This window comes from Pelobates fuscus, chromosome 2, assembly GCF_036172605.1.
Source record: "Pelobates fuscus isolate aPelFus1 chromosome 2, aPelFus1.pri, whole genome shotgun sequence".
NCBI classification, from domain to species: Eukaryota; Metazoa; Chordata; class Amphibia; order Anura; family Pelobatidae; genus Pelobates; species Pelobates fuscus.
The window spans coordinates 342,095,656-342,219,059 of record NC_086318.1 but is presented as its reverse complement, the minus strand read 5'-3'; the positions used below and the strand labels follow the sequence as shown (position 1 = coordinate 342,219,059).

Below are 123,404 nucleotides of genomic sequence, written 5' to 3'. Positions count from 1 at the left end.
GGGGAATTTAGTTAGGGGTTAAAAAAAACAGTTTAGTTATTTAGTTAAAGTTTTCTTAGCTGTGTTAACTGTATTAACAATGTTGCGAAAGTATAGCGCAGAGGAGGCTTATGCCCTGTTAGCAGCCGACTCAGAGGCGACCGACACTGCCTCAGAGAGTGACGCAGGGAGTGACGCAGGGGACAGGGACTATTTGCCAGATACTGCAGGAACATCAGGGGAAATCACTAATTCCCCTAATGTTCAACATGGCGCAGATGACTGGGTACCCCCTAATCATTTTTCACCAGACATCCCAGTGTTCACTGCCAATCCTGGCATACAGGCTGACCTGTCTGGCTATAATGCGCTGGATTGTATGGAGCTGTTTTTGGGGGATGATTTTTTTGGGGAGGTAGTTACCCAGACGAATCTGTATGCGGAGCAATATCTTGCACGCAACCAAGACTCCCGAATCACCAGGACAGAGAGATGGTACCCAACCAGTGTGCCAGAAATTAAACAATTCTGGGCACTGACAATGTTAATGGGGATGGTTAAAAAGCCCACGATTAGAATGTATTGGACTAAAAATCCTATTTTTAATACCCCCATTTTTTCCCAGACAATGCATAGGGTGAGATATGAGGACATACTGCGTTTTATGCACTTTAATGACAATATGAAGTGCCCCCTAAAAGGTCATCCGCAGTATGACATTCTTTATCAAATACGCCCTCTAATTTCCCACTTAAATGAAAAATTTGCCACTGTTTACACCCCCAAAAAACAAATTTCAATTGATGAGTCCCTCATGAAATATAAGGGAAGACTGGGATTTAGACAATACATCCCATCCAAAAGATCCCGGTATGGGATCAAATTTTATAAATTATGTGAAAGTGGCAGTGGCTATGTATACACCTTCCGTGTATACGAAGGAAGGGATAGCCACCTTGATCCCCCAGGTTGCCCAGATATATTAGGGACAAGTGGGAAAATTGTCTGGGACTTAATAATGCCCTTACTTAACTATGGTTATCACTTATACATCGATAACTTTTATAACAGCATCCCACTCTTACAAATGCTGTACTGTTTTGAGACCGTGGCCTGTGGCACTATCAGGAAGAGTCGCACAGGTTTCCCAAAGGCTCTAGTGGAAAAAAAATTAAAAAAGGGGGAAACAGCAGCTCTCTGCCAGAATGAACTGCTGGCACTCAAGTACTGCGATAAAAAGGAGGTTTTCATCCTAACTACCATCCATGGAGAAAACACTCGCAGGGTCGCAGTTCGTGGCAGAGAGGAATATAAACGGGTGCCAGTCTGCATACAGCAATATAATCGTCATATGGGGGGAGTTGATCTGTCCGATCAACTAATGCAGCCATATCTAATCATGCGCAAAACCAGGGCATGGTATAAAAAAGTGGGCATATATTTAATGCAGACGGCAGTCCACAATGCCTTTATTATTTTTAAAAAGGCAAATGCTGAGCTGAAATGCACATTCCTTTCATTTCAATTTCAGCTCATTTCTGGGTTACTTGAGTGCCACAGAGGGGGACCATCAGTGGAGCCTAGCAGAAGAATGGAGGCAGGTCACTTCTGCTTTAAGATTCCACCAACCCCTAAAAAACAAAAACCCCAGAAAAGGTGCAGGGTGTGTTACAAGAGAGGCGTAAGAGTTGAGACAAGCTATTACTGCCCTGATTGCCCCTCTCAGCCCGGCCTATGCATTGGCCATTGTTTTAAAGTTTTCCACACCCAGGCCGAATAAGCAGACCCGTTTTGGGGTGGGATTTTAGTCAACTGTCTGGTTACCAAATTTTGGCTTTGTCTCCCGTTTATCCTGTCTTCTCTGATCCTTGACCTCGGCTTGTCCTATCGTTGTTCCGTTTCTCTTTACCCCTTTGACCTCGGCTTGTACCTTGACTATTCTCTGCTTGTATAGCCCGGCCATTCTAAGGACCGGTATTACAAGTGTCTCTCTCTGTGTTCTCTCTCTTTGTAGTCTGTCTGTGTTTTGGAATCCGTGACAGTGTTGCCCGTGACACAGATTACTGGGTACTACCCCCAGATAGGTTTAAGCCAACTATTCCCCCTTTTCACAGCAAATAGTATGCACTTGTTCATAATTTGAATTGATGACCTGCTTATACTTAAAAATATATGTGGTCTTTGAGAGGTAATTTGCAGTCCTAAGCTGCTAAAATAACACTTTGGCCCAGCATCCACTTTTGAAAAATATGAAAGTGGTGTGTCTCCAAGGTGCCCCTTCAACATCCACATAACCCTGAAAAAGGTAGACATGGGGGTATTGTTGCACTAAGAGGACATAGCTGAGCAACATATTAGGTGTTATACTGCCATAGCACACATAAAGATTCCCCGTGAGTACCGGTCTTTAGCGTGCTTTGCTGCGGGCTGGCCCTTCCACACCGCGGTCTTTTTTGAAGGCACCGACCGCGGTGTAACATATTTTATCCCATTCACGGGTAATTATTATATATAATTCTTCTGGGAGTAGGAGTGCTCTTCCACCATACCGCGGTCTTTTTAGAAGATACCGACCGCGGTATAGCACCATACCCCTCACGACGGAATCTCGTTTTGTTTCTAACATTACTCTTGCTTATACCTCGGTGAGTTTATTTACATATATGTGTTTTACTTTGCCACATTGTATGTTTTTTGTATATTTAGATACTTGTGTTTTATACATTGTACCTACAAGGTTTGCTGAATATTCACTTTGACATTCATTCCAATCAGGATGTATTCATTTTATTTACTTAATCCATTTCTTAATTAGTTAATATTGTTTAACAACAGATCTGTTTAGTCATGTTCTTTACCTATTAATTTACAGAAATGTTTTCTTAAGCTTTTTAGTAATAAATATATATATCTGTATAATTCTTGATATTATTTTAGTTTATTTAGGAGCGCACATAAATTTTATACTTTGAGCTTACACTCAGGCTAAGTCGCTTGTGTATGTATGCTGCTGCCCACTTAATTGTTTGATACTGATTACACTGTTTCCATTGGTTCGTTATACTGCCATAGCACACATAAGGATTGCAAAATATACAGTAACATCTCCAAGTGTGTGTCAAAAAGGCAGAAAAAATGCTAATTGTAACTAGACTTGGTACAAACTAACAAAAAAATGATCCAACGCTAAGGTTTAAAATATGCCTTTTGAAATGCCCTGGGGTGTCTACTTTAAGAAATGGTAGGCCTTTGTGGGGTAATTTGAACTTAAAACCTGCTAAGATGCTTGGAAATTGCACATGGGCCGAGCGTCAAAATTCAAAGTTCAGTAAAAAATGATATGGCTTGGTCTCCAATGTGCCCCTTCAACATCCACATATCCCTGAAAAGGGTACACATGGGGGTATTGCTGCACTAAGAGGACATAGCTGAGCAACATATTAGGTGTTTTACTGCCATAGCACACATAAAGATTACAAAATATACAGTAACATCTCCAGGGCCGGCCTTAGGCCTTTGGACGCCCAGTGCGAAAAATCTTCACAGCGCCCCCCCTTCCCGTCCCCCCCTCTCCTTCCCCCCCTCCATCCCCCTTCCCACACACCCTGTCACACACACACACAGGCAGACAGCCATACACACGCACACACACAAACACACACAGGCAGTCACACACAAACACACACACACAGACATAGAATGTGACGGCAGATAAGAACCATTAGGCCCATCTAGTCTGCCCAGTCAGTCACATATAGGCAGTCACACACACACACACACACAGGCAGACAGCCACACACACAGAGGCAGACAGACAGCCACACACAAACACACAGGCAGACAGCCAAACACATACAGGCAGACAGTCACACACACAGACAGTCACACACACACACACACACACACAGTCACAGTCACACACACACACACACACACAGGCAGACACACAGGCAGACACACAGGCAGACAGTCACACACCCACACACAGGCAGACAGTCACACACACAGGTAGACAGACACACACACAGGCAGACAGCCACACACACACCCAGACAGTCACACACACAGAGAGTCAAACACACAGTCACACACACACAGGCAAACAGCCACAAACACAGGCAGACAGTCACACACACACACAGTCACACACACAGACAGTCTCACACACACACATAGACAGTCACACAGACAGTCACACACACACACAGTCACACACACAGACAGTTACACACACAGACAGTCACACAAACACACACAGACAGTCACACACACACAGACAGTCACACACACAGGCAGACAGTCACACACACAGGCAGACAGTCACACACGCACACAGACAGTCACACACACAGACAGACAGTCACACACACACACAGTCACACACACAGACAGACAGACAGTCACACACACACACACAGGCAGACATTCAAACACACACACACACACACACACACACAAGCAGACAGTCACATAGTTACCTCTGTTAATTATGGATTCTGGTTGTTGGGGGAAGCAGGGACTCCTTCCTGCTTCCCCTGCATCAGTTTTCCGCTGCTTTTAGCTCCGCCCCCGCCGCACAGTAAGCTCCGCCCCCGCCGCACTTTTTTTTTTATTCCGCCCATGTGTGAGCTGTGTCGGCCGCAGGGCGCCCCCTGCTCCATGGCGCTCTGTGCGGCCGCACAGCTCGCACACCCCTAAGGCCGGCCCTGAACATCTCCAAGTGTGGGTCAAAAAGGCAGAAAAAAATGCTAATTGTAACTAGACTTGGTACAAACTAGCAAAAAAATTATCCTACGCTAAGGTTTAAAATATGCCTTTTGAAATACCCTGGGGTGTCTACTTTAGGAAATGGTAGGCCTTTGTGGGTTTTTTTAAACTTTCCAACTACAATAATGCCCCAAATGGAAGCATAGGCCAACTAAATCCATCTCTCAAAATTGTACTGTAAATACTGAAATGGATAGGTCTCCTATATGGCACTGTAGCTTCACGAAATAGTGCCAAAGACATACAATGGGGGTGTCATTTTACTCAGAAGACTTAGCTGAGCATAATTTGGGGGGTTTGAACTTAGTGGCACATGTGAAATATACAAAATGCCCAGCAAAAATGCAATCCATATGTAAAAAACGAACAAAATTATTTTTTACCACATAATTTGGCATATATTGGTGAAAAAATGGGGGCATGTTAAGGCACAATATGCACCTTATGAGATACACTGGAGTGTCTACTTTTACAAATGGAAGGCCTTTGTGGGTTTTTTTTTAACAGTCAAACTGCTATAATACCCCAAATGGACGCATAGGCTCATTAAATCCATCTCTCAAAATTCTACTGTGAATACTGAAAAGGACAGGTCTCCTATATGGCACTGTAACTTCACGAAATAGTGCCAAAGACATACAATGGGGGTGTCATTTTACTCAGAAGACTTAGCTTAGCATAATTTGGGGGGTTTGAACTTAGTGGCACATGTGAAATATACAAAATGCCCAGCAAAAATGCAATCCATATGTAAAAAACGAACAAAATTATTTTTTACCACATAATTTGGCATATATTGGTGAAAAAATGGGGGCATGTTAAGGCACAATATGCACCTTATGAGATACACTGGAGTGTCTACTTTTACAAATGGTAGGCCTTTGTGGTTTTTTTTTTAACAGTCAAACTGCTATAATACCCCAAATGGACGCATAGGCTCATTAAATCCATCTCTCAAAATTCTACTGTGAATACAGAAAAGGACAGGTCTCCTATATGGCACTGTAACTTCACGAACTAGTGCCAAAGACATACAATGGGGGTGTCATTTTACTCAGCAGATGTAACTGAACACAAAATAAAACTTTGTACAGGAATAGCACACACCAACTTTACAAAATAAACATGAGAATTTCTTTGTTATAAGTTTGTGTGCCAAAAAAAAAAAAAAAAACACTCCAATTTTACTCCAATATTTAGCAGAGGTTGGCGTTGAAATGACTACGTAGAAAGTGTCAAAACAACCTTAGGTAAATAGCCTGTGGTGTCTACTTTATATAAATATATACTTTTGTGTGGCAATTTTGTTTTCTTTTATGGCTATTAAGCTTACAAGACAAACATACCAAATTCTAAAATCGCTCCACATTAAAAGTTTATTTTACTCCTTGTGCTTTGTGACCTGTAACTACCAAAAAAAACTTTAAATCCCAGACACATTATATATTCTGTAAATCAGGACAACTAAATGAATTTATTTTTTAATTACTTTCTTTAACCTGCACTAATTATGCACACATTATGATTGCAAAAACTGTAAAAACAAAACAATATTTTTCATTTTTTTGCATTTTTCTGTATTTTTTTTATAATAAGTAAGTATATATATATATATATATATATATATATATATATATATATATATATTATATCAAATTAAAGCCCTTTCTGTCCTTTAAAAAACAGTATATAATATGTGTCGGTGCAATAAATGAGAGATTCAAATTGCAGTTGAACGCAAACAGCAAGAAAATGCAAAAATTGCTTGTGTCATTAAGCGTAAGTCAAGCTTCTGAAGCTGTGTCCTTAAGGGGTTAACTCCCATGCATGCAAGATAATGCTTTATTCAGTAAAAAAAAAAAAAGCAGGAATTCAGTAATGTCTCTTAACATCAATTAATAGTAAATCTGCATTTTTTTCCAAGTACATGTCATCAGTCTGCTCTTATTTGTTTGTTCTTTTATCACCACCAATAAATAAACCATCTCCCATACCCCTATATGCTTATAGTATGTATTCATGAACCTTTTCAGTTCCACAGAAATCTACAATTTTTTTAACATCTCCATGGGTCTGAAAGGGTTAACACATGGCAACTTTACATGACATCTCAGGAACTGAAACAGTTAAGACATATTTATGTGGCTATATAGTAGGATAAAAAGGTTTTATTGTCTGAAACTAATGCTATTAAAAGGGACTGATTCTATACGCTTTAAAAAATATTCATACTTGCTTTTTTTATTAATTGAAATGCACTTCAAAGAAACTACCTGTGTTTGTTTGTTTTTTTTTTATTTGAAAGGTTGAATGTTCTATGTTTCTAAACATTCTAGTTGCATGATTTATTGACCTTTCAGGACTTTCACCGCGCGCACTCAGCCTGCAGCCTATGTGCGTGCTCGCTCCCGAGAGACGTAGCTCTTTACAGAGAATCAACGTTACCACGACGCCGTAAAGCGAGGAAGGGAACTTGCTGCTGGTAGAAGAGAATCAGGTATCCTATTGTTGACATCTCAATTTCTTCCTGTGTTTTGTTTTAGTAGGAAGAATATTTAACATATATATATATATAGAAACATGTAGTTTATACATTGTCAGTTTTCGAAAATAACATTTTACTGATACCATGTTTTGTCTTGCATGTGTTTCTGTCTAATGTAACTCTTCGTTATCGAACTTTTATAAAAACAACCTGACAATATCATGTTGCAATTTAAATCACATACAAGGGTAACTAGGTGTATCCTCAGGGAACAACTGGCAAACAATAGTATACAGTATATGGCTTTAGATACAACTTCACACCAATAATATTATTTTCCTAATATAACATAGATCCTACAACAATCTTGTATTAATAGCAAATTGTGTTAGAATAATATCTCTGTATTATTTTATTGAATCATTGTTTGTTTACTCCAATTAATGTACCATAGTCCAACACCAGTGTTTTTGTTTTTTTTAATTTAATTTTTTTATATAAATTACACTTAAATACAGAATTATATAGACTGAGAGCCCCACATTTATGTTGGACATATGAATTGAGTTGACTTTCATAATCTGTGGAGGGAGGTATAGTGATTTTCAGTCATGTGCAGTGCTTGAATGCATGAATAATTTGTATTTCTTTCCCCTTCCAGAACAGATATTTGAAGATGAGTCGTAGAAAGAAGGCACCTCCAGTTAAGCTGGATGAAGAAGCAAAGAAACAACACTACTGGAACATGCATGAAGATAGGAGATATGAGGACTTCTCCTTGGTGGAAGATGTAGATGATCCTGGACCAAGTACCTCATTTTCTTTTCTTGAAGTTAAAAATGCACCAAGTGATGAAAATCAGTCATTGGATCCCAAACTTGATAAAATTCCAACAGAGGCAGATGAAGCTATATGTGCTTTGGATCCGCTGAAAGTTGAACTCAACCTGGTTGTTTCTCGTCTTCCAGTGGAAGAGTTTTGGAAGGCTTTGCTTGGTGTGTTCAATCTTCACTTTTCTCCTGGGCAGACTATAAATAAAGTTTATCAGGATGTCAGTTTTTCATTGACTAAAACTGACTCAAAGTCAGCTCATTTGCTTATGTGTATTCATGCAAGAGATGGGGAGCTAGATGAAGAAGGATCAAAAACGGGGTCCAGAAGCAACTATGATGAGACGTTGCATGTGGAAACAACGCTTAGTGATGATCTACTAGAAGACTTGAGATGGCTGCAAAAGAAAAAGCTTATAGCACTTTACCAAAGGCCTTCAGAAAATACAAGAATTGAGGTATTTTGACAGAATTGGGATTTGCAGGTTAAATATTAATTTGTAACAGATGTGGCTCTCAAGTGATTTGAATTGGTCATGGTTCCTGAAGTCTGTTTGTGCAGCGTTTTGCTACAAACGCAGCACATAGAGAGGTTAACACATTAGCTGCTGAAGGTCCCCACTCAGTCCACCTCCCAGCTTTCTTTACAATCTGGTGGGTGTGGTGGAAGTCCTCGGTCAAGATCAGACTGAGGGAGTACTTCGCCTTGGCACATGGAAAAAAGGTAAGTTTTAAGTTGTGTTGACCAGCACCGAGAAATACAACAGAGAGGGTTACTACAATCAAAACCAGTGTTTTAAGAAAGGAGGAATGGTTTTTGGTGGGAGCAACCCCTTCATATATATGTAGCGTGTTTAGTTTTACTTATTATGGAGTTGAGATGTTTTTCCTGATGCTGAACCGGTCATCAAAAAATAAAAAAAGCAATGTATTCTGTCATGTCTCTGTCCATGGTACTAGGTAAATAATCATACAGTCAGATAACAATGGTTCCATAATTTATTCATCAGTATGTAACAGCACAATTTTCATTATTCCTTTTGTGAACTACATTTTTTGGGGGAGAGTCTTATTTGTTATAAACATCTAATTTACTCTTTTACTAATGATCATTTTCCAAAACCTAGAACCCGGGTTCATGGAGTCATGGAAGCAATACCTAAAAATTAGCCTTAAAGACACAATACTTTTATTTAAAAATTTACAAATATGGTACATTTTCAGAAAAATAACATTGTTGATTTTGTTTGTAAATAATTCTTCAAAATACTTCAGGTGTGCATTGTTCGTTTTCATCCTTCACTCTACTTCGGATAGGTTCTCCTTAGTTGTGCCAGCTGGGCCATTGCCCATTTTAGGTCCATTATGTGTGAAAAAAATTAAAACAATAATAATGTAATACCGTGAGGCATTACATGTATTCTAACTTCCTGCTTAGAGGGAGCATACCCAGAAAGAGAAACCAAGTGGAAGCATCTTTAAATTTTTCTATTTTTTTTAAACAGTGGAGGCAAACCATATGTATTCACGTGAATTGGAGCAGGTATCTTTATTATTTATGCAATATGTACACCATGCAAGGACTGCAAGGTTTAGTATCAATAGAACAAATGTGTCCTGTTACATAACATTAACCTTCTTGGTAAATTAGCCAATTGATGTTCTCAGTGGCTGCACAGTCAATGTACCAAAAGGTGCATCATGTACCTGGCCGTAATGTCCATCTGACCCGGCAGAACCTCATCCAAATAGTTTCAGCCCACGGGTGTCTGACCGCTTCAGTGGCATAATTGTTTATGTTAGAATATTCAGGGCATGCACACTGAAAAAGTGATAGATGGGGTGACACTCTCAGCCTATCACTGGCCAGTGATTGGAAGGGCACCACGGGAGCCCTCCAATATTGTCAGGGTTGTTCATTCTAAATGTTTTTTTTTTATTATTAAACTAAGAAAGCTTTATTTTTTTAACGACAAAAATACAATTCTTAAAGGAACACTATAGTCACCAGAATGAGTACAGCTTACTGTAGTGGATTTGGTGCTTATAGCCTATCCCTGCAGGCTTCTCAATGTAAACGCTGTCTTTTCAGAGAGAAGACCGTGTTTACATTCGTGCCTGGTAACACCACTAGTGGTAGCATCTCCACGCTCTGCATGGAGGTGCTAAACATTCCCCATAGAGATGCATTGATTCAATGAGAAGATGCTGATTGGCGCAGCATTTTTCCGCACCTGTGCAATAGCCTTCCAATGCTTTATTTAAAAAAAAAAAAAAAATTATGGAAAATCATTGAATTGGCTGAGATCATCAAGATTGATAATATTGCGATGCGATACCGGCAAGTTGTGGGAATAAAGATGAGTAAAAACACTTTTTTATTTCCCATGCGATCGGAGGGGCTGGTCACCTACTATGTATGTGGCATGCGTATTGCGTCCCCTCCTTCAGCTGATTTTGGGGTAACCCGACAGCCTGACTCAGCGCTGGGGTGAGTAAGTGAGTGAAAGATTGTTATTTATTTTTAACCCTTTTGTGATTTGGGGGGGAGGGGAGGGTAACGACAACAAGGCAGAGGCAGAAGGATACTTTAGTGTTTATAATACATCTTTGTCTTCTTTGAGACAAATTAAATTAAATAGTCCATGTGTGGCTATTTGTATTCTTTATATTTGTTCATAATAGTGTGTGCAAGCTTCTATATATTTTTTTTTGGATTATATACTGATTTGGAGTTTCTTGTAGTACCCTCTAGGAACCTTTTGCACCTCAATATGGCAGAGTTTTAAGAAAACAAAGTTGCTTCTAACTCCACACAGCCCTGGTTTATAACTATGCAATAAATGTTAATCTAGCTGTTGTGTTCCGGGTTTTTTTTTTGTTTGTTTGTTTTGTTGAGCCTCAGTTAATTGTTTTATCTTCATTTTTAATTTTTATTTTTTATGGAGCTCTTTATTCTTTGTCTTTATTTCAGGTTGGGGTTTACTTATTGGAAGCATGCTTGTCCAAACCAGACTTTATTAGTGAAGGCAGTGGAAGAATGAAAAAGGCTTGCATCCTTATTCAGAGACTGATGGAGAAGTTTTATGATTTTATAATCCCAGGTAAAAAAAAAAAAAAAAAAAATTGTCCTAATTTTAGGAATTCTGTGGAAACAAGTTATTATTAACGCTGCTTGTAGATTTTTTTTTTCCATTTGTAGTCCAGTTTATAAACAAAATCACAACAGCTAATCACATATAGAGTTACTATTTAAACCTCATTATTTCTCATTATAGCTGGTAGTGACAAAGTAACCACCAGTGTTAATGAGATTATTTAATTTCTTGCTTTTTGTCTTGATTACTGCCCACTACTTGAGTAAACAGTCTTATTTAACTTATTAATAAATGTTACTACGCTAAGCTAAATTTAGATTTGACTTATACATATGAAAACCATATAAGGTTTTCAAACTTGACTTAATCCTGCGCCAGGCAAAGCTCCTGGCGCTGATCTTCTGTGCCCCGTCCAGACGTCACCCAGCTCTCTCATGGTCCAATCATAGGCTTCGCATTCAGAAGCCTGTGATTGGATTTGTTAGGCCAGCTCAGAGAACATACGCACTATCTAAGCCGGAGGGTGAAAGGGATATTTTAGTTTAAAAAAACACACAAAAAAAACTCCTACAAGTTACAGAGGGAAATGTTAGGGAATGAACAGTGAGAGAGGTAAACAATCTTCCACTAGCAGATGCTCTGCCTGCACAGGGGAAGATTTTTACATCTGTCAGCAGTATGCCCTGACGACAGACCTAAATTATGCACAGAATTGACTTTAGGCAGCCGGAATAGAGTTCTGGGCTGCCTAAATCACATTTGCTGGGGATGCAACTAAAAGTAAAAAAAAACTCTGGATGTACAATGTTTCAAACAGAAACACTGCACATCCAGACTCCTACCACCATGAACAGTTCAATTTACTGCAGTTGTCATTGTGGTTGGAGTATTAACCCATTAGGGTGGAGGGCTGTTATAAATATAGGCTGGGAATAGAAGAGGTTCGTCAGTAAGTGTGAATAATGTGTGACTGTTTACCCTGTGCAAACATTCTAAATGCTTTTTAAGTAAAAACACAAAACAAAAATAAAGAAGAGTAGTCCCCAAATAATAGAACACTCAATGCTGGTATAGGTGCTATAAAACACACAAATTATTTACACCTTAGTATACCTTAATCAACTTTCTTAGAGAAAGTTGGTGTGAATCAGGGGGAAGCACTCAAATCCTAAGTGATGATGCTACCTTGTGTATCCATATGCAAATGCCTCAGCTACAATAAATGTCTCTTGGTTTGTAATAATATATAGACAAGAGTTCTGTTGAATCATTGGATTCTATTTTCTCCCTAAGGAATGGTGCACCTAGGAGAGTATGTGCGGCATTCAGTCATAAGGTCTAAATACGAAGACCGCTATTGCTAGTGCCCTAGGTCTCCTGATAATACCTTCGTGGGTGTTCTATACTGCAGCTATCACTAAAGTTAGCGTACTGTCATTCATGCATTCAATCACACCAGACCATTGATCTTCAAGTTAAAGACGACATGTCAAACTAGTGAAGCAAAACAAAATGGTACCACCATCCTGACCACATTTTCTCAGGTTCTGATCCATTTAATTCTGGACAAAACAAGGGAAATTATTTGCTGCTCCATTTCTGGTTTATTAGTAAGCCTGTTCTAATGTTATAAATATTAACACCTCCCAAATCTCATCCTTTTGATGAGTCAGACCATCATTGCGACCATTTCACCAATCCCTGTTGCCTATCATGATGACCCTCTTTCTAGGAACTCTTTTTAAATATTTGGTATGCGTGATATGTCAATTGTATACCAGTAAAGTGTAATTTTGCAATGTTAGGCAAAAAGATTGCAGATAATCTCCAAACCCCCCTGATAACACATTAGTTCAATAAAAGAATAATGTAGTCAGGAAAAAAAAGACAGAATTAGACAAATAAGCAGAACTTCAGTACAAACAGAATGCAAAAACTACCAAGTTCAGGTTAACGGGTATCACGCAGTCGGATAAACTGCTAAATCACAACAGTAATATTAAACCAGAATAGGTCTGTTCAACAGATAGCGGAAATTGTCAGAAGCATCAGACAGTGGATTCACATAGTGTATATAAGACAACTGTGGCTATGTACCATCACTAATTGGGGGGAGCATAAAATCAAAACAAACATGTACTTTTATACATTCACGCATTTACCTACTAAGACAAACAAAGTTTAAAACTGCACGTGCTTCAGTCTCATGATCGGAATTCAAAGTGACAATTTTTCTTTTTGTCCATAAGTTCAAAACCATAAATTTGGAATTACCTTGAATTCTCACTTTAGTGAATGACTCTGTGTGAATGCAAATATACCATTGTATGATTTATTAGTTTGTATCGTTTTTCCACTGTATCTCTACTTATGAAGAAACTTTGTTCCATTCAATATTAATATGAAATGTGTTTGCATATAGTTGACCAGTCTAGATTGGTAGATTTCGAGTTGTGTTCTATTGTTTTCTAAGCTGTATAGAGGATATGTATTTTTGAGAATGTTCCACAAAAACCTATTTGAGGTGAATTTATTAAGATTGAAGAATTTTTGTAAGCAAAGTTTCATTTGAAATTTGAGGTTTTCTAATTTGTTACAGTTCCACCAAATATGTGGCAAGCTTCCTTTTTCTAGATGGCATCTCCAAAATAAATCTGAGTTATTCTTTGAAATGTTATTGTCATACCACCTATATATGTTTATAGTGCAGTTCTAACATAGATATACAGTGGATATTCTGTGACACACGTTGAATGGCCTTTAACCAATCCTCCATTGGAAATTCAATGTGCATTTACATATTGGGAAAAATGTAACCACTTTATAATTTATAATCTGAAGTCCTTCAAGATTTTGAACAGGAAGCATAGCTGACTTGGAGATTTTTTTCAGTTCTGCTATTTTACCCTTAAATTCGAAGTTCACTTTCAATTGTACAGCGCTATGGAATTTTGCTGGTGCTATATAAATAATAATTCCTGACAATTCTCATTTTAGTAAGTAACCCTGATAATGATGTCTGATTATCCATAATATTCTGTCCCTTCGCCACAACCAAGACGCTATGCTTGAAAGGAAAATTACCTTATTTTATTATTTGAAACGCTGGGAGAAATCTGCAGTTATTGTGAATGCCACACAATGTAATTTGTCCTTGTTCTGCTTGTCTTTCCTTTCTGTCATGGCATAGTTTGCTTTCCCAATTTCAGAAAATCTGTCTTGGAAAATGTATGATTTTTTTTTTTTTTTACATCTGCAGATACCGAGGAGAATGAAATGGAATCAGATCAGGAGTTAGAGAGGCAAAACATTGAAGAATTGTATGACTACGTAAGGCAAACCCACCAAACAGAAGACAAGGTTTTAAAGGAAGATGTGCAGCATCCTGCTTTGATTCCTGTGCTGCGACCTTACCAAAATGAGGCTGTGAACTGGATGCTGTTGAGGGAAAACTTCAAAAATTTGCGTTCTAATAGTAGGTATATTTTGCAATATTGCTCAAGTATTAATTTTTTTTCATGTGAAACTCTTCTTCTCAAAAAATACACTTGAACATATTCACAGCCTGATATGTGCAGCTAAATTGCTCTCTGTGTCAAGGATTTAAATCTTGCATGTCTACGCACTACTGATTTCTACTGAAAAACAATATCTTACTTTATTTCTGTGCAAGATCTTATACTAAATCTACCTTTCCAAGAGATTTGGAACTAAAAAGTATATGGGCCTGCCCCATAAATTTAAAAAAATCCATTATTTATTTTTAATTTCTTTTTTTACTTTTAATTTACAAAAAAAAAAAAACATGTTTTCTTTTAGAGTTAGTATTAACTAATTTAGATTATAATTATCTGTGCCATTTCTATTTAGGAAGCATGGTTTGAATTAAAGGATCAGTCTACATTATTAATGTAAATTTTGTAAAATTAGAATTTCTCTCCTAGCTAGTCAGTGTTGTTCAGATTGACATTGATTACGCTGAAGTTTTAATGCCACTTAATTAACCCCTTAAGGACCAAACTTCTGGAATAAAAGGGAATCATGACATGTCACACATGTCATGTGTCCTTAAGGGGTTAAAGAGGCCAATATGGGGACTATTCCTCCGCACCGGAAAGATCCTTGGTTTACCACAAATCATTCCTAAAGAGTCTTAAACCAAGCAACAGTGTTAAGGGACTCAATCAAATAATGAGCCTTTATTGTGGATATCTTCTTTTTTTTTTAAATATAGTAATCTGCTAACCAATGATATCTTTATAAACATGCAATAGTATCAGTATGAGCTACATGATTGGATAATGGAAAATATATTACCAGTTGCTAAATGTCTGCCTATTTTTGTGATTCATATAAATTCAGGTAAATGCAACATTAAATTAAATGGTTTTTAAAGTTTTTATTTTTGGTTTTCCATTTTTACTCTAATAGAAAGCACTTTGCATGTATTATGGCGGGAAGTCACAACATTAGATGGAGTAAAAATCTACTTTAATCCTTTCACTGGATGGTAAGGCTTAAGACATTTCATTCATTTTCTTGACTTTTATTTTACGTAAATAAAATAACCTCTCAGTTTGTATTAAATACAATATAAGACTTTTTAACGTGACTATACTCCCAAGCAACAATTCTGTTAAACCTATGCTACTGGTGGCTACTTTCTGTTAACACTAACCATTTCTAGTCAATATATCAACCCTGATGCAAATAATGAATTGAGGTGCACATTTTCAGTAGTCTAAGAATGGTAATTTTGTATTTTTTATATTGCTTTCTCTTTGCCATGACTTCTATTTGTAGTATTATCAGAGATTGTCCACATGCTGGTCAAGAGTGGCCAGGGGGAATCCTAGCTGATGAGATGGGTCTTGGAAAGACAGTGGAAGTTCTGAGTCTGATCCTTTGCCATCCACGGAAAGATGTCAAAAATGATGTACTGACACTACCTGAGGTAATACAGCTCAAATATAAGGCTTCACATACAAAATAAATGTAGCGTTTTTGCCACTTACTGTCCCCAAAATACATGTATTAAGGATTCTCACTGCACTTGAATCACTTTGCAACTTATTACTATGAAGGTTACATAGCGCCTCTAATAGGCCTGGCAATCAAGCATACGACAAATGCATTTCAAATAATGTGATGGTAGCCTAACTATTCAACTGGTACGTGCTAAAATAGTCTGTGAGTACTTCTTACTATTAGCATCAATAAAAGGTAAATGTTCCTGCCCTGTTCTGTAACGTAATCGAATCCAGGAAGAATTAATGTAGCCATTCTTGTCTAGAAGCTGCAATCATAGAATCTCCCCTTACTAATATTCGTACTGTTTTTAAAGAAAAACGTATTGTTTCAAGGGGAGCACCCCTACCCTGCCAGTTTATATACACACCAGATTTTTAACTAGTCCCTTCCATAATCTCTGCTAAGTAAAAGAGCGCGGAAAAATGTGGAAATAAAATGTGTATTCTCTGATACTCACCCTTTCACACAATCATTTGCATTCATTTTATAAGTGGAGGCATTTACTTTACCTGGCTAGCATAATGCGGTGTAGTTAGGTCTTGTGGAAACCAGTCAGTAGTCAAAATAAATAATACTCCCATGCTACCTTTTTAAGAGTTAAAAAAGAAACGTTTCTGAAATACGTTTATAATATATCCTTTTCCTATGTAATTGCAATTCATAAAAATAATCACTAGAGTCCAACCTATTGTTATTACAAGGAGAATTAATGAGCATATGTATTTTCGAGTAATGCATAAATACATCTGTATAGGTCTGTTTCTATCCTAAATACTATTTTGTTTTTGTTTGTTTTTTCAGGGTAAACTAGTGAACTTCTTCATTCCACCCCCTCCAGCAGATAAAAAGAAGAGAAAAAAAGAAAAAGAGAGAGACTACAGAATCAGAAAAGAAAAAGTACAATACCCGAGTAAGTATTACAGATTATTTATTATTTCAGATCATATGCAGCATTTATTAATCTCTCTAACATTGTGGTGTGTTTTATTTTTTTATTTTTTTTAAGAATATATTAACAGTGCCTTTGTCATATAAATGAGTGTGTTTTTGTAGCTAGCTATACATTTGAAGATACAATGGGGAATTATATTACTAATAGTTGTATCTCAGCACATCCACTCTACTACCTTTTAGCAGCTCCCATGAATTGTGACTCGGCCAGTGTCTGTCATTTAACCCCTTAAGGACCAAACTTCTGGAATAAAAGGGAATTATGACGTGTCACACACGTCATGTGTCCTTAAGGGGTTAAGGCTAGTGACCATGTTTTAACAGTTCTTCTAACAAACGTAAAATACAAATTTATGAGGCCATTAATTTTATTGACCGCATATAACTACATACCAACTGCCAAATATGTACTTCTAATAAACAATAAAGAAATCTTCCAGCACCCCCTTTTCAGCACAGCGTTCTTTTATTAAGTCTCTTTTGTGTAAAAAAAAACAGCAGTTTCAACCACAACTGTGGTCTTTATCGAGCTCTATCAGCTGTGGTCAAAATGTCGCTGTTTCTTTACACTGAAGACTCTTTAATAAAAGGACATTTCATCCTTGTTTGTATGTAGATCGGCTGGAGGCGAAACCAGGTTCCTGTGGATAGGTGCTGTTTCCCCTGGTGCTTCTGTCCTTTTTTTTTTTTTTTTTTTTTTTTTATATATATATATATTTTTTTTTTTTTTTTTGTATAGAGTGATGGATCAAAAAAGATATACCGTATATACTCGAGTATAAGCCGAGTTTTTCAGCCCATTTTTTGGGCTGAAAAACCACAACTCGGCTTATACTCGAGTCAGAGTCTGTATTATGGCAATTTGCATTGCCATAATACAGACTGGGGGAGAGGGGGGCTGGCAGAGCTGTAACTTACCTTTCCTGCAGCTCCTGTCAGCTCTCTCCTCCTCCGCGCCGTCCGTTCAGCACCTCGGTCAGCTCCCAGTGTAAATCTCGCGAGAGCCGCGGCTCTCGCGAGACTTACAGTGTGAGCTGATAGAAGGAGCTGCACGGACGGCGCAGAGGAGGAGAGAGCTGACAGGAGCTGCAGAACAGGTAAGTTACAGCTCTGCCAGCCCCCCTCTCCCCCCCACTGAACTGCCACTGGACCACCAGGGAAGGAGAGCCCCCCTCCCTGCCATATATCAAGCAGGGAGGGGGGACGAAAAATAAATAAAAATATAAATAAAATAAGAAATAATAATAAAAAATAATAATAATAAATAAAAGGGGGTATAAGGACCACTGTGGGAGGGGGGGGGGGTATAAGGACCACTATGGGAGGGAGGGGGTGGGACAAGGACCACTATGGGAGGGAGGGGGGGGGATAAGGACTAACTATGGGAGGGAGGGGGGGGATAAGGACCACTATGGGATCGAGGGGGGGGATAAGGACCACTATGGAAGGGAGGGGGGGATAAGGACCACTATCGGAGGGAGGGGGTGGGATAAGGACCACTATGGGAGGGAGGGGGGGATAAGGACCACTATGGGAGGGAGGGAGGGAGGGGGGGATAAGGACCACTATGGGAGGGAGGGGGATAAGGACCACTATGGGAGGGAGGGAGGGGGGGATAAGGACCACTATGGGAGGGAGGGGGATAAGGACCACTATAGGAGGGAGGGGGGGATAAGGACCACTATGGGAGGGAGGGAGGGATAAGGACCACTAGGGGAGGGGAGGGGGAAGTAAGGACCACTAGGGGAGGGGAGGGGGAAGTAAGGACCACTAGGGGAGCAGAGGGTAAGGACCACTAGGGGAGGGGTGAGTCAGGACCACTGGGGGAGGGGGGTGAAGGAACACGGGGGTGGGGAGGTAAGGACCACTGAGGGAGGAGGAGGGGAGGTCAGGACATATGGGGGGGGGGGGGCAAATATCCTTGCACCGGCCCTGCACACACTGCATTCATACACTGCATTCATACACTGCATTCATACACTGCATTCATACACTGCATTCATACACACACTGCACTCATACACACACACACTGCACTCATACACACACACACACTGCACTCATACACACACACACACTGCACTCATACACACACACACTGCACTCATACACACACACACACTGCACTCACACACACTGCACTCATACACACACGCTGCACTCATACACACACACGCTGCACTCATACACACACACGCTGCACTCATACGCACACACTGCATTCATTATACACACACTGTAAATAAATATTCAATTAATATATATTTTTTAGGATCTAATTTTATTTAGAAATTTACCAGTAGCTGCTGCATTTCCCACCCTAGTCTTATACTCGAGTCAATAAGTTTTCCCAGTTTTTTGGGGAAAAATTAGGGGCCTCGGCTTATATTCGGGTCGGCTTATACTCGAGTATATACGGTAGATTCTTTTTGAGGGGGAGGTGTTTGTTTGGGACATGGACCACCGAGCAAGTCCTTTCCACAGTGCTCAGTTTTGTTTAATTCTTGAATATTTAAATAATTTTGAAATAAGCTTGGGCTTTTTATTTAATTTTTTTTTATAACATTTTTATGTAAAAGGACACTCCCACCCTTATAGCAAGGTAAACTCATTCAAGTTGCTATGGTGGCAGGAGTGTCCAGGTGTTGTCTTATTGTCCTGGGTTAAAATGATTTTGCAACTGTTTAACTCATACATACTGTTCCTTCCAACGGCCAGCTTGTAATAGCATCACCTTGCTAAACCTTCATCCAGTGATGGCAGCGTGGAACGACACCGGTGGGAAATGGTCTTTGTCTTCAGAGACCCAATTGTGCGATTAAACTTTTGCAAAACGTTTTAAGCCCTGAAGATCAGAATACTCCTGCCCACATAAATACTTAAATGAATTTGTTGTTATGGGATAGAGTGTTCCGTTAAGAATAGAATGGATGAATGACAGTATGCATATGTATACATTGTGAAAAAGAATCATTAGATAAAGTAGAAGTACTACCAAATTAAGTGGTACAGTATATGAGTAGTTTATGAGCAATTAAAACCATATTTTATGCAGGTATCACGAGATCTGGTTATCAAACTTCAAGGTGTTTTCAGTTCAAAACCAAATTTTTAAATTCTAGCTAATATAGCCAATCCCTGACTGTAACTAAGTTTGGGCTGTTTTCTCGTTAATTTTGCTTTGCAGGTATGCGAGTCATGATACTGGCAGCAGTAAAAGAAATGAGTTCGAAAAAAGGTGTTTCCTTAATTGCCATCTTTAAGTATATAACTTCCATATACAATTATGATGTCAAGAAAAACAGACGACTTCTTAAAAAGACTTTGGAAAAACTAATCACTGAAAAAATAGTGGAACAAATTAAAGGTCACGGCCTAACAGGCTCTTTCAAACTTGGGAATAACTACAAGGGACAGATCCAAGATAAAACACAAAAACTGGTAAGGCCAATTAAATATGTATCAAACTCCAATGTGTTCTCATCTCTGGACTTTTTTGAACAGATTTCTGTTGAAGGTGGACCTGTCTTTCTTGATAAATACCAATCTTCTAAGACAAAAGAAACACAAACAAATGTCTGTTGAAAATGAGTCATCTAGCAATCTTTTTTTTCATTCATTTAATGTTAGATTTGCACCTAAATTGTCACAAAATTCTAAAATTACCTGTTACCTCATGTTAGCCTGATTTTGTGCAGATACTCCATTTTCTTTTAAATTTAGATTAAAGATTTAGTAAATAACATCATAATCAATTTGAGAAAAGGTGAAGTTAGGCAAGTGTTGCTAGTATGTATTCCTTACAAAAAGATCCAGCAATACATGGTTTATCAGTCATTTTCTATGTTGACTGTACAGAGATTATCACAAGGACTGACAGGAATCTAACATGGAGATACACAGTTACAGGATAAGTAAGTTTGTAATTCAAAACTGAATTCAATTTTACACCGAACATCCATCTTCATTACATATCATGGATAAGTGTAAAATGTAATATTAATAATCTTGGGAATAATCTTTAAATTATCTTTATTTTGCTCCTTATACATTATTAACCAGTATGCACCTGCTTTTTTTTTCTTTCTTTTTGAATAACGGTGCATTTTATAACTTTCATAAATATTTGTTACATGTTTAATGACTGAATCGGCCTTTAAGAGAAGGGTTACTTCTTCCTAGTTTTATGATAGGTAGGGGAAAAGCTGTTGGTGAATAACTTCATACATGCTGTCTGTCAATGAACCAACCTTTATTCTCTGCGAATATCACCCAGTGTTTGACTGTTGTGGTTCTTGGACCCCTATTCTGATCTGTGTTCTTTTAGATACCCACTACACATTTTTGAATTGTTTGTTTCGTGTGAAGTTAAAATGTTATGCAGGATGCCCTTTCACTGCTGCCCTCTGGAATCCGTAACAATGGAATCTGCAATAAGCAAACCCTGATTTCCAAACTATCAAGCCCCAATAGTGCTGTAAGAAAGTCAGTGCTCCATCAGCTGATCGTCTGCAATAAGCAAAGGTAGCCTTCTGAAAGACCACACGAAGACTCTATCCTGCACAGCATCATTTATATTTAATTTAACCACCCTGTACATTTATTTTATATATCCTGTGTGCATTGTATATTGTCTTGCTTTTATATCTTGTCTGTCATGCTAAAGTGTAGTTTTGCTAGCCCTGTATGTAATTGTTTTATTCACCTATATGCATTACTCTATTTCCCCTCTTATTTTTGATTGACCTCTGACCCCTTACCTTCTTTTATTGATATGTTTGTTTTTATTTGAATAACCATCCCTTCAGCTCTGTGCCTAGATACATATCCCCCTCCCTCAGCTTTTTTGCAATCCTATCTGATCCTCACATATCTTTATTCAACAGCCTGATTTCCAAACTATCAAGCCCCAATACTGCTGTAAGAAAGTCCGATACCCGCCCTCCCCTCACCACCCCATGCTCATTATTACATTTATAGATTGTCTGTCACACCCAAATTTTAGATAAGTAAAAATAACAGGTGTTCACACTGCCTCTTATTAGTACATTCCTGCACTTTCTTAACCCATAAAATATAATATTTACCCTACTTTCACCTGCTTTTGATATTCCAATTATTTCTAATTTACTTTTTCCCCGTTTAGCAATGATCTGTCTTTTCCTCCTTCTCCCTCAGTATAAATATCTCTCCTTACACCCACTTCACTCATCCCCCATCCACATTGACATATGCCTCTCTCTCTGTTACACTCCCCCTTTCTCTCATCTCATGATTTGCACTAATTTTTCTACTTTCTCACAATACTCCTACCCACAATAGATCTCATCCTAGACCCCATGCATACAAAACCCGTTCACACCTCCTGTCACTTTCGATACACAACTTTTTCATCTCAAACTCACTCCCACTACTTAGAGACCTGGCTGTCCCCCTCTGATAGCGCTACTCCTGCCTCTTTATGTTTTGGTGGGCTACAATTCTCTCACACTCCCAGACTCAACTGTAAAGGAGGTAGTGTAGGCATCCTTCTCTCCCCTCAATCAACCAATCATAACTCCACCTGCCCTATCCTTTTCTTCTTTTGAAGTTCACACTTTCTACCTATTTAAACTCACTCCTTGCTATTATCTAACCTCCCCCCCGGTCATCCTAGGCTATTCAGTCCTTGGTCACCTACTGTTCTCCATCTATACTGCCTCCCTTGGTAAACTCATTAGCTCCTTTTGGCTTCCAATATAATTTCTATGCGGATGACACGCAAATCTATCTCTCCTCTCCTGATCTCTCCCCTTCCCTCTTGACTAGTGTCTCTGACTGCCTCTCTGCTATTTCTAACTGGATGGTGCCCACTTCTTTAAACTCAACTTGACCAAAACTGAAATTCAGTTTTTTCCTCCCTCAAGTGTTGCTACTCCTGTGTCTATCTCCCTCCAAGTCAACGGTGCTACCATCAGCTCCACCACGCAGGTCCGCTGCCTAGGTTTTCTCTTTGACTCCGACCTCTTCTTCATACCTCATGTTCAGTCTATTGCCAAATCCTGCTGCTTCCATCTCAAAAACATTGTGCGCATCCGACCCTACTTAACGCCAGATGCGACTAAGGTGCTGATCCGTTCCACTGTCCTCCCTAATACACAAATGTGTCCCGTCTAGGCCCTTACGCTCTGCTGAAGACTTACGTCTGTCTTCTCTCCGTACTCCCACGACTGATTCCTCTCTTGCAACTGCCATCAGTCTAATACTATCCTTTAAAAAGAAACAAAGATATAATTCCTGGTAAACCAGGAAAAATAAATGGGTGGATTGGCGCTGATCAAAGAAGATGCAGCTACTCCCAAGTGCTACAGAATCACCAAAAAAGCACAATAGACATACATAGAAAATAGCAAATTGGATTTTGGGAGGTGCAACAGAAAATAGATAATAAACAGATTATACTTATATTCAGTGAATCCTGATTTGAACCTAGAATTCAAGAAAAAAGCATAGTATAATACTGTTACACTTAATAAGCAGAGTGAAAACAAAGGTAATGGGTCACTCACGATCTGCAGAGCCTTAGGAAGCAGGCTCTGGCTGTAAAGGCATGTGAATAATAAGCTTATTCAAGCTATCTCCACTGGTTCTTGGTGATAAGGCACTTTCTCTCCCCCACAAAGGACAACAGCAGAATAAAGTAAAGTAAAAAAGGTTTTACTGGTTTAAAAATTAATAAGAACAAAGGCACAACGCGTTTCGACCGTGACAGGTCTTCCTCAGGTGCATAATCCATAAGTTACATTTCATTCTGTTTTATACACATAAATTAATTAAACAATCCTAAACACATGATTGGTTGGAGGACCATATATGGTCTTTCCGACTTGCCTCCGCCATATTGGGAAGGTCAAATTAATACAAATTCATACAATCTACTAAAAACATTATTATCCAACATTATAACCCTAACTGGGCATCATAAACTATATAAACATTTACATTAATAGTATAAAAATACTTTGAGAACCCCCAGTTCTCTTCGAATTTTTCGAATTTTTCGGCACTTTTTTCCTCATCCGGGATTCCAAGATGGCGATCGGGTGTCTTCCGGTTTTCCTGACGTCATAGCGTCAACGTGGGGCTCTCAAAGTATTTTTATACTATTAATGTAAATGTTTATATAGTTTATGATGCCCAGTTAGGGTTATAATGTTGGATAATAATGTTTTTAGTAGATTGTATGAATTTGTATTAATTTGACCTTCCCAATATGGCGGAGGCAAGTCGGAAAGACCATATATGGTCCTCCAACCAATCATGTGTTTAGGATTGTTTAATTAATTTATGTGTATAAAACAGAATGAAATGTAACTTATGGATTATGCACCTGAGGAAGACCTGTCACGGTCGAAACGCGTTGTGCCTTTGTTCTTATTAATTTTTAAACCAGTAAAACCTTTTTTACTTTACTTTATTCTGCTGTTGTCCTTTGTGGGGGAGAGAAAGTGCCTTATCACCAAGAACCAGTGGAGATAGCTTGAATAAGCTTATTATTCACATGCCTTTACAGCCAGAGCCTGCTTCCTAAGGCTCTGCAGATCGTGAGTGACCCATTACCTTTGTTTTCACTCTGCTTATTAAGTGTAACAGTATTATACTATGCTTTTTTCTTGAATTCTAGGTTCAAATCAGGATTCACTGAATATAAGTATAATCTGTTTATTATCTATTTTCTGTTGCACCTCCCAAAATCCAATTTGCTATTTTCTAATACTATCCTTACCTTTTGAGTCACTTTACCCCACTCCCTATAGCATGTAAGCTCATTGAGCAGGGCCCTCAACCCCTCTGTTCCTGTGTGTCCAACTTGTCAGGTTACAACTACATGTTTGTTCGTCCACCCACTGTAAAGCGCTTCGGAATTTGTTGGCGCTATTTAAATAATATAATAATGGAATCCTGCAATAGCAGGGTCAGAATATCTCATCTGACTGTCTTTTCACCAGCAGTCGCTATTGATTTGCTGCTGATATGTTGTGTGTTGGTACTGTCAGCATCTGTAGCCTATCAAAATCCGTCTGCGTGTGTGTGTGTGTGTGTGTGTATATGTATGTATGTATGTGTGTATGTGTATATATATATATATATATATATATATATATACATACAAACCAGTGCACTCGCTTATTAACTAAACAGAGATTTTAAATCCTAAATAGTACTATTTAAACACCTCACCTGAAAAATAATGGGAGGATGGTTACATTACATGATCACACATGGCATAAGCCTGTCAACTGCATCAACTAAACAGTGATTTCACATTCTAAATAGTACTACTTAAAAACACCTCACCTAGATAAAAAATAATGGGGGTTTGGTTACATTATATGATCATACGTTGCATAAGCCTGCCAACTGCATCAAAGTACCCCATTCTTGGCAGGTCCTACACTACCACCTAATGCTTGCCCTTATGAGATTAATCCATTTACTTGGGAAATACTTCCTTCCTGGGACTCTCTGCAAGTCAAGGTTAAATAGGATCCTGGAACGAGACACCTGTGACAGGGAAGGGTGCAAGTATTTCCCAAGTAAGTGGATTAATCTCATAAGGGCTGAAACAGCGAGCTAATATAATGTGCCGGTCACACGCTGAAACAGCGATATGCCTGTAAGTTCAGACAATAATATGTAGTGTACAGCGCTACAGAATCTGATGGTGCTAAATAAATAATAAAATAATAATAATAGTGGCTGCAATGTGGTGTTAACCACTTCCCTTGTGGTCAAAGCAAAGTACAACCATAAATCAAAATACCCATACTGTTTGTACATGCATTGATATGAATGTATTTTCTGTGTAACATGTTGAATTCTATATATATATATATATATATATATATATATATTTATATATAGTATTAATTGTTATTTTTGCTGTTTGGTGTGCAGTGGGTACTTTGATTTATGGTAGCACCGGTTGCGTAGCCTGATCAGTTGTCAGACAATCGTAATTTGTAAAGCTCTAAACTGGTGTTACAACTTCAAGGCAGCAACAGGATTTGATATCTTCTCGTTTCCTTCAAATAATGACTGCATGTCTTTTAGCAACAATAACTTATTTAATGTTTTTCAAGAAATGTGGCAGGGTTTTCTGCAGTAGAAAGCTGACCTGATACACCGTAGGGCCTGGCATACGGTACTTGTACTGTTGAACCAGAACCCTATTGCAGTGCCCAGCAAGGACATCTTTGCAAAGTTCCTAAGGAGGCCTGAAAATGGGAAGTCTCCCAGGCAAATTATGTTAGCCCAGAGTCTAACTTAAAACAGAATAGCAACTGGGAATACTGCAGCCATGGAAAATATGCTGCACTGTCCAATGCATCAAAACCAAACTCCAAGCTAAATCTGTAGGATCGGGCCGATTGTATAGTATTTAATCTAGGAAGAACAAAGAGGAGCCAGAAAACTGTTACAGGCACAGCACAGGAAAGAGAAGGGATCCAAAGAAGGCTGGAGAGGAAGAACACTGGAAATATTCACAGGAACTGATTTCTGGTCTGGGGTTACGAAGACAGCTATCCCCTTATTGCATAACAACAAACCTGTTTCACTTAAGTACAGAATGATGTCAGGATGTTGCGACAAAAATGGCAATCCTTGCGGCATGATGTGTAAATATAGCAGTGTGAAAGGGGATTACATCCACAGCTGATATAAATATTCTGGATGATCGAGAAGATAGGGAAACTTCCCCAAGTTTTGAGATAATAGTAATTCTAATGGATACAAAGAGATATCTTGTGTATCTATAGTTGAGTTGACTACACTGTCTGCACAGTTGTGTTCTTTGTGTTAAGCTGAAAAACAACAACACAGAAATAATGAACACACTTAAAAAAAGCCTCTAAATGAAATAATATACATTTTGTACCATGAGATAGGACTGTTTACTTTTTTGCTGATTTTTGTTAATTAGAATTGATCATTGACCAATGCTTCTTTTACCTGTATATGTGTCCTTTATAACATTGTAACTCCAGCTTGCCAAACTATTGAGATTTTCACAAAGGCAGAATTTTTATTAAAAAAAGTTTTATTATTCCAATACAATCAAAAGGAATTATAAGATAAAGGTCTCAATTTAATATTTTTGGATGAGCTTTTTTTTTTTTAAATGATTAAATATTTAGATTATCTTTTTTTTCTTTCCAAAAATGTTAAATCTCCTGTCGTTTCGCATATGCTCAATGCAGGTGGCACCCATGCAGAATCTACAATAATCCCTTAAAGGGGAGTGCCAAATATATACAAGACAATATAGCAAAATATTTAATACATTTAAAAGTGTATTAAATAAATTTTAAAAATGTGTTTGCTTAATGGAATTGTCATATTACTATAACAAGCTCATACGGATACGGTGGATTCAATCTCATCAAATGCCTTGATATGTAAATCAGGTAAACCTTGGATCTTGTTCAGTTTTGTGCCCATTCCTTTCTTCATTTGTTTACTACAGGGAAATCATATCTAATATCTGCAAAAATCTTTTCACTGCCTTAACTGAAACTTTATTTATTTTTTTTCTATAGAAAACAAAAACTACAAAACCACTGCAACCCTGTCTACCTGAGCTCTGTGAGCATACGCAGGGAAATTCTGTTGTGGGCCACGATATGCACATTACTGTAAAAGACCATAACTATTGTACACACATTGTGAATGGATTAGCAAAAAATGGGCAACAAAACACTCGCAAAAGTGAAAGAAATCACAAGATTATAGACTATAGTTCAAATTCACCACCTAATGTATCTTCAAACGATGACCGCATCATAGATAATTTTGATGGTTCTGCTACTTTTGAAGCCAAGCAGGAAGATGTACAGGTGGAACTTCACTCTCAGGAAATATTTAATCAATTTCCTTCTGTCTCCCCATTCAATACCTCTGATTACCGATTCGAATGCATATGTGGTGAGTTGGGGATTCTTGATTACAAGGCCCGGGTTCAGTGCCTGCAGTGCCATCTGTGGCAACACGCTGAGTGTGTAAATTATAAAGAAGAAAACCTGGGTGTCTCGCCGTTCTACTGCCCTCATTGCCTTGTGGCCATGAAGCCTGTCTCTACTGGAGCCACCCTCATCATTTCTCCTAGCTCCATCTGTCACCAGTGGGTAGATGAAATCAACAGACATGTGCAATCATCGTCACTTCGTGTTATGGTGAGGACATCTTTAGACTGGCAGACGTGTTGCATGTCCGAACGATTTACCTTTTTAAATTGAGTACACATATAATTATTTAAAAAGACACTAACTTAAAAATGTGTGTCTCTTGCAGCACAGCAAGTACAATTTCTCCGTGGACATAGAATTCAACCAGCCGATCCCTGGTTTCCCTTTAATGTCGGTGGAAACTATATTGGGTATGAGCACACAGCTCCCAATAATTTCACTGGGTAAATGCCCAAAACACTCAGTACTGCACATATCTGGCACATACCCATCAATGTAAGCTGCTCTTACAGCTACAATATCTGTAACTAAAGTTGAAGGAACACTATGAGGTCATAAATACAAACATTAAAAACACTATTAAGTTGTCCACACCCCCCTTGTACCTCTAAAAATAGGATAACTTATCTATATTCCAGCCTCGCAGGTGTTCCGACGCTGGCCCTGCCTTGCCTCCTGTAGCATTGTATTTGCTGACCTCGTCAATTCTGAGACTGGATGGGGGCGGTACTAAATGCCGCTCTTGGCAATCCGCATTGAGTCATTGAATCTATATGGAGAAAGCTCAGTGTCTCTATGCTGTGCGTGGATACACTGAAGTCTGTTCTGCAAGTTCACTGACCAGGAAGCACCCCTAGTGGCTGTCTGAGTGACTAACTATACTTATCAGACTGCTGAATGTGTAAATTATACAATGACTGACTTCACTCATCAGAACAACCATTTAACAAAAGTCAGTCCCTACTGTACTAAATATACATTAGTCTCTCACTGGTATGGTGCAAGACATGTGCAGTAGTTTGTGTGCTGCTGCCTCCCTGACAAAAATAAAACTAAAGTAATGTCAGAGGGGCAGGTGGAGTATTAAAGGTAGGTGAGAAAAAACATTTGATAATCTGTGCTATGATCCCGGAAGTGCCCTCTAGTGGCTGTCTAGTAGACAGCCACTAGGGGAGGGCTTAACCCTGCAATGTAATTATTGCAGTTTATGAAAACTGCAATAATTACAGTTGCAGGGTTAAGGGTAGTGGGAGTTGGCACCCAGACCACTCCAATGGGAAAAAGTGGTCTTGGTGCCTGGAGTGTCCCTTTAAGCATATTTTGCAAGTTTTTACACCTGTAGCAGAATGTAAAGAGGTGAATAGGTGATCCGCGCACCACAACCTGTATAAGAATCATAGGTGCTTACGGACGCCGGAGCTTTTCTTTTTCTCGTATAATCTGAGATAAGATATGTGAAGCAAAGATATATCAACCTTCAAATCATAATAGGTTTATTTCCCCCCTCTCCATCCAATATTAATTAAAGCTGGGCTGTCTGTTTTTATGTATTATTTTGTAATTTTATGCTGACTGTCATAACTTTTAGTAAACTGATCAGTGTTGTTTTGTTCTTTCCTTTTTTGTATTTTCCCTGTAGGTTTATCAAGGTGTTAAAAAGCACGGATTCCTGCAACCCCAGATGTTAGCAGAGCATGATGTAGTAATTACCACGTATGATGTTTTACGTACTGAGCTAAATTATGTAGATATTCCTCACAGTAACAGCGAGGATGGAAGGAGGTTTAGGAACCAAAAACGTTATATGGCCGTACCTAGTCCATTGGTTGCAGTTGAATGGTGGAGGATTTGTTTAGATGAAGCACAAATGGTTGAGTGCACAACAGCTAAGGTTTGTGATTATTCTTGTCTTCTAGTTTCAGCATTTGTATTTTCTTTACATTAATCCTAATTGCTATACACTATATAATTGCAAGCATTGAAAATGAAATAAAATTAAAATAAAAAACAATGTGATAGAAATACAAAAATAAACTTAAATAATGCCTCCACTGGTTCAGTTTTTCCATTAGGCTATACTCACCAAAACAACTTTAGCTTATTGAAGCAGTTTTGGTGTATAGATAATTTCCCTGCAGTGTCACTGTTCAATTCTCTGCCATTTAGGAGTTGAATCCCTTTGTTTATGCACCCTAGTCACACCTCTCTGCATGTGACTTGCACAGCCTTCCTAAATACTTCCTTCTTTTCAAATTCTATTTAATTTAAAATGTTTTATCCCCTGCGCTGTTGATAGCTTGCTAGACCCCACAGAAGCCTCCTGTGTATCGGTAAAGTTTATTTTAGAGAGCAGGCAATAAGAACTTTTAAAGTAAGTTACATCAAATTGAAAGTGAAACCATTTTTTTTTTTCATGCATGGTGTGTTTCACAGCCAGGGGAGATGTGGCTAAGGCTGCATGGACAAACAAAAAGGCTTTAACTCCTACATTGCAGAGAATTGAGCAGTGAGACTGCTTGATCATGGTCTATACACTAAAACTGCTTTATTAAGCTAAAGTTGTTTTGGTGATTATAGTGTCCCTTTTAACTGCAGCTTTCTGCTCATGACATAGCTGGACTGGAGGAGGGGCATGATATTGAAATACATTGTGTTGTTTTTTGGATGTGGGACCTATATGCGCTAGACAAGTGGTTCCCAAACTTTTTAGGTTCAAGGCGCACTAACTATTTCAATATTTTTCCAAAGTGCCTCAAGTCAAAACAAATTTCTAGGTTGTATATATGTACAGTGCAGTGGTATATACTGTGCCCCCCTGTTCAGCAGAAATATTTCCGGGCCCAGAACCTAATCTCGGGAGGGGCACTGGTAGATTATTTAAAGAAACAATCCAGACACAATAACCACTACAGCACTCTGTAGTGGTTAGGGTACCTCGAGTGTCATCTTGCACCCCCAGGGTAAGTAGTCAAACTGTTTAAGAACAGTTTGACAACTTACCTGGGATCTGCCGGAATAAGGGCTGTAGTGTGTGTGTGGGGGGGGATGAGGGGGGGAGTGGAGTGTGTGCGCGCGCGCAGAGTTGTGCATCTGGGCGTAGGAAAGCAGATTAATATACTTTTTTTTTTTTATTATTATTATTATTATAATAAAATAATTTTCATATACCTTTGCCTGGGAGGGGGGGCAGTACTAAACCCTGGTGGTCCAAGTGGTGAGAGTGAATTCGAACAGCTCCTGAGGCTAGAGTTCACTCTTGCGAGATTCGGAGAATTGCAACGGTAACTGCAGCAATGCTCCGATCTCGCAAGAAGAGATCCCAGTGGAGCAGCAGGTTAGAGCTCCCCCGGGTCCTCTCTCCCTTCCCTGTTGGCAGCAGCATTTCAGTGCTAGCGGGCCGGTGAGGGAGAACTCTGATCTCCCCTCCGGTCCTGCAGGACTGGCAGGGAAGAGCAAGCCACGGTTATTTTCTCGGGAAGAGGGAGATCCACCACTGTGTGCCCATCCTGGGGTGCCGCGGCACACAGTTTGGGAACCGCTGTGGTAGACGATACAATTCAGCTTGTTGAATCCTTAGATTTGTAACTCATATTCTTGTTCATATATTCTTAATGTTTAAAAAAGGAAAATTGTATACGGGTTCTAATTACAAATATTAGCAAAATACCAGAACGGCAATCTACAATACAGTAATAGAGAAAGACATTGGGCAATATTGTTTGCAAGAAATATGGGTTCAGAAATAAAAATGTGGATTGCACTCACAAACCCAATTTGATTGTAGGCATATCATGAAAATTAATGCGACAGCTTCAGGACTTTGGGACATCAATGGCATGCATAAGGAAAAGAAAAAGAATAATAGTGCAGAGTATCTCAATAAAAAATGGGTTCTAATTACAGTATACAAAATACAATGCAAGTGATTTGTTCAAGTATATAAAATACAATGCAAAAATATAATATATCTGCTAAAACACCAAGTGTAATCTCTCCAAATACACACAACAAATATACAAATAGCCAATATGGTGTTGCGCTTTACATGAACACAAGTGGAGGTTAAAGGGACACTCAAGGCACCCAGACCACTTCTGCCCATTGCAGTGGTCTGGGTGCCAACTCCCACTACTCCTAACCCTGCAACTGTAATTATTGCAGTTTTTTTATAAACTGCAATAATTACATTGCAGGGTTAACTCCACCTCTAGTGGCTGTCTACTAGACAGCCACTAGAGGTCACTTCCTGATTTCTAGCAAGGATTTTCCTTTCTAGAGCGTCGCTGGACGTCCTCACGCTGTGTGAGGACCTCCAGCGTCGCTCATTTCCCCATAGGAAAGCATTGAAATTTGTTTTCAATGCTTTCCTATGGGGAGACCTATTGCGCATGCCGGCAGTGCCGCGCATGCGCATTAGGTCTCCTCGGCCGGTGGGCGGGATCAGTCTTGCCCACCGGCCGACGGAATCAGAAGGAGAAGCGGCGCGGAGGAGGAGACAGCGATGAGGGACATCGTCGCTGCCTCAGGTAAGTGACTGAAGGGGTTTTCACCCCTTCAGTAACCGGGGATTGGGGGGTGGGAGGGAGAGGGTACCTCCAGTGCCAGGAAAACAGATTGTTTTCCTGGCACTGGAGTTTCCCTTTAAGTACCTTAAAACAGTATAGTACAGTGGTAGTGGTATCTGTGATGAAATGGCTAAAAAGATGAAAAAGTCCAATAGTGCAAAACTAGTATGTAGTACAAAGTGTATATGGAACCACTCACATTCTTTTGAGCTAAAAACCTAGCTCATGGACAACTAGTCAATAGGTCCGTTTAGGCGACCTTCCCCTTCTTTATGTGTGATCCTTTCTTTTATCCTATATATAGGTTCAAACAAAAAACGTATATAGTGCAATATCGTATATCCAATGTAAGAAAGAGAGTGATCAGGTAGAATACTACTCACAAAGATGGAGCCGTCACAATAGGCTCAATAACATCACAATGTGAAGTTGAGGACTACACTCCTATATAAGCAGGAACCAAATGCCAGAAGTGTGTATAAAAGCACTATTTATTAAAGGGTCTTTCCCAACATAGAATAAAAACAAAAAAATAAAACTTTCTAGCTATACATAAACACACTATAATGGCATAGTCCACAAGTCTAATCTGTCTAATCAGTTTTAATCTGTCCCCAAGATGCATTTTGCCAAATTCTCCTGGGCTTCATGAGCTGGGCAGTCGGTCCATGTATAAGCCTATGTGGAGTGTGAAGTCTTTGCTTATATATCATCATCTAAGAGGGATAATGATGTGCCGGTAAGTAAATGCGCTTCCATGTGTGACGTCTACTTCCGGTTCTTGTGTTCCAAGCTTCATTTTCATTTGCAATTCGCTGATTCTATCATTTCTCTCCATTATAGGGTAGAAAAGTCCACAGTTCATATTAATTCTCACAATATGGGGAAAAAGAATAAGAGCGAAAGAAAGGAAATCTATATATATATATATATAACCTTATTGTAAATAACCACGTTAATAAACAATCTATACAGTAATAAAAAGGTGGGTAAGTAAGATAAGGACTGGGAGGAAAGGTCCAATTATGATCTTATCAAGTTATAAAAAAATGTATACATATTAAAATAGACATATTCTTAAAAATCTAAGATATAGGAGCGAGCTGTGAAGTATATATACCAGTTGTGCAAACAGAATAAACTGTTGCCCTTCCAAACTTTAAGTAACATGAATTTAGTTCCACAAACCGCTCAATTTTCTTATATCCAACTTCAGAGTTGTTTATCGAAACTTGACCTAAAGGGCTGCCCAGAAGGAAATCTGCATGCCCAGTCACTTTCAGGTTTTGAACTGCCTTGTTGTAGCGCAGTTACGCCCAAAAAATTTATTTCTATCATTTATAAGCTCCTACACAATCCACTTACACCATCCCATTTCCCGTGCCCTAGAGCCTGGGAGCCTGAGATAGGTCACCGGATAACAGAAGACCAATGGTCTAAAGCGTTCACAATATCCAAAGGTAACACCTTGAATGCCACCCATGGTGAAACCTTGAGGGAGGTTCTGTACAGATGGTACATGGTGCTTGCGACACTGGCAAAAATATCATCCACACACTCAGATAAATGTTGGAGATGCGGGTCCCCCCGTGGCACCATGCACCATATCTGGTGGCCGTGTCAAACCCTTACCTCTTTTTGGGAAATTACACTCTTACTAATCAACAGTTGTACAGTATATGGTTAACAAACTCACCGGCATGCTGCCTTTTGTTAATACTCCCAGCCGTGGCGAATCGCCCCGTTAGATATCTAACATTTTATATTTTAGTGGCTGCACTCTCACTACTTGCACGTAAATGGTTATCTACCATTGTCCCGTCACAAGACGAGTTAATCGCCTACATTACACAAACGGTAAACTGGAAAAAATAGCTAGAAAAGCCCCAATCTTCAACCTCTTTTGGCAGATAGCCTGGGATATGTGAGATTTATGTACTTGTGTACCCCCTTGATCAAGATACATCCTAAGTTTTTGAAATCTAGGCCTTTATATTGAGCTTGATATTTCTCTTATGAGCAAAATAGTAGTAACTGATGGTTATCGGATAATCATCACCTTCTTTGGTCGTAAAAACTAATAATTCTTCTTTTCCTATTACCCATTCTCTTGCAGGCCAGACACTGACCGCAACCAAAAAAATTATTTTTCTCTATTCAGAAAGGTTTTAGATAATGTATTTTCTTTAATAATACTTGTGGTTAAAATACTGCGTAAATTATTAACCCTCTGTGTATAAAAACTGGTTGTTCAGGTAGAGCTTTTTAAAATAGGATCTTGCTGCAAATTGGGCCAAAACTGTTTAATAATTCCTCAAATTTTATAATTCTCTATGCTATAATTACAAAGATCTTTTCGATTCACTTTCCTCACCATATATACTCGAGTATAAGCCGAGTTTTTCAGCACATTTTTTGTGCTGAAAAACCCCAACTCGGCTTATACTCGAGTCAATAGTCTGTATTATGGCAATTTGCATTGCCATAATACAGACAGGGGCTGTGGGGGCTGTCAGAGAGTTTACTTACCTCTCCTGCAGCTCCTGTCAGGTTCCTTCTCCTCCGCGCCGGTCCGTTCAGCACCTCTGTCAGCTCCCAGTGTAAATCACGCGAGAGCCGCGGGGTCATAGTGCGGCTCTCGCGAGACTTACAGTGTGAGCTGACAGAGGTGCTGAACGGACCGGCACGGAGGAGAAGGGAGCTGACAGGAGCTGCAGGAGAGGTAAGTGCTCTCTGACAGCCCCCCTTCCCCCCACTGAACTGCCAATGCCACTGGACCACCAGGGAGTGAGCGCCCCCTCCCTGCCATGTATCAAGCAGGGAGGGGGGACGAAAAAAATAATAATAATAATAAAATAAAATATTAAAAATAATATTAAAACAAAATGTAAAAAAATTAATATAACAAAAAGAAATTACAATTATTCTAATTAAAAAATAATAATAAAAATGCCCACCCCCCACCAAGGCTCTGCATCACACTCTGCATCACACACACACTGCACTCATACACACACACTGCATTCACACACACACACACACACTGAACTCATATAAACACTGCACTCATACACACACACACTGAATTCATACACACACTGCATTCATTCACACACACTGCACTCATATACACACTGCATTCATACACACACAATGCATTCATACACACACACACTGAACTCACACACACACACTGTATACACACACACTGCACTCATACACACACACTGCATTCATTATATACACACACTGTAAATAAAAATTCAATTAATATAATTTTTTTAGGATCTAATTTTATTTAGAAATTTACCAGTAGCTGCTGCATTACCCACCCTAGTCTTATACTCGAGTCAATAAGTTTTCCCAGTTTTTGGGGGTAAAATTAGGGGCCTCTGCTTATATTCGGGTCGGCTTATACTCGAGTATATACGGTACTTCCGTTCTTGATTTATTGCTTCATACCCTTTATCTAAAAAATCCTGTTTTATTCTAGTAGATTTATATTTGATAATTTATTCTATTTTTAGTTTTAGACTTTTATTTCTGATTTCTCCCATTTTAGAATATATTTGAGATTTTTTTTTTTCAGTATATTAAAGATTTTTAAGACTGTCTATTTTAATATGTATACATTTTTTTACAACTTGATAAGATCATAATTGGACCTTCCCTCCCAGTCCTTATCTTACTTACCCACCTTTTTATTATTATATAGATTGTTTGTTTATTAACGTGGTTATTTGCTATAAGGTTATACGTAGAACTGATTATGCACCTTTTTCCTTTCTTTCGCTCTTATTCTTTTCCCCCATATTGTGAAAAGTGATATGAACTTGTGGACTTTTCTACCCTATAATGGAGAGACTCCAAATAAGAATTTGCCATATAGCATACTGGAGCCGAAAATTATAGAATTAGCGAATTGCTAATTAAAATGAGGCTTGGAACACAAGAACCGAAAGTAGACGTTACACGCGGAAGTAAATACAGCACTTTTAGAAGGAGGTTTGGAACACATGTGCCACCCCCGGAAACATATGAGGGTTGGCGCGGGTTTACGAACCGGCACATCATTATCCATTTTAGAAGAGGATATATAAGCAGGACTTCATATTCACATAGGATTATACACGGACTGACTGCCCAGCTCAGGAAGCCGAGGAGAATTTGGCGAAATGCATCTTGGGGACAGATAAGACTTGTGGACTATGCCATTATAGTGTGTTTATTTTATGTATAGCTAGAAAGTTTTAATTTTTTATTCTATGTTGGGAAAGACCCTTTAATAAATAGTGTTTTTATATACACTTCTGGCATCTGGTTCCTTCTTATATAGGAGTGTAGTCCTCAACTACACATTGTGATGTTATTGAGCCTATTGTGACGACTCCGTCTTTGTGCGTATTATTCTACTTGATCACTCTCTTTCTTACATTGGATGTACAATATTGCACTATATACTTTCTTTGTTTCAGCCTATATGTAGGACAAAAGAAAGGGTCACACATAAAGAAGGTGAAGGTCACCTAAACGGACCTACTGACTATTCGTCCTTGAGCTAGGTTATTAGCTCAAAAGAATGTGAGTGGTTCCATATAGACTTTATACTTCATACTGGTTTCTTAGTTTTACACTGTTGGACTTTCATCTTTTTAGGCATTTCATCACAGAAACCACTACCACTGTACTGTACTGTTTTACGGTACTTAACCTCCATTTGTGTTCATATAAAGCACTACACCATATTGGCAATTTGGATTCTCAATGTTTGCCTATATCATTCTGGTTTTGATATGTGCTTTCACATTTTTTTAGAACTTTGTTTTATTTTATTTTTACATTCACAATATAAAATATTTTTTATTCTTCTTAACAGGCAGCAGAAATGGCCCTGCGACTCACTGGCGTCAACAGATGGTGTGTGAGTGGAACTCCTGTGCAAAGGGGACTAGAAGGTAAAACCATTTTAAGGCGATATATACTTCTAAATATTTAGAAATTAATGTGAATATTTGTTTTCTACGTCATGATGCATTGATACTGGCATTTGCATATTTGTGCTTGTGAGATTAACTCCGTATACTAAACATGTTATGGTTGTAGTGTGTTTTGTTATTAAGATCTTATTTCGTTTTTATTCAACATGGCTGAATAATATTTTATTCAACATACATTTTTAGCAGGACTGTAGTTGTTGGGATGTACAAAGGCATTTTAGCTGTTCTTAGTTATTTACGACTGCAAGATGCTTAATGCATTCATAGTTTTAAAACATTTAGAGCAAAACCTTTGTAGTAAACCTGAGGAATTCATGTTGAAAATGTTGTATGACGAATTTGAAAGCAATTATTTTTCTTTTTTTTTTTTTTTTTTTTGCCATTAAATCTAAATGCTATTTTAGTTAAATTATAGATGTTTATGCCACATTAAAACCTAAGGTGTGTTTTATTGGTAGCATTAGGTATTTCTAAAGCCTTTTGTCGGGAGACAAACAAATAGAAGAAAGGAAGAAGGTGCCATTATATGTTAGTCCTATTTTGGTGACCGTTATGTCATGCTGGAGAGTTTTCTTCATCTTATATGAAACCTGTTTATCATGGTTCTCAGCAGTATTTGATAACACAATTCGGATATTTTTAGGTGTTTTATTTACAAATATGGAATATATATTTTGTTTTGGGGATTTGGTTTAATATGTTCTGTATTAGTGCATTAAACCAGGGAGCTATCTCATTTCGGCCATGCAATCTATTCTTGTCTGCAGATTTATTTGGATTAGTGTTATTCCTTGGAGTTGACCCATACTGGGTCAAACACTGGTGGGACCAACTTCTTTATAGACCGTATTGTAGGAAGGACCCATTGCCTCTATATCACCTAATAGCAAAAATAATGTGGAGATCTGCAAAAAAGGATGTTCTTGACCAGGTATGTACATATTACTAGAAATGTACGTGGTTTTATGTGCAGAGCATGATGATTCTTAAAAATACTTTTAATGTTTCTAATAGAGAACCATTGGGACCAGTGCTTCTCCATTGGAAGAATTTGATTGGTGGAGAGTGGCAATTCTCACTGATACACTCTGTATTCCCTAAATCAGGGGTAGGCAACCTTTGGCACACCAGATGTTGTGGACTACATACCCAATAACGCTATTACACCTATAATGCTGTCAAAGCATCATAGAAGGTGTAGTCCAAAACATCTGGAGTGCCGAAGGTTGCTTATGCCTGTCCTAAATGCTTCTCTATGAAAAGTGTTTAAACCATGTCTTAACTGTAGTAAGCAGCTCCACCAAGGAGATATTTAATGGTGATTGATTTGTTTTACTTATTCACGTATATTTAATGTTAAAAAGTTCATTTAATCCTTATTCCTTGCTGTATTTCTTTTAAACCTATTCAAAATTTCAAATTAAAACACATTAATAGAGCTCCAAAGCTGTGTGTTTCATTAGCATTTTTTAAACTACTCAGCTGTTTTGAAATGGCCTTCTTAACACATATTCTACTTCTGGGTCCATCTGTAAACTAGGCTAATTAATCCTACTCTTCTATCAAGACCTTACATTTGCTGAATATTGGTCCTTTAACCCCTTAAGGACCAAACTTCTGGAATAAAAGGGAATCATGACATGTCACATGTCATGTGTCCTTAAGGGGTTAAACGTTACAAAAAGTTACACCTTCTTTCATTTTCAAATGGTATAAGTGTAAACGTTTTTTTTTTTCCTTTTTCCATTTTTCGTTTGTTCCCCATACTGGTGCTCTCTAAAAGAGTTAAAGGGTCACTCCTTAACACTGACACGACACAACACAAGTGCATTTATTAGGCTAGGTTAGGTTTGTATTCTTGCTGTATTTTTCTCCTTGTTCAAAATTCTCAAGTTTTGCCTTAAAACAAACATTTTATAGGTTTCTGCCAAACAACTCTGCCAGCTTAGTCATGCCTCCTCTTTTTATATAGTGTTTCCTGCTTGGAAGTACGCAGGTTGCGTACTTGGCTTAATGTAATTAAATGAATTCCATAATTCCAGATTCAGATCCCACCACAAACAGAAGAAGTTCACTGGCTCCACTTTTCTCCAGTTGAGAGGCATTTCTATCACAGGCAACATGAGGTCTGTTGTCAGGATGCCCTGGTCAAACTCCGAAAGATCTCAGATTGGTCTCTCAAACTAAGTAGCTTGGATAGGCGAACAGTGTCTTCCATTTTGTATCCACTGTTGAGGCTGAGGCAGGCTTGTTGTCATCCTCAAGCTGTTCGTGGGGAATTTCTTCCACTACAGAAAAGGTAAGCCAACATGTAGTGTTCTATGGAAATAGTTTTTTTTTACTTTTATTGACGTCACATAATAATCTTCTGGAATGGAACATAAGGGTGCAAATACAAAAAAACATACAAGAACATTTGTTCTGCCATGGTAAACCTTATGGTAAACCTTTAAACCATTAGTATCAACAGTTCTATATGTTTGAGTTGTGGTTTTTTTTTTCTTTTTCATTAAAAATGCAGAAAACTTATTTTAGTAGTGTAGTAGTGTTTAGTAGTGTATAGCATCTCTTTACCTTTTCAGTACATTTTTGTGATGCCAATGTACAAATGAGATGACCAATAGAACAAACACCATAATCTATTAGTAGTGTTCAGCTGTTTTTTGTTTTTGTTTTTTTCTTCAATTATTGTTTTGCTGCATTCATGCTGGTTTTATTTTCTTTAAAGTACAATGACAATGGAAGAACTTCTGACATCACTACAGAAGAAATGCCGGACCGAATGTGAAGAGGCGCATCGGCAACTTGTTTGTGCTTTTAATGGGCTAGCTGGAATCCACATCATAAAAGGTGAGATACAAAATTAGGGATGTTTCTTATGGGGGAGCCCTTTTTTGTCGTACTATGGCTCCATGATCGCAACAATAACCTGAATATTAACAGAAAGCTGTCTATTCAACATTTGATGCCAGTTACTGCCATTTCATTCACAGTTACATTGTCTGATGAGCTTTCATGCAGTTGATCTCTCATGAGTGCTCAAAGTCTGCGTATGTATAGTTCAAGACTACAGGGGATTTTTGGAGCAATTGCACGAATCTTTATAGAAGAAGATTATAATTGACGGAAATGGATTATCCTTGCGCAGCGACTGAGTGTTCTTGTCATTGCAGGTGAATATCCAGAGGCTGTAGAATTATATAGGGATGTGTTGAGATCGTCAGAAGAGCACAAAGATAAACTGAAAACAGACTCCCTACAAGTAAGTATTATACAAAGCTAAACTCTTAAAGGGAAAGCTTGTGGTAAAAAATTGCCCCCTATTTTAATGCATTAAATATACAAATCGATCATATAGACAATGTATTTATTTAAAATGATGCAAAGAAATATAAAAAGAATATAAATTTAAAGTATCCCTTAGAAACCTTTTAGTGGGTCTGCTTGCTGCTACAGACCCCTTCCCAAGTACCAAGAGACTGTTATCCATCAAACCTGTGTTTAGCAAGATAAGTTGTAAGATAAGTAATTTCTCCCATAGGATGAGACAAATCCAAGTTGTGCATTGTGTGAACTCTGGATACATAACTAGGCACATAATTGATGTTAGGCATCCAGGACTTCAATCAGAGCTAGATGTCAGGCAGCCGGACGTTGTTGTCTTTTGAGCTACAGGTATTTTTACAAACCGCTGCAGTTTTAAGGCACTTTCAGAACTGCAAGGCTCAGGCTGCTCTATAAACCATCACTGTGACAGTAGTCACCATTACTGGGAGCATAAGTTGGACACTTCAAGTAGGCCCCTAGATGAATCCTATGTATGTCACCTTGCCCATCATAGGTGCAGGGTGTGTACAATGTATTTGTTTGTTGTTAAATGTTTTGTGTGCTCTTCTGTTCTGCTGATGCTCTCAACCAATTAGATGGATTTGGCTGTGGAGCCTGTACAGCACCATCGGTTGTGAGGATTTTGTAACGACTATATGCGCTACCTGACTAGAAAGGCTCATTAATTTGCATATTCAGGTCGATTTGCATATTATGACTTTTGCAGACAGGGGAGATATTTTCTGTTGGTTATAGTCTTCCCCACTCCTTTATGAAAATGTTAATGTGTTATTATGAGTTCCTGTATGTTTCCCCATATGATTTTGTTATTTGTATTAGATTGCTTTTGTCACAGTAAGTTTAATGCAATGCGCATATGGGCTAGTCCTGAGTAAAAATAAGTGTGTTAATTCCATTGGGAACTGTGTGTCCTGGTTAGTTTATTTGGGGATCTCAGTAAGAGAGTCTTCGGACCTGTTGACTGACTGCTTTGGTTCCTGAATCGTGGAACAAGTTAAAAAGAGTTAGGTCTGGGAGCCACAAATGCTTTTGTAAAGATCCCTGAAGGGATTAAAATGTATCTGTATCTGTCCTGTTTTTCCAATAAATCTGCTGTTACTATTTGTAAAGGCAGAGGCATGGATAGCTGTCTGGCTGAGGAGTTGCAAAAGCAGAGGGGACGATACCTGTAGTTAGCAAGCTGACTTGATGGAGGGATTCGGTCGGCGTATAGGAGCTCCATCACAAACACTTTTGACAATGATGGTTAGAGTGATTAGTACTTAGTGATCAATTAATCTCGCGGGGTGCTAGATATTAATGTGGAAAAGAAAGCAGAGCTGCCAGTGTTGGACATAAAAGTATACTTCTAATCTATCATTTTAAATTTTCGACATGGCTGCCAATGAGTCATTAAAGGTACACCATAGCATTAGGAATACAAACCTGTATTCCTAACACTATAGTATTCTCCTCTGCCTAGATGGTTATTGGCTATAACTCATTGACCAGGCCTAATAAGACCGAAATGATTGTGTGGCAGTGCTGTATCTCTCGTGCAGAGAAAGCTGGCCTGGAGCGCACTTATTGGTCAGTCTGTTGTGCAAATGACCTATGTTCTCTTTGTAATGGCACAAGATGAGTTAAAATTTTGACCCACTAAAGGGCAAACTAATTGAGTTGTTGTCCTTTTCTCAGTATTCTCTTGCACCCTGTTTTTTGCTCTCTTCTGCATTTAGTTTCAGGCACTCCCCGAAATTCTAACTTAAACAACATGAAACAAAGGGTATTACATTTTTTTCCCCTGCTCCCAGGTCCAGTACTTGTAGCCACTCACAAACTTGCATTGCATGGTTAAGACTAAAAAAACACTCCACTCAGACCACTTCATTGAGATAAAGTTACCTGGTTGCCATTAGTAATTCTTTAATGATGTTGACACAATACCCCAGTACCAATACTTTTTTACCATTATCAGAAAAATGGCCCAATACTTTATATTCACATTCAATCTTAAACAGCCACTCTCCTTCCATAAAGTTATCAACATATTATTAGTACCACCAAATGCTTAGCAAATGCAACACCATGAAGCAAAGAGGGCTTATTTTAGGAATGCTTAGAAACCTCCTGATCCACACTTTCTCAGAGTATTTACATCACAATGGTATATGTATTTAACTATTTAGGGGTGGCCCAAGTTGCAGAAATACCAAACTTAATGTACATTTCATTTACATTACACTTAATGTACATTTACATTGAAACATCTGCAGGAACAGGCTATAGACATCAGAACCACTACATTAAACTGTAGTGGTTTTGGTGATATATTGTCTCATTAATCATGGTGTTCTAATGTTTTATTTTAGAGACTGCATTCCACACACAACCTCATGGAACTCCTGTCTGCAAAGCATCCTGGAATCCCACCAACGTTACGTGATGAGAAACTCGCAGATGAAGTTAGTATATATGCTTACTATTTCTTTAGAGTATCAATTTTGCAAACGGTATTTGGCATTTGCTGCCCATGCAAAAACACAATCTTTGTTAGAGAATTTTTTGATATTGGTTTCTGTAGATGATCGTTCTAGTTTTGCTCTATTGAAGTTTTAATTCCTCATTATCATTCCAAATTTGGATACCCACGATTGGCTGTTTGTGTCTTAGCCCACTGCTTGCAGACTTACTGATGCCCAAAAGTTGGGCTTCAGAGGGATCTGACATTGGTGACCAGGGCAGACACATTTTTGGTTGTTGTGTTATTTCGGTGCAGAAACATAACCTAACTACTGCACTGCATCCAAAGGCTCCTTGCACCATTACCAGTACAATTAGTTGAATATTTATGGTGCTCAAATGTTTAGGTATTTCTTTTGTGAATATCTGCATTACATAGGGGTTGCATATGTGTCACAAACATATGATAAAAACAAATATCTACATGCATTTGGATCGATGATCAGCTACTGCTTTTTTTTTTTTCTTCTATGAAGCTTAATTTGCACTAGTATGTGTGTAAAAATGACAATTTAAGTCTTTAATTTCTAGTGTGAGAGCATTATTATTATAAGTTAAAATACCAAATATTGTGCAGTATGAATATTCAAAACTACCTTTTTTTTTCCTATTTCTAGGCAAAACAACTCCAACAACACTACATGAGCAAGTCAAATGCAGAAGTTTTTGAAGCTCAGCAGGCTTTGCAACCATTATTGCAGAATATTCGTGAGCTGCAGAGTAAGGTATACTGTTGTAAAATGTATATTTCAATGGACGGATATAACTCCCCTTTTTTGCTTTACATGCTGTGCATACTAACAGAGTTCATGTGCTGTGACTATGGAACTAAAGACCTATCCAATAAGAAAATATAATCGAGCACTCCAGTGGTAATGCAAACATAGATTCTTTACTTCTTGTGAAAGCTTGATAAATACAAAAGCACAGTTTTCTTGTGTTCCCTCCTTCTTTAACCCCTTAACGCCGTTACGGCATTCTATGCCGTCCCGCATTAAATGGGCTTTAAAGCCGTTGCGGCTTTGAGCCCTGGAGCTGCTGAAATACTTACCTTCCCGGCGCTCCACTTCGGGAGGACTGCCTGACAGCCCAGGCAGCCCTCCCATGCCAAATCAGGCCCCGTGGGCCACGTGATCGCTCTCAAAGAGTGATCACATGGCCCCCTATAGCTGGCTGTGGATCTGCCTGAAGTGTCAGACAGCCCCCCTGCTGGTGGGAAGAATAATAAAAAAATATCAAACATGTTTTAAAATAAAATGTATTTATATAAATATTATATATATGTAATATATATATACATCTTATATATATGTAACGTGATACGTAATGTATTTTAATGTTAATATAAACCCATATTAATCTTGAAATACACTTAGAATGACGCTACATATATAAGATATAATATATATATATATATATATATATTGTATATATAATACATATATATATTTTATGTTTATATATATATATATATTGTCAGTATGATTTAGTAAATTGTTTTTAAAAATATTGTATTTATTTACTATTGTACTTATACGTGTATATATATATATATATATATATATATATATATATGTATAAGTACAATAGTAAATAAAAAAAATATTTTTAATTTTTTTTTTACTAAATCATATGCATCTGTAATCTCATTCTAACTGTATTTTGTTATTAATACATATATATTGGTAACAAAATACACTTAGAATGACATTCTATATCTATCTATATATAAAATGCAAATATAGATAAATATATATAATTACATAAATAACTACATAAGTATACATGTAGAATTTAAATACATATATATATGTGTGTGTGTGTGTGTGTATGTGTATGTATGTGTGTGTGTATATATATATATATATATAATATATATATATATAAAAAAAATTCTACATGTATGCTTTAGTAATATTTTAACATAATTATGTGATTTAATTATTTAAAATTTGATTGACGTGCCTGACAACCCAGGCAGCAAGTGCAGAGAATTAAATTCGCAAGCGCTATATTTAACCCTGTAACTTTCCAAGACACCATAAAACCTGTACATGGGGGGGTTACTGTTTTACTCTGGAGACTTCGCTGAACACAAATATTAGTGTTTCAAAATGATGTATTACAACAATGATATATTTAGTAAAAGTGAAGTTTTTTGCATTTTTCACACACGAACGGCACTTTTACTGACGAAATTATTGTTGTAATATGTTTTACTGTTTTGAAACACTTATGTTTGTGTTCAGTGAAGTCTCCCAAGTATAGCAGTACCCCCTATGTACAGGTTTTATGGTGTTTTGGAAAGTTAGAGAGTCAAATATAAGGCTTCCTTTTTTATTTTTTTTCACATTGAAATTTGCCAGATTGGTTACGTTGCATTTGAGACCGTATGGTAGCCCAGGAATAAGAATTACCCCCATGATGGCATACAATTTGAAAAAGTAGACAACCCAAGTTATTGCAAATGGGGTATGTCCAGTCAGGGGTCCTAATTCGCCATGGGGAGACTGTCTGGGCTGCAGGCAGTCTCCCCACAACGGGAGCACCGCCGATCGCCGCCGGGGGAACGACGGCGATCGGGTAAGTACATCTTAAAGTTAGGACGGTTCAGGACCGTCATCGGTCGGCAACGCAAAAATGCCGATGACGGTCCTGAACCGTCCTAAGTCCTTAAGGGGTTAAGGACACACAAACCAGTAAAAATGGCAAAACAAGATTCTGGAAATGGTTTGCTGGGACATATGATGTAAAGTAATTATGCTTAAAGGCACACTGTGTTGCATTAAAATAAGAACCATATGTTCAATTTATTTATAAAATATTTTACCAGGAAGGTTACATTGAGATTTCTCTCATTTTCAAGTATGTCCTGGCCGATATTTCAACCCCCGAGTTGCCTAAAATGTATTTCTTTTGTACACAGATTCATTTTCCAGCACCCTGGTGGCTTGATGTGATTCAGCATGCAATCCAGTATACGATTGACGAGGAGCTTGTACAGCGTGTGCAAAATGAAATTACCAGCAACTACAAGCAGCAAACAAACAAACTGTCTATGGCAGACAAGTAAGGGATCAGACCAGGAATACAAAGCTGTATTCTATACTGCATATTTATATATTGCATGATGTCCCATTACTAGCAGAGATTATGGTTTTCTTATAGCCTTTTAGCATTTCCATATACATTCATCTAAACTTGACACCTATGTCAATAGAACCATAGTTTAAATAGCTTTAGGTTATTCAATTAATTGGCTAACCTAACAACTCAGTTTTAGTAACAACTTCTTTGATATTTGATTCAATAGCCACGATGAGCTAAAATGATATATCTAGGAGGAATTGTTACTTTGCATCGAATATTGTTTCCATTAATATAAAATATGGCAAGCAAAGGTGAACACACAAACACAATGGTTATAGCTACCAAAATACAAAGGACAAAAACCCCTACAATTTATCCTTCACACCTTCTATGGCATAGGTGGTTAGGATTGTAACGGACAGTTGTTTGGAGACCACCAGGGAGAAGTACTGTGTATCTTTGCAGAGGGGCTGATCTTTTTGGCTGATGAGTATGCTGGCAAAACCTTTCTATTGTGCTGTTGTAGATTAGAGACCTTTCATGTAGGCTCTAGAAGATGTGATGTGAGGAATCCAAATTGGAAACTCTGTATTGCATGTTTTTGTTTTTGTTTTTTCGTATTAACTCAGAGGGACCTGGTCACCCACACTCTTTCGAATAACAGGGCTACACTAATTGGCCCACCTATAGATAGAGCTAGACAAAAAAACTGACCATTAACAGAAACAACATTCAAAGAAACAATTCCAACAAACTGTTGTTAAGCCTAATTCCTAGACACCTTGTAATTTATATATTTTTAAAAATGGGTACTGTGTTTTTGAAGAATTCGGCATATTTTAGCACCATAGTTGCCTGCAATGTGTTCCTGACAATGCCTTATTTGAAAGTGTCTTTTCGGCATTCATTTAAAACCTCTTCCATAGGTTTAGAGATTGCAGAGGACTTCAGTATGTACTTACCACTCAGATGGAAGAGCTGAAAAAATGCCAAAAACTTGTCAGAGGAGGGGTGAAGAATCTAGAAGGACCACCATCCCAAGAAGTGATTCAAGCTGCAACAATTTGTCACCTTCGACCAGCCCGGCTTCCTCTTAATAAGTATGTTTATTGTCATACTGTCTGTGAAACTCCAAAGCAATTGGCCATTGGTAAGTCCAAGCACAAAGACCACTTCTGTGTTTTAGTGGTCGTGGTGCAAGGACACGGTACGTGCAGTTCAGTACAGCAGCATAGAATGAGGTTTGGCACCCAGCGGGACCCAGATTTCCTTACTGGGAAATGGCAGTGGGGTACTTATGTACTCTTAAAATCATTGATAACCACTACTGCAAGCTGAAAATGACTTTGTTTTAGTTTTTTTACACAACATGCAATGTCTACAATTAAACAATGGTGGTATCTGAGTGCTGTTCTTTTTTTAATGTTTGTACCTTTTTAATGCTAGTCTTTTTGAATACTATATGTGTTTTTCCCCAGAGAATAGCTGTTATTGCAGCATAGCATGTCAGGACAGCTTTCAGAGAACTACAACTTCTAATTTGAAAATCTTAGTGGTTTATTTGCAAAATGATGAATTGAAAAACAAACGAAATTATTTTCAAAACTGCTGCTAAAGCAGCAGAGGTTACTTTGCTATGTTTGTAATTTTGCATGACTAAATCCTTTAAGATGATTGTGTTGATGCGCTCCATGTTCGCATTCTACTCTTTAAATAAGGAACAAGAAAATTGCTTGTCATGTTGTCTAGCAAGTCAAAAGTTCACCTTTCGTAGATGCAGTCTAGAAGTGGTTTTAACAGCAGGCCTTTCTGTTCTCTCCCTGCACAGCTGCGTCTTCTGTAAAGTTGATGAATTATTCACTGATTATGAGTCAAAGCTGTTCTCGCACACGTAAGTAACATACTTCATAAAGAAGGAATGTTCTTTTGAACAAATACAGGAACTTGTTTTCATTCTTAGGAGGGTAGATACAATAATTCCTTTTTGTTTGTCCATAGCCTCCGGTTATAGTTTTAACCAGAAGTTCTAAGCATTAAAATGTTTCCTAACAACAAATCAAGAATGTAGCGCTTATATAACGAAAAGTTATTCACCTTTTGGGGGTTTTTTTGGAGCAACAATTCACTATCAAATCAACAGTTCATGACCTGAGAAAAATAATCATACATAGTGTAAAATTGTATAGCATATTATAATTTATATTTGTGTAATTAGCGCACTCACAAACAAAGAGCTATGAACCCAGCTCTGGTGTGGATAGCTTCTGGGTCCGTACAGGCGACCCACCCCTATTTTTGATGTAAAACTGGAGGTCTGAAAAATAGTAAAAGAACAATATATACTATATTGTATTATTAAATCGATTTTGTTTTTACGGATCCTGGTTCCCAGCATCGTTATATTCATCAGGGCGTGCAGTCCCTAATCTGCTCAACGCTGCTAAAGTGAGTCAGTATATCCTGACTCCTGACTTGGGAGTATTCACTTGGGACAAGTGTATTATATGTTCCGAAATATTTCAAGCAATACTGCGCAATTGGGTGTACTTTTACTATTTTTCAGACCTCCAGTTTTACATCAAAAATAGGGGTGGGTCGCCTGTACGGACCCAGAAGCTATCCACACCAGAGCTGGGTTCATAGCTCTTTGTTTGTGAGTGCGCTAATTACACAAATATAAATTATAATATGCTATACAATTTTACACTATGTATGATTATTTTTCTCAGGTCATGAACTGTTGATTTGATAGTGAATTGTTGCTCCAAAAAAAACCCAAAAGGTGAATAACTTTTCGTTATATAAGCGCTACATTCTTGATTTGTTATTACTTTACATGTGGATTGAGAGGAATTATTCGAATGTTTAGCAGCTGAAAAAATTGATAAATCAGATATTGCCTTTTAACAACCTTATAAAAAGCGCTGGTTCCATTATATCTCATATTAAAATGTTTCCAACACAACCTATTCAGTCACAATAATAGTGACTAGATCTTGTTTTTTTGTTTTGTTTTTTCTTTCATTTCCTTCCATCCATCGTACATGAGAATGTGTATATGTGTATGAATATATATTAAAAAAAAATAAATAATTATTTCAGGATGGCATATAGGAAGAGAAACAGGAAACAAAATATAGTGTAAATCCGTATTTATAAACCAAATCAAAAATTAATTGCACAACTTTGAATTCAACACTAGATGGTAAGATTTTTATAACAAAATCAAGTAAAACAGATGTGTGTGGTATTATCCCTACTAAAAATTAATCGCCATTCAGTTTGCCAGGTACATATAAGGAAAGAGCTTCCAATAGTGTTAGGCTGAATTTTCAATAAAGGAACTAAAACATGTTATTTACTAGACTAAGCAAGTCACTCTGCCCATATTTAGCAAGCCTATGGTGGTGCTATCCTTGCCTGAAAGTCAGGTACAGGCAAATTATATCCAGAAGCAATAAAATGGAACTCATTTTGAAAGATGATTACCCCTGAATGTTGGGTCAAGGTAACATCCCCAGGACGTACTTGAAAACCAGAGTAATCTGAATGTACCTTTCCTGGTTAAATACTTCTGTTGTTGTTGTTATTATTAGTTTTATAGTTATGGAGGTTTGCAGTATAAACACTCTGTTCCTTTGCGCCCACCTCCCCTTGTTACAAATACTTGTCTGTTAGTGCACACATTGTACAGCACTGCGGACATTTTTGGTGCTTTTTAAAGAATAGTAATATACCTAGCAGCCTTTACTTCTATAGAGCTTGGTTTCATTAACATCCATTGAAATCTTTGATTTTCTAAAAGAGGGACATTACAGTAATTAAAGGCCACAGGAATTTGGTTCTTTCTAGTAAAATAACAGCTTCTGGCTTGATACCTCTTTGGGCTACATCTCCTCAGGATTTAAAATGAGCATTAAAGGCCATAGGGATTTACCTTCATTTAAATGCTCTGGTTAATAGCAAGTGAAATGTGTAATAGATTAAATATGTCTGTATACTCTTAATAAAGTAAAATTGGTCTAACCTGGTAAATATTTTAGGGTTAAAGGCCAAACTGCTATCTTTGAAGAAATGATAGAGGAGGAAGATGGCCTTGTGGATGACCGTTTGCCAACAACTAGTCGAGGGCTTTGGGCAACCAGCGAGATGGAACGTTCCTTGAAGGCTATATTGTCCTTTGCTAGAACACACCGTATGAATGCAAGGTTGATTGATGAAGGAGCCTGCTTCTTGGAGCTATTTGAAGCTTGGAAAAAAGAATATAAGGTGAATCTATGCGTTCTATAATTGTTTAAAGCATTTTCTTTCCCTTTTTTTTTTGCAGGCTTCAATAAGATATCTTGCTGAATTTCTATGTTAAAATTAATCCTATTTATCTTTATTGCTGGAAGCCAACAATGTTAATAATATTCTGCTAAATGTTTAAGAAATTGCACTGAAATGTCTACTAACCTTTTTTAAGACTGCTTCTTGTGCTGGTATTAACTATAAAGGGATCTATCATGTGAGAAAATCCCTCAATATGTCTACCAGTAAGAATTTACTGAGATTTCATAGTACTTCCTGGAGTACATGTACTGAATCCGACTTTATTATGTGTTTATTATATGTTTACTATGAGTTGGATATAGATAACAATAATTGAGGCTGATTTATCTGAGATTTCCTACTGGTAGTGGATTTGTTATTTTCTGAAAGGCTTTCTCATGTTACTGGAGCTCTTGAGGGCTACTCAACCTATATTCTTCCTGTAGTGAGAAATCTAAAGTAAAGAGCTTGTAGCTGAACTCTATAAAACTGAGTGCGAAGTAATAAAAAAAAAAAGGATCACTGTTGGAAAGGTTAATAGCACTCTCAACAAGGCGTTCACTGAGAACACATTGGTAGGGTTAAGTAAGGGTTAATCTTTTTATGACTTGTGTTATTGTTACAGAGAGCTTCTAGTGTTTGGCTAAATTAAAGGGACAGTATAGTCACCAGAGCAACTACAGGTTATTGTATTTGTTCTGGTGAGTATAATTCCCTTCAGGCTTTTTGCAGTAAACACTGTCTTTTCAGAGAAAGTACAGTGTTTACATTACAGCCTAGGGATACCTCCACTGGCCACTCCTCTTGGCTACTAGAGGTGCTTCCTGGGGCAGTGCTGCACACTTCAGTAGTGCCATTCAGTGTTTCCACCATCTGCATGGAGACACTGAACTTTCCCCATAGAGATGTGTTGGTTCAATGCATCTCTGAGCAAATATGCTGATTGGCCAGGACTGTGTTTGGCTTCTGCTGGCTCTGCCCCTGAGCTGCCTCCTTGACAGTCTCCGCTATTTCAATGCTTTCCTACTGTGATTGACTCTGATCAACAATTCTGATGATGTCAGCCAAGGAGGCAGATCAGAGGCAGAGCCAGTAGCAGCAGACTGGACTAAAGGTAGGATTTTACCATAATTAGGGAGACAAGGGGGGAGCAGGTTGGCTAGATGGTGTTTTTAACACTATAAGGTGAGGAATACATGTTTGTGTTCCTGACCCTATTGTGTTCCTGACCCTATTGTGTTCCTGACCCTATTGTGTTCCTGACCCTATTGTGTTCCTGACCCTATTGTGTTCCTGACCCTATTGTGTTCCTTTAATTTTTAAATTCAGCTGACTCAAATCAGCTTTGTCCAGAAATTAATTTGTGATTCTGTGTAGGATTTTGCCACGTTAATACACATGTGTGAAAAAGTTTGAATCAGATTCCACACTTCATTTGTCTTTACATCTTTCCCTGGTTATAGGTATTGACCAATGTAAAGTAACTAATGTTAATTACTAGGTCCTCGGAGATATAGAATAATCATTTATTATCTGTTTCCACTAGTTGCTTCATGAGTATTGGATGGTTTTGAGAGATCATGTTTCTGCCATTGATGAACTTGCAATGGCAACCGAACGTCTCAGAGTTAGATTACCTGACGAACCAAAACCCAACCCACCTGTTCTTCATATCATCGAGCCACACGAGGTAAGAAAATGTATCTATATAGCGTTAATCTAGAAGCTTTACCTGCATAAGCAGGGCTCAATGCATAAAATGTAATCTTTCTAGGTTACTTAAAATCATTTTGTTCAAGAAATCTCTAGGGACATAGTCACATTACATGGTTATTAAACATTTTTAAAGATACAAACAATATGCAAGTGCCACATTAAATCTCATTTTACTATGTGGATTACCTACTGCTTTAACTGTTTTGTTGAGCACCTTTACACTCAGCACACAGGTGCTCCATAAAAGGTGGCCTGTGCAGCATATAGATGGTAAAAACCTTTTGTAGCAGATTAACCTATACATATTACAACTGGTAAATTTATTTCCCATGTTAAAATTATTTCATGACCCACCTGTATTGGAATAATTTGGCATTGTGAGATTAACACATGCCTTTATTTTCGAATTAAAAGATTTGCAGCAGTTTAGTTTATCCATATCCACTTTTTGCATTTTGTATAATTATAGGTCATTCATGAGCACTATCCTTAACAAATGCATGTTCTGAGTTTGATTTCCAAATTCCTATATTTATTTGTAACTGTAAATATTTTGTGTAAAGAGATGTGACTGCTTTTCTTATCTATTTGATATCCCTATAGGTAGAACAGAACAGAGTGAAGCTCCTAAATGACAAAGCCATGGCAAAGTCACAGTTACAGAAGAAGCTGGGACAGCTGTTATATCTAACAAACTTAGAGAAGGTATTAATCAGCTTTTTTTTTTTTCCTCAGTCTCATTCCTCGTTTTTGGAAAACAAAAACACCATCACTCAGAGACTGAATGACTAAGGTCAAAGAAATAACGACAGATTGAGGGTATTAATCCTGAATGGTTCTACTGGCTGAGGTGGCTTTTTAGGGACCGACCGAGCAGACCAAGCGGGGTGTGGCGGGGCTGGAAGGCGACAGGGCAGATGGTGATTAGATCAGTTCTACCGTATATTCTAAATTTTCCATGGTGACCTGGACCCATCTGACAGGCTTGGCAGTAGGGAGGGAGGGGTGAGACAGGATGATATATTCTGCGCCCAACGGCTGTCACATGAGACCTGAGTATCGTCCCTATTAGGGTTTTCCCTCGCCTTTCCCTTCTCCACCTCAACCCCCCACCCCTTCATTTTATATATATATATATATATATTTATTTTTTTTCTCCCTTTTTCTCTCCTGCTTCTGCTTATCCCCCACCCCCCCATCTAGATGTTGTCCAATATCTTTCCCTCCTCTCTCTAATGCTACTTCTATTCTTGCTTATATTCACCTCACTTCATTGAGTATATGGGACACCCCCACACTCCTATAGGCACTTACTGCTTGTGAGCAAACAATATCACTCATTAGTGCACCCTGAACACGTAGCTATGATTTTTAAATAGCCCAAACAGGCAATTCTGTCCTTTCTTGAGGTGTGCCATGTTTGCATTGCAATAGCACACAGTCTCGAAGATTACAATAGAGTTTACTATCACAGAATCATTACTTCCTATTTCTCTATACCAGAGGAGTACTTTGCTCTATGGTTACTGTGTTATACTCTCATTCAACTGATTACAGATTGTTAACTGAATGTGTTGCACTTTTGTATGAAGCAGCTTCGATACACTGCTTATTACTGTAATGTCTCTCTGTCGTAACAATAAAACCTGGAAAAAAAAATATGAAAGTGGATTGCCAAAAATATAATAAGCCATATATAGACACGTACTATAAGCATGTAACTTGCTCAAAATATTAACTAAAGTTCAAATGTCTTGGTATATGTTAAGTCATAATGCCGTTGGGACATATTGATATGTCCTAAATTTTAAGGATTAAATCATTGCTCACACCATGAACTCAGGTACAAGTAGATACCCGGAGCTCTCCTCTGTCAGCTGGGGCATTTTTTTTGTGTCCACAGACTGACAGTTGCTCTGTATGCAGTGCTGAAAGTAAATTCTTCTAAAACACCAGTAGATGGCGACAACACACTGTTCTCTACCGTTTTAACTTGGATGCTGATATTAGCAGAAGGTTCATGTAAGGTTAGATTAAGGTTAATGCTGGATTGGGGTTGTGCTGTTTTATGGTTAGGGATAGTTTAGGGTTAGAGGAACACCGCAGGCACTATGACGACTTAATCTTATTGAAGTTGTTCTAGTCCTCTCAATCCAACTCCCTGTGTCCTACCCCCCAAAACCCTTTATTTTAATAGTTAGAAGGCTTGGAAATGCAGATTCAAAGCATGGCTCCAAGCTCTCTGGATAGGAGAGCCGGAAATGTTAGTTCCCAGGCTCTCATACCTAAGCATTCTGTGACATCATGCGTGCATTCGTTCCGTCACAGAGAATCATAGCATTTAGTGTTTGTCTGTGACAGAATCAATAGTGGATCTCGGCGAATGCAGCGCATGCACTGTTCCTAATGCTCCTCTACAATTACATCATGCAAGGAGGAGCCTGTGGCAGTGCAGAGGAAATTCAGTAAAGGGAGTAAAATCTTAGTGTAAGCAATAGGGTTTGGGTAGGTTTTGTGTATAGCTTTGGGTTGGGGGGTATAGGGTTAGCATTAACTACCATTAATTAATTTAGATCCTAGACATATGACACATTTAACACTCATGACTGATACGTGAATCTATTTTGAGCTCTTTTTATTTAGTTACACTGGATGTGTAAAAATAATGATAAGGAAAAATGTGCATTATGATAAGGGTTTTTATTTCCTATTTTTAGCATTTTAGAAACCCACTTATAAGGGCACTAAAGTCACCAAAAGAACTTTAGCTTAATGAAGCAGTTTTGGTGTATGATCATGCTCCTGCTCAATTTTCTGCCTTTCAGGAATTAATTCAATTTTGTTTCTGTCCATGCAGCCCTAGCCATACCTCCCTGGGTGTAACTGACACATCCTGCATGACAAATATGGTTTCATTTTCAATCAGATGTTAACTTGCTTAAGACGTGTTTATCTCTTGCTCTGTAAATTGAGCTTTAACCACACACAGGAGGCTCCTGCAAGGTCTAGCAGGCTATTAATAGTGCAGGAAATAGGAAATTCTAAATGAAACAGACTGTACAATAAAGGAAGTTTAAACATTAAATGTCACTTTACATGAAGTGTTTAGAAAGGCTACACAAGTCACATGTAGGAAGGTATGACTAGGGCGGTATAAACAAAGTGATTTATCTCCTAAATCGCAGAGAATTGAGCATTGAGACTGCAGGGACATGATCTATACACCAAAAAACTTAAGCTAACGTTTTTTTTTTGTTGTTTGTTTTTTGTTTGTTTTTTTATATGACTACAGTCAGGGCCGGCCTTAGGCATTTAGACGCCCTGTGCGAAAAATCTTCACAGCGCCCCCCCCCCCGTCATCCATGTATGCTGTAATGTTTGTGTTGTCTGTGTATGTGATAGTAGGTGTGATGACGGTGTGTGATATGTATGCTATGTGTGATATTTGTAATGGGTGTATTAACAGTGTGTGATATGCGTGTATTGGTTGTATGTGACACACACACACACACACAGAGTCAGACGGCCATACACACACACAGGAAGACAGTCCTACACACACACACAGACACACAAAGGCAGACAGACAGTCTCACACACACACACACAGGCAGACAGTCAGTCATACACACAGACACAGACAGTAATACACACACAGAGGCAGACAGTCATACACACACACACACACACGCAGACAGTCATACACACAGACAAACACGCAGACAGTCATACACACAGACACACACAGGCAGACAGCCATACACACATAGGCAGACAGCCATACACACAGAGGCAGTCATACACACAGAAGCAGTCATACACACAGAAGCAGTCATACACACAATCACACACACAGAGGCAGACAGTAATACACACAGACACACACACAGAGGCAAACAGTAATACACATAGACACACAGTGGCAGTCATACACACACACAGACACACACAGGCAGACAGTCAGTCATACACACAGACACAGACAGTAATACACACAGACACACACAGAGGCAGACAGTAATACACACAGACACACACAGTCATACACACAGACACACAGAGGCAGTAATACACACAGGCAGACAGTCATACACACACACACAGAGGCAGACAGTCATACACACACACACACACACACACACACAGAGGCAGACAGTCATACACACAGACACACAGAGGCAGACAGTCATACACACAGACAGTAATACACACACACAGAGGCAGACAGTCATACACACACACAGACAGTAATACACACAGGCAGAGAGTCACACTCACATGACAAGCACACAGTTACCTGTGGAGTTCATTGTGGAGGCAGTGCCTGGTGACTGTTTGGTGGGTGACTGCCTGGTGACTGTTTGGTGGGGAAGCAGGGACTCCTTCCTGCTTCCCCTGCAGCAGTTTCCCGGCGCTTTTAGCTCCGCCCCCGCCGCACGGTAAGCTCCGCCCCCGCTGCAAATTTTAAAAAAAAAAAAAAAAAAAAAAATTTTTTTTTTTTTTTTTTTTTTTTAAATCCACGGCGCCCCCTGCTCCATGGCGCCCTGTGCGGCCGCACAGCTCGCACACCCCTAAGGCCGGCCCTGACTACAGTGGCCCTTAAATGTTGTGTTGAGTATACACACATGGGAAAAGAGAAGCCATGTGTGAAAAACAAAGTACACCCTTAATGCTTCAATAGGAATTAAGAGGCTAAGGAGCAGACAGGTGCTGCTTATCACAGCAGCCGATGATAAACCGAATGTTGGCAAATAATTTTTATTCATTTGCTTTTTGCTTGCTAAAAGTGTAACGGCTAAAAGAGGAAATTTGAAGATTTGCTTATCAGCAGGCATTGAATTAAGCTTTTGTTGCACAATTGCTTTTTTGATGCAAAAGTATTGAATCACAGGATTCAATTGGGGGGCTTTGATAAGTCCCACGTGCTAGGAGTTGGGTTTTTATATGATTTGCCATTTCTATTCCCAAGCCCCAAATTATTATCAAGAATATATTTATGTTAATGAACATTAAAAAAGTTGAAATTAAATCAATACTTCACCTTGTCTTCATGCAGTCCCAAGATAAAACAACAGATGGAGTGAACCCGGAACCATGTCCAATCTGTGCAAGGGATCTGGGGAAACAGGTAATTTTCACGGAATATCTCTGTTATTCTCTCCTTACTGAAATTAGTCCTATGAGATACACTGGTAAATCTCTTTTTTGTATCCAGTAATGCGTGTATGTATGCAAATGTGTGAACATGCGTGTAAACAGAGTACCTTTCAAAAGTACTTGGACTTCTTAGTGTTGTTACTACATTCTATGCCATCCGCATTTAATGGGCTTTAACCCCTTAAGGACCAAACGTCTGGAATAAAAGGGTATCATGACATGTCACACATGTCATGTGTCCTTAAGGGGTTAAAGCTGTTGGATTTCGGCCCAGGTGTTCAATTGAATCAATGTATCTCTATGAGATGTTGATTGGTGCACTCTGTTTTGGCAGAGCCAGGCAGGAAAAAAGGGTGAGTTAAAACACCTTTCTACCATACGGGGTGGGGGTTGGTGGGGAGAGTGGGGGAGGGAGGAGACCCCTAAATACTTTATCACTATTTAGACACTATAGTGTCAGGAATACATGTTTGTGTTCCTGACACTACAGTGTTCCTTTAACCCCTTAAGGACCAAACTTCTGGAATAAAAGGGAATCATGACATGTCATGTGTCCTTAAGGGTTTAAAAACAAAACAAAAAAAACCTGTAATGCACACTACAATGCAGTGTATTGTTGATTAAAGTACATTTTTTACTTATGGTTTGGTTTGGTATTTAACAACACAAGTTTCACTTGTACAGATATATTTTCATAATCTGACAGAGGAAAGAAAAAAAATCCACAGTGAAGTCCCTAGAGACACGGAGAATATAGCATGATTTTATGGGAGAATATAGCACCATTTCAGCCCACAACGGTGCTTTTATAATATGTAGGTTTGGTAAACAGCTGCTTATGGGCTAAAACTTTGCTATATTTTCCATTAAACATGTGTCTAGAGATTTCATATATGCTAGATCTTTTATTTCCTGTTTATGTATTTGAGCTTTGCCTCTCCCTGTGGTGAGTGCCATATCTCTTGACTTTTGACATTTGACATTTTCACATTTCATATACCATTTCTGTTTCTCAGTAGCATGGTATCAGCAGGGTGCAATAAGAAGTGAACTGCAATGAATGCATGCTTTCTGCATGCAGATGGAAAGCAGTATGCGGACACGGAGTTACAGAAACTCAATTAGGCATACAAATGGCCCTGGTATCTTCCTCTGGGTTAGAAGGAGGTGGTGTTGGACAAGAGTTATTCCAACTTGACCAAACGCCCTACAGTCGTAGTGTGAGGATATTTATGGAGTGATAAATATTAAAATAATATTTTCATAACCTTTATTACAATTTTATTTCATTATTTTTATTATATCAAAAATTTATATCTTGGCACTGTTTTCCCGATTATATTAATTTAAAGCTGAGAATTACCCACTATTTTAATTCTCATAGATCCTGGAGTAAGTTTCATTCGAGGATTTTTATTTCACACATTAATCACAAATTAATTATAAAAATATTTATTGTGACAATAATTGTAATAATAATAAAATGTAACATGCGTGACAATAATCAGTGAATATTTAGGTATAACATAAGTATACAATATGGCAGTGGTTTACACAAGTTATAGACCGCTAAATAGCAACAGTTATATCGACATGTATGCCGTTTTCAACAAGATTTACGACAGGGCACTTCACTTTGAAATACACTTAAAGGACCACTCTAGTGCCAGGAAAACATACTCGTTTTCCTGGCACTAGAGTGCCCTGAGGGTGCCCCCACCCTCAGGGACCCCCTCCCGCCCGGCTCTGGAAAGGGGAAAGTGTTTAAAACTTACCTTTTTCCAGCGGTGGGCGGAGAGCTCTCCTCCTCCGATCCTCCTCTTCTCCTCCCCGTCGGCTGAATGCGCACGCGCAGCAAGAGCTGCGCGCGCATTCAGCCGGTCACATAGGAAAGCATTCATAATGCTTTCCTATGGACGCTTGTGTGCTCTCACTGTGAAAATCACAGTGAGAATCACACAAGCGCCTCTAGCGGCTGTCAATGAGACAGCCACTAGAGGAAATAGGGGAAGGCTTAACCCATTCACAAACATAGCAGTTTCTCTGAAACTGCTATGTTTATGAAAAAATGGGTTAACCCTAGAAGGACCTGGCACCCAGACCACTTCATTAAGCTGAAGTGGTCTGGGTGCCTAGAGTGGTCCTTTAACACAGCAGCACAGCACAAAGCAATAAAAACTTGGCTGACAGTCAAATCACACTGAATTAACTCTTTCACTGCTGGCTGCAATTCTCATAGGCAAGATCCTTTTATATTGCAATTCTACAAATACAATATTTCTCATACTAGATCATTGACCATTCCTATGTCCATCCAATAAGTATAATTCTAACCAGATTTTACGTTTGCAGAATTTTAACTTTTCTAATTAAAATTTACTATTTCTAAATTACATAAGCTAATATATCTGGATAATTGCCTGGTATTCTATTGTTAAAGTTAAAAGTAATATAGAGTTCATTGGTCCACCTGCAGGAATGGAATTATTAACGAATCATGACTCCTAAATGTTGGAATCACCAGCTTTTATCCAAGTATATTCTACCTTTTTAGTAAAATCAATTAATTTAAATTAATTAAATAAAACCAGTATAATTACCAGCTCGTTATAAATTCTTATCAGATTTGAAGATACGTCCCATGAACTTTGAATGCAAGTATGATGAGAATTGGGGGAAATATAGAAAAGTTTTCAGAGTTCTGAATTTCAAAGCTGTGTTAGTTGGTAAAGATACAAAGAATTAGGTGTGTCCAGCTTTGGCTCCAGATGTCAGATCTTAGGTGTGAGTCCATCCTCAGAGTGAGAGTGTGTCTGAGTCTGAGTGTCTTGAGTGTCCTCTGTCCTTAATTTTTAAAGGAGAAGTTCTCTTTACGTCACTAGTTGATAGTGACCAATAGAGAAACGTGGGCGTGTCTTCCCTACAGACTATCATTTAGATTTTGGTCAGTAGATGGTGCAATTACATCACAGAAAATTCTTGTCATGGGGTCCATTTACCTTTTTGTATAATGGGTTCACTGAATTTTGTGATGCGTTTGACGTCATCTTGGTTATCTTTATGGTTACCTATTCGTCACAGACATGTCACTTTTCAAAGGTTTTGGTTCATTTTTACCCAGATATGTGTCTGCATTTTTGCCATTAAATTAGATTCCTGACACGTCCTAAACTCTTCTTCTCCTCTCTAGACAATGGAACTTTGTGAGATTCCGTTCGTTTTTTTTTTTTTTTTTTTTAAAGTAAAATTAATTACTTGGTGTTATCTGTCATTCTGTGTCTGGTTTTCTTGTGTGAAGCTACATAGTTAGTATTACACATATTCCATTAACGTTGGTAAATATGACATTTCTTCATTGAGATTCTATCCATGAATCTTCTATATCATTAACTTAGTACTATTTATACATGATTAATATAATATAGTTAGTTATATGTGGATAGTGTGTGTGTGTGTATATATATATATATATATATATATATATATATTTATTTGTCTCTGGGTTGCTGCAGGCATCATGCCTTATCTCTGCCAATGTTTACATTAGTTACTTCCCTTAACTCAGGCTTGATTGAATAGTTACAGAGAAGTAAAAATGTGTCTGTCTTTGCATTGTAATACAAAATGGAGTCACCTCTGTTCTGATGGTGACTTACAGTATACATTTTTAATTTCTGTCTTAACACAAAATGTCTGCCAGTATAAATATACTGACAGTAGTGATAGCAGTAAGGAACGTAGATTTAAAATGCAGAGATAATATTATACCCACTTGCCCCAACAAGTGATTCATTTATTACCTATGATTAAAAGGAATACTCCGAGCACCATAACAATATATCCGTATTTTGAAATTTCTCTTAGTTTGTTTGATCATTTAAAGTGTGCTATATTAAATAATTGTTCCTTTTTTTCTCTAGTGGGCGGTGTTGACCTGTGGCCATTGCTTCTGTAACGAATGCATTGCTATCATCATTGATCAGTACAGTGTGGGCACTCGTAGGAGTGCTATTAAATGTGCCATCTGCAGGCAGACCACATCACACAAAGAGATCTCGTATGTGTTTACTAGTGAGACAGCAAATGAAGAAAAAGACATTCCTGTAAAAGTAAGTAGCATACACTGCTTTTATGTAAATAATGTATTAAGTAAATATATTGTCAATAAACTGTCTCTCGCTCCTTTATCTCATAGCCAGACTGTGGCATAGGTTTGTAAAAATCTTTTTTCAAAAACTGTTTAAGAAATGTACAATTGAATTTCATGTCCCAAGATTTTGTTTTTGTTTTTTATTTAAAGGGTAACACTATGTACAAATAACTACCATGGTTATTCATTAAAGGGAAACTCCAGTGCCAGGAAAACGATCCCACCCACTAATCCCCAGTTACTGAAGGGGTGAAAACCCCTTCAGTCACTTACCTGAGGCAGCGGCGATGTCCCTCGCCGCTGTCTCCTCCTCTGCGCCGCTCCTCCTACTGGCTCCGTCGGCCGGCGGGCGAGACTGATCCCACCCACCGGCCGAGGAGACCTAATGCGCATGCGCGGCAATTCCGCGCATGCGCATTAGGTCTCCCCATAGGAAAGCATTGAAAACTATTTTCAATGCTTTCCTATGGGGATTTGAGCGACGCTGGAGGTCCTCACACAGCGTGAGGACGTCCAGCGACGCTCTAGCACAGGTTTCCTGTGCTATGGACCAGGAAGAGACCTCTAGTGGCTGTCTAGTAGACAGCCACTAGAGGTGGAGTTAACCCTGTAAGCTAATTATTGCAGTTTTTAAAAAACTGCAATAATTACACTTGCAGGGTTAGGAGTAGTGGGAGTTGGCACCCAGACCACTCCAATGAGCAGAAGTGGTCTGGGTGCCTGGAGTGTCCCTTTAACCCCTTAAGGACCAAACTTCTGGAATAAAAGGGAATCATGACATGTCACACACGTCATGTGTCCTTAACCCCTTAAGGACACATGACATGTGTGACACGTCATGATTCCCTTTTATTCCAGAAGTTTGGTCCTTAAGGGGTTAAGGGGTTAAACTGTGTGTAAATGAATAGTTTTTACAGATTTTACAGAGACAATTTTTTTTTTATGTATTTAACCCTCAGCATTCATCCGAATCCTGCAAATTAAATTTTTTTATTTTTTGTCAATCACTTTTTTATTTATATATCAGATCAGTATTACATTTAGGTACATAAAGATGTTACAGTATAGAAGGTGGAACATATTATTATATGCAAACCAAAGATGAAAACACATTCAGCCATGTATTGCAAAACAAAAAGAAAAAACGGTTTGCTGAGATTGTGCTTAGTTTTACATCAGGGGTGACAGTGTGGCTCCCAATCACCCCTAAGGCATCTCCAATATCGACTGCTCTCTGTGACACCGAGTATACGCTCAAAATGATATCAAGATGCGCTAAGCAGTATACCGAGACCAACGGGCTGGTCTGATCATGCATATTACCAGATAACTGATAACTGGCCCAATGATGCTGGCATTGGAGCTATCAGATGCCTGTCCAACTAGTAGTAGGTATGTGAAACTCCATTCTTAAGTTGCATGAATAACCTGCCCTATACGCTTGATGGAGGAACCAGCTGTCTCCAATCCCTGTGTCAAAATATTTCAAAACAATAGACGAGCCATTTCGTTTTTCATAGTTGTGTTAAAATCTCAACTATTTACCATTTGGCAGCACTAGAAAAATAAAACCCTCTCAGCTGTGTAAGAGTTAATGGGTGAAAAATGACCACCATATTCGTATAAGGGACTTATAATACCTCCTTTATACAATGCTTAGAAAGTCCTCATCCATTGTGGATTGGACCTGTAAAATACTTTGGTGGGACCTGCCACAATTTCCCACCTGTGGGCATCAGATGAGGGCTTAAAATTAAAAAAAATATATGGATGCCCACTCAATTGGCAAGATTTATTTAAAAAATAAATAAAAAAAAAAAGAGCGAGAAACACTGATGGACATATCAAATTCTGCCACTCATGAACATGGGCCTTTGTCCACCATATTAGTGGGCTTTGGGGTGACATATCAGTTTCCACCTTCACCAAAAGGATAGGGCAACTTTCTTCCTACCTCAGATTGATGGGGGTCTCTATTCTGAGAGATGTGACTTGCCTGTCCGAGCGCTCTGATTGGTTGGCTTTTTAAAGGCTTTTCCTGCTAATTCTCCACAGGGCCCCTCAAAGAGCTCACTTGGATTATTTGGAGGGGGGGGGGGGGGTTCCAGTCTGGTTCTTTTTTTATTTTTAATAAAAGTGGTGCTATGGCATTATATTTGGCGTTTTGTGGGCCTGAAGGAAAGATTTAAGAAGACATCTGAAGGCCAGTATGATTATTTTCTTTTATTTATTTTAATGTAGGTTTTCAGTTAATGGACCCCCTTACAATTATTGGGTTGGGGGTAGACATTTTATATGGAAGAGGGAGTCTAGGTGCTTGGGGACTTAACTTTTTGTGGGTGGGGTATGTCCACCTCCCTCTTGTCATTAATGACAACCTGGAGATCGTGGGAACCAAAATGTTTATCCCTACACAAGTCTGATATTTAGCAAATCTTTCGTAAGTAAGTTATATGCCAATAACAAGCAGTGTTTAAACCGTCAGAAAGGCCTGTTTTTATGATATTTTTAGTAATCATTTTTTATCCTATTGTGAAAATTATGCATACGATTCAGCATATAATGTGCCGTCTTTCATATAAAGCTTTGAACATTTATATGTTTTCATATTTTATTGCCTTTAACTTACTATTCGTTATAATGAACAGCATTTACTTCCAGTTTTATACAAATAGCCAATTATAAGTTCTACATTCTAAAACTAGTCAGAATTTTCTTAGTAGTAATGAATAATATAGCACTACTGAATTTTTTTTTTATTTTTTTTTTTACCGATTTGAATTATAATAATAATTGCTTAAATACAAATAATTTAGCAGTTTAATAAAAATTAGTTTTCAGTTCAATTTCATGCCGCGGTAGTTTTTCTCCCTGGTGCACAAGCAAAAAGCATCTTCACATCCGATTTTGCTTCTTTTCTGTGATTTGAAATACAATTTCTTTTTTTTATAGATGACAAGATGCTTTATTAAAAACCTTCCCATAGTCTGCAAAGTTTAATTACATTTACTTACAAAATTAGTTGTACAGTAATTGTTTGTGGTGCTCACTTGGTTTCATGTGTGCTTTTTTTTTTTCCAGAACTTTTAAAGGTATAATGGATTTTTCCAGTTTAATCCTTTGTTTATTTTTTATTTTTTGTCAACAAATCATGACTCTTTTGTAGAGATATATATATATTTTGTACAGATGGTACAGGAGGTGTGTGACTAATGATGTCCTAAATCCAATAACGCTATAATTGACCATATACTACAGTATATAGGGTGAATTAAGAAAACTATTGCTTATCATCTTTAATGTTCTTTGTCTAAAAGGGAAGCCATTCTACCAAAGTTGAAGCTGTGGTTAGAACCTTGATGAAAATTCATCACCGTGATCCTGGAGCTAAAGCATTGGTTTTCTCAACAGTAAGGTCATTTCTGTGTGTTTGTGTCTAACGAGAAACATGAAAGGCGCATAATTAATGTTGGCATTTTCTGTCTAGGAATATAACTAAATCACAGATCAAGGCAAATATGCAACAATGTGTACTGAGATGTTAGTTTTTTACATCAGTCACACCGTACAATGATATGCACATACTTTTTTACCTATCCCATTTCAAAAGGGAATGATCGGGTCTCTTTACAGCATTGAATAAAACATTAAAAATAAACCATAAACTTGTGTTATGGAGTTTTTTTTGTTAGTTAATTTTTTTCAATTAGATGCACCTTTTTTATTTAAATTTGTACTAAAGGTTTCATTATCTAGTTAAAACAAGGCAACACCAATGCAAATATTGCAAAGTTTGCTTTTTCTATGCCTATTGCCAGGTGCCAAAAAAGGGCTTGTGATAATGATTGACAGAGAGGAGGAGATGGAGGCGCCCTGTTGCAGGGCAAAGAGATGTGGACGTCTACATTGGATTTTATTTTTCACACCTCAGAAATACACATTTGTTAAATAGGTGAAAGTAAACAGAAAATTAAGTCCTGGGGATAGTTCCTTTTAATCACTTCCCGACCTTGGACATACAAGGTACGTCTGACAAAAACGGTCCTTAAGGAACTCGGACGTACCTAGTGCATCCACAGTATTTTAGTACTTACCCGGCGGGGGAACTGCGGCGATCAGTGTTCCTCTGTCTGGGGTGGAATGTCTGACAGTCCAGACAACCCCCGCTCGGAAAATTAGGAACCGTGCGGGCCATGTGATCACTCTGTAAGAGCGGTCACATGGCCGCAATAGGCGTTCATAGTGCTGCCTGCAGGGGGACTGCCTGAATTGACAGGCAGCCCCCCTGCTGGTGAAAAAAAATGATAAAAAAGTTATAAAAAAACTTTGGAGGTGATGGCTGAAAGAGTTAACAGAGAAGCAGCTATTGGTAAAATACGAAGGGAAGGTAGAGGTAATTGAGTGCGAATCTCAAACAGCTGGAGGAGCATGCTATATATTTAGGGGGAGCCTTGGTGGGAAGTGGGGAGAAAAAATGCAGTTCTTCACTGAGTTTGAGTGTGAAGTGAGGCCTGAAGAACAGAGAATGAGATTGAACAGTTATATGAAGGTATTTACAACTGGGAGGAGATAGGGAAAGAGAGAGGGGGGGGGGGGGAGGAGGTTAAAGTAGCCAGGGCCGCCATCAGGGGGTGACAACCATAACGGTTGTCACGGGCCCGGCGGCCCTGGGGGGCCCGGGCCCCACGTGTAGCGCATGCTGATGGGGCCCATCGGGTGGCCCACTCACTTAGGGCCACCCCATGGGCCCTGTATCTTCAGGGGCCCGGTCAGCGCTGCGGCCGTGCAATAGCGCGACCGGGCCCCTTAAAAAAAAATCCCAACCGCAAAGTACTGCTGGGAGGAAGTGGCCGTCACTTCCTCCCAGCTCCCTCCCCTCCCCTCAGCACCGCGCGGGAGGCAAGAAGGACAGCCCGCAGGAGCCACGCCGACTCCCATCAGCCACAGCCTTCCACCTGCAAAAAAAGGTAAGAAAAATTAGCTGTATTTGTGTATGTATGTCTGTGTGTATATCAGAATGTATGTATGTATGTTAGAATGTCTGTGTGTATGTCAGAATGTCTGTATGTATGTTAGAATGTCTGTATGTATGTTAGAATGTCTGTATGTATGTTAGAATGTCTGTGTGTATGTTAGAATGTCTGTGTGTATGTTAGAATGGCTGTGTGTATGTCAGAATGTCTGTATGTATGTTAGAATGTCTGTACGTATGTCAGTATGTCTGTGTGTATGTTAGTATGTCTGTGTGTATGTTAGAATGTCTGTATGTATGTTAGAATGTCTGTGTGTATGTTAGAATGTCTGTATGTATGTTAGAATGTCTGTATGTATGTTAGAATGTCTGTACGTATGTCAGAATGTCTGTGTGTATGCCAGAATGTCTGTATGTATGTCAGTAAGTCTGTGTGTATGTCAGAATGTCTGTACGTATGTCAGTATGTCTGTACGTATGTCAGTATGTCTGTACGTATGTCAGTATGTCTGTACGTATGTCAGTATGTCTGTACGTATGTCAGTATGTCTGTACGTATGTCAGTATGTCTGTACGTATGTCAGTATGTCTGTACGTATGTCAGTATGTCTGTGTGTATGTCAGAATGTCTGTACGTATGTCTGTGTGTATGTTAGTATGTCTGTATGTATGTCAGAATGTCTGTGTGTATGTCAGAATGTCTGTGTGTATGTCAGAATGTCTGTGACTGTCTGTGTGTGTATGTCAGTATGTCAGTATGTCTATATGTATGTATGCCAGTATGAATTAATGTATGTCTGTGTGTATGTATGTGATGTCGGTGTATGTGTGTGTAAGTCCTCATGCATGTGTGTATGTATGTATGTTAGTATGTGTCTATCTGTCACTATGTATGCCTGTGTGTCTGTATATGTGTGTATGTCTCAGTATGTGTGTGTCAGTACGTATGCCTATATGCGTGTATTTCTGTTTCAGTATGTGTGTCTGTTAGTATGTATTTTTGTGTGTGTGTGTGTGTCTGTGTCCTTTTGTATCAGTGTGTGTTTTTGTGTCTGTGTGTATTCCTGTGGGCGGGATTTGGAGGCGTACCCTGTGGGCGGGATTGGAGGCGGGCCCCAGGGGGCCCAGACCCTGAGCTGAGTTAGGGGCCCCAAAATTTCTGGTGGTGGCCCTGAAAGTAGCCATGTGTTTTCATATACATAATTACATAAATAATTTCATAAATATACACATAGATTTCAAATATATAAATATGTATATATATATTTAAGTTCTCCCTTTTTTTTTTTTTTTTATATTTTTACACAAGTAATTTTATTGATTGCAATTTGATGGACCTGCCTGACAACCCAGGCCAAAAGTCCAGAGAATTTAATTTGCTAGCACTGTATTTAACCCTGTAACTTTCTATGACACCCTACAATCTGTACATGGGGGGGGTACTGTTTTACTCTGGAGACTTCGCTGAAGACATATATTGGTGTTTCAAAACAGTAAAACATATCACAGCGATAATATTGTCAGTGAAAGTGACGTTTCTTGCATTGTTCACACACAAACAGCACTTTCACTGATGATATCATTGTTGTGATACCTTTTACTGTTTAAAACACTAATATTTGTGTTCACAAAGTCTCCCGAGTATAACAGTAACCCCCCCCCCCCCCCCATGCACAGGTTTTATAGTGGTTTTGTAAGTTACAGGGTCAAATATAAGGCTTAATTTTCATTTTTTTCACATTGAAATTTACCAGATTGGTTATGTTGCCTTTCAGAGCATATGGTAGCCCAGGAATGAGAATTACCACCATGATGGCATACTAGTTGCAAAGAAGACAACCCAAGGTATTGCAAATGGGGTAGGGTCCAGTCTTTTTTAGTAGTCACAAACACTGGCCAAAGTTAGCGTTCAGAATTGTTGTGGGGTTTTTTTGTGTTTTTTTTTTTTTTTAATATTTGTATTGAAACATTGCAAGTTGTACAATATTGGTTTGAATCACTACGCATATAAACCAATATTATACAACTTGCAATGTTTCATAATAGTTTTTTGCATTTTTAACACCCAAACAAATATAAAAGCTAACTTTGGCCAGTGTTTGTGACTAAGTGGCTACTAAAAAAGACTTGACATACCCTGGGTTGTCTACTTTAAAAAAAGATCTATATGTGAGGTGTGATTCAGAGATTTATGACAGATAACAGTGTTACAATGTCACTATTGATAAATTTTTAAAATATATATTTTGAAATATAGCAATGTCTTACTTGTACTTATAGCCCTATAACTTGCAAAAAAAAAAAAAGCTAAGAACGTCTTAACATTGGGTATTTCTAAACTCGGGACAAAATTTAGAAACTATTTAGCACTGGTGTTTTTTGGGGGTCAAAGTTAGAAAAGTTGTGTTTTTTTTTTAAAATGTTCATCATATTTTATCTTTTTTTCTATATAAAAATATATGACAGGGGTAGGCAACCTACGGCACTAGTGCCGTGCACGGCACTCGAGGTGTCTTTGCACGGCACTCAAGGCTGCTAGAGCCAAACGCACTCTGGCCTATCAGGAGTCCCAGTAAAACTTCAGATATCTGCTAATACGAAAAGGTGGTGAAGGACAATCCTCAATTTATGCATTGCAGCACATCTGAGATCACTTCCTCCCAGCACTTGTGAATGGGAATCCACACTGTAGTAGAGCAGCCCTCGACAGCTATAGCAGCTCCTGTCCTTGACCTGTACCTGGCCAGCCTGGTCCCCACTGGAACCCAGGGAACCCACCCACACTGCTAGATATACACGGAGCTGCAGAATAGCCCTCCCCTCATACAAATAATATGAACAGCCCACACACACACACACAACACACAATCCCCACAAACACAACAACACTAACAATCCACATACATGCACACAACCCCACATGCAGCCTCTCCCATGCAATACCCCAAACAGCCCCACACATGCACACACTACCAAATACACAATGTGACAAATCCATCCACACACAAGTCCACAAGCAGCCCTCATACACAGCCCACATTCATATGTATCATACACGATGCCATAAACTACTAATGAACATATACAATATAATAGCTCATATACACACAAATACAACGATACAAAGCAATTACAGTAAAAATAACACAAGCAGAATACGGCAGCATACACACCTCAATTTTAAAAAATAGGACCGGCACGCTACGGGACATCACAATCCTATATCGGCACAGTGCTGCTAAAAGGTTGCCTACCCCTGATATATGATATGATGAAAATAATGGAATCTTTAGAAAGACCATTTAATTTGCGAGAAAAACTGTATATAATATGTGTGGGTACAGTAAATGAGTAAGAGTAAAATTACAGCTAAACAGAAACACAGCTGGAATTTAAAAACAGCCCTGGTCCTTAACGGTATGAAAATTGAAAACCGGTCTTGTCACTAAGGGGTTAATCAATATGCTGTGAAAGTTAATGATTATGTGTTAAAATGTGAATGTTGTTTCCCATCCCTTAATACTTCTGTAGAGTATTGTATTTGTAGGCATTATTTAAAGTTATACTCTAAGCACCAAAACAACTTTAGCATAAATAAGCTGTTTTAGTGTGTATATTATGCACCTATAGTCTCGCTGCTCAATTCTCTGTCAGTATAATCCAGTTTGTTCCTGTTTATGAAGCTCTAGCCACACCTCCCCTCACGGTGACTCATGCAGCTTGCATAATAGAATGGTTAAATTTTCAATCTGTACAGAGTGTTCACTTTAGAAGTTTTTTTTTTGGGGGGGGGGGGGTTTATCTTCTGCTCTGTTAATTGAATTTTAATCATATACAGGAGGCTCCTGCAGGCTCTAGTAGGACTTAAACAGCGCAGGAGATAAGAAATTCTAAATAAAACTGACTGTGCAGTAGATGAATTTCAAACATGAATTTCTTTCCTTACAGGAGATGTGTAGGGAGACTGTGTAGGTAACATGCAGAGAATTGTGATGTTAAACTGCAGGGGTGCTTAGTGTGTCCCTTTAACAATTTAATGCAAACTGTATTTTATTTTATTTTTCAGTTAAAGTGTAAAAATTCTTTGCATATGATTTATAACTAGAATTAATAACTACATTTTGTATGCATAAATTATATTCTATTCCTGTTCCAGTGGCAAGATGTGCTAGATATCATTGCAAAAGCTCTTCAAGACAACAGTTTGGTATTTTCACAGATCAATGGGATCCAGAAGTTTCAGGTAGAAGATAAATTTGGTTATGCACTTTTTTTCATACTAAATTCAGTATCTTTCCTTAATATTTATTATACTATATATATATGGATTAGGTTGAATGTATGGCCTTTGGAATACGCTATACACTGCGGTGTGATGGTCAACCATATGCATCAGATGATAAGTTAACAAATGTTTGCCAGAAGCCTTGTTTTGTAAAGGCCCAGTGGTCACTACAAATCAATATGTTCATGTTTAGCTGTCCTCCCTATCTCCATTTATGAGTAGCAGACAAAGTGATATATAATACATGTGGGTCATTTTGAGCCCCTGTAAACCAGATAGAAGCATAAGTGACTTAAGGTGTAGGTTATGGTATTAGTGGAGCAGTATGGACTTACCTGTACCACCTGCTTCTTAACCTAATATATGTGACCTATCTCCAACTCACCCCATAGTGTTCCCTTTGATTCTAATGGAGCAACTTTTTCCATTATAGAGAGGCAGAGGAGGCTTAGTACTCTTGGCATAAATTGTTAATAAGTGAGCTTGCACTTTAATAGCATCTGCAGTGGTTCTAAAACCCTCTGTTGTTTTGATATGCATAAGTATTCAGGATTGGGTGCAAGTAACTTGAGACGTGACATAAGGGTTTAAATCCCTCTCATTATAGCAAATTGGAATGAACAGACTCAGTGGAGGAACTCATGTATAAAAGGGCAACGTACAAAAAATAAAAGTTGTAGGGGTGGCCAAAAGGTAAATCCACAATAGCTGTACAACTCCCACAATACTCTAAAAGCTGTGGAACTACCGTTTGCAGGATAATATTTGTGAGCAGTGCCTGTGTGTCAATATAAGTGTGGCTTTCTATTTTGTGTGGGTGAACACGTATGTATATTACTGATGTTTGCAGGGGTGTATTTGTCTGTAGTATTTGTGTTTGAATGCAGGTGTAGTATTTTTTTAACTGAATTTTGTGTAATCATGGAGTTTGAATGCAGTGGTGTATTTAGTATTATTGGTGTGTGAATACAGGTGTGTGTTTGTGTGTAATGTTGGAGTTTGCATGCAGGAGATAATCACGAATAGACATACATTGTCACACACGCACATACAGATTGCCACACAAAGAAATATACAAACACTGCTACACACAGAGAGAGGGGCACACAGACACATCCATTGCTGGTGGGGCTAGCAAGGGCATGAAGGGCTCTGTATTGTCAGTGAGCCCATTGGAGCCATTGTGCAGTTACATTATATACAGTATTTCCACGCAGGACCTGGCTAAAATGCTGTAGCTAACATTTATTAGTTTCACTATATCTGTTGAATTTGAGGATTAAGTTTGTACATTTAATTATAATTTTGGTAATTTTGTTGTTTCCAAACATTTGTATAGACCCTTGTGTAGTCTTTTATATATTAGCATGCATTTTTTTGTGTCAGCGGTTCCCAAACTGTGTGCTGGGGTGCTGCGACATGCACACAGGGGTGCTGCGGAATGTTTCCCCCGGTGCTATGATTATAGCGCTGGGGAAACATTACTGCTCAACAGGGACCCGGTCGAATGCCGCGGTCTTTTAAGACCGTGACCGGGCTCCTGTAATGTCGGCCGGCTGGGAGGAAGCAACATCCTGTCACTTCCTCCCAGCATCCTGCAGGGAGACCGCGCGGGAGGAGGCATCCCCAGCGTGAGGGGAGCATGAAGAGCTCCAGACCCCTCACTCCCACAGCAGCAGGGCTCCAAGCCACCCTCCTGGCACAGGTAAGCTAACAGGAGGGTGGCTGGAGATATGAAAAAAATTGTGTGTGAGTGTGTGTGTCTCAGGGTGTGCATCTGTGTGTGTATATATACATGTCGTGCTTCTGTGACTGTGTGCGCGCACGCACTTGTGCGTCAGTGTGTGTGTTTTTATGTCAGTGTGTGTATCTGTGTCATGGTGTGGGCATGTACCAATGTTTGTGTGTGTCAGGGTGCATGTGTGTATATTTCAGTGTGTATCTAAATGTGTCTGTGTCTAAATGATTTGAATGTATGTATGTGTCGGTGTATTTATATGCATCTGTGTGTTAATGTGCATGAATATCTGTGTAAGTATGTATGTATGTGGTAGTGTATGTGCATACATCTAAGCAGTCAAACACCTGCACAACATACATGCATACTTCTGCAATCTAACACAAATATTACATGCAAACACACCCCTGCATTCAAACTCAAAAAAGAAAAATATAGAAACACACCCCTTCACTTAAACACAAATACTTCAAACAAATGTACATCCAGGAGCAATTGAATGTATCTCAAAAGAGTTTATATGACTGTCAAGGTCTATGGGTCGATTTACCCAGCGATACACTTCAGCATATGTTACACCGGATGATCGACTTTACTCTAATTTCTAGCAGCTTTTTAATGCATGAGGTAAATTGCTGTTGTGTGAAGCTGAAATAATATGGATGGTATATTATACAAGTAAATAATTTCATTTGTAAAGCTAATCTCGTATATGTTTCAGGAGAACATGTCGGCATTTAAATATGATCCCAATATCAACATTTTACTCCTTCCTCTGCACACGGGTTCAAATGGACTCAACATAATAGAAGCTACTCACGTACTGCTAGTAGAGCCCATTTTGAACCCAGCACACGAGCTTCAGGCTATTGGTCGAGTACACCGAATTGGCCAGACTAAGTGAGTTTCAGGTGATACATTTGTATTTATTTCCCATGTTACCCAAGTGTAAAAATGTTAAAATAATATATCAATGAACAATATGTATGTAGTAATCTTCATTGTGTATGTGGTAACTTGTAGTTTATTATTTCATTTAATCTTCTGATGCTAAAAAGTACTTTGCCACCGACGTTCCAGATCCGAAACGGGACGAGGCAGGGGTGCCCACTCTCCCCCCTCCTGTTTGCCCTCTCCCTGGAACCATTCCTGGGGGCGGTCAGACGGAATGGGGGCATCTCTGGGTTCACCCTGAAAGGCACCACACACAAGATAGCGGCATATGCCGACGACTTATTATTCTTCATCAGCAACCCCCTGTCACTACCGAACATCTTAAAAGCATTTCAGGAATACGGACCGATATCGAACTAAAACTTAACACCGAAAAATCAGAAGCCATGCTCATTGCGACCGACCCGGGGGAGGCCACCCATCTACACACGCAATACGTCTTCACGTGGTGCACCTCCAAACTGAAGTATCTCGGCATCTGGCTCCCGACAGACCTCAAGTACCTATACACCCATAATTTCGCCCCGCTCACCCGACAACTTAAGACAGACTTGGTACGCTGGGCGAGCCTGTGCGTCTCCTGGTTCGGCAGAATGAACGCCGTCAAAATGAATCTCCTCCCCCGCCTACTGTATCTATTTCAAACGGTCCCAATCAGCTTACCCGTAACGTTCCTGTGTTCGATGTGGCAGCCTTTGGCGGAGTAGGCCGAACCCACATACACCAATGGTGCAACATGGTTACGCTCAAACAACTACCCGACTTACTGGAGACCGAAACCCCAACAGGGCTAGAGAGATTTCGGTACATCCAAATCAAGACCTACTATAATGCCCAACAAGGGAAACATCTCTTTCACAGACCCCATACGGAGTTCGAGAAATATTGCGATAGCGGGACGCACATCCCCCGGGGGATCTCAGTCCTTTACTCTGTGCTCCGATCGAAGGTCCCACTCGAACCAGCGAAACACACAGCAAGGTGGGAGAGAGAGACGGGAATAGAGCTCTCCGATGCCCAGTGGACCAAAATATATATTCTCACGCACCAGAGCTCCATGTGCTCCAAGCTACAAGAACTAAACTACAAATTGCTCATCGGCTGGTACTGAACCCCGGAAAGGCTCCCGAAGTCCCAGACACATGCTGGAGATGTGGGGAGAGACCAGGAACAGACCTCCACATATGGTGGTCGTGCGAAAGGATAGCCCTCTACTGGCGGAAGATCCACGGAGCTATCCGTGAGATACAGGGCACGGAGCCCCCATTTAAGCCTCTCCAGATGCTGCTCCACCACACTCAGACGCCTCTCTCGCAATATAAAAAATCCTTGACAAAACACCGCGGCAAAGGCTCTGATCCCGAACAGATGGAAATCAGAACAGACACCCACACTCCAGCAGTGGATGACTAAAGTCGAAGAGATACACGAGATGGAAAGGCTCACAGCATCATAAGGAACAACATGGAAAAATATCAACAGTGCTGGACCCCCTGGATCCTCTATCTGGCCGGAAGGCGACCGGAGAGAATAAAACACAAAGTGGGCGGCGGTGGCGCGTCTGACCTTGGCCGCTCGGGGCCTGCAGGTGGGGATGGGGACCACCAGCCCTCCCCTCAACCCCCCCACCCCCCACCGCTACACCCACCCGTGACCCTCCCCTGCCCCCCCATCCACACAAGAGGCGAGCCGGGCAGAGGCGACCGGAGGCGAGGCGCCAGATGGACACCTAGCTTAGGCCCGCAGGGAGGTTCATAGATAGGCATAATGACAGTACCATTTTGCACAGCCCACGGCATGTATGCGACCAAGAATATGTCTAGGCAATCCCGGCATAAGATGTGTCACTAGGTTTTAACTCTGCATTATCTCTGAGATAACTACTGTCGACCTATATAGGAAACAAATGTAAACTGATTGATACGTTGACAAAAACACACAATAAATACACAATAATATGATAGTAAAAAGCAACCAAGCTAGCGCAGCCAACCACGGTTACATAACACAAACTTAACACTACCCTGATAACACAAATGCTTAGACAAGCTTGTCACTTCTATATAACAATGTGCGCATTACTATGCCACAGCGTCCTACTGGGAACTCACGTAACACACTTTTATAGCAGTGATTGAGAAGCCTGTAACACCTTACTTAACAAATAAAGAATCCACAAGTTCACAGATCAACATAAGACCTAGATACCTAAATGCTCTTAATGACGGATATGTCGAAAGGTACACTGCTCAATGTTTATTCGCATGATTCATTTTATAACAAAAACGTGAGTTTAATTACGCCACTAAACTGTTTTTATATGTTACATGTGATCGCGTCTGTTATAGCTATGTGGCTACACAGACACTGTTGTTAATTCTTGCACGACAAAAATAAAGAATATATTAAAAAAAAAAAAAAAAAAGTACTTTGCAAGTTTAGGACACATGAGAAACACTACAGCAGTGTCCCAAGTAATTGGACTGCCACTTGAAATTCTTTAAGAGTTTATTTTCTTATTTTTTCTGGAAATATAATTAGTGCCAAAACTAGTTTCTACTTACGAAAAATATAGTTAATATAAATAAATATATTTAGCTAATCGTTGCTGTACTTTGACCTGTAATTTTGCATAACAAATGGCATTTACTCCATGAATGTAGGTTGTTACCATAAACCGTATAGCAGCAGTGCTTGTTTTTTTTTTTTTTCCTTTAGTCTTACAGTGATCTGAGTGTCATAATTATTTTTTATTTTTTTTTATTTCAAGAGCTACGATTGTTCATCGCTTCTTTATAAAAGCAACCATTGAGGAAAGGATGCATGGAATGTTAAAAACTGCTGATAGAAGGTATCCATATTATTTTGACTGAGATTTTATAGTAATTTTGTTCATGCTTTTAATTATCATTATCTATTGATATTTAAAATCATAATGTATGTATTAGAAAAATTGCATTTCTGGTCACTAGGTAGCAGCATACATTCCATTTATACCTTGCTGTTTTGTTTGAACTTTAAAAATATCTAATATATAATAGAGACAAAGAAGCTTTTAGACACACATCTTAACAAAGGTTAAAAAAAACACCCCTTCAAATGTGTCAGAGTTTATCAGACTAAAATGTACATGCTATTGCTATTATACTATCTAGAAAGAACACCCACCATGTGAACAAAACAATGCCATTAAATATCAACACTCTATATTCAATTGGCCCCTGATCTAAGATGCCTGAACGGGGGTGGACTAGTGTTATAGTGGTGTCAGGGTACCCGAAAGTGTGTTGTATAGATAACCGTTGTTCGTGAATTGAGTTGCACTTTCCATGGATAATTAAAGGTCAAAGTTTTATAAGGCATGGAAATGTAGGCAGACATGCTTTTTCCTAATTTTTAGCAAGCACAGTCCTACCAGTGAGCTCAATATAGGCAGGGCCGGATTAACATAGGGGCTGATGGAGCTGCAGCTCCAGGCCCAGGCCCATGGAAAAGGCCCATTTAAAAAAAAATATATATTTTTTTTTTTACACACTACTCTTAGGTTTGCCACCTGACTGGTATTTTACTGGCACAGCCGGTATTTGAGGCTGCCTGGCCGTGCCGGTATTGCAGTAATACCAGCAATACAAATGCAATACCAGCACCGGCCAGTAGGGGTCACTGTGTGTGGAGAGAGGCAGGTATAGGAAGTTACAGCATATCCCTGCCTCTCTCTCCTACTCACTGATCCATGAGGGAGCAGCAACACAGCACAGAGTCCAGACAACAGCTCTACAGTAAGTGAGGGATGGGGGAAAGATAGTAGGGACACATGGGGACACTGAGACACTAGGGGACACATGGGGACACTGAGACACTAGGGGACACATGGGGACACTGAGACACTAGGGGACACTAAGGGACATATGGGGACACTCAGACACTAGGGGACACTGAAACACTAGGACATATGGGGACACAGACACTGGGAGACCTGGGAACACAGACACTTGGGGACACTGGAAAACACGGGGACACTGGAAAACATGGGGACACTGAGACACTAGGGGACACTGGGACACATGGGGATGCTGAGACACATGGGGACGCTGTGAGACATAGGGAGACACTGAGACATTGGGACACGGAGACACTATGTCCCCATTTCTCCCAATGTCCCCATGTCCCCCAGCCAGTGTCCCTAGTGTCTCAGTTTCCCCAAGTCTCCCAGTGTCTGTGTCCAATGTCTCTCAGTGTGCCTAGTGTCCCCATGTGTTCCTATATGTCCCAGTGTCCCCATGACTATGTCCACAACTGTCCCCATGTCTCCCAGTGTCCCCAAGTGTCTGTCTCCCAGCCAGTGTCCCCTAGTCTCCCAGTGTCCCCTAGTCTCCCAGTGTCTGTGTTCCCATGTCTCTGTGTCCCTAATGTCTTAGTTTCTCAAATGTTTCAGTGTCCCCGTGTCTCTCAGTGTCCCCAGGTGTCTGTCTTCCAGCCAGTGTCCCCTAGTCTCCTAGTGTCTGTGTTCACATGTCTCTGTGTCCCTAGTGTCTTAGTGTCCCCAAATGTTGCAGTGTCCCCATGTCTCCCAGTGTCTGTGTTCCTAGTGTCTCAGTATGTCTAGTGTCCCAATGTCTCCCAGTGTCCCTATATGTCCCAGTGTCCCCATGTCTATGTCCACAACTGTCCCCATGTCTCCCAGTGTCCCCAAGTGTCTGTCTCCCAGCCAGTGTCCCCTAGTCTCCCAGTGTCTGTGTTCCCATGTCTCTGTGTCCCTAGTGTCTTAGTGTCCCCAAATGTTTCAGTGTCCCCATGTCTCAGTGTCTGTAGTGTCTCAGTGTCCCCATTTCTCCCAGTTTCCCTAAATGTCTCAGTGTCCCAATGTCTCCCAGTGTCCCCATGTCTGTGTGTTCCTGGGTCTCTCAGTGTCCCCATGTCTCTGTGTCCCCGGGTCTCACTGTGTCCCCAGTATCCTAGTGACATGGGGACACACTGAAACATTGGGGCACTGGGAGAAATGGGGACACTGAGACACTGGGAGACTAGGGACTGAGCGACATGGGGACACTGACACTGTGATACATAGGGACACTGAGACACTGGGTGACTTGCGAGACTGAGACACTGGGAGACATTGGGAGCAATCCATCTATACAGCAGAATCAAACTGTGAGTAGTTTGTTGGTGATTTTACAGAATTTTCTCTGATGTCACTCCTTGTGAGTATACAAATGATTAAGGCTGGTATTTTTTCCCAAGAAAGGTGGCAACCCTAACTACTCTTCACATACTATTGCTTAAAGGAGCACTGCAGGGTCAGGAACACAATCATGTATTTCTGACCCTATTATGTTAAAACCACCACCCTGGCCCCTTCTTGCCTCCCTACGTATAGTAAAATATAACTTGTATTCAAGTCTGCAGCTGCTGGCTCTGCCTCTGAACTGACTGTCTGCTGACATCATCAGAAGTGGTGGTCTGAGCAAATTACAATACTTGCCCATAGGATTGGCTGAGACTGTTAACTAGGCAGATCAGGGGCAGAGCCAGCAGAAGTCCAACATAGCCCTGGCCAATCAGCATCTCCTCATAAAGATAAATTGAATCAATGCATCTCTATGAGGAAAGTTCAGTGTCTGCATGCAGAGGGTGGAAACACTGAATGGCAGTGCTGCACACTAGGCAGTACTGCCCCAGGAAGCACCTCTAGCAGCCATCTAAGGAGTGGCCAGTGGAGTTATTTTCTCTGAAAAGACAGTGTTTACTGCAAAAGGCTTAAATGGAATGATTCTACTTACCAGAACAAATACAATAAGCTGTAGTTGTTCTGGTGACTATAGTGTCCCTTTAAGTTTGGAAGCTTAAGAGGGATGTATGGGAACAAAACCTGTGTGGACTGGCTGACAATAAAATTAGTTTAGGTAATGCTGTTGGTCTCTCTAACACTGTGGTATGTCTCCTTTCTTCTACACTCTACACTTCTACACTCACTACATACACCTTTTCTCTGTCTCAGACTGTATACCAGGAACTTCTGCCTGCTAGTTAGAAGATAAGGAGACAAGTGGACCAGCGAGTGCTAGGGGACAGTCCTTAGAAAGCATGGAGTGAGCGCATCATTAGACGCATTTATGTCAAGCTCAGAATGCTGCCTGCATAGTATGCCCTTAGTTGGCCAGCCTGCAGGATTGGCGGGCAGCCTGACATGCATTCATGCCAGGCTGTCCTTCAAATTCTTTGGACAGACATGCCCCCTTTTTGGGCATGTTCTCCCCTTTTGGCAGGTCTGGTGACGTGATTCGCACCAGTGGCCCACCCTTTTACCCCGCCCATTGACTTCCTGCTTCACTGGACACTGCTGTTAGGGGGTATGGATTTACTTGAAAGATGAAAGCATAAATTAGAGAGAGATTAGCATAGAGTATGTGTTTTCTTATAGCTGCATCCTATGAGTTTCCCTCCAACACCATCTCCATCAGATACATGACGCTTGGGAGGTATGACCGTTTTAGTGTTTTTGGTCGATAAGATTCTGTAAATAGGCCCATCATAATTGTCAGCACCAGGCCCACTGGGCTCTTAATCCGGCCCTGAATATAGGTAGGTAACTGCTTGATCTGATAGTGGATCCAAGACGTATAACGTCTATGAAGGGCTAATTCTCAGAAGTTAAAGGAACACTATAGTCACCTAAATTACTTTAGCTAAATAAAGCAGTTTTAGTGTATAGATCATTCCCCTGCAATTTCACTGCTCAATTCACTGTCATTTAGGAGTTAAATCACTTTGTTTCTGTTTATGCAGCCCTAGCCACACCTCCCCTTGCTATGATTGACAGAGCCTGCATGAAAAAAAAAACTGGTTTCACTTTCAAACAGATGTAATTTACCTTAAATAATTGTATCTCAATCTCTAAATTGAACTTTAATCACATACAGGAGGCTCTTGCAGGGTCTAGCAAGCTATTAACATAGCAGGGGATAATAAAATCTTAATTAAACAGAACTTGCAATAAAGAAAGCATAAATAGGGCTCTCTTTACAGGAAGTGTTTATGGAAGGCTGTGCAAGTCACATGCAGGGAAGTGTGACTAGGGTTCATAAACAAAGGGATTTAACTCCTAAATGGCAGAGGATTGAGCAATGAGGCTGCAGGGGCATGTTCTATACACCATTAAGCTAAAGTTGGTCAGGTGACTATAGTGTCCCTTTAAAGTCTCTGCGCAGCCATTGTGATTATCTGAGTAAAATACCTTTTATTTCAGAATTGTAGCATGCGCGTTTGCAACACATTTGGGTTCGCTTTGTTGTTTAAGTGTTTCAGTCTTTGCAGAAAGGAGTACAATTTTTTAAAATTCTTAATACTAATCATACTTTTTTTTAGTCACACAAGCACATCAATGAAGCAGTCTGAAGCATCTGTGTTGACCGTAGCAGATCTGGCCGACTTGTTCACAGAAGAGAGAGAATCCCTGGAATGAATGCCAGGGATGGCCAGTCAATGGATGGCCAGTCAACAAGCATAAACTTCAAGATGCATGGACTTTTTTAATTCTTTTAAAACTTGTATAAGAATTTACAAGATTTTACTTGACTAGTCGTATATTTTATACAGCTTTCATTCCTTTTAACAGAAAGTTCTGTCTGTTTCTAGAATAAATACTTGCAACTTGGTAAAACAGTGTAAACACAATTTTGTGTGGATTATATTGCCTCTCTCCACAATATCCCCAGTATCTCCACGTTTTCTATTTCTATAAGCTGAAAGGGTCATTTACCATCTGATATCTGAATTCTTGCTATCGCAAAAGGGCTCTATTCTTTGACAAGCAAATATCCATCTAATCACCATTACATGCCAAATGTGCATTATGAGTCTTGACTGGTTCAATTTAGCCAATTAGAAAAAGGGGCTCTCCAAGCTATATTTGACTCCCATTTTATGTAAAATGTATGTAACTATAAAAATATAAAAAGAATGTAAAAAAAAAAAGTGTATGTAGACAGGAATACATAAACAAATAAACAAAGTAATTTATTTTTACCTAATCTTTAATATCCAGTGGCACACGTGCTTGCTTTGGCTTCAGTGCACATGCTGATGTTATTTTCCATGGTAACATCTGGGATTTTTTAGCTGTGTCGACTAGCTTATTTCCTACATTGAGCTAAACCTTTAAAGGTTTACGTGCAGAAGTGTTGTTTGTTTTGTTTTGTTTTTTTTTTCATTTGTTTTTTAAATGTATTAATTTAATGAAAGTTGTCTGGATGCTTGGAGTGTCCGTTTAATCAAGAGAATTGTATGAAACATAATTTTTCTTGATCTCGGGGGACATAGCAATTCATGCAATGATTTGTTCTTGGTAGCAATTGAAAGAGTCTGTTTGAATATTTTTAAACATCTGTTCTCATTAACTTAGTGCCAAGTAAATTACAGTGTTCCTTCAACCCCCAGGTATATTCTCACCTATAGGAAACATAAAGATTTCCTATAATCGTTGTCAAGTTAATTTAATAAAGTTTCATTGGTTTAGTAATGTTACCAATACCTTGAGAAATGTAACTTGGTATAACAAATATATTCTCAAAAATACAATAATTAAAGGGACACTATAGTCACCTGAACAACTTTAGCTTAAGGAAGCAGTTTTGGTGTATATAACATGCCCCTGCAGCCTCACTGCTCAATCCTCTGCCATTTAGGAGTTAAATCCCTTTGTTTATGAACCCTAGTCACACCTCCCTGCATGTGACTTGCACAGCCTTCCATAAACACTTCCTGTAAAGAGAGCCCTATTTAGGCTTTCTTTATTGCAAGTTCTGTTTAATTAAGATTTTATTATCCCCTGCTATGTTAATAGCTTGCTAGACCCTGCAAGAACGTCCTGTATGTGATTAAAGTTCAATTTAGAGATTGAGATACAATTATTTAACCACTTAAGGACCAAACTTCTGGAATAAAAGGGAATCATGACATGTCGCACATGTCATGTGTCCTTAAGGGGTTAAGGTAAATAACATCTGTTTGAAAGTGAAACAAGTTTTTTTTTTTTTTTCATGCAGGCTCTGTCAATCACAGTCAGGGGAGGTGTGGCTAGGGCTGCATAAACAGAAACAAAGTGATTTAACTCCTAAATTAAAGTGAATTGAGCAGTGAAATTGCAGGGGAATGATCTATGCACTAAAACTGCTTTATTTAGCTAAAGTAATTTAGGTGATTATAGTGTTCCTTTAAGCACTACAAAAAAAAATCTGATTCAACTTGTTTATAAATGCTGACCTGGAAGCCACCAAAGATATCAAAGTGTATGAAAGTAATAGGCATGTTTATAAAACTCTAAATTAATTGTTTATAATATTGTGGAAATATCAGTGCTTTATTCATTAAACTTAAATTTGAAGAATTTCATATTTCAGCCCAAAATAGTTGATGTAGAAAACAAGTGGAGTATGAGATTTTTTTCCAGTTGCAGCATTGTTTTTTTTTTCTTATGTGAAGACCAAAAAATTTGTATTTTACAGTTGTCCTATTGCATTATTAATTTTGTATATCTGAGGTTTTTTTTTGTGGTAAGCATTGTACAGCCCTGTGGAATTTGTTGATGCTTTATAAATATTAATAAAAATAAGCATGACTTGCAAGATATTAGTAGCCTGTGTGAGTTGGAAATATAAATAGGTCAATGTTCCCCAATAGGTTTTCTCTCTGCTTAATGTTGCAGTTTTGCTTAGAACGTTGTTTTATAGGGAAAAAAAAATATTTAAGTGCATCAATATTATATTGTTCTAAAATGTTGGGATTTAAAACATGCACATTCTCATATTCCATAGAATATCTTGTAGTGTGCTAATCATGGATTAATTGTATGGGGGAAAAAACTCTTGCACACACAATTTTTGTTGTTGTTGACTTTGCTATGTCATTATTAATTTCATTGGACATTCCTTTATACAATGTTTAAATAGAAATCTGTGCACTTTTATTTATTTTTTATTTTTCATTTTTTTAACTTGGCTGTAATAATTTTTAATGAGCTCAATGCAGCACACACGCTTTAAAGGGACACTAGTCACCAGAACAACTACAGCTTAATGTACTTGTTCTGGTGAGTATACTCATTGCCTTCAGGCATTTTAATGTAAACACTGCCTTTTCAGAGAAAAGGCAGTGTTTACATTGCCCCTAGGGACACCTCCAAGTGGCGGCCACTCAGATGGCTACTGGAGGTGCTTCCTGGCTGAGTGCTGCACAGTAGGCAGCTATGCCATTCAGCTGGGAACACTGAATTTTCCTCATAGAGATGCATTGATTCATGAGGAGGTGCTGATTGGCCAAAGCGGTGTTTGGGCCCTGCCCCCTTGCTGATTTTAGCCAATGGGAAAGCATTGGATTGGCTAAAAATCTGCAATTCTGATGATGTCTGGCAGACCTGCCTGGCGCTGGAAATAAGGTGAGTTTTAATTGCTTTTAAGGGGGGCAAGCCACCTAAATGGTGGGTTTAACACTATACGGTCAGGAACACATTTGTGTTCCTTACCCTATAGTGTTCCTTTAAGATATTGCCATTTTACCTGTATTGTTTGATAATAAAACCTTTTTATAAAATGGACTGTAATTTGACCCTTTTTTGACTCAACGTTATTTTTCAGTTTGATGGCAAGTTAGAATGAACCCTTAAATAGTAAATGCTGTCATTAAAAGCAAACTTAAATTAACACTATTAATGTTTATATATGTACAGTGAACGACACCTAGTCGTCTAACCGCTCACTATTTTGTTACTACATTGATATTGGTTTAAATGGGCATTATAGTCACTATAAACACTACAGCCTGTTGTGCTGGTTAGAGTCAATGTGCCTCTGACACCTTATCCAGGTTTTGAGTCAATTCAGTTTTCAAGTGGATTGACAGAAGCCAGGGATCCCTCAGTTCTTCCGCATTGCCCCTTAGTATATTGCTAAATAAAAAGTAGCATGGGTGCTGAGGCCAATGACTCGTAATACTTTGTTAGGTAGAGACTTCTGCATTTTGTTCTCACTCTTTAGAACCAGGTTTTGCCAATATCTCCATTTGAACTAAAAAGTGAAATGCATAAATCTTGGACTGTTGCTGGGCAATGAGGACTGGGTTGGGGATTACTGTTCTATAGGCAAGATCTCATTTAAGTCTAAATTACGTTCTATCATGTTTCTAAAGTACCATGAACGAACAAGTTAACAAATTTCTAAAGTAAATAAATTAAAGGTTTGTTTTTTGCCTCTCTTTAGAACTATTCTCCTCCATTCTACATATTAGTTTGATCGGTGGATTCGGTACTTAATTTATTTGGACAAGCAGGGATCTGATAATCGGGAAATGCCTTGCTAATCACTTTATATTCTTGATTGATGCTATTTTAAAGACACAATACCAAACAATATTGTCCAAAAATTATTGTTAAAAAAACGAATATAAGAAATATCAGTGATCAATAATGCAACAAGTCTAATAACCTGCATTACAAAACAAAATAAGCAAGATTCTAAGCTTTTAAGGAGAGGGGAAATTATACAAGATCTGTTAGAAAAGAAAAAGTTAAGCTATATTTGTGTGAGGGGCAAATAAGGCCGTATAGGAAGTGTACAAAGAGTAGCATAGTAAAGGGGGAAAAAGTCGGTTGAGGTGTGCCGGAACCGACGTAGTGGGAGGACTGTAATAAAAGAGAGCCCGCCCATGAGGTGTAATGAATAGTATAGATAGAGGGAGTGGAGGGTGGGGACATGCGGATCGCTAAAAACACGTACGGGAGGGAGGAAGGTGAGTAGGGGGGTTTAAGTAGGCTAACATGCCCCTCCCACAACTGCAGTAAAGACATAATGTGTCATTCTGAGGTACACTGGAGTAAACTGGCCATAAAGTTAAAAGAGCAGTCCCAGCACCAAGAAGAGAACGCATTGCAACAAAACACAATGCACGAGTACAGTAAAAAAGCGTAACATGCCTGTCCAGAGTCAATCATTTAGTGAATAACTCCCTATTTAATCAATTGCCTGTCAAGAGAAACGTAGTTTTGGATCCCCCAATCTCCTTACCTGGCCAGGTGTTGGGTAAAGTCCCAGGATAACCGAACTGTGGTCTGAGATTATAATTGAGCGTAACACCTGAGCTCAAAAAGCAATATTCAAAACATACATGCCAGCTTCCGCCCCACGCGCAAAACCACTGACCCAAAAACGTTAAATCCAAACCGCTGAAATTACAAGTGCTGAGCACATATAAGTAATAAATGCAATGATTCCATAGTTCTGCTTAGGTACTTTAAACACTAATATAGTGTTGTAGAAGGTGCAACATGACAGCCTAATGCAAAAACTACTACTACGTTCCATAAAGGAATAAAAACTGCCCTAATTAAAACAAACCGTGACAACTGAAATACAGAGCAGAGCGTCTTGGCTACAGAGCCCCCGACCGAAAACGGACCCAAGCAGACAAAAAAAAACTGCATGAAAACACTATCCGGCCATAGGGCTTTCGTGCAGAAAACAAGCGAAATAGCATGCCGTACGCGGGGAAAAACAGGTGACCGCCAGACAGCCACGAGCATCAAGAAACAAGTGAAGGGGAGAGGGAAAAAAAAAACCCGAACGGAGGTAAGTAACTCACAAATCATAAGAGGTGACTGGATGGAACGCTGACCGGAGCAGAGCCCAGAAAGGACCGCCGACGAAACGAAAACAGCGGGGAAACAGCAGGCCAGGTAAGGAGAACCACGAGGGACCAGGCAAAGGAGGAGAAGGCGACCGGAAATATGAATTCGGACGAATTTCGGACAATTCGGACATTTGGGTACTTCTGAAGTGCCGAATTGCCGAGGTCCCGAATTTCCGAAGTGTCAAAGTGCCGAAGTACAGTATTGCCTAAGTACTAATATACTTACCCAGTGAAAGAAGAAGAATGTTACATTGTAAATAATTTTAAATAAAAAGTATACAAACATAGCCAGGATTCAGCTGTAAGCATTTGCAACACTTACAACAATCAAGTAACATACATTCATATAAAATGTAAGTTACTTGGCCAGTCAATGTAGAGACAGGAGTGAATAAGTAGATAACTCCCTAATTCCCACGGTATTAGGGAGCTATCTACTAAAAGGCTGAAAGACCTAAATTGATCTTTCAGCCAAATTTACTAATACTAAGAAAAGATTACTTAGTATTAGCAAATTATGCCCCTACTCACTATACTGCGAGTAGGGGCATGTCTATTAAACAGTGAGCAGCCACAGGCGAGCCCCTGGCCCCCACCCCTGAGCGGTGGGTGGGGGCCCTAAATCAGAATAAGGGGGGGGAACCAATGTCCTCCCCCCTGGCCCCTACCCCTGAGCGCTGGGTGGGGGCCCTAATGTCCTTCCCCCCTGCTTCCACCCCTGAGAGGTGGGTGGGAGCCCTACATTAAAATAAGGGGGGGTACCTAATGTCCTCCCCCTGGCCCCCACCCCTGAGCGGTGGGTGGGGGCCCTAAATACTAATAAGGGACCTAATGTCCTGCCCCCACCCCTGAGCGGTGGGCGGGGGCCCTAAATTGTAATGAGGGGGGGTACCTAATGTCCTCCCCCTGGCCCCCACCCCTCAGTGGCAGGTGGGGGCCCTAAATACTCAACAAAAGACAACACAGAGGAGAGATATGTCTACCGGACCTTAGAATGGCCGGACTCATCGTATATGAGAGGAGACAGAGTCAGGAACGATCCGAGGTCAAGGGCACAAAGAGACAGCGTAAACTAGGACTAGCCGGGGTCTGGTACACAGTAATCAGCAAGCCGGCAAACAGAACAGATAAGGATAAAGAGATAACGTAGTCAGAAACAAAGCCAAGGTCAATACGAAGGAACACAACTGAACACAACAAGCGCTAAAGGGAACTGCAACAGAAACCACGATAGGGCAAGGACTAAGGGAAAAAGGTGAGTATAAGTACCTTATAAATTAATGTGATTGGCTCCTGTCATATCCACACCCCCAAAAGGTAAGTGTATGGGGAGTGTGGCATGACAGGGGCCAATGGGTGCCTTTTGCCAATTTAGGCTCCCACTGTTTCTTTAAGAGCACGCCCGAGACCCGCGGCGCGCTCTTAGATTCAGGCGGGACACGTGACCACTTCTCGCGGTCATTGCCCGCCTTCCTGTTGCAGCCGTCGGATGAGCCGCGCGCGGCTCGTGCAGCAGCAGGACCACGCGCGGCTCGAAGAGAGGACCGAGGCCAGCCCCTGGATAAGGTAAGTAACGCTACAGTACCCCCCCCTGAGGACACGCCCTCCGGGCGGGTAGGGCCAGGTCTGGCAGGAAAACGAGAATGGAAAGAACGCACAAGGCGGGGAGCGTGAACAGCATCAGCTGAAATCCAACTGCGCTCCTCAGGCCATATCGTAATGTATGAAAATATACCCCAACTCGCAGGATTCAACTCAACAAAAGACAACACAGAGGAGAGATACGTCTACCGGACCTTAGAATGGCCGAACTCGACGTATATGAGAGGAGACAGAGTCAGGAACGATCCGAGGTCAAGGGCACAAAGAGACAGCGTAAACTAGGACTAGCCGGGGTCTGGTACACAGTAAACAGCAAGCCGGCAAACAGAACAGATAAGGATAAAGAGATAACGTAGTCAGAAACAAAGCCAAGGTCAATACGAAGGAACACAACTGAACACAACAAGCGCTAAAGGGAACTGCAACAGAAACCACGATAGGGCAAGGACTAAGGGGAAAAGGTGAGTATAAGTACCTTCTAAATTAATGTGATTGGCTCCTGTCATATCCACCCCCCCAAAAGGTAAGTGTATGGGGAGTGTGGCATGACAGGGGCCAATGGGAGCCTTTTGCCAATTTAGGCTCCCACTGTTTCTTTAAGAGCACGTCCGAGACCCGCGGTGCGCTCTTAGATTCAGACGGGACACGTGACCGCTTCTCGCGGTCATTGCCCGCCTTCCTGTTGCAGCCGTCGGATGAGCCGCTCGCGGCTCGTGCAGCAGCAGGACCGCGCGCGGCTCGAAGAGAGGACCGTGGCCGGCCCCTGGATAAGGTAAGTAACGCTAAAAAAAACACAAAAAAAAACTTACCATTCAATGTTTTCTTTCTTCTAAAATCTTCTTTTTTCAGCCCCAAAAAAGGCCAAATAAAAAAAACATAATAACCGACGCAATTATAAAAAAAAAAACGAGTGCAAAAAAAAATAATCCTTCTTCACCCATGGAGGGCTCCGCGCAGACTGAGCTCTGCAGGGCGGGGGAAGGCTTATAAAGCCTTGCCCCGCCCTGCAATTAGGCTCAGAGCACTCTGATTGGTGGGTTTAAGTCATCCAATCAGAGTGCTCTGACAGGTAAATGAAGAGACTGACAGGTAAGTCTCTTCATTTACCTATCACAGCACTCTGATTGGTTGGATTGAAATCCACCAATCAGAGTGCTCTGTGTCATTTTACACAGCGTGGAAAAGTTCTTTGGAATTTTCCCACGCTGTGTAATTTGACTCATAACTCTCTAATTGGTTACTTAATCCACCAATCAGAGAGTTATGAGTCACATTACAAAGTGTGGGAAAATTCCAAAGAACTTTCCCACGCTGTGTAAAATGACACGGAGCACTCTTAGGTCCCCCCCCTATTAGTATTTAGGGCCCTCACCCGCCGCTGAGGGGTGGGGGCCAGGGGGGAGGACACTAGGTCCCCCCCCTTATTACAATTTAGGGCCCCCACCCGCCGCTCAGAGGTGGGGGCCAGGGGGGAGGACACTCGGTCCCCCCCCCCCTTATTCTTGTTTAGGGCCCCCACCCACCGCTCAGGGGTGGGGGCCATGGGGGAGGACATTAGGTCCCCCCCCTTATTAGTACATAGGGCCCCCACCTGCCGCTCAGGGGTTGGGGCCAGGGGGGAGGACATTAGGTCATCCCCCCTTATTAGTATTTAGGGCTCCCACCTGCCGCTCAGGGGTGGGGGCCAGGGGGTAGGACAATAGGTTCCCCCCCCATCATTTTACTTTAGGGCCCCCACCCGCCGCTCAGGGGTAGGGGCCAGGGGGAAGCACTATTTATTTATTTTTTTTAAACAGTGAGCAGTCACAGGCTTTTGCCAAAGTCTAGCCAATTTTACCTGGATAGTGGGTCGTTTGCACGGTGGTATACTTGGCGCGCCATCAGTGACAGGTGGTTTACTTTCCATCTCAAGTTGTTTGGAGAAGTGTTTAGATTTGGCCAATGCTTTGTGACCTGGGTGAGGTGAGTTAAGGGCGGACACAGGAGTCATGCCTGAAAATTCTGCTGAGACAACCTTTGGACCTGCAAAAGGGCCTGAGTGAATGTCTGTGATAGGGAGGTGGACATTACATCCATTGCAGAAACTTTGCATTGACCTGGACATGGAGGAATCAAACATGCTTGCATTACAGCAGAGGCAGGAAAGAAAGGTGAAAAATCAGCATTATCCCCAGAGATCTCAAGGGAAACCCCTAGGGTGACCTGAGGGATTGTTTGAGACCCAGAGAGCATAGACAGATATCTGTCAGACTGCATGATAACCTGAACTCAATGCAGTATAGTAATAAAAGAAAATATTGGCTTAGCCAAAAAACACCTATATAAAACCCTAAGAATAGGGTTGATTAACCCACAAAAGAAAATGAAGGAATTAAAAAGGAGTGGATATTCACAGGAGTACAGAACAATGAATAGGAGACACAGAGAGCTTAGGGCTATCCAACCACCAACAATCCTAAAATCCAACAGAGAGTTTGAACCATTAGGGGGCAAGGCTAATAGAAAACCAAGCGAATATTCATCATCAACGACCGTCACAAAGTCTAAATGGAAGCGTTCTGGTGTACATACGTTAAACCAAAAGGGCTCAAAAACGCAATTGCAAACGTACATTCAGACAAGTCGAATGCCGAGTGAACTGAAGTGGCACGCATGCGCATCCAATTAAGAATTGAAGCTCAAGGCTGCAGGACAAAAAAAGGGAGCAAAATTAACCAAAAGTACAGCGCAAAGAGTGCGAAATAGGAGAATAGATCTCCAAGATGTCCCCAAGCACCACTTTTTAAAATATATTATAGGGCCAGAGAGGTCAAAACAGTGAGAAGCAGTATCCAAAAGAATAAAAAGAAACGTAACCGTAAATTACAATAATCAATAAAATACAAGTAATCAGACTATAACAACAATATCGATCATACAGTTAAGAACCATGGGACCAAGTTGTACTTAACTGATGGAGCAACACAGAAAGAGGAAGGGAGGGGGCCGGATCATTGCGCTAGCAAGAAGTCTTCTTCAGAGGCTTCCGGCAGAGAACCCCTAAACACCACCGAGTTAATCTTACTAATATCTAAATTCTCTGTTTGCTCGTTCGGACACCCCAGCAATACTACGATATCAATACAATACAGATAATGCTCTGGATATGGAAACACAGGCACTTTGGGCCTACTACGTCCGATGGCACTGATTCACCTCAAACTGGAATTCGGAGCCGAAGGCTTGTCACATTTTCCGGATGCTGCACCTGACCGAAACAATCACCAATCCAGAGTGGGGAGAATAAGCTAGGCCACCTGGATGGCATGACATACACTGCAGCCCTGCTCCTCCCCTAAGGCCAGTGGGGGTTATCCCGGCCACCCGTTCTACATTTGCAGTTTACAGTTTGCTGGGGTTGCCTCGTGGATCGCCAACTAAGCACCACTGGTCACCCCATCCCGCACAGACTGCCATACCCTTTCAAACCTTCCTGCTTGCCACTACATAAGTGCCCCCAAGGGTTGCTGACTCGAACAGCGGATACGGGAGGGTGCCAGGCTGTGAATATGGAGCTAATGCCTCTAGGTATTTGGGGGGGGGACCTGGTGAATATTTCCCCCGAAGGAACGGACTGTGGGAGCCTCAGGTGTTCTGTCAGATTACTATACCTTGTCAGATTGGTATACCGGAAGTGACGCCGCCGCACCGGATGTGACGCGGCCGCACCGGACATGACATTTCGGAGCAGGAGGAGGAGGAGGAGCACAGCGCCGCGCACGCGTAGAAGAACAGGTAGGAGAAATTTTCTACTACGTTTCAGAGAGGAGGACGCCTAATGCGCATGCGAGAACACCACACTGCGCCTGCGCCTGTAGCCACAAGGGGGGGAGGTATGCCTGCATATGGACGGTATTATGCTCAATGCCCCTGAGGAAGTTCAACTTTGAACGAAACGCGTAGGGCTTGTTCAGTACAGTGTTTAGAGTATTTTATTGCTGTTTTTATTTTACATTTTTATTTTATTTTATTTGTACATCTGGCTTTCCTGCTCCATTGGATTCTTCCATTGGGATCGTTATTCCATCTGAACCTGATGTGCCTGTTTGACACTTCCATTTTGTAAGTGTATTTGTGAATAAAGCGTGTAACTTTTTTACTTGGATACTCTGCACTATTATTTCTCTTTTTCCTCCTATGCATGAAATTGATGTCCAACCAGTCCTGAAGTTTCCACACCATTATATTTGATATGCCTTCAATCAAACTATGTTTGTGAGTGCAATCCTCTATATCACTTATTTCTATTCTCTGTGACAATATTGCGCTATGTCCCTCTCTATTATTTCTGTATTGTAGATTGCCATTTTTTGGTGTTTTGTTGTTATTGGGAGGGTTTGTACAGTATTGGGGGGTCTGGACCGTATTGGGGGACTGTACGGTATTGGGGGGTTCTGGACAGTATTGGGGGGAACTTGCAGTATGGGGGGGTCTGTACAGTATGGGGGGGAACTTTCAGTATTGGGGGGGTCTGTACAGTATTGGGGGGTCTGTACAGTATTGGGGGTCTGTGCAGTATTGGGGGTCTGGACAGTATTGGGGGGGTCTGGACAGTATTGGGGAGACGACAGTATTGGGGGGTCTGGACAGTATTGGGGGTCTGGACAGTATTGAGGGGTCTGTGCAGTATTGGGGGGGATGTGCAGTATGGGGGGTCTGTGCAGTATTGGGGGGATGTGCAGTATTGGGGGACTGTACAGTATTGGGGGTGTCTGGACAGTATGGGGGGACTAAACAGTATTGGGGGGGTCTGTACAGTATTGGGGGGTCTGTACAGTATTGGGGGGTCTGTACAGTATTGGGGGATCTGTACAATATTGGGGGGTCTGTGCAGTATTGGGGTCTGGACAGTATGGGGGGACTGTACAGTATTGGGGGGACTGTACAGTATTGGGGGGTATGTACAGTATTGGGGGGTATGTACAGTATTGGGGTGGACTGTACAGTATTGGTGGGGTCTGTGCAGTATGGGTGGTCTGTGCAGTATTGGGGGGATGTGCAGTATTGCAGGGTCTGTACAGTATTGGGGGGTCTGGACAGTATTGGGGGTCTGTGCCGTATTGGGGGTCTGGACAGTATTGGTTAGATTACAGTATTGGGGGGGGGGTCTGGACAGTATTGGGGGTCTGGACAGTTTTGAGGGGTCTGTGCAGTATTGGGGGGATGTGCAGTATGGGGGGGTCTGTGCAGTATTGGGGGGATGTGCAGTATTGGGGGACTGTACAGTATTGGGGGTGTCTGGACAGTATGGGGGGGGACTTGCAGTATTGGGGGGGTTTGGACAGTATTGGGGGGTCTGGACAGTATGTGGGGGACTGTACAGTATTGGGGGGTTTGTACAGTATTGGGGGGTCTGGACCGTATTGGGGGACTGTACAGTATTGGGGGTTCTGGACAGTATTGGGGGAACTTGCAGTATGGGGGGGTCTGTACAGTATGGGGGGGAACTTTCAGTATTGGGGGGTCTGTACAGTATTGGGGGGTCTGTACAGTATTGGGGGTCTGTGCCGTATTGGGGGTCTGGACAGTATTGGGGGGTCTGGACAGTATTGGGGAGATTACAGTATTGGGGGGGTATGGACAGTATTGGGGGTCTGGACAGTATTGAGGGGTCTGTGCAGTATTGGGGGGATGTGCAGTATGGGGGGGGGTCTGTGCAGTATTGGGGGGATGCGCAGTATTGGGGGACTGTACAGTATTGGGGGTGTCTGGACAGTATGGGGGGACTGGACAGTATTGGGGGGGTCTGTACAGTATTGGGGGGTCTGTACAGTATTGGGGGGGGTCTGGACAGTATTGGGGGGTCTGTGCAGTATTGGGGTCTGGACAGTATGGGGGGACTGTACAGTATTGGGGGGGTATGTACAGTATTGGGGTGGACTGTACAGTATTGGTGGGGTCTGTGCAGTATTGGGGGATGTGCAGTATGGGTGGTCTGTGCAGTATTGGGGGGATGTGCAGTATTGCAGGGTCTGTGCAGTATTGGGGGGTCTGGACAGTATTGGGGGGACTGTACAGTATTGAGGGGGTCTGGACAGTATTGGGGGGTCTGTGCAGTATTGGGGCTCTGTGCAGTATTGGGGGGATGTGCAGTATGGGGGGGTCTGTGCAGTATTGGGGGGGATGTGCAGTATTGGGGGTGTCTGGACAGTATGGGGGGGGACTTGCAGTATTGGGGGGGTCTGGACAGTATTGGGGGGGTCTGGACAGTATGTGGGGGACTGTACAGTATTGGGGGGTTTGTACAGTATTGGGGGGTCTGGACCGTATTGGGGGACTGTACAGTATTGAGGGGTTCTGGACAGTATTGGGGGGAACTTGCAGTATGGGGGGTCTGTACAGTATGGGGGGGAAATTTCAGTATTGGAGGGTCTGTACAGTATTGGGGGTCTGGACAGTATTGGGGGGGTCTGGACAGTATTGGGGAGACTACAGTATTGGGGGGTCTGGACAGTATTGGGGTCTGGACAGTATTGAGGGGTCTGTGCAGTATTGGGGGACTGTACAGTATTGGGGGTGTCTGGACAGTATGGGGGGACTGGTCAGTATTGGGGGGGTCTGGACAGTATTGGGGGGTCTGTACAGTATTGGGGGGGTCTGTACAGTATTGGGGGGTCTGTGCAGTATTGGGGTCTGGACAGTATGGGGGGACTGTATAGTATTGGGGGGGTATGTACAGTATTGGGGTGGACTGTACAGTATTGGTGGGGTCTGTGCAGTATTGGGGGGATGTGCAGTATGGGTGGTCTGTGCAGTATTGGGGTGATGTGCAGTATTGCAGGATCTGTGCAGTATTGGGGGGTCTGGACAGTATTGAGGGGGTCTGGACAGTATTGGGGGTCTGTGCAGTATTGGGGGATGTGCAGTATGGGGGGTCTGTGCAGTATTGGGGGGGATGTGCAGTATTGGGTGTGTCTGGACAGTATGGGGGGACTGGACAGTATTAGGGGGGTCTGGACAGTATTGGGGGGGTCTGTACAGTATTGGGGGGATGTGCAGTATTGCGGGGTCTGTGCAGTATTGGGGGGTCTGGACAGTATTGGGGGGTCTGGACAGTATTGGGGGGACTGTACAGTATTGGGGGGTCTGTGCAGTATTGGGGGGATCTGTGCAGTATTGGGAGGGATGTGCAGTATTGGGGGTGCCTGGACAGTATGGGGGGACTGGACAGTATTGGGGGGGTCTGGACAGTATTGGGGGACTGGACAGTATTGGGAGGTCTGTGCAGTATTGGGGGGATGTGCAGTATTGGGGGGATGTGCAGTATGGGGGGTCTGTGCAGTATTGGGAGTGTTTGGACAGTATGGAGGGACTGGACAGTATTGGGGGGTCTGGACAGTATTGGGGGGGTCTGTGCAGTATTGAGGGGGTATGTGCAGTATTGGGGGGTCTGGACAGTATGGGGTGACTGTACAGTATTGGGGTCTGTACAGTATTGGGGGGTCTGGGCAGTATTGGGGTGGACTGTACAGTATTGGTGGGGTCTGTGCAGTATTGGGGGGATGTGCAGTATGGGGGGTCTGTGCAGTATTGGGGGGATGTGCAGTATTGTGGGGTCTGTGCAGTATTGGGGGGTCTGGACAGTATTGAGGGGGTCTGGACAGTATTGGGCGGTCTGTGCAGTATTGGGGGGTCTGTGCAGTATTGGGGGGGATGTGCAGTATTGGGGATGTTTGGACAGTATGGGGGGACTGGACAGTATTGGGGGGTCTGGACAGTATTGGGGGTGTGTGTATGGTATTGGGGGGTCTGTGCAGTATTGAGGGGGTCTGGACAGTATGGGGGGACTGTACAGTATTGGGGGGTCTGTGCAATATTGGGGGGATGTGCAGTATGGGGGGGTCTGTGCAGTATTGGGGGGATGTGCAGTATTGGGGTGTCTGGACAGTATGGGGGGACTGGACAGTATTGGGGGGGATGTGCAGTATGGGGGGGTCTGTGCAGTATTGCGGGGTCTGTGCAGTATTGCGGGGTCTGTGCAGTATTGGGGGGTCTGGACAGTATTGGGGGGACTGTACAGTATTGGGGGGGTCTGTGCAGTATTGGGAGGGATGTGCAGTATTGGGGGTGTCTGGACAGTATGGGGGGACTGGACAGTATTGGGGGGTGTGTATGGTATTGGGGGGGTCTGTGCAGTATTGAGGGGTCTGGACAGTATTAGGGGGTCTGTACAGTATTGGGGGGGTCTGTGCAGTATTGGGGGGGATGGGCAGTATTGGGGGGGATGGGCAGTATGGGGGGTCTGTGCAGTATTGGGGGGTGTTTGGACAGTATGGGGGGACTGGACAGTATTGGGGGGACTGGACAGTATTGGGGGGTCTGGACAGTATTGGGGGGTCTGTGCAGTATTGAGGGGGTCTGGACAGTATTGGGGGGTCTGGACAGTATTGGGGGGTCTGTGCAGTATTGGGGGGATGTGCAGTATGGGGGGGTCTGTGCAGTATTGGGGGTGTCTGGACAGTATGGGGGGGACTGGACAGTATTGGGGGGAAGTGCAGTATTGCAGGGTCTGTGCAGTATTGGGGGGTCTGGACAGTATTGGGGGGGTCTGGACAGTATTGGGGGGACTGTACAGTATTGGGGGGTCTGTGCAGTATTGGGAGGGATGTGCAGTATTGGGGGTGTCTGGACAGTATGGGGGGACTGGACAGTATTGGGGGTGTGTGTATGGTATTGGGGGGGTCTGTGCAGTATTGAGGGGTCTGGACAGTATTAGGGGGGTCTGGACAGTATTGGGGGGTCTGTGCAGTATTGGGGGATGTGCAGTATGGGAGGGTCTGTGCAGTATTGGGGGTGTTTGGACAGTATGGGGGGACTGGACAGTATTGGGGGGGTCTGGACAGTATTGGGGGGTCTGTGCAGTATTGAGGGGGTCTGTGCAGTATTGGTTGGTCTGGACAGTATGAGGTGACTGTACAGTATTGGGGGTCTGTACAGTATTGGGGGATCTGGGCAGTATTGGGGTGGACTGTACAGTATTGGTGGGGTCTGTGCAGTATTGGGGGGATGTGCAGTATGGGGGGTCTGTGCAGTATTGGGGGGATGTGCAGTATTGTGGGGTCTGGACAGTATTGGGGGGGTCTGGACAGTATTGGGGGGACTGGACAGTATTGGGGGGTCTGTGCAGTATTGGGGGGATGTGCAGTATGGGGGGGTCTGTGCAGTATTGGGGGGATGTGCAGTATTGGGGGTGTTTGGACAGTATGGGGGACTGGGCAGTATTGGGGGGTCTGGACAGTATTGGGGGGTCTGTGCAGTATTGAGGGGGTCTGGACAGTATGGGGGGACTGTACAGTATTGGGGGGTCTGTGCAAAATTGGGGGGATGTGCAGTATGGGGGGGTCTGTGCAGTATTGGGGGGATGTGCAGTATTGGGGGTGTCTGGACAGTATGGGGGGACTGGACAGTATTGGGGGTGTGTGCAGTATGGGGGGGTCTGTGCAGTATTGGGGGTCTGGACAGTATTGGGGGGGGTCTGGACAGTATTGGGGGGACTGTACAGTATTGGGGGGGTCTGTGCAGTATTGGGAGGGATGTGCAGTATTGGGGGTGTCTGGACAGTATGGGGGACTGGACAGTATTGGGGGTGTGTGTATGGTATTGGGGGGTCTGTGCAGTATTGAGGGGTCTGGACAGTATTGGGGGGGTCTGTACAGTATTGGGGGGTCTGTGCAGTATTGGGGGGATGTGCAGTATGGGGGGGTCTGTGCAGTATTGGGGGGATGTGCAGTATGGGGGGGTCTGTGCAGTATTGTGGGGGTGTTTGGACAGTATGAGGGGACTGGACAGTATTGGGGGGGTCTGTGCAGTATTGAGGGGGTCTGGACAGTATGGGGTGACTACAGTATTGGGGTCTGGACAGTATTGGGGGGGATGTGCAGTATGGGGGGTCTGTGCAGTATTGGGGGGGATGTGCAGTATTGTGGGGTCTGTACAGTATTTGGGGGATGTGCAGTATTGGGGGTGTCTGTGCAGTATGGGGGGGTCTGTGCAGTATTGGGGGTGTCTGGACAGTATGGGGGGACTGGACAGTATTGGGGGTGTATGGTATTGGGGGGGTCTGTGCAGTATTGAGGGGTCTGGACAGTATTGAGGGGGTCTGTGCAGTATTGGGGGGGGGTCTGTGCAGTATTGGGTGTTTGGACAGTATGGGGGGTGTGTGTATGGTATTGGGGGGGTCTGGACAGTATGGGGGGACTGGACAGTATTGGGGGTCTGTGCAGTATGGGGGGTGGTCTGTGCAGTATGGGGGGTGGTCTGTGCAGTATGGGGCGGTCTGTGCTGTGTATTAGGGTGCTGTGCGTTAGATGTGGGGGGGGGGGGCTATGCAGTATGTGGGGCCTGTGTGTTAGATGTGTACAGCCCTGGTTTGACTACAAAACATTTTGTTTCAGAGATCTCAGACGCCATGGCCTGCTTTTTGCTACGAAAGCCCAGCTATCTAGTCACTCACCAGGGGTGGATGAGAAACTGCACCCCAGCCAGAGGGACTGCCCCACATCTGCAACCAAATCTGTCTGTCACTGAATTCTGTAATCTCCGTGTCATTGTGCATTGTGTATGTATAGTACTCCCAATTCTTTATATTTAATACGGTGTGTCTCTCACAATCTTTGTGTCTGTCTGCTGTAAATATGTGGCACGCAAGTCTGCATGCACTGTCTGTTATGCCATTTTACTCTAACCATTATATTTTTGTGTGTGTCACAACTCTGACAAGCATGTTCTCCTATGGGGCACGAAGTACATAAAGAGGAATGAAGAAGTCCACGTTTGAGGCTCACGTCCAGGGTGGATTATTGAAGTGCCATCTGACATGTGACAAGTTTCTCCTGTTTGCACGGCGACTTCAACATTGTGTACTGTGATCAGAGGTAATTAATCTTAGGCAGTCCACATGCTGTGAATTACATATTTGCCAGCATTATGGGAGGTGTAGTCCAAAACATCTGGAATACCGAATGTGTATGAATGAAAAGTATGGTGTGTGAATGGTCAGTAACAAGGGTTGAAGCCTTGACGTGGCATTACTGCTCACATGTGTATTCATGTGCCAATTCAACCAATGTGAGTCACTGTTATACTTATAAGGTAACCAAAAGTACTGTGATTGTGGAGAATGAAACGCCTGTATCACCTACACACTGCTTACACTGTGACCGTATCTCCTACACACGGCTTACACTGTGACCGTTTCCCATAAACACTGCTTACACTGAGCATATCTCCTAAACACTGCTTACACTGTGACCGTTTCCCATAAACACTGCGCGTATCTCCTAAACACTGCTTACACTTAACAGGTTATCGTTAATTCAAGACAAATTACTATAAATGTAAAAATTGTTAAGAGTTTTAATCTTTTTAAAAGTTGCAATATACAAAAGTCAAACAATATTTTATTTTCAATTTTAACAAAAAAGTATGTTATCCATTAATTACATAATAATTGCACATGTGGCCGAATATCAGATATTGTTATTGTCAACCCCCTCTTACTCTGTCACCTCACCTCATCACCCCCTCTCACCCCCCCACACTACATCACCCCCTCTCACTCTGTCATCCCTGCCCCCCTCATATCTTACTGTCACCTCACCACCCCTTCTCACCCACCACACTACGTCATCTCCACACTGTCACCCCCCCTTACTGTCACTCACCCTGTCATCCCCTCTCACCCTGTCATCCCTCATCACACTATGTCACCCACCCTCACACTGTCACTCACCTGAACATCCCCTCTCCTCGTCACCCCCCCTTACTCGGTCATCCCTCCTTCCACCCGGTCACATCACCACCCCCTCTCACCCACCACACTAAGTCATCCCCCTCACACTATGTCACCCCCCCTTACTGTCACTTACCCTCTCATTCTGTCATCCCCTCTCACCTCTCCTCATCCCCCTCTCACCCTATCACACTATGTCACCCACCCATCCATCCCCTCTCCTGGTCACCCCCTCTCACTCTGTCATCCCTCCTTCCACCCTGTCACCTCACCACCCCCTCATTCTGTCATCCCCTCTCACCCTGTCACCTCTCCTCATCCCTCCCTCACCCCCCTCTTACTCTTTCATTCACCCTGTCATCCCCTCTCACCCCCCCTCACTGTCACCCTCCCCACACACTCTGTCACATCTATTCTCACACGGGCACCACTCTCCGCACTTTGGCACCTCCCTCCATACACACTGTCAACACTCTGGCACCCTCCTGCTCTTTTACACTCACCCTGCCACCCCCTGAAGGCAATCATTATACCCACTGTCATAAAACAGAGCTTCGCCATAAACTCAGTGCCAAAGGCCGTACACAAACATACACTTGCTCAGAGAAACATACATACAGATACAAGCATACTCACTGCCAGACACACACACTCAGGTAGACAATGCAACAATGTAAACAGAGACTAGCTCTCTGTATCCAGTGCTGGAAGCTCCCCTATCAACATATCTACAGCTTCTTATACACAAAGTCAACTGCTATTTTTTTTTTTTTTTTCCCAATAATGGTGTTTGTGGTGGCCTCATGTATGAGTTTCGACTAAGGCCTTGCCAAGTCTAGAGCCGCCACTGTAGTACAGCCCTTCAGTATCCAATAGTCTCTTATGCAGGGACTCCTCAAATGGGTTTGCTCCTTCCTTCTGGAACTGTAAAAATAAAAAAAAAATAGTTACAACTCACCAAATCGTAACCAGAAAGCATATTACAATGTACTTATTTTATTACAAACTACAATTTCAATGTTGAGGATTGGAGGCGTAGAATAGAAAGAATGGTAGAGCTTTCTCAATTTTGAATCCAAGCATCTCTGTGACCCCTTTTAGTTTGTTAGAAATACCCCACAGTTTAAACATAGCGCAATCTGATCGTAAATGGTTCTCAAGTATCCACCATCGGCTGCCATTGTTAATACATAGACATTTTAGAGGGCTCTCAGTAAAATTAAAATGGTCAGAAATTGGGTAGGGAACTTTTTCTAAAATTCAATATTGGTGAAAAAAGTTTTCCCCCACCATTTTTGAATCTCAGCTTTGGCTCTAACTTAATCATTTCCTGACATTTAGGAGTATTCTGTATAACCTGCTATGTGGGGGGAGAACAAACCGCGTGAAGCTGCAACGCTGCACCTAACCAAATAATTTAACAGGTTTTACATTATGGTAGAACATGTTAAAATGATATTGAATGTGTATTGTCACATTCATTGAATTGTGTATTGTCACTTAAAACGTTTTTTGGGAGTGATTTAATAATAAACACATTTCTAGCAAGATTGGATCCATGAGGATTTAGAGTATGAATACATATTTATTTGCCTGATAAAGCTTTCATGCAGTGTGTGATATAACTGACCTTTATACTGGAGTAGGGCAGAAGATATTTCCAGTCGTGCATTAGCTACATCTTCTGCAGAGGTCTTCACTGCATGTATGGTTCTGGTCTGAAGAAACTCCTTGGCAAACTGTAATACATTATTAAATTTGTAACAGCAATTCACATGTATGATGAATAGCTTTTACAATGCTACATGAATGTTTACCATCAAGATCAAAACTCCACAGCTGCTGGAACCTCCTGGTTGCTGTGGTGCATTACATGGATATTCCATTGGGCTACTTCTTCAGGAATATACTTCTTCAAGAACATACTATGAAAAAAATAAGAAGTTACACATAAGTTTTAATTGAACGTTGTGCACATCAGTTTAAGTGAAAAAAAACTTTCCCAAGACACACTCACCTCCAGTTGTGCTGTACTGTCAATAGATAATCAGGTTCATTTCCCAGTGGGTCAATTAGCACAATAACCTTCTTCGACATGATGACAATCTAAAAGATAATTCGGGAAAACACAACATTTTCTTTATGACATTCATATTATTGGTGTATACAGCAGGTGTGTTCTGCGGTGTCAGAGGGATGTAGGTAAATATCTGTATATGTAACATAATTACATGAATTATAAAAGCACACGATAACACAAGTAAAGAAAGGTTAATTAACGTAGTCCTATAGTAAATACCACTAAAATCCAGTGAGCCCCGAAGTTCACAGGGCATAGCCAGAGATCTTCCCCAAGAATCCTCCTCTGAAGAATACAGAGAAATCAAAAGACGACATTTTGTTTGTATTTTATATAACATAAAATTGCATAACGAGGCAACAATGTGATTTGCTGAACTCATTACCATATGCTTACCCAGATTCCCCTGCAGTAGTAATATCACTGCAAATTTAAGATTTGTGTGGGAAAAGCAAGTCTTATGGCTTGACAGGTGTGTGTAGATCTGTGTTTAACAAAGCACTGACACATTATAAATACACACATTCTCTATCTATATATATATATATATATATATATATATATATATATATATATATATATACACACACACACACATATATATATACATACATACATACATACATACATACACACACACACACACACACACAAACACACTAGTAGAAGGCAGTAGTAGTCCGAGTTGTGATAGGAGCACTCGGGCTGTGACTCCCAAGTTAGGGGAGTGACTTCAACAGATTCCAGGTGGGACATCTGAGATCGCTGTCCAGAAGAGAAGATATTGCGCAGAACCCTTCAACTCCCAGGCCTTTGGTAGAGGACCCGAGAATGAGGAATAAACATAACAACCAGGAGAGGGTGAGAAAATCAATGTTATTTTTGTTAATGTGTGTGCGTGTATGAATAGCTGTTATTGAGACAAATAACTAACCTTTCCAAGTCTATCCCATTTTCCAGAAAATAATTCCGATGAAATTACTGCATCGAACTGGTGAATAGGTTCCTGTTTAAAAAGATTAAGAGTAATAATGTAGAATAACAATGCAACAAACATACAACACAAGTATACACTAAGTCACACTTGCCTGATGCTTTCCAATCAGGTGATGAATGTATGCATCAATCACCTGCATTACAGAGAAAGAAAAATAAACTTTATTAGAGATTTTTGCTTTTTATACATTTTCTACAGTGCAGACTCTTACCTCATCAACCAGCCACTCTGTCCCATGCAGTGTTTTGAATGACGACTTATACAGTTTGAATTGTCCGACAATGGCTTCCATCAGGCCGTCATCTTCAGCACTCCACAGCCCTTTAAATGGAGGAGGGGGAAAAAAAAAACAAAAAAAAACAAGAAACTTAAATCGCACTTAAGTTATTGTACTATTTGGACCCAAAGCTAATACAGGTCGAGTATGCCTTATCTTCAAATTCTAAAGTATTGGTTCCAAATACAGCAGCCATTCTGCATGAGCTCTCCTCATAAATGCAAATATTCGTACATCAAAATAACCTATGTTCAAAAGCATTTGTGATAAGGGGGTCACTCAACCTGTATAGGTTCTTTGGTATAGTATTAACTTGTAAGGCTAATAAAACAAGAACATAATGCCAAACAGCGGCAACTATAAACAAGGGCCAGAATGGCCAACTGAATGAAAAGGCCAGACCAACAGGGCACGGCCAATTGAATGACCAACAGGGTCTAAATAGAAAATGAAGACCTTTGCAAATGCTACCTCTGTCTTCCATGCTCTGCTGTAAATTCAAAGATGCAGAAGGCTTAAAAAAAAAAAAAAAAAAAACAATATTAAAGTTAAGCAACTACATTGAAAAAAAATATTGTACAAATAGAAAGAATAAGCTGAGGATACAGAACAAGCACACTATATGCAAGCTATTCAGGTAGGGAGTTTGGTTGTACCTCCGTAGTGCTATCCTGTCTCTTCGGGGCAAATTGAATCACCGAGGTCCTTTCACTTTGCTGCCTGGGGCATGTTGCTTCTTTACTCCTTCTATATGGCTTTATGTTGTTAATGTTAATCTTGTTTTTCAGGATAACACTGGCATAATTTGCCAATTTAAGCAAATTGCCACACAGCTCCTCGATGACATAAGGGCCAAGGAAGTCAGGTTCAATCCTTCCACCTTTTCGACCACGCTTCCTCATGTTGTAGAGGAGAACCTCGTCGCCAACACTGTAGTTTAAATCCCTGTATTTTTTCTGCACTCTATTGGCATACGCTACCTTCTGCTTTTCTTGCGACTTGGCAATGTTCTCCAGCGTTTCTTTTTCTCTCGACTCCCTCGATGACTTCCTCTCCTCCATATATGTTACATAATTCATCTCCCCCTGCAGAATGATATTTGAAAGCTGGAAAACAAATTGTTTAAATGGTAACACAATTCAGCATTAATGAAAGAAATACTTTTTTTTTTTTTTTAATCCTCTTTCGTAGTACAGTTTTCAAGGAAAAAACAAATTGATAGTTATGAAGATTAAAATGCTTACGGAAACAAGAAGAACATGTTTATTTGTATATGCACACTACATTTAAAGACAGTAAAGCAAAACTTTACCATATTATAGTTTAACAACAAATAACATTCAAATGTAATGTGCCACATAAGTTGGAAAAAAGCAAGTAGTTCGAATTAGGTGAGATCTGTATATACAAAACAATTAGTCCATGAAATATAGGCAAATATTTCACGGTGGACATGACAGACATAAATAAAAACCAGCTACCGGCAGAACAACAGGAACTTCAGCTGGGAAAACTGCCTCCCTCCCATACATCAGAACAAACAGAAAATTTGGTTGTGGTTTGGACCTTTGATCTGATGGCGAATAATGTAGCTTCCAAATACATGTCCCACTTGTTCTGCTTTTCATTTACCAATTTAGAGAGCTCTAGAATGAAAAAAAGAAAAACATTGACACCATTTACAAAACTCTACAAAGTAATGTGAAATTTATAGCTCTAATCACTAATCGAAACAAGTGGAATGTAAGAATAACATTAGCTAAAGTGAAACCTTTGGAGCAAAGTTCTAATAAAACCCTGAATGAAAAGTAAAGTTAAATGAAACTTACCTCTTAATAGTGTCATTTATTTTCTCATCCATCCCATTTGTCTGTGGATGATACGCCGCTGTCACGCTTCTTTCTATTCCTAGAACACTGCACATCCGGTCGTTAAGCTTAAAAAAATAAAAATTAAAAAAAATTTAAAAAAATACAGGTATATATATATGTCTCATTTTAAAAAAGTTAACTAAATCATTTGTACATGTATGGCACATGGAAAGTAAACAGACTTGATTGACAAATTCTCTCCCCTGGTCAGAAAGGATCCTTTTTGGGCAACCATGTCGGTAGATCAGGGAACAAAGATGACGTCCCACCTCGGCAGCAGTTTTTGACTTCAAAGAAAAAGCCTCTACCCACTTGGAGAAATAATCCGTGGCCGTTAAAATGTACAGGAAACCATCTACTGTCTTTGGGAAAGGGCCTGTCAGGTCAATCCCAACCAGCTCCCAGACAGCAGACACCTAATGCGATGAAAAAATAAATATATATTTATTTGTAATAGACCAATGTAATAATAACTTATGTAATTCTATACTAGACATTTACCTTAATACACTGTAACAGGCTTTACAACCGTCTGACACTTTTCGCATTCCTGGATCTGTAAGAAATCAGTTGTTAACCTGTGTAAAGCATTCATAAAAATTGCAAAACAAAAAAATTATTAGTGTGTACCCAGTTCTCAATATCTTTTGTCATTCCATGCCAAAAGAATAGTGAGGAGATTGCCAACCGCGTCTTGACAATTCCTGAATGTCCTCCAATTGGTGCAGAATGAAATTCTTCAAATATCCTTCTTCGAATTTTACAACTCTTTTGCGGCCGACTAAGACCTTTCCTTCTGTAATAAAAGGAAAAAATGCAAGAGCAACATTCTTCAAAAGCAACTAACATTGCTTATATTGAAGATACTCACCCTTCAATGTATATTTGTCAGCGGCCTTTCTAAAGCATTGTCTCTGCGACTTATTATACCCGGACGGGTATTCTCCTGCTGAGAGGAATTGGAAGATTTTGTCATACTTCTTCTCCATACCTATAAATGTAGAATACCATTCTCGGGTAAACTATTACAATCTTTCACAGCTGTCATTAGCCATCTGCTCAGATTAATAAACAATCGACAAATGTAGACAATATAAAAACTACCCTAATTACCATATGTAAACCATATCTAAAACTATCACTTTCACATTGTAAAAGGAAAGCTTCCCCCCACGTCTGCTTACACTACGTTGCAACAGATATTAATTAACTGCAAAGCATATGAGGAGAAAACTGTGAAGTGTGATAAATGTCACAACACAATATGATCATTACTCACCGGCGGAGAAGCTAATCAGACCGGACACTGTTAGGCAAGAGATTAGCCTGTGAGGGGACAATAAGGATAGTGTTGTAAAATATGATATATTTCTCAGGACGATATAGGAATTATTCACAGCTACACAGTCTGATAAGATCTGATACTGACAGGCAAGGGATGGATTCAAATACAAAGTCGTTGATGGGACAATATAAGGTCAATATTGGGAGCTCTGATAAGTGTCATCACGATAGGGGTATTACTCATGATTAGGAAGTCTATACAAAGCAATACAACTAAGATCCTCTTAACACTTACTGTAAACAGTACAGTGTGTTATATATAGAACAATGTGATATAGTATAGAACCCACTGTTCTATAAATATAGGACAATACAGCCTTATCGTCTCTGCTACAGAAGGTGTAGATGTTCATGGACTTTATTTTCCATGGGTTTCTTTGGCTAAACTGCACAGCTAACCAATATCTAAGCACCGGGTCTATCAGTGCAATATGTATATCCTGCAATGCTGGTAGATACTATTCAAACTACCAACTTTGATTTGTATGTCCACTGGCAATGAGGGATTTACCTACTGCACTGATAGCACCGGTTCGTAAAGGATATTAGATGTATCTAGCACACTGGCAATTCTCTATAAGCAAGTACTCTATAGTAGAGAAAAACAGCAATATAGCTGGATGCTTCAAGAGAAACACAAGCTCCTTCTTGGTAAATCACGCACACACTTTATTCCTGTTCATAGACAGAATCAGTTGTGGATTCAGCCCGTTTGTACCGGTTTGTGCGAACCTGTCATTAAAGGGACACTCCAGGCACCCAGACCACTTCTGCCCATTGGAGTGGTCTGGGTGCCAACTACCATCACCCTTAACCCTGCAAGTGTAATTATTGCAGTGTTTATAATCTGCAATAAGTACCTTGCAGGGTTAAGACCTCCTCTAGTGGCAGTCTATCATACAGCCACTAGAGGGACTTCCAGGTTCCTAAAACCCAAAAAGTGTTTTAAATGACGCTGGACGTCCTCATGAATGAGGACCTCCAGCGTCGTCAGAACCCCTATAGGAAAGCATTGAATACTGTTTTTCTATGAGCAGGTCTAATGCCGCACATGCGCATTAGGTCTCCCCTGCCGGCTGGGTAGGAGCGCGGGCGGAGCCTGACCCGGCGCTGAGGGACTTCGGCGCTGGATTCAGGTAAGTCACGGAAGGGGTTTTAACCTGATTTTCATCCGTATTGTTGATTTAACCCTGCAACTGTAAATATTGCATTTTTCATAAACTGCAATACCTTGCAGGGTTAACTCCTCCTCTTGTGGCTGTCTACTAGACAGCCACTAGAGGGCACTTCCGAGTGCTATAGCATCGCTGGAGGTCCTCCAGCGTTGCTGAAATACCCATAGGAAAGCACTGAAAGCATTTTTCAATGCTTTCCTAAGTTGAGGTCTAATGCGCGTGCACGGCATTGCCGCGCATGCGCTATAGGTCTCACCCGCCGGCGCCCGTGCATGTGCAATTGGTCTCCACCGCCGGATGACGTCGGTGGGGGAGGAGCATGGGCAGACCCCGAACCCCTTCAGCAACCTGGGATGGGGGATGGGAGGGAAAGGGGACCTGCAGTGCCAGGAAAACGGTTTGTTTTCCTGGCGCTGGAGTGTCCATTTAAAATTTAACAAGTTCACTGAACCGGTTGCTACTACGGCTGACTGAAGTGTCGGCTCATCGGTCAATGACCAAGGGCCGACACCAGAAGGGGCCTCGGACCCGGCGGCATACAGCACCTCTTGCTCCCTGATGATCTAGTGGTCTGCTCCAGCTCCTTGGTGGTCTGCTCCAGCTCCCTGGTGGTCCAGAAGGCTGGGAATGTAGTGTCCCATGGCCTCCCTGTCTGCAGCTCCGCCGGGCGCATAGCTGCAGACTCTGGAGTAGAGATCTCGCAATCTACGGCCAATCACAGCATTGACATGGGTTACCACGGCAACACTGTTACCCAAGCTCTTAAGCTCTCTACTCCGTACAAGGAGGCTCTGAGAGACTACATACCCAGCATTCTGGATCACCAGGGAGCTGGAGCAGACCACTGGATCATCGGGGAGCAAGAGGAGACCAGTGTACCACCAGGGGCTGGTGGTTGGTAAGTGAACAACAGCCTCCCCACACACTGTCATCACCTTCCACACGGTCACCTTACACCAACACTGTCACAACCTCCCACACTATCACCATCACCACCCCATACACACACACACACACACACACACACAGTCTCCCTTAATGGAGGCATAGACAAGGCACAGAGAGGCTGAGGGCAGAAAGATTGCACTGAGAGGCTGGTGTAAGAGAGATGGCAATTGCAGGTTGTTTCAGGGGACATGGCACTAGTAGACTTTTTTGAGGCACATGTGGCTCATTGGCATGACATTCAGGAGTTATGCATTTACTGTTCATTAGCATGAGATACCAAGTTTATGTATTTATAGCTTCATTGGCATGCTATATATATATATATATATATATATATATATATATATATATATATACACACACACACACACACAAAGTCAGGAGGGCTGCACTCACCTAAACATGCATTTATTACAGGGTGCTACTGAGACCAAAATACAAAATGTACAGATCAGTGCACTCGCTTATTAACTAAACAGTGATTTCAAATCCTAAAAAGTACTATTTAAAAACACCTCACCTAGGTAAAAAATAATGGGGGTTTGGTTACATTATATGATCATATATTGCATAAGCTTGGCAGGTCCTACTCTAACAGCCTAATGCTTGCTCTTATGCTATTAATCCACTTACTTGGGAAATGCTCCCTTACTGTGACTCTCTGCAAGTCAAGGCTAAATAGGATCCTGGAATGAGACACCTGTGACAGGGAGGGGTGCCACAGGTGTCTCATTCCAGGATCCTATTTAGCCTTGACTTGCAGAGTTACCCGTAAGGAAGCATTTCCCAAGTGGATTAATCTCATAAGAGCAAGCATTAGGCTGTTAGAGTAGGACCTGCCAGGAATGGGGTACTCTGATACAGTTGGAAGGCTTATGCAATGTATGATCATATAATGTAACCAAACCCCCATTATTTTTTACCTAGGTGAGGTGTTTTTAAATAGTACTTTTTAGGATTTGAAATCACTGTTTAGTTAATAAGCGAGTGCACTGATCGGTACATTTTATATATATATATATATATATATATATATATATATATACACACACATAGATACATGCATATATTTATATCTATCTGTGGGGGGTGGAGTCTTCGTCCCAGGCAGCACATTGTCTTGGGCAGATTCTTTAAAGTTGGAAACATAGTCGGAACTAGTTACTAAAATTTGTGAATCACACTACTGTACAGAATACATGGTGAACGCTGTGATGGGATTTCAGCTAGGCCCCAAATCTCCATGTGGCATTTACAAGTACCATACTGACCATAATGCCTATCCATATAAGGTAATACTGTGTATCCTGTTTGATGATTGGTGTAAGGGTATAGTAGGGGGATGTGTAGCTTATAAAAAGCTTGTACTCCATTTGCTCAGTGCTGACATTTTGGACATGAGTTCAGCTGTGCAACGTACAGATAAGACAGCAAATTATTCATTACAGGGTCACTACCTCACCTTAATGAGGGCCTGGTACTCCTCCTTCAGCCGCTGCTCCAAAGTATTAGCCAAATTCAGCCAAGAACCAGCCAGATACAAGGCAAAAACCAGCAGCTCAGCTCAGCTCAAACCAGCTCCAGAAGGTTCTACTGAACTGTTAAGTGCTTCCTGTTGCATTAGAGTCCTTTGACTGCACTCTTCTAATCTTACAGGAAGGGTTCTTATCTCTAGAATAAACACAGTGTATATCAGTGTCTTTACAACCCCTATCCTTGCCATTAAGCTCTCTGTATAACATTAACCATCCCCTGTGTATCACACCATAACCCTCCCCCATCTCCAGTGTGTCACCTTAATTTACTCACATCTCCTGTTACCCCCCTAAACCCAAGTGTGACCTTCATTAACCCCATCTATGGTGTATCACCCCCATTAACCCAGCATCTCCATTATTATTATTATTATTATTATTATTATTATTATTTTAATTCTTTATTTTATTTGTGCAAAGATATTACACACAAGTTCACAATGCCACACCAGCTAGAGTAAGCAAGCATAACTTCAAACAGATTTACAGTTGTTTGGCATTAGAAAACACTGCACATCTCCCTTATTTAACACCACATTAACTTACACTGTGTATGTTACTACACAGTGAAAGCTGTGGTGCAGAAATCTGATAGACGTAACGCGGCGCATCCACCCGAAATCTATCAGAATGCCATACTGATAGCGCAAATTCGCGCAGCTGATCTCTTGTCACTTCCAGTGATGTAAGTGCAGAAATCTGATAGTTATACTTTTCCAATAGAATAGGAGGTTAATGGGGGGTTTACACTGGGCATGTGGGATTGATGGGGGTTGTACAATACGGGGTTTAATGGTGTGACACACAGGGATAGGGGGTTTAATGGTGTGACACACAGGGATAGGGGGTTTAATGGTGTGACACACAGGGATAGGGGGTTTAATGGTGTGACACACAGGGATAGGGGGTTTAATGGTGTGACACACAGGGATAGGGGGTTTATGGTGTGACACACAGGGATAGGGGGTTTATGGTGTGACACACAGGGATAGGGGGTTTATGGTGTGACACACAGGGATAGGGAGGTTAATGGTGACTAATACACTGGGGAGTGTACACTGCCCCCCCATCTAATACACTACCCCCCACATCTAACACACAGTCCCCTACATCCACCTTCAGATTCTTTGGTAAGAATGGACAGGAAACTCCAGTAGAAAAAGGATACACTTTTATTGAAGATGAAAAAATAAAAATGATCAATTTTTTTTGACTAATATTCCACACTGAGGTACAATATTGCTGCCACTACAGTTAGCAGGCCTAACCTGCCAACATACACATAACTCTGTGGCTACAGAACATTCCCTCTTTTTTTTTTCCTTTCACCCTTCAAGGCTATAATTGTTGAATCTATACGCTGCAGTATATTAATCCCTTAAGGACCAAATGTCTGGAATAAAAGGGTCCTTAAGGGGTTAAGCAAGTATATTATTAGTGTTCCATGTTGTAGTTGCCTATACAGGCTGTCTTTTCATATGCTTAAAATGTCTTGTGTTAATTAAGCTTTGAATGATATCACAGTCAAAAAAAAGTTTGAAACAAAAAAACTAAAAAAGGAAGTGATTTGGTTGATGCCACCTACGGTATTATACTGTGGAAGTGATGCTGATTGTTAATTACTGTTGCTAGCCCTATTTAAAGGGTTTGTATTAAGGGGGGAGTAGGATGTATGATTTTACTACCTGTGATATTGTATGTGGTTATTTTACTACTGCGGTCCCTGAGAAAGTTCACGTTTGAACGAAACGCGTAGGACCTATTACCGCATTCTTAACTTTGATCTTAATGGTGTTTGTTTCACCTTTTATACAATAAAAATATTTGGAGTTTGATCCTATTCGGAGTCCCGTGTACCTTTCAGCTACTTCGTATTGGAAAGGGGATTACTAGCCCCCCTTACCATCAGGGGAGGCACCCTATGAGCGTTTTTTTCTACACCATCTCGTGAGTGCATTCATTATTAGCGCAAGATTTATTGTACCTACTGTATTACACTATTGTGGTTTTTTTTTTTTTTTTTTTGTATGTTCTCTTTATAGAATTTACAGCCGTATCCCGATCTGGTTGTGGTTTTTGAGTGGACAACATGACTTCTGGGATCCATATTACATTATAATTATGAATATTAATTAATGATCCATAGTTCTCATTTGATATGGCCAAAATGCTTCCAAATTTTATAGCCTACATCTTATTCTAGTTCCTTAATACCCTTCTTTAGAACAAGTGCCTGAGTTGCTCCACATATTCACATATACAAGGCGGGATCTTGCCAAGAAATACTTACTAGTATTTTGATATGTTAAATTCTTATTTTTTTGACACTAGAGGGAGCTGGTCTGTTATGAAGAATCCTAGCTTACGTCTAGTTACCTGTAGGTTAGTTCAATTAGGGACATTTTACTGTACCTTCGTTAGGAAGCATTAAAAGAACTAAATCAACTAACTATTGAATCCAGACGTTTCTTTCCTGCCTGAGTTTTAACCGCTTCTTTAGAAGGCTCTCACACTACCTAATCAGTATGCTCATTTCAACAATTTCATCACTCACAACCTCGGAACTGTAATTATTATTATACATGTTGTGACGGAACGCTGGCACTCCGACTGAGTACCTCCGCCAATCGATGCTCCAAGTGCTTGCTGAGGACTCCAAGCACTCCAACCGACACCATCAGCACTGCAGACCCCACTTCCAGCGACACAGCTGCACCGGGGTCTCACTGTCTCCACCCACCCTGGATCCACGACCAAGATCCAGCTCTCAGTGGGTGACCCTCTCCTAAATTCAGAGAGCGTAGCAGGAATAAATCAAGCTATTGCAAGAGCTTACTCTGGGGAGTAAGTGATTATAGCAATCCCCAGAGTGTAGGTATCCCTTCCTCCAAACATGAGCTAAGGCTTCAAGAAAGGTTCAAGATGATCTCATTTTAATGACAACACAATGGCTTTTATGCAAGTCCCCATGCAAGGGTGGTGCATTGGCCGGGAAGCTCATCGTTCAACGGTAGCTGAGAGGCAGAGGCGTGAGACGGTCTATCTTTGCCCACGTTCTCTACGGCTGCACCCCTGAACTTCTGCGTGGACCTCCCTTCGTCTCGGCGCCACTGGTCTGTTGTCCAGGAGATCATCGGCCTCTACGTAAGAAGTGCTGGGGTGTCCCCGTCGATGAGTGTGAACTCAGGTTCAGGAACGAGGAGGTAAGACAACTGCTGTTTTAGACGGCAGACCCACTAGGGGTATACCGATTGTGCGGTAGGCCCATAAGGGGTTATTTGTGTATGGAATCTGCCCCCTCTGTCGGAGGGAAGGAGCGAAGGCGCACCGCTCAATCGAACGCTCTTTAGTCAGACCATTTGATTTGGTTAGTCAGGCGGGGTCCTGTGTAAATAGCCCTAGCCGGACACCGGTGTCTTGTCTAGACTAGCGTTCTAGGGTGTATATTACGTTCGCTAGGTCGGAGGGACGGGGAGACTAAGCGGCGCCTGTGTAAATTCGGTTCGCTAGCTCTCAACCTATCTTGGCTAAGTGGGAAGGCGTGTAAATTTGGAACCCACTAGATTTTTGATAGTAATCGACTAAGAGGCGCCTGTGTAAATTCGGTCCTCTAGCTCGCTATATGTGGTGCTTGGGCAGTGTGGCTAACCAAAACGGGTGTACATAGTTTTAGGTAGTCCATTCAAGGTACTGGCCAATAGTTTAGTTGGGAATTGTAAATGTGTTAAAGATTGTTAGTAAAGTGTATATCTTGTTAGATAGCGCAAGCTCAGCCGTCTAGCGAGAGTGTTAATAGTGTGTTGCTGTATCATAGTGCACGGTACCATAACCCTGTATATTTACTGACACTGTATATAAGTACTAATCATTGTCGTCTATTGCATGTTTAACACCATAACCACTAATAATTGTATTGTGACCTTAAATTGTGCTTTGACCTATGCTAACCGTACTGTAACCGCTATTTGTAAAAGACGATGTTACTGGGGTGTGTTATAGACGGGTAATTCATATATAGAGAATTATAGCGTGGGTGACTGTATAGTTTCGCCAAAGGGCATAATATTGATTATCTAGTGACTGGTGTAACAGCTGTGTGTGTACGGGAATTCCCTGAGTGTTTATTGTGTTATTGTGTACGTTTCACTTGGTAACCGTACCACGTGGTGCTGTTGGCAGAGGAAACGGGTGTGACTGTTGAATAGTACGCGTGCATAGTATTCGTTGTCAACGACGTTCCATTGATAAGTATGGGCGCGTCGGAGTCAACGATTCCGGATCCCTTAGGTTGTATGGTGAAGAATTTTAAAAAGGGATTCAAAACATGTGATTTTGGGGTTAAAATGTCTCCTGTACGTTTGGTCACTTTGTGTACTAGGGAGTGGCCTACTTTGGTTGCGGCATGGCCGCCACGTGGCAGTTTGGATCCAACTCTGGTACAGCGCTTACACGTGGCTGTATCGGGTAGGCCTGAACTTTACGGGCAGTTTCCTTATATTGATTGTTGGAGACAGGCCGTAAATGACTCGCCAAAATGGATTCAGACATGCCACGAGGAGCAATGTCGCCTCATGGTGGCTAGGACTTGTTTGTCCACTAGGACTGGTGTTAGGCCCATTTTGGACACGCCCCCTGAGTCCGAGATCCCTTTGCCGCCCCCTTACTTTCCTTTAAGAGGAAGTGACGCAAATGCAGGAAGTCCTGCACCCCTTCCTTCATTGCCCTCATCCACTTCCGCTTCCTCCTCCAGTACAGAATCCACCCCCTCTCGTACTAAATCTCCCCTTCCGGAACCAGAACCAACCCCCATTAGATCTGAATATCCTGATTTGGCGCCACTTCAGACTTCCGGTCAAGCTTCTTCTAGCTCGGCTCGAAGTGTTTTATTTACTACTTTTTCCCAAAACCAAGCTCCCACATCCTCATGTTTTATTACCCCCCGACCGGAACCTCTAACTGACGCCCCTCCACGTAGCCCCATACTAACCCAACAACTGACCGGTACCCAACAATTAAAACATTATCAGATGCCTCTTCGTCTGAATCCTGGGTCAGCCTATATCGATGCCGCAGGTCAAATGGCACATGCTGACCCAGTCTTCGTATATGTCCCGTTCACGACAACCGATCTCTTGAATTGGAAGACCCACAATTCCTCGTATACTGAGAAACCACAAGCTATGACTGATCTGTTCACCTCGATAGTTCAGACACATAACCCGACATGGGCTGATTGCCAGCAGTTATTAATGACTTTGTTCAATAATGAGGAAAGACAAGGATTAATCAAGCGGCCATTAAAGCGCTAGAGGATAAAGCCCGTGCTTTGAATCAAGTCAATCCATCAGCATGGGCCGCAACACATTATCCTAACACCGATCCCGACTGGAATGTTAATGGCGCAGATATGGTCCAACTTAAAGCCTATAGAGACGCTATAATTGCTGGCATGAAAGCTGGAGGAAAGAAAGCCATTAATATGTCGAAGACAGTTGAGGTGATTCAGAAAAGTGATGAAGCGCCCTGTGTCTTTTATGACCGATTATTGGAGGCATACTGCTTGTATACCCCCTTTAATCCGGAAGACGCAGATAATTCCCGAATGGTGAACTCCGCCTTTGTCAGCCAAGCTTACGGAGATATTAAGCGCAAGCTACAGAAGTTAGAAGGGTTTGCAGGTATGTCTATTACCCAACTAATGGAGGTAGCTAATAAAGTATACATGAACAGGGAAACAGAAAGTAAGAAAGAGGAAGAGCGCAAGATGCGTAGAAAGGCAGATATGCTAGCGGTAGCGATCGCAGGCATAGATAGACGGGGCCCAGATAGAGGCGATAGTAGATGGAATAGGGAGCCTTTGAGTAGGAATCAGTGCGCGTATTGCAAGGAAGAAGGGCATTGGAGGAACGAGTGTCCACAAAGAGAGCAGTACGAGAGAGACCAACCCAGGGCAGGTTATGGAAACTTTAGAGGCAGAGCGAGAGGTAGAGGAGGCCCCGGAGGGAGTAATGGTAATAGAGGGAGCAATGGGAACAGAGGAAGTGTTAGGGAAGATAGGTATTTCCCAGCAGCGCAAAGGTCCCGCGATAGAGAAGGTAGGGACTTTGTAGGATTGGCTGACACGGTCATGGAGGACTATTGATACCGACCGGGCTCCATCCCCCTTGGTCGAGCGGAGCCTATGGTCGATGTATCAATAGGGGGGAAAAGGAGTGCGTTCATGATCGACACTGGTGCTGAACATTCAGTGGTGACTAACCTAGTTGCTCCTCCATCTGGAAGGACTATTACTGTAATAGGAGCAACTGGAAGAAGTGCTGAAAAACCGGTTCTTAAAAGTCGACTCTGTACATTGGGAGGCCACGTAGTAAAACATCAATTCCTTTATATGCCTGAATGTCCAGTCCAATTGCTGGGACGTGATATGCTATCTAAGTTACAAGCGCAGATTACGTTCCTACCAAATGGAACAACATCCTTAAAGTTTAATGGACCTTCAGGTATTATGACATTATCCGTACCAAAGGAAGAAGAGTGGCGACTTTATACAGCGTTGACTAGCCAAAACCCTAGGAGTGATGAATCCTTATTCAACATACCAGGAGTTTGGGCAGAGAACAACCCACCAGGACTGGCCCGCAATATTCCACCTATTAAAATTGAACTAAAACTTGGGGTTTATCCAGTGAGCCTAAGACAATATCACATCCCGCAGAAGGCTAAGAAGAACATACAATCTTATCTGGATAAGTTCATACGGTATGGTATCCTAAAATTCTGTACTTCCCCCTGGAACACCCCATTGCTGCCTGTTCAAAAGCCCGGTACAGATGAGTATCGACCTGTGCAGGACTTGAGAGCAGTCAATGATGCGGTTGTTAGTATACATCCAGTTGTACCCAATCCATATAACCTGCTTGCTTTAATTCCGGGCGGGGCTACTTACTTTACAGTCTTAGACCTCAAAGATGCCTTCTTTTGCCTCCGAATTGCCGCAGAAAGTCAATGTATTTTCGCTTTCCAATGGGAGAACGCTGTAACGGGCTCAAAACGCCAAATGACCTGGACAAGACTGCCCCAAGGGTTTAAAAATTCACCTACCCTATTTGGTTCAGCTCTAAGTCAAGATCTACTGGATTTCGAGTCCATCCCAGGAGAGTGTGTATTGTTACAGTATGTAGATGACTTGTTGATAGCAGCAGTTACAAAAGAAATATGTCAGCAAGCAACGCACGATCTACTACACATTCTCTGGAAGGCAGGATACAAGGTGTCTAGAAAGAAGGCTCAGTTGTGTTTGCCAACTGTCAAATATCTGGGATTCCATATCTCTGAAGGTCAAAGAATTATGGGGCCAGAGAGAAAAGAAGCTGTGTGCCAAATACCGATACCCAAGAATAGAAGACAAGTGCGAGAATTCTTGGGGGCAGCAGGCTTCTGTAGGATATGGATTCCCAGCTACGCGATACTGGCAAAACCTCTGTATGCAGCTATCAAAGGTACAGAGCACGACCCCTTCTTATGGACTCAAGAACAGCAAACGGCATTTGAAGATGTGAAGAAGGCTTTGATGAGTGCCCCAGCATTAGGTCTACCTGATCACACACGACCATTCTACCTGTATGTACATGAGCAAAGAAGAATGGCTGTGGGAGTATTGACACAGTACTTGGGATCATGGCAAAGACCTGTTGCCTATATGTCTAAGCAACTGGATGCAGTGGCCAGCGGACTTCCACCTTGTCTAAGAGCAGTAGCTGCAGCCACCCTGCTAGTAGCTGAAGCCGATAAACTCACTCTGGGTCAAGAACTTTATGTACGAGTCCCACACGCAGTACAGACGTTGTTGGATTACAAAGGAAATCATTGGTTTAGTAACAGCCGTATGACCAAGTATCAAGCAATGTTGTGTGAAAACCCAAGAGTGCATTTAGAGACTGTAAACACCTTAAATCCAGCTACCCTTTTGCCACAACCTACTGAAAGTCAACATGATTGTTTGGAAGTAATGGATGAAGTATTTTCAAGTAGACCAGATCTTCGTGATTTTCCCATCCAGAACCCCGATGTTCAATATTATACCGACGGCAGTAGTTATGTGAAAGAAGGGATCCGCTATGCAGGATATGCAGTAACAACAATAGACAAGGTGATAGAAGCTCGGCCACTGGCAAAAGGAACATCAGCACAAAAGGCAGAATTGATAGCACTGACACGAGCGTTACAATTGGCTGAAGGTTTAAGAGTGAACATCTACACGGACTCCAAGTATGCGTTTTTAACCACTCATGCCCACGGAGCTTTGTATAAAGAAAGAGGACTATTGAATTCAGAAGGCAAAGAAATCAAGTACGCAGCTGAAATCCTACAACTATTGGAAGCAGTGTGGGAGCCGAAAGAAGTCGGTATCATACATTGTCGAGCGCATCTGAGAGGAGATGGTGATGTAACCAAAGGAAATCGGATGGCAGATAGTGCAGCTAAGCGTGCCGCTGAATCGGGAAGACAGGAATATGTGGGGCATATAGCTGCCCTTATACCAACTCCACTGTCTCAATGGACTCCAGTTTATACAGCTCAAGAAGAGGAGTGGTTAAAGACTGAACCTGGAAAGTATTTGGAGAACAAATGGTATCAGTTAGAAGATGGAAGAATAGTCATTCCAGCATCACTAGCGGTAGAAATTGTCCAAAATTATCACAACGGGACACATTCTGGGAGAGACAGCACAGAAGAATCTCTCAGAAAACATTTCTACATACCAAGATTGTCCAACTTGACTCAGGCCATTGTACGAAGATGTGTAACGTGTGCTAAAAATAATGCAAGACAAGGACCAGTAAAGCCACCAGGAGTCCAGTTTATGGGGGGACTCCCCATGTCCGATTTACAAATTGACTATACAGTGATGCCTAAATCGGGTGGACATCGTTACCTGTTGGTAATTGTGTGCACCTATTCAGGCTGGGTAGAAGCATGTCCTACTCGTACGGAGAAAGCAGGAGAAGTTGTGAGATTCCTGTTACGAGAAATAATACCCCGATATGGACTACCCTGCTCTATAGGATCGGACAATGGTCCAGCTTTTGTTCATCAGTGCCTACAACAACTGACTCATATGCTTGGTATAAAGTGGAGGCTTCATACGGCATATAGACCCCAGAGTTCTGGTAAGGTAGAGAGAATGAATAGAACTATTAAGAATCAGTTGGCTAAAATGTGTCAGGAAACCCAACTTAAGTGGAACGTTCTCTTACCCATAGCTCTATTGCGAATCCGCAGTACCCCTACCAGAAGGATGGGCCTCTCTCCTTTTGAAATCATGTATGGGCGACCACCTCCCGTACTTGGTAACTTAAGGGGGGACTTGAGTCAGTTGGGAGAAGGAATTACCCGGCAGCAGGTTGTAGAGTTGGGTAAGACTATGGAGGAGGTACAGAAATGGGTACAAGATAGATTACCTGTGAATATTTATCCCCCAGTTCATAGTTACCATCCAGGAGACCAAGTGTGGATTAAAGAGTGGAATAATGTACCGTTAGGGCCCAAGTGGAGAGGTCCTTATGTTGTTCTTTTGTCTACCCCTACAGCGATAAAAGTAGCCGAAGTGACTCCGTGGATACATCACTCCAGGGTTAAACCAGCAGCAGTCGATTCTTGGCAAGTTACAGCAGATCCAGAGAATCCCTGCAAGATCCGGTTAAAACGCACGACTCAGTCGGAGTAACGAGGAACTTTTGTGGATTACAAAATTTTATTGTTTCAGGGATTTGGTACGTGAGTGAGAGGGCCATAATAAAGCCTGTCCGCCCACCGACGTATAGTATATAAGCCAGGGAAAGTCTCGAAGGGACTCCTGTGAAGACGAGCAGAACTCCATTCCCTGCAGCCCTTACATCCTGGAAGCTGAGGTGCCTTCGCACGGACGAAGACTGAGGATGACGGCGAAAGATGTGTTCTTGATAATGTTTATTTATGTGTATTTTTATATTCAGGAAGGTAGAGGTACCGACACTCCTAGCTGTGAGGTATGCATTAAGACTACAAGAACAGGTAACCATATTTCCCAAACCCTAATTTGGCATTCACAATACGAGTGTAAAGGAGATGTATCAAGATGTAGATACCTAAATATAGAATATAGTGTGTGCCATTTAGAAGTAGGAGAACCTAAGTGCTTCAGTCCGGAGTATCAACCTCGTACAATTTGGTTGACTCTCAGGAATGGAGATCCTCAGGGGACCCTAATTAACAAGACAGTATTAGAATCCGTATATTCTTCGGGTGTTCTGCTATTTGATGCATGTAAGGCGATATCAAGTGGTAGAAAGCCGTGGAATGTATGTGGGGATCTTAGATGGGAGAGGACGTATGGGTCTAACGATAAATATATTTGTCCCAGTAGTAAAAATAAATATGTGAGTCCTAGATGCCCAAATAGAGATTATAACTTTTGCCCATATTGGTCTTGTGTGGGGTGGGCAACTTGGGGACAGACAGTAGACAAGGACATGATAGTGACTAAGTTGCCTACCAGCCCATATTGTAAGTCTATGGAATGCAATCCAGTCCATATACTTATAAATAACCCCGACAAGTTCTTAGACAAGTATGGTAATTTATTTGGGTTTCAAATATATGGGACGGGTTTAGATCTTGGGACAGTATTGTTTATAGGGATAGAGACTGATACGGTATCCTCCCAAACTCATCAAGTATACCATTCCTTTTATGAAGAGATGAGTATAGATAATAAGATCCCCCATAATGCTAAAAACCTGTTCATTGATTTAGCCGAAAGTATTGCCGGTAGTCTTAATGTTACCAACTGCTATGTGTGTGGAGGTACTAACATGGGAGACCAATGGCCTTGGGAAGCAAAGGAGGTAATGTCCGGTTCTGAGGCAGTTGACCAATTAATATCTACACAAGCCGATTATCATATGAGTGTTAGAGGTAAATCTGAGTGGAGATTAAAGACCTCCATCATAGGTTATGTTTGCATAGCGAGGAAAGGAATGATGTATAATACTTCTGTAGGAGAATTAACTTGTCTAGGGCAAAAAGCTTATGATGATGATACAAAGAATACAACTTGGTGGTCGGCTTCAAATGTCTCAGAACCATCTAACCCGTTTGCTAGATACGCCAATTTAAAGGATGTGTGGTTTGATCTATCCATCACATCTACCTGGAGAGCCCCAGCAAATTTGTACTGGATCTGTGGTAAGAAAGCCTATTCGGAGTTGCCACAGGACTGGGAAGGGGCATGTGTGTTGGGTATGCTCAAACCATCCTTCTTCTTGTTACCTATTGAAACAGGTGAGACTTTAGGTGTTAAAGTATATGATGTGAATCATAGGAAGAAAAGGGGACCCATAGAGATAGGCGCCTGGGAAGATAATGAATGGCCTCCCCAGCGTATTATAGATTATTATGGGCCAGCCACGTGGGCAGAAGATGGTACCTTTGGTTATAGAACCCCTATTTATATGCTCAACCGTATTATACGATTACAGGCGGTGGTTGAGATTATTACTAACGAGACATCACAAGCGCTCAATCTTCTAGCGAAGCATAATACCAGGATGAGGACAGCAGTATACCAAAATAGATTAGCCTTGGATTACCTTTTGGCAGTAGAGGGAGGTGTATGTGGGAAGTTTAACCTGAGCAATTGCTGTCTTCAAATAGATGACGAAGGGCAAGCAATAGCTGAGCTTACTAGCCATATGGTTAAACTAGCGCATGTGCCTATTCAGGTATGGAAAGGGTACAATCCAAGTAGTTGGTTTGGTAGCTGGTATGAGTGGTTTGGAGGGCTTAAGGCAGTGGTAGGTGGAGTCCTACTGATTTTAATGTTGTGTCTACTCCTGCCGTGTCTTATACCCTTAGTAGTTAGGTCTGTGCAAAGCCTGATAGAAAATATAGCAGAGAGGAAGGCTGCTGCACAGATAATGGCAATTTATAAATATAAGGCTCTAGATCAGGGAGAACCAATGCAGGAAGATGAGTGTTGAAGATTCACATCATAAGTTAAGTCTGGTCTGGTTCAAGGTAACTTGCGGTGTATGCAAACTAAGGTTAAAGTGATGCCTCAAGTAATTGTGAAATATCAAGAGGCATCAAAGGGGGGAATGTGGTGGAATCTCGGTAAAAATAAATTTAGTAGGCCGAGATTACCACGTGGCATGTGTACGTGCATATGCTGACGTATCGATCAGTTGGTTGCACGAGGCAAGATACGATCAGTAGTGTACGGAGCATGTGCAAGAATACAGGATGTAGTATTCCCCTCCTCCATTATGCTGGACAGGCCATGCGGTCAAGCAGGAAGTTAATTCTTATTTGTATTGATTGGTCAAGAGAATGTGCGGGTGGAGCTTAATATGGGAGGAGTTATGTGCCTATATAAGGAGCCTGCACTATTGTCCGGGGCTCAGAACTTGCTGTATTTTGGTGACGTTAGTCCCTCTGAGTCCCGATCGGTGATCCAATAAAGAATCTCTTCCTTCCTGAAGAAACCTGTGTCCATCTCTCTGTGCTTCGCTTCCGTCAGTTTCTCCGGTATCAAGGGGACATCCCACAGGGTGGGACACAGTACAACCAATCCATTACAGGCAAACCGTAAAACACACCCAGCACAAACATACAATCCCTCCCCTCTGCCTGTGATATAATTACTGAACACAACGGGTTAATGTAATTTATCACAGGCAGGAAATATTAATAACTTCCAAAATATACATGCCACCAACATAAAAATCACATATTTGAACTCGGCACACTTTAATTATAAACATACCCAAAAATCATACAATTCCCTCCAGTAGTTCAAAAGTAAGGTAAAAGTCCTATTTGGGACAAAACAGCTCGTTTCAACTGGTTTGGCAGTGTCCCTGGGACAACGCCCTGCTGGAGAACAATGGTGTAGGTATTCGAGGGGGAGGGGAAGAGACACATGCTCCCATGGAATCAAAGGGCAGAAACAGTATTTTAAAAGCCAATAAGCCCAAATAGTCTTTTTAACTGGCAAAGTATCCCAGGGACCATAGTCACATGGCAGGAGGCTGGCAATTAGTCCTCTCCAGGCACAAGTGGAGAAGGGCACTTCGTCACACATCTTCCCTTTGGGGGGAAGACTAAACAGGTACCTGACCTTCTGCCGGTCAGTACCTAGGTTAGTCGGGCAGCC

General features: G+C 41.0%; 2 protein-coding genes and 1 long non-coding RNA gene across 4 annotated transcripts; 1 reads left to right on the top strand and 2 right to left on the bottom strand.

Annotated features, from left to right (window-relative positions):
• Positions 1-7,179: 7,179 nt before the first annotated feature.
• On the top strand, positions 7,180-81,417 carry SHPRH (SNF2 histone linker PHD RING helicase). 2 transcript variants are annotated; one of them, XM_063443588.1, is made up of 30 exons: positions 7,180-7,243; positions 7,893-8,519; positions 11,036-11,165; positions 14,419-14,634; positions 15,591-15,669; positions 15,963-16,113; positions 16,992-17,100; positions 20,329-20,582; positions 27,722-28,354; positions 29,787-30,038; positions 37,589-37,667; positions 38,477-38,640; positions 39,752-40,008; positions 40,438-40,559; positions 40,883-40,971; positions 43,409-43,501; positions 44,177-44,284; positions 46,486-46,628; positions 47,576-47,749; positions 48,478-48,540; positions 50,693-50,918; positions 52,507-52,650; positions 53,280-53,381; positions 57,733-57,804; positions 61,754-61,942; positions 65,301-65,393; positions 71,112-71,198; positions 73,700-73,878; positions 76,703-76,783; positions 81,298-81,417. In XM_063443588.1, the coding sequence occupies exons 2-30, from the start codon at positions 7,908-7,910 to the stop codon at positions 81,392-81,394; spliced, it is 4,998 nt and encodes a 1,665-aa protein (XP_063299658.1). In that variant the 5' UTR covers positions 7,180-7,243; positions 7,893-7,907; the 3' UTR covers positions 81,395-81,417. The 2 variants fall into 2 exon arrangements, with proteins under 2 accessions (XP_063299658.1, XP_063299659.1); XM_063443589.1 differs by lacking the exon at positions 81,298-81,417 and having other exon boundaries at positions 73,700-73,889; positions 76,703-76,782.
• An 18,972-nt stretch (positions 81,418-100,389) lies between these two features.
• On the bottom strand, positions 100,390-102,417 carry LOC134585859 (uncharacterized). The gene is made up of 4 exons (XR_010086551.1): positions 102,000-102,417; positions 101,800-101,907; positions 101,613-101,721; positions 100,390-100,906 (listed from the first exon to the last, which is right to left on the bottom strand). It is a non-coding gene; the product is annotated as an uncharacterized LOC134585859 (long non-coding RNA).
• Positions 102,418-102,975: 558 nt separating this feature from the next.
• Positions 102,976-104,856, bottom strand: LOC134586336 (uncharacterized). The gene is made up of 6 exons (XM_063441805.1): positions 104,818-104,856; positions 103,993-104,442; positions 103,808-103,850; positions 103,271-103,380; positions 103,151-103,192; positions 102,976-103,068 (listed from the first exon to the last, which is right to left on the bottom strand). Exons 2-6 carry the CDS (start codon positions 104,413-104,415, stop codon positions 102,976-102,978), a joined length of 711 nt encoding a protein of 236 aa, XP_063297875.1. The 5' UTR covers positions 104,416-104,442; positions 104,818-104,856.
• Between the last annotated feature and the right edge of the window lie 18,548 nt (positions 104,857-123,404).

Coding starts and splice junctions, on each gene's coding strand:
- SHPRH (XM_063443588.1), top strand. CDS start 7,908: ATGAGTCGTAGAAAGAAGGCACCTCCAGTTAAGCTGGATGAAGAAGCA. Junction 8,520..11,035: donor CAGAAAATACAAGAATTGAG/GTATTTTGACAG, acceptor TCTTTATTTCAG/GTTGGGGTTTACTTATTGGA. Junction 17,101..20,328: donor AGAAAAAGTACAATACCCGA/GTAAGTATTACA, acceptor TTTGCTTTGCAG/GTATGCGAGTCATGATACTG.
- LOC134586336 (XM_063441805.1), bottom strand. CDS start 104,415: ATGAATTATGTAACATATATGGAGGAGAGGAAGTCATCGAGGGAGTCG. Junction 103,193..103,270: donor CAGAGTGGCTGGTTGATGAG/GTAAGAGTCTGC, acceptor TCTGTAATGCAG/GTGATTGATGCATACATTCA. Junction 103,069..103,150: donor ACCTGATTGGAAAGCATCAG/GCAAGTGTGACT, acceptor CTTTTTAAACAG/GAACCTATTCACCAGTTCGA.